Source organism: Pinus tabuliformis, chromosome X (assembly GCF_031772625.1).
Source record: "Pinus tabuliformis cultivar Carrire ecotype Pingquan chromosome X, CPIR1, whole genome shotgun sequence".
In the NCBI taxonomy this organism is placed as follows: Eukaryota; Viridiplantae; Streptophyta; class Pinopsida; order Pinales; family Pinaceae; genus Pinus; species Pinus tabuliformis.
This window is the reverse complement of record NC_142308.1, coordinates 351,973,022-352,117,200: the sequence shown is the minus strand read 5'-3', so window position 1 is coordinate 352,117,200 and position 144,179 is coordinate 351,973,022.

The following is a 144,179-nucleotide window of genomic DNA, read 5'->3' as shown; positions in this document are numbered from 1 at the left end:
AGTTAAGAGCCTTCACATCCTTTGTGATTAATCAGGTTAAGTGGAATGATGCCTTCGACACATTCAAGGAAAACCAAGCGAATTGCCCACTTATGATCAGAATGGAGCACTTCTAGTCTGTGGATATTTATAATGGATATCAAGGGTTCCTTCAACTATGTTGTCACTCACTGCTAAATGTGCTTTCAGCTGTGAAAAGGGTGAGAAAGAGAAGTGAATTTTGAAGCCATATCCTCAGCCATAGAAGCTCTCAGAGCTTAATTGAACCCTCTCCATTACGTAATGCTCAAAACAAGCTTTCCAACAATATATGGAAGTCCAAAAATGGACTCCTAGATCAGAAGTTAGAGTAGATTGAAGAGACCCCTTGAAGACCAGAAACCAAAGAGAAAATGGATAAGAGTCAAGCTCATCACAAATCACAATCAAGGCTTTACCTAAACAACAAAAGGGGAAGGAAGAGAAATATGTGATCGGTCGATCACCGATATCGTAAATCACAAATTGGTGGGTCTCAAGGCATGGTGCATTGGCTTATCAGCAATTGGCGGAGGCTGCACATATTGCATATTGGCGGTCAAAGGCACATGGCACATAAAGTATCAGAGGTTCATGAGGCAAAGCACCGATATCGCATATCGATGATCGCAGGTGAATGGGGGTGCACACAAGCACTTGATTATAAAAATCACTGAACGCGGATATCATGAAAATCGTCAAAATTTAAGTTTTAGTATTAAAGCATCGGGAGGGCCGAAAAACAATTAACAAAGAAAATAAGTGAAAAACCAAGGGCAGACAGACCCCTTTTCTCTCTCCTAAGGGGGTGACGTGGAAGAGCACCATTGGATCTAATAATGACACGGGGCAGCTGACATCATCATGATGTGGCAGTACAGTGGTGATGTGGCAGGCAGATTCGACATTTTCAGGGGTCCTATGGGGGGCATATCCGGGTGACACGTGTCACCACTCAGGAAGTGCCACATGGAAATGGTGACTTCATCAATCTCAAAGATTGGAAATCACACAAAGAAAAGGTTCGTCCTTTGCCAAAGTCTCTCCTGGATGCGATATTTTATATAATTGATTTAACAAGTTGTTGGGTCCGTCCCTTTTTCAAAGGCCACATATCTATTAAATTCCTCCCATCTCTGGAAGGCCCAGATTGTCTCTACCTTGATCAATGGATCCCAGGCCTTTTTGGCCCCCCCTTGCCATGTTTCCCTTTATAGGTGAGGGGGGGTTCCAAAAATCGATTTACCCATCAGGACCCATTGACACGTGTCCCTCTCATATCATTTTGCACCCCCCTCACTTACCACTTACCACTCATGCCCCCTCTAAAAACCACTCATCCTCACATTATCTCCCATATTGAAATTGCAATACCCCGAGTGGGCCCAATCCCATAGATCGATGATCACAAGGGTCAAGGGGAGATGTCAAAGGCAAAGCATTGAAAATCGTCGGTATGTGGGATTCAAAGTAACAAAGAAAATAGACCCTAGAGGGGAGCCCGAAGGCCCTAGCACCCAAAGGGTTAAGCACCTAATCATAGCCCCCGGTCACATGAAAAGAAAGGCAGAATGAGGTCCAAGCCAAAGGGGGCCAAAGGGAGATCGGGACCTGCTATTCTATGATGCCTTTTAGTGCAAAATGTTCTGATACATCAAGGCCCTGGGAACAAGGTATAGAGCTTTAAAGGCAGATGGGCTGGCAGTTGATGTGTTAAATAAAAGCATGGCACAGGGAAAAAATAGTATGGGGCGACTCAAGAATATTAATAGCTCAGCATGGATCTCCACTCAGTCGTAAATGTAAATGACTACCCTGAAAAACTCTGCTTCTACTCTGTGACAAGTAAACCACGATCGATTGCTATCAGTCCCAGAGAGTGGGGTAGTCAGACAATTAAAATGAAAGCGACGAAACAAATGCGCAACAGGAAAGGCACTCTAGCACAGAGACATGGCCTGATCAAAGGTCTTCACAAGAATAGAAGAGGGATACCTTCTCCATCATCTTTTAGTTTTCTTGATTTCTGATTATTATGTAATTTCTGTTTATTTCCAAGAAGGGATGAGATCCCGATTGTAATGATTTTTGGAAACATAGCCTTACACGCCGAGACAGATATTCTAGTAGATAGCTGGAGCTCTGGCGAAGATATTTTTTGTAATTGTCACCAAAGCTCCCCCTCTTTTTTGTAAAAGGTACCAGAATCTCTCTCCCATGAGGGTCTGCATTATGAGATCCCATTCTTGGTTCTAAATGACATGTTCATAAGGGATCAGAGCGACACATGCTGAATGTAATGGACTGGTATTTGGACCCTTCAAGTATTAATGAAACTCCCTGGTGATTCCAAGTAGATCAATGCGCAGTATTTTTTCCCTTCTATAATCTCACTTCATATATGTTTTTCCTTCTCTGAAATAGTGTGATGAATCTGTCAGTTTCCCTCTGATTCATGGATTTATCTAGGCGACTAAATAAGCGAAAAATACTTGTGTATAAGAAAAATTTACTTGTGTTAGCCTATAACCTACAATACCTGTGTACAAGACATATTTACTTGTGTTATTTGATTAACCTGTAGTACTTGTGTGAGTCCATATTTACTTTTGTTGTTTATCACTAATGGTACCCATGTTATATCTAGTATGGAACCTCAGTAAGTAATCTGCTCTTCCACCTCCTCTCTCTTCCATATTTCTACTAGAACATCATTTCTTAGGATTCTGTGTTGTTTACATCCCTATGTATTGAATTCCACCTTTTGGCCAAAACATTGTTGCTTAGGATTATGTCCTGCCTACAACCCTCTGCATGAAATTCCCACCTCCCTTTCCTCCTCTTCACTTTACTACAACTTCAATATAAAGTTGTCTGCTTTTGTGTTTTGGCCACCAGAACCAGACATTTCTCTTTGAGGTTGGCCCGATTTACCCCCTAAGCATTTGGATCCATGTATCGAATTGATTTTACCTGAATGCCAGACCATTGAACCAAGCCCCTTTTATTCTCTTTTTACTTACGTGACAATTAGAGTGCAACGGAAACCCCACTCATAATCTTCCATGCACTCCTCTCTTTAAGATGTCTTAGGCACTGGTCTACAATTGACCCAGAGGTTGTCTCTAGGAGGCATTTTATGTCCCCTGAAGCATTGTTGCTATAGGTGCCGTCAAAAGCGACAACATCTTTCTGGTGTCATTTTCAGGGAATGGATTAGAGTATTTTTCCCTGGGTAAGACAAATTTTTACATTTTATTTGTTAGGTGAGCAAGGGAAGTGTGGGTTGAAGATCTCTCACCTTGGCGACTCCACTGTCTCAATTTTATGTTAAACATCCTGGAAACTCCACTATTCATTCCTCTATTTGATCATCCTAGATTTCAAGCAGCCTCATACTCACTCTGATGCTAGAGCATCTAAAAACTTTCTCTACCTTGGAACATGAAATCACTCATCTAGGGAGGTTTTCGAGATGTCCATTCTTGCATTATTTTCCAACCAATTTGCACCACTAGATTTTTATTCTATTGTTGGTTATCCTAATCATGTTCCTTCATTTCATGAATGGATTACCTATTTGCCTAGATTCTTTGGGAACAAAAAGAGAAGGAATGACCAACGCCTCAAAGATTTTCATGAATGCATGGAACAATAGGGTATTTTTCTGGAAGATGTACAAATGAAAATTTTCAAGTATTCCTTAGACAAGGATGCTAGAGTTTGGTACAAAACAATACCTCGTGGCAGCATATCTTCCTTAAGAAGTTTTCATAAAGTATTCAATCACTATTACAAAAGACTATATCCACCGAATGTTCTATTTGGAGATTAATGCACACATTTTAATGATGAAGACATTCCTGAGGTCGATGAGCCTGCTGAAGATGTTTTTTGAGCTCCACTCCAAGAAAACATCTACTCACATCAAGAAGCATCACCCAATGAGCAAGAAAGAGAAGAAGGAAACATCATTGAGCTACAAATAAAATTTCAAGGATCTTATTTAGTTGCGTCTGATGTTTCTCCTTCTTATGTTGTATATGACTTTGATGGAGAGTCAAGTGATGTGAAGCCACCACAATCCTAGTCATGGGAAGCTGCACAATAAGAGGAGGCCTACCAGGAGGTAAATAAAGAGACACCAGTTTGCAATGCACACCTTTCACCTAGAGAACAAGAACAATATCCTCCTCCAATTTATGATTCATATTATTCAAAAGAGGATGAGATGGTTGCGGAAGTTCAAAAGGAGTTGTTTACCAGCAAGTGGGGAGAAAGCTCCCAACAACAATTTTTTCAAGAAGAGCCCAAAGTTGAAAGATAATCTAGATTCTGTTAGTGCCTTTTGTAGAAAGATTCCTGCCAGGAATTCTCAGTAGATTCTCTAATCTACGACTCTTATAGTTCAGACAATGAAGAATCTATTACAGATTTCCAAGAGGGTTGGCCCTTTGAAAAATGGGTAGTAAAGGATCAACAACAAGTTTTTCTTGAAAAATAGATGAGGAGATAAATAGTGTTTGTGGCTGCCCTGACCAAGAGGACATTGGTCAATAGACTATTTGTGAAAAAGAGGCAACTATAAACTTTCCTTGTCAGTTATATGACCTCGTAGTTGACTACATGACGAAATTCTTAAGTTTGCGACAGAGGTTATTCCTAGAGTATGCATCAAGTTATTTTCTTGAATATTTTTTATAGTTCATGCTTATTTTAATTTTCAAATTTCAGAAGCATGAAGGCATTAGGTCCAGAACCCAAATGTTGGCCTGGATCCATTGGAGGGTTGAACTCACTTAGGTGAATTAAGTCGTGTGCATAAGTAGGAATGTATATAAATAAGCTCATTAGCTGAGCATTTACTTTATAGTTGTTATAATTTTTATTTCTGCATTTTAGTTTGATGAAGAAAGTACTCCCAGTAAATGAAGTCCCATGGAGATTTTTTGGTTATATAGATTCATTATATTTCTGACTCCATGCCCAACGGTGAAGGATATTGGTCTGCAGTTTCTCAGCAACTTACCAACAAGGCATTGTCCCTAGTTGGAGCCAATGTTGTCACTCACTGCTAAATGTGCTTTCAGTTGTTAAAAGGGTGAGAAAGAGTAGTCAAGTCTGAAGCCATCTCCTGAGACATAGCAGCTCTTAGAGCTTAATCAGAACCTCTCCATTTCATATTTCTCTAAACAAGCTTTCCAATAGTATATGGAAGTCCAAAAATGGAATCCTAGATGATAAGTTAGAGCATATTGAAGGGACCCCTTGAAGACCAGAAAACAAAGAGAAAATGGCTAAGGGTCAAGCTCATTGCAAATCGCAATTGGGGCTTTACCAAAACAGCAGTAGGGGAAGGAAGTGAAATCTGCGATCGGTTGATCGTCGATATCACAAATTGCAAATCGACGGGTCTCAAGCCATGGTGCATCAACTTATCAGTGATCAGCGGAGCCCACACATATCACATTTCGATGGTCGGAGGCACATGGCACGTAGAGTATCAGTGATTCACGAGGCAGAGGGCCGATATTATATATCAACGATCACATGTGCAAAAGGCTGCACACAAGCACTTCATCATAAAAATCACTGAACGTTGATATCATGAAAATCGTCGAAATTTGGGTTTTAGTGTTAAAGTGTTGGGAGGGGCGAAAAATAATTAACAAAGAAAATCAATGAAAAACCAAGGGCAGGCAGACCCATTTTCTCTCTCCTTAGGGGGCCATGTGTTAGAGCACCATTGGATCCGATAATGACACGGGGCAGCTGATGTCAGCATGATGGGGTAGTACGGTGGTGATGTGGCAAGAAAATTTGAAATTTTCAAGGGTCCTATGGGGGCATATCCGAGTGACACGTGTCACCACTCAGGAACTGCCACATGGCACTTATGGCATCATCAATCTTGCAGATCAGAAATCGCACAAAGAAAAGGCTCCTCCTCCACCGAAGTCTCTCCTGGATACACTATTTTATACAATTGATTTAACATGATGTTGGGTCTGTCCCTTTTTCAAAGGTCGCATATCTATTAAATTCCCCCCCATCTCTAGACAACCCAAATTGACTCTGCCTTGATCAACGACTCATAGGCCTTCCCCCCCCCTCGCCATGTTTCCTTTTATCGATGAAGGGGGGTTCGAAAATCAGTTTCTTGGCCAGACCCCGCTGACACGTGTCCCTCTCATATCATTTTGCACCCCCCCCCTCACTTACCACTTACCACTCATGCCCCCCTTCAAAAACCACTCATGCTCGCATTCTCTCTCGTATTATGATTGCAATACTCCGGGTGGGCCTAATCCCGCAGATTGGCGATCACAAGGTTCAAGGGGAGATATCAAAGGAAAAACATTGAAATTCGACGGTTTGCGGGATTCAAAGTAACAAAGGAAAGAGACCCTAGAGGGGAGCCCAAAGGCCCTAGCGCCCAAAGGGTTAAGAACTTGATCATAGCTCTTGGTCACATGAAAAGAAAGGCAGAATGAGGGCCAAGATAAAGGGGGCCAAATGGTGATCGGGACATGTTGTTCTATGACGCCTTTTAGTGCAAAATGTTCTGATACAACAAGGCCCCAGGAACAAGGTACATAGCTTTAAAGGCGGATGGGTCGACAGTTGAAGCATTAAATAAAAGCATGGCGCAAGGGAAAATTAGTATGGGGGGACTCAGGAAGATTAATATCTCAGCATGGATCTCCACTCAATCGTAAATGTTAAGGAATTCCTTGAAAAACTCGCTTCTACTCTATGACAAGTAAACCGCGATCGATCACTATCAGTCCCAGAGAGTGGGGAAGTCAGACAATTAAAATGAAAGCAATGGGAATCAATCGAGCAGCAAGAAAGGCACTCCAGCACAGAGACGTGGCCTGATCAGAGGCCTTCATAGGAATAATAGAGGGATGCCTCCTCCATCATCTTTCATTTTTCTTGATTTCTTATTATTATGTAATTTCTATTTATTCCCAAGAAGGGACCAGATCCCGATTGTAATCATTTTGGGCAACAGAGCCTTACATATCGAGACAGCTAGTCTAGCAGATAGGTGGAGCTCTGGTGAATATATTTTTTGTAACTGACACCCAAGCTCCCCCTCTTCTTATAAATATGGGAAGAAACACTTACAAAATGTTTCATAATCTCGCTCCTGGGAGGCTCTGAATTCTGAGATGCCATTCTTAGTTCTAAATGGCATGTTCATAAGGGATCATAGCAACACATTCTGAATGTAATGGATTGGTATTTGGACCCTTCAAGTATTAATGAAACTCCCTAGTGATTCCAAGCATGTCAATGTGCATTATGTTTTCCCTTCTGTAATCTCACTTCATATATGTTTTTCCTTATCTGAAATAGTGTGATGAATCTGTCGATTTCCCTCTGATTCATGGATTTATCTAGGCTACTAAATAAGTGAACAATACCTGTGTGAGCCCAGATTTACTTTTGCTATTTAGTGCTAATGGTACCCATGTTATATCTGGTATGGAACCTCAGTAAGTACTCTGTTCTTCCACCTCCTCTCTCTTCCATATTTCTACTACATCATTGTTGCTTAGGATTTTGTGTTGTTTACATCCCTATGTATCGAATTCCACCCATTTGGCCGGAACATTGCTGCTTAGGATTTTGTCTTGTCTACAGCCCTCTGCATCGAATTCCCTCCTTCCTTTCCTCCTCTTCACTTTACTACAACTTCAATATAAAGTTGCTTGTTGTTGTGTGTTGGCCACCAGAACCAAACATTTCTCTTTGAGGTTGTTCTGATTTACCCCCTGAGCATTCGGATCCATGTATCCACTTGATTTTACCTGAATGACAGGTCATTGAACCAAGACCCCTTTATTCTCTTTTTACTTATGTGCCAATTGGAGTGCAACAGAAACCCCACTCATAATCTTCCATACACTCCTCTCTTTAAGATGTCGCAGGCACTGGTCTACAATTAACCCAAAGGCTGTCTCTAGGAGGCTTTCTATGTCCCCTAAAGCACTGATGCTATAGGTTCTGTCAAAAGCAACAAAAAACTAGAAGGATGAAAAGACCAGATATTGAGGACACAACAATGGTGTTTTGACATGTGTATGAGGTAAATCTTCACCTGTCAGGAGGAAGCCAAGGACACTTGTCAAAGGCGTTGGATGCTCTCATCATTAATAGTATGGGTGCGAAAACCTTTTAGGGTCCCCAATTTCGCCAAAGTACTGAAAAGAATTCCACGTTATATCGCCTGCATATGACACTATGGGGTCCATTAGATAGGGTTGAGGTTTCAATTTCCCATTGTTTGGATGCCTTCTAAGCAGTATAGACCGACTTATGAGGCAAATGAGGAATGGTGGAAGGATATCATTCACTCGAATGGGTTTAAACCTCTCGGGATAGAAATGGCCAAACAATATGATCTTACACATCTCCATGTCAGCCACAACGGATCTAACCTGGATATTTGCAGGAAATGATTTGCATGAGGACACGAAACTGAGCCAATTTAGGGGAGATGCTGGTTAATAAAATTTCTCATTTTCACTTACTTTTATCCATTCCATAGATTTTGTGAGGTCAATTCATGTCTCAAAACAACGAAGGTATATCCATTTGGCATGTCTTTTTTAAATATTGATCAATGAAACATAGTCCTATGGGAACACTACCTATACAACTTGCTGAGTAAAGTTCCTTCGTAGAATCAAGATAATGATGACCAGCAGGATACGAATCAATGTAATGATTGTTAGTGAGCTGGAAGTGTTATTCCAGGACAGGGGCTATAACGATGTTCAACTGACGAGGAGCTGATAGATCGACATGATTACTATATTTTTCATTCTGTTTCTGTTCAAACGATTATTGTATACTTGTGAGAAGACATGGCTGCCACAATTCCTGAGTTTCTTGAATACTATTTATGTAATGATACAATTTATAAGTAAGGGTTAACAAAGCACAAATGCAGTCTTTTATCTTAGATGTGTAACAATAGACTGCTATTATATTTTCTTCTTGATTAATGAAAAGTCTGATTTCCTGAACTTTGTGTGATCTTCGCCTTCTGCCATAGCCCTAATCATAGATTCGGGCCCACTCTCCTGATCATGTGTTGTTGGATTAATTGTGTGCATAGATTTATGTTGGTTGTGTTGTTATGATTGCTTCTCCTATTGATGTTAATGATTTATTGAATTTTCAAGTTGCTGTGAATTCAGACTATTGTTACTATAATTAATTTTTTGTTACTCCATTTATTATGCTTGTTGGACCTAGTACTTTTTGAATTCTCAATGTTGGGTGGGGAACCTGTGGCCTGCATATATTTTTCACTATAGCCTTGAAACAATTAACGAACCCCAGATTGACAATAAATGTGAAGAAGGGTGAAATTCATAATTCATATCTGAACACCAAAAATTCCCACCCATCACCTATGTTTCTTCCCCTGAAAACACATAACACCTCAGGTAAGAGGGAAGTGACTAACAATCCCCAATTATTCCCTACTCCCCCCCTACTTTGAGGGAAGTGAGGACCAACCTAAAAATTTCTCCTTGTAATGGAATCCCATTTATTTACCCTCCATATTTTCTTGGATTGATTTGAATTGGTTTCTATACATTTATTTTCATTGAATCATCAAGTGGATTAGAAGGTTTTTATCTTGTTCAGTGAACTCGATTATGGTCTAGGGTTTTGCTATTATAGAATAGTGGAAGTTTTTTTTCTTATTTTGTATGCCTTCTATCTCAATAATCAAGCCTAGAAGACTCTTAATAGATATCATTATATGTTATTCTCTTTCTATTTTCTCCATAACCCTAGTTTCATATAATTTATTATTTTTTCACTTGACAGATTAAACCCCTATTTGTGTTGTGTCATTGACTTGCTAGCACATCAATTTATTAGTGTGGGATTGTTCAATATACCTAGTATCAAAATTCCCATCAAGAGGGGACACCTATGGCATCCAAATTTGTGGGGAAAGAACCCCTCCCATATATCATATAAAGTAGTGGTAGAGAGAGTCAAATTGAACACAATTAGGTAATAATGGAGATAAGCCTCCTAGTATTATTTGACAAAATGGGTGCTCTTAAAAGTGGATGGATAATAACTCCCAAATGATAATTTCATCTAAATTTGTCCATAACGAGATAAAATTTATGAGAGACCATGCCCTAACCATGTCCTAATCTATTGATTCATAAGATTTTGGCATCCTAAGTACGTTTTTAAAAAGTGGATTTTGACGATGTGGAGAGTAAAGATAAATCTACCTTTTATTATGTAGAAAGACTTTATTTGCATATCCAGAGAACAAGGAGAAAGTGTTCAAAATGGGACCTTATTTGCTCAGTCCATAAGGCTTACACGTGTTATTGTACACTTCTCTTCAACTCAACTATAGAGGATCTTATCAAAGCCTTGAGATGGATTCATTTATTCCCACTCTTTTGAATCTTGGAACAAAAATATAATCAGAGAGAATTTTTTATCAAATAAATTTTTAAAAACAATAAAGAAGAGTTATAAACTTTCTATGCAAAGCTTTTTGCACAAATGGATATATTTTCCCCCCTTCCAAATTATGAACTCTTGGAGTATTAGAAGAGAGAATGGATCCATAATATAAACCATGGAAAAATACCTTTAAATTGTAGACAGTATCCCACTCACAGACATTTGGTTTAGGATTTCCCAATAAAAAACCTAGAACCCAAAGAAGACAATCAAACAAACCTAGAGGACTTTAGCTACTAGAACTCCAAACAACCCAAGAAAAAATGGGATAAAAAGTGGTTAATTATATAATTGGGGTAGAAGGTAATAGATATGAGATCTTTATTTCACTAAAGAATAGAGCACATGAGAGACCATGCCCAAGGAATATCTATACATCTTGATCAACCATAGAGCATAATGAGAACTCATAAGCACCTTTTTCCCATCTCTCAAAGAAATACATAGATAGATAAAGAAAAATGGAAATATGGCTCATTAATCAATGATATTCTACCAATGGACTATGAACAAATAGAACAAGAGAAAATAAAAATAAGAAATGATAGAAGGCCGTTGCAGCCAAGAAAGACATTAACCCCTTGGACATTGTGATAATGCAAATTTTAGGAGAGTATCAAGTGTCAATAAACAATCAAAAGAATATTTAAGGTAAATATAAGATATAGAGGATGAAGACATGATAGAGGAGATATTTTGAGTAGCATGATCAACCACCTTTTTTGGCTACTAGATATCAAGAGTAGTGATAGGTACCCAATTTAACATCTTTTCAATGCCTATCTAAGACTGTTTTGCACACTTCTTTTTTCCATTTTCAACCTCATGCCAACAACCTCTTTTTCCCATATGAATGCATTTTGTTCAAGGTAAAAAAAATTTCATATGACATTTTAATGCATATTCTTATGTGTTTAATGAGATATTACCTTTATATGTTGACCTATGGTATTCAATGTTGGACTTGGAAATGATCTCCGTGTGTTTTGTGACATGTGATTGACTGCCTCTAAAGGATCCATTAATTCTGGAAATTCATCCATTTACTAACACTTACAGGTTTTGGTGTAACAACAACCGTGATCCTAACAATTAGTATCAAATCCAAAGGTATTGAGTTTGAAACACCTGTGGGTCGTGTTGGGGGGTGAGATTGTTGGACTTGGAAACACTCCCCATGTGTTTCACAACATGTTCTTGATCGCCTCTCAAGGATCCATCAACTCTAGTGATTTGCATGTTTGCTAAAACCTGTGAGATTTGTTGTAACAACAATTATGATCCCAACATACAAGAGGTAGATATACCTAGGTACTTTTAGAGATGAGTAGGATACAAGGGTTGTAACTCACAATGGATATCCATTACCACTTGTTACACAGTAATTTGTCACCATTGGTCACCGTCCCTATCGCCCCGTTTCCATACATTGGAGGACGCATTCCGGGACCTGTGAGCAGTGACATAACCCAAAAACACTTGCATTATGTTCCCCTGAGTATGTACTTCATGTTCCCTGAAGACATCTTCTGCAAATTATCCCTGAAAAGTGCTCTTTTTCCATTGGCGCAGGTCCACAGTATCTTACCCGCGCCAATAACTGAGATCCTCAAAAGAGGGCGCGACCATTGGCGCTCTGTCACAGAACAACACCCGCGCCAGCCCAGTTTAGTAATGATTTTTGCCAAAAGCACGCCCATATGATTTTTTCCCTTCAGATCACGAAACCTTTTGAGGGAAAAATCCAGTGGATAGAGGTCGAGAGTCATCATCTATCCTTGACAACTATCCACAGTAGCTTTTCCGAGATAATGCCAATCCACAATGGGTGTCCTGGTTCATCGAATCTTTCTACCTTCTCCATCTATAAATATTTGTCCTCATGCATTAGACAAGCTAGTGCTAGATGTTGAGTTCTTGAGTTCTTGGAGGAATGCTAGTTGTGATTATCATGAGTGATAATGAAGCATAGAGAGGTTATGCTGCCGGAGAGGAGATACATTGCAAGACACATATAGTTGCTCGCCCAGCCAGGAGAGGTTCAACGTCAGAACCTTGGTTGTAACTTTTCCTGTTTATTATTAATTAATGAGCGACTGCTATTATAGTTCCAATCTCATTGTCTATTATGGTGATGTGTTGATTTATTTCCTTTCTGACTGAAATATAGTTGTGCCTTGGTAGATTTTATGTTGGTATCTGTTTCTTCCTTTGCATGTGCAGGTGTCCGTTTATGATCTGCTGGAGCGAGGGAGTGGGAATATCAACTCTGCTTCGACCATAGCGTTGGATTCCAGGTTGGTCTTCTTAATTCACCTTTGATGCATAACTAGGAACTTGCGTGGCAGCGTGGTTTGATTGTGGCTAGTTCTGTTTTAGGCTAGTGGGATCGCCTCTGTCCGCAGAGGGGATTTACCTATCCAACAATTTGGCGACTCCACTGGGGAGGCGCTATTTGGAGTTTGTCTTGCATGTTAATTTTCTCTTGCTTGCTTGAGTGAATGAGCTTCCTGGGTCAGTTTTGAGTTTATTCTTTACTGTTTGATCCATCTGAGCACTGTCAGCCCGACCTGAGGTCGTGTTATTTATTTTTCTAGCCGGCAAGCTTAATTGGCACGGTTATTACTCTGACAGTCGCGCCAGTTGGCGCATGTTGCTCAAAAGCAACTCGCGCCAATCCTTTGGTAGCGCAAGTTGCAGGCTGACAGTCGCGCCAACCTTGTAAATTTTGCCTGTGTGTGGGTGGAAAGCTCTTTCAGCCTCTTTTTATATCTCTTACAGCCTCTGGAAGTGTGTTGAACCTTTGTTTGACTGGTTTTAGCCTTTATCCTTTAGTTGTTTGCTTATTCCTATTGATTTTCGTCTCAGCCCTAGAACATCTAGTGACTTTGCATGTCTAGCCTTCTGTGGGAAGTTTCGGTCTCTTGATTATCCAGTCAACTTGTTGGTTGTGTTCCGCAACTATCCAGTGATTTGTTAAAGCTTGGTCTTCTATGCTCTGAGTGATTCACTTCTAGCCTCTTTGGATTTTACTTGACTTCATTTGAACTTAGATTACATGGTTCATTGAAAGTCTTTGTGTTTTTCCTTGCTTGCATAGTTCATTTTGGCCTTTCAGAGTTGGTTCTATTTCATTGAGTGAACTTGGATTGTGCATATCTCTTAAGATTTGTTTAAATGCATCATGCCATCTTAAAGGAAAGAAAAACAAAAGATATTTTTGCATTCTATTAGTTAGCATTTGTTGTTATTTGTTGCTATTAAAAAGAAAAAGAAAAAATTTCATTTCTTGTTATTAGCTGCATTAGGATCTTTGTTGTTTGTTGAGTGATCATTTCGTTTGTGTAAAGATCTCAACCCTCCTGTAGATAGAATTCATCGAATCAAATGATATAGTTTTGGCATATAGTTTGCATTTAAGAAGTTTTTGAGATATCACATTCGGTAGGACCAAAAAACTGGAACGTAATCGAAGATAAACTTTAAAATAAACTCAATGAACATAACAACGCATTGGAACATAACGCAAATACTCTAGAGGTCTAGGTTAGAGACGTGTTCCGGCGTCTTTAAACCTGGTAATTTATCGTCGAGTGGTTGGGTGATTCCTCCACGGTGAAACGATAGGTGCCAATACGGACTGAGCTCCCACGTACCGTCGCGTATATACGGGAGACCCCACTAGGCTATTATCCTTTATCCATAGGAAGCCGAGTCTACCGCCTTACAAGCCGTAATGCACTGAACACAGCATTCGGGAAGATTGACTGCAGTACGGGAAGTCCTTGGTTTTCATCTGATTGCTAAGGTGTATAAGCAGTTTTACGGATTGTTTGGTAAACCTTTTACCTAGAGTCTCCAGAGTAGTCACTTTTGATCCTTTTCGGACTCCCTAAAAGAAAAGGTGCCTGTGAGCGTCTTGTCACTTCGTGCTCATTAAACATTCGAAGGAGACTAGAGTCATCTTTTGTCCTTTTCTCGACTCTTAAAACATGAAAAGGTCAAGTCGTGTCTTTGCGTCTTAAAATTTATTGGCCACGATAACATCTACCCAATTAGATTTTGTTTGTGTTAGCTTGAGTAGGATTATTTCTCGTTCAATGGCAGCCTTCCCGGCGCCCACCGGCCAAGGTGTTCCTCCTCATGGGAACCCTCGTCCATTTCCTTCTGTTGTAAATGTCGGTGTTCAGTATATCGCAACTTTGTCTTTGCCTGGGTTAACCATCGGTTTGCCCGTATGGTTGTTTTCAAACTCGGCGGTCTCGAGTGTGATAACTTCTGCTCCGAATGCACCCACCTCCCAGGTAATACCCACTTCGAATGTTACTTCCGAGGTCAATTCCTTCCAAACCACCACAGCAAACAAAGCCTCGAAAGCAAAGAAGAAAGGGAAATCGAAGAATATGCCAGATCAATCCAAGCAGGAAGCCCTTAACCCTTCGCCCGAGGATGGTGCCAGACGCAAACCCAAGTATCCTTGTCTTATCTGTGATGAGGATCACTATACAAAGGACTGCCCCAGGCGGTCCGAAGTTAGTCGTTTGTTGAAAGGCACTCCCGGGACTCCTGCGGTGCTCAAAGATCCCTTTCCCACCCAACACACTCAAAAAACTCAAATGGTGGCTGACCCATCTCAGCCTCCCTCTTCCTTTGGTTCTCAAGTGTTTATGGCTGGAACGATACCCATCAATATCAGTACTCGAACAAAAGATTACCCGCCATCTACCGGGAAGGAGCCTGAGATACCCTCTAGTGCTCCTCCGTTCAGTTCGGGTCCACCACCACCTCTTCCACCCGAACAACGTCTTGCTGATTCCAAGGTGGACCCTTCCCCTTCTTTGCTTACTGCTGCGTCCTCATCTTCTACTTCGCCTGGTGAACCTCTGGATTCAACTAACCAGGTGGCTAAGAAGAAAAAGAAGAAGAAGACCCCTAAACCAGAGGTTAAAGGTATAACCCAAGTCAAACCACCTTGTGCTCCTCCGCGGAAGGTCAAATTTCCTTGTAAGTTGTGCAAGGAAGACCACCTTCTCCGCGATTTTCCTGGCATTCCCAGGGTGTTAGAAGTATGGTGTCATGATCCGGACCGCCCTGCATCGTCCTCGGTAGATCATGGCGATGTTACCTTATCACCTGGAAACGGTAAGGGAAAAGAGAAGATTTGAATCCCTTGTAAACTTTGTGAAGGCAATCAACCCCTTCACCTTTGTCCATTCATGGATAGAGCCTCTATTGTATTGGAAAGTCTTACAGCTCCCTCAACCCAACTTCCTACTGGTTATCAACGTCTTTCTGCAATTGCAGAACGTTCCGCTGCTGACAAAGAAATCAACCAAGATTCATCTCTTGTCCAGCCTCCTCTTCCTGAATCTAGCTCTGCCAAGCCTGTTCCAGACCAACCATTGGTCGGAAAGAGTGTCGACTCGAGTTCACCACCCGCCGACCACTCTATTTCGAAAGAGAATCATTCTCCTGTTCTTCTCGTCTCCTCAGATTCTCCTACATCTGGAAATACCCCTACACCTGAGAGTCCTACTGCGCTCTCTCTCGAGCAGGGGGGCAATCATACGATTCCCCCACCAAGTAGTTCAGTCGCTTCTTTCGACTGGAGACGTTTGACTACCTTCCGCCTCCCATATCATGTGCCTTTTTGGGTCACGGTACACGCCTATGATAAGGCAATACCTGGCACTGTTTTGGATGAGGGTGCATCTGTTAGTCTTATGCCTGCCACTACTTGGCAAGCTTTGGGTTCCCCACAGCTTGTGCCTGTAGCATCGAATCTGGCTGCTTTTGACGGAGGAACTAGCCAACCATTAGGGCTCCTTCCAAAGTTCCCTGTTACTTTAGGAGGCAAGACCGTCTATATAGACGTATGGGTTACCCAAGGTGCTTTAGACTTCACTCTTCTCCTTGGTTGTGACTATGTTTATGCCATGGGGGCCTTTATTTCTTCACTTTTCCGTGTGGTTTTCTTTCCACACGATGGAAGAATTGTGACTATTGATCAATTATCATTCGTTAGTCCACGGGTCCCCCCTGCGCAGTCGTCATCCCCTCCTGGTGTTTATCCACCAGTTGCATCTGCCCCACCGCAGGTCAACTACGTGGCCACCTATCCCATGCCTGTAACCAGCGATGTCGCCGTCATGCATAGTGTCCTGGGGGCATTGGGTCCTGACTTCCGAGATGTTGACCTCCCACTGGGAGAGGCACTCTTGGAAACCCCGACTTCCTGTTCGTTATGATGAAGTCCGGACGAAGCATAGTTCCTTTCCCATGTCAAGCTCCTTAAAAAATGAAACTGGTACTAGTTGGAGCACAGTTCCTTGTCTTGTGTCAAGCTCGCTAAAAAATGAAACAAGGAGTCTGGAGCACAGTTCCTTGTCTTGTGTCAAGCTCGCTAAAAAATGAAACAAGGAGTCCGGAGCATAGTTCCTTGTCTTGTGTCAAGCTCGTTAAAAAATGAAACAAGGGTTATGAGGATAGTTCTTTTACTGTGTCAACCTCATTAAAAAATGAAACAACTCCCTTTCCAAATCGAGTCTCTTGATTAAGATCTCGTAAAATCCAAGTCGAGTCTTTCACAGATCTCGAGAGTGAACCTTCATTCCATCCACCTCGTTGAATGCAATGAAGCTTGGGGGGCATGTAACTCGATTTTCGTTATTATGCTGGGGGCATGCGAACTTATAACAAGCATAGTTTTTGTTTCAAGCTTGTGTAAACATGAAACCGAATCCAAGCAGAGTTCCCCATGGTTCAAGCTTGTGTAAAAATGAACCTATACCCGATTTACATCTCGTGATTGCCATTTTTATCTGCTGAATTATGCTAGATGAGCCTTGGTTGTTTCATTCCATTGCTACCACCTCTTTGGCTGATCATATGCTTTCACTTGGTTGTTTATCCTTTCCTGAGGAACCGCAGCGATGAGTGGTTTTATTAGCCAGCCTCTTGACCATTACATGTTTCGAGCAAGTTCCACCATTACCGGAACCAGTTGCTACCCTTTATACCACTCGTTCCTTCAGGACGAGTCGCCTTTACGCTCTTTTCTGACTCGTAAAATATGAAAAGATTGCCGAGTATTTTTCCTTTTTGACTCGTTAAAGAAAATAAAAATGGAGGTCCGCTTTCAGCTCTTTTCTGACCATTTAAAGAGGAAAATATTGCCGAGTCGCTCCTCTTGACTCGTTAAATGTTAATAAGGGGCGATCGTTTTAAGTTCTTTTTGTCGACCGTTAAAACATAAAAAGATTACCGGGTTTTTGCCGTTTCAATCTCGTTAATGGTTACGAAACGATGTGGTTTTGACCGCTTTTTTACTTTTTCAGGTCGAAATCACTATTTATGAAAAGTACTCCTCGATCGTAATGATCGGGCGGTTCTTTCGGGTATTATTTTATACTTTTTCGGGCCCGAGAGACACAACTTTATGAAAAAGGACATCCCTGGAGTTTCCTTTTCTGCTGTCTTTTCAAACTCTCTAAACATGAAAAGACGCCGAGTTCTTCCTTTATCAGACTCGTTAAAAATTAATGACATCGGATTTTGTCACACCACAAGCATATGCTATCCCCATCAAGCTTGTTAAAAATAACTGGGGTACTCGCCAGAAATGGCAGGGGGAAAAGAAAATTTTTGAACCATAATTATTACCGTGACGGCAGTATGTCGCTCTTGAACATGGCACTTTTCTGCTTTCGTGTCCAGGGTGGGGATATCTCATCTCATATCTTTCACTTGCTTCCATGGACTTGGGTACCTTATTTGACCTCTCATCCACTCATTGCCTCGTCATCATGACCTTTGATACATTGATGTCAAATACTGCCGATTCCATTAATGTGCCGCCGATATGTTCAAGAGAAGTTGACCTCTGCAAAGAAACAACCTCCCTCTGATAGTTCGCACAATCTTGATTCACAACATTATCTCTCTGTCTCGTGTCGATGATGTGGGAAACATTATGGCCCACCTTCGATCAAGGTCACTTCCTATCGACTTCAACTCATTATCCAGGAAGTTGATCTAGAGACTCCTTTCCGGTGCCTTGGAGCCTGCATGCCTCAATGGCAGGTTCTTCGTGTTCGACGTGAGGTTTTCATCATTGGCCTCCGATCGAATGATTCTACGGGTGTTCGACTTCAGATCATTAATTCACACACCGTAGATTGTACCTATAGTACCTTGAGGGCCATTGTCATTATTGGTGGTACCTCTCGCGTCTGTTAACAGTTTCCACTATTGACTGGTAATCAGACGAAGTTCATGCATGTTCGACTTCAGCTCATATATTCACATGCTTGAACTTGTACTATTGTTCGGGTCGAGATGGAGCGCAAGACCCTGGATTGTGTCTGTTGTAATCCAGGCGTGATTCTTGATACTTGACTCATTCACTGGATGGCTGCGACCATACCTGAGTCAGTTCATTGATCCTAACCAGATGGCTGCGTCCATACTATGGATCTAGATTATTTATGTACTCTCTTATGGATGGTTGTGACCATACCACGTACATTATGTAATTGAACTATCAGTCATGTCTCTTAACACAGATCCTCGGTGGCAGCTCTATATATGTGTTCTTGTGTGTGTTCTCGTAAAGCATTTCACCCCTCTCTCTACCTCTCAGACTTCATGCTTTAGGGGGCATCTGTTACACAGTAATTTGTCACCATTGGTCACCGTCCCTATCGCCCTGTTTCCATACATTGGAGGACGCATTCCGGGACCTGTGAGCAGTGACATAACCCAAAAACACTTGCATTATGTTCCCCTGAGTATGTACTTCATGTTCCTTGAAGACACCTTCTGCAAATTATCCCTGAAAAGTGCTCTTTTTCCATTGGCGCAGGTCCACAATATCTTACCCGCGCCAATAATTGAGATCCTCAAAAGGGTACGCGACCACTGGTGCTCTGTCACAGAACAACACCGGCGCCAGCCCAGTTTAGTAATGATTTTTGCCAAAAGCATGCCCATATGATTTTTTCCCTTCAGATCACGAAACCTTTTGAGGGAAAAATCCAGTGGATAGAGGTCGAGAGTCATCATCTATCCTTGACAACTATCCACAGTAGCTTTTCCGAGATAATGCCAATCCACAATGGGTGTCCTGGTTCATCAAATCTTTCTACCTTCTCCATCTATAAATATTTGTCCTCATGCATTAGACAAGCTAGTGCTAGATGTTGAGTTCTTGAGTTCCTGGAGGAATGCTAGTTGTGATTATCATGAGTGATAATGAAGCATAGAGAGGTTATGTTGCCGGAGAGGAGATACATTGCAAGACACATATAGTTGCTCGCCTAGCCAGGAGAGGTTCAACGTCAGAACCTTGGTTGTAACTTTTTCTTGTTTATTATTAATTAATGAGCGACTGCTATTATAGTTCCAATCTCATTGTCTATTATGGTGATGTGTTGATTTATTTCCTTTTTGACTGAAATATAGTTGTGCCTTGGTAGATTTTATGTTGGTGTCTGTTTCTTCCTTTGCATGTGCAGGTGTCCGTTTATGATCTGCTGGAGCGAGGGAGCGGGAATATCAACTCTGCTTCGACCATAGCGTTGGATTCCAGGTTGGTCTTCTTAATTCACCTTTGATGCATAATTAGGAACTTGCGTGGCAGCGTGGTTTGATTGTGGCTAGTTCTGTTTTAGGCTAGTGGGATCACCTTTGTCCGCAGAGGGGATTTACCTATCCAACACCACTCCCACTTGCTAGATGTTACAACCCTGGTTTCTAGATATTTAGGAGGTAGAACTACACAACTACCTTTAAAAAGGAGCATGATAAAGGCGTTGTAACTCACCATGGATAGATGGTACAACTCCTATGTTAATTTTTTTCAACTGCAGTCAAATTCCACCTTGGACATCTCATATCATCGAGATGATGATTCCATTAGATTGGTCTTTTCGAGAGGATCAAAATCAACCTAACGATCACCTTATTTGGAAAAGCAAAAGTTGAGTTTTGAATTTATTTATTCACTCATGTATATTTGTTTAGGTCAGCCCTAAGAACATGTTAAATTGGATAGGTCGGCCTCAACCCCAAGTGTAACCTCATGAAAGCCTATAAATAGAAGATACCTCAAGCTCATTTGCCCACAGTGATCAATCCATCTTCTCTTCTCTTATTGTCTTGGTTCACACAGGTCTATCGGAGGAAAGTTCATGCAAGGGTCTAAAATCTGAGGGGTAAAACTCGCACTAACCTAGGGTTTTCTGATTCTTGGAGGCTGGCATAGAACTAGGCATTTTAGTCCCTGGACACTAGCACAAAATGGTCAAGAAAACGTCTAGAGAGTCCTAGACATTGGTACATAAGCTTATGGGAGAGTCTAAGGTTTCAAAGGCAGATATGGAGGTGTCAGTCCCTGGACGCTCACGTAGAGTGGTCCTGAGAGCATCCAAGTAGTCCCAGACGCATGCAGAGTAAATGGAAGATAATGTTCGAGGGTTTAGAGCAAATCTGGTGAGTTGGTCCTCGGACGAACACACAAAAATTTCTAGGGAGCGTCTGAGCTACCATATATGCTGGTATACAGTTAACAGAGAGCATCCAGGATTGGTATAGACGTTTGCATAGCTCCTCCTCCCTGCGTCCAGACTCAAAGATGGGATTTTAGTATTCCGAAGATTCCTCTCAGGGACAACAATGTTCAACACAGTGACATCAGTATCCAGCAGTTGACTACAGTCAGTGACAACATATTACAAACATCAGAATGAGGGTTTTGATTATAAGCATGATTAGATCTATTTCATGGATATCATAGTTGTTTTTCTGCATAGATAAAGTTATGGATCATTGTAATCTCTTTCGCTAAATCATTTGATGATGATATAAGAAGAAGAATATTTGCAAGGGTTTTCCCCATAGTGGGTTTTTCCCTGGTCTCAGACCAATCATGGTGTCTCTATGTGTGTGCATGCTTTTCTTCTATTGTTCCTTTATGTTCCACTGCATTGATGATGATGATGTTTTTCTTTCGACATAATTTCATATGCTGATGAATAATATTATAGATCTGAATAATGTAATGATGTTATGGGGTGAAATTAATGTATTAATGAATAAATGTGATTATCAAATAAAATAACAATGTATCCCTATGAAAAATTAACATGGAATGAGAGTTGGGCTGAAGAAAAGCCACAACGATCACCCCGATGATGACACCTTTGATGGAAGCAAGAAGAGGATGGTGGATACCTAAAAGAATTCTAGGGTTTGAAGAAAGCCATAGGCAGCTTGATTATTAGGGTTTGATGGATTCTATGAGGTTAGGGTTGGAGATAAAACCCTAGTTTATGGAAACAATATGACATATGGAACCTAGATGACAAAGTGCTTCAAGCGGCCTATGTCTAATGAAAAGGTGCACATGTATTTGAATACCACAAGATATGCATGGTATGTTGTATTTAAATTGTAATATTGGATGGATAGGTAAGCCCTAATGTATGATGAGAATGTCTCTTTCTTTGATGGCTCATACATGCATATGAAAGTGACTTGGATTTCTGTTTCCTATGATGAAATGATGCACCTGGTGTTGAACATTTTGATCTTCTTGAATTCTATGAGGCTATCTAATGTTGATACATTGATACACTTGATGATTGGCTAAAATCCATCTGTTAGACATATTGATCCTATAAAGAAGGCTAGCATCTTGAGTCTAGTAAATGATACTCTTGATACTTATCATGATGGATTTCATATAGAAGGATATATCATTGACTCTTATACATGAGTTTGTTGATAATTCTTGTGATAAGCATGATGAAAGCATATGGAAAGAGAGATTGACACTCTCGTTGTTTTGATAAAGTTTTATTGAATGACCTTACCTGATCCTATTGATCATGATAAGCATGATGTTATAGGTATAACAATGAGATTGATATTCTAGATCTCTTACTACTTGTGGTCATGTCTTGATTACATATGGTTAAATTGAATTTCCTAACTTGATGATATAAATTTCTATTGTGTTCATAATCTTTGAGATATGGTGTTGCATCTATATGTTGTGTTGAATCTAAAGATTGATGTCATGATGAAGATAGCCATGATACATATATGTTTATGATCTAACATATTTGTTGTTACTTGACTCTAGTAGAGACAGGTTGATGCCATAGATTCCCAGTCAGAGGGAGAATGATTTGCATTATGTATTGTTGAAGTATGATTTATGTGCATCTGACATTATTGATATGTAGCAAAGTCTTAGATCTGAATCTTTTACAGAAATTATGGTTTCTGCTCCAGACGCAGGCACGAAACTCATAAATCTTGTCCCTGGACACATGTATGCTAAGGCATAGGTAGCTTCAAGGCAGCTAAAGATGCTCCCCTGAAGGGAGCATCCAAGGGTTTGACTACAATTGACCATCATCTGAAACTTTATGAAGTTGTTTTAACTCTGAACCAAGGTGTCTCTGACATATTCTGCCATTGTAATCTGATTTCTGAAGTTGTTGGGTTAAATTGTTGATCACATAAAAATGAAGTATTGTGCATGAAATCGGATGGTCACATGGAAGATTTCATTTCCACATATGTGTTGCAGATAGCAAGATCCAAAAGTAGGAAAAACTTGAATGTTTTCCATAACATTAACATGCAGACTAAAAGTCTTGTGTTTGAAGGAGACCAGGACATACATATAGATATGACACTATATTTGTGCTACAAGATGTTGGCATGATTTGGCTGATTGATATAGATGAACAGAGTTTTGTCATGATGCTTGACAATAACTTTGACTTGATGATTGAGATATGCTTTGACTATAGATCTCTTTGCGATAGAAAATTTGGAATTGACCTGATGTTTAATGAATTTATCTGGCGATTGTTGATTTTCCCTGATGTCAATGCTATGTGGGCACAATGACTTATGTGTGTTGGAAAAAGTAAGTATGTTCGGTCTTCAATAATGTACTTTAGTCATCATGTAATGTACTTGTCAAAAGAATAAAGAAAATATTTATTATTATTATTATTTTGACTTATTAAAGCATGGGTTTCATGCTTGGGTCACCATGTTTTAGGCAAAAGTCTCCATTGAGGACTCCTATTATTTATGCTAAGTCTATAGAATTATTTTACATTTAAAGAGACCCTTCTTGGGATTTTTAATCATGTAAAAAGGTTTAGTATTGAGTAAAATATGAATCATGGAACCTCCACACCATGTCGGCTTAAGGGAATATCAAGTCGGACTAAGACCCTATTTGATCCCACAAGAATCCTATAAAAGGAAGGACATCGAATTCATTTGGAGCATCACTTCTCATCAAGTTCAAATTCTCTTTATTAGGCAGAAGTGTGAAAATATTGTTGTTGGGAAGAATTGTGAAGTGGGTAGATGGGAAATTCTATTGTCGAGAAGCCAAAGTGAATGCGAGTTTTGGTGAGTCTAAGGAGTCGAGGAAAATCAAAATTTTGGTGGTGGTATCTCTTTGTTTCATGCTATGGATTAGGATATCGAAGTCTTCCAATTTGGACTTATGTCGAAAGTTGTTAGTTGCTGCAAGTTGCTGCATAGTCGAAGTTGTTGGAAAGAGGTCAATCTTTTGGAGGCTGACTTGGTGTGGACGAAGGTTTGGTCAAGGTCTAGGGTGAAGAGTCTCAAAAAGTACTATTGAAAGGAAGAATTACTTTTACTGGGTTTTCCCCTTGAGGTGGGTTTTTCCCTGGCATGTGTTACATCTTATGTTCATTATTTTATGTGTTGTTGCTTTTGGTAATTGCTTGGTGAACTAAAGAAAGTAGATATAAAGAATCGTAATAATAAGAAACATCACAAGTAATTATCAAGGTCATGAAAATATTATTTCCTTTCTGATTTTCCAACATTGTATCAAAGCTTTTGTGAAGAAAGAAGAAAAAGGCAAATCCTTTCATAGGCACTATCTCGGGGAAGGGGTCTATCATATTCAAGGAAGATGTCTAACTCTATCAAGGGTGAGAACAAACTTGAAGGAGCATCTAACTTCAGATCTTGGAAGAAGAGGATTGACCTAATCCTCGAGAAGAACAAGGTGTTGGATTTGGTAAGAGGAATGTAAAGAAACCTACAGAAGATGTCAGTGATGTCAAAAAAGCGAAGTTGAGGGATTTAGAATTGATTGCTATGACTCTAATAGTGGAAGGGATAAAATACAATATTGTCCCATTCATAGATAACATTGATCATGCTCAAGATATGTATGAAGCCTTGTTGAATCTATTCACTATTAAGAACACTAGTCAAGTAGCAAGTTTGAAGAATGAGTTGAGGAACAAGAAAATGACTAGAGAATATATTGTGGCCAATTTCTTTGTGAAGATAGCTAGGATCGAGGATGACATTTTGCCATCGATGAGATTGTTCCAGACAAAGAATTGGTGGTGACTACTATATTAGGATTTCCACCCTCTTCGGGTGCATTTTCTTCAGGTCTCAACAGTTGGAAGGTTACTCCCACCTTTGAAGAATTATGGACCGCATGCAGTCAAGAAGAATTAAGGATCTCAATGGTTGTCAATCCTGAAGGAGTATCAAATTCTTGTGTTTCTCATTATAAAGGAAATAGATTGAAAGGACCAAGGAAGAAAGATGACATGTCTAAGATAGAGTGCTATCAATGTCATAAGAAAGGTCACTACAAGGGTGGTTGTCCCGAGAATCCAAGGAATAAGAAGAGAGGAAGAGATCAAGCCAACTTTGCTGAAGAAGGAGACTCAAATAAATTCAAGCCTGAAGAATCTAACATTAGGGACTTACACTATTAATTCATTTTCTTTACATAGCTTTTTTATATGTTTTAGAATATATAGGTTTTTAACATATCTTTGGAAAAGACATTTTTGTATTGCTTTAATTTTGTAGGTTTCCCTTAAGATTTGGAGGGAGATCCCAACAGCTTCCAAAGATAAGTATTTCATGTCTTTTCAGTTTTGGGTTCATGTAATCATTTAGTTTTGATTATGTTATATACTAAGCACCTTTCTCCCTCCGTTATCTTGATTAGTAAAACATCTACAAGAAGGAGGATCTCTCAAGACAAGGTTAGTCAAGAAACAAAGGTATGTTTTGAATACATGATTGAAGGGGTTATTCATTTGATGATATATTACTAACTCTATTTTGACTATTTGTATTGAATATTAGTGATTGTAGGTTTTAACCCTATACATAAATTACCTGCATATGAATTCTTAAACAAAGAAAATAAACAATGCGAGAGCATAACCCATAAAACACATATGCACGGAGATTTTTCCCTGGATCCCAAAACCGGGACTACCAACTTGATTTTTCATTATGTTCCTTTCAATGTTACAATACATATTTATACATGCCGAAGCATCCAATACCATGGACCGAAATCCATCGCATCCAATACCATGGACCGAAAAACATGTGCGAAAATCATGCACAAAACCATAGGTGGGTCCGCCCAACCTAACATATGGTCCAAAACCAAAATTTTCCGGGGCGCTGCCCCGGACCCCATAAAGTGGGGTTACGGGTGCCCTTCAAAACCCCTATTAACTACGTGGAAAGAATATAACACAACCCAACAGTGATTCTTGTTTGGGTGATTCATCTCTTGATAAATCTACCCACACCACTCATATTCTTGATATACTATGTAGAACCCTAGACAGGTTTTGGAAAACCCTAACCGAAGGGTATGCTAATGTGAATTTCTGAAATCCTAAGCTACTTAGGGTGATTGTGAAATGCTAGTTGAAGTTTTATTGATGATGTCTTTTTTGGAATTTTGGTGTGACCTGGAAATCCTAAATTATTAGGGTTGAATGATGAGGTCTAAAATCCCGAACCTTTGAAGTTTTGGTAATGTTGGGTTTTCTATGTTTCTACATTGGAACCCTAGCTCATTAGGGTTTGGTGGAATGTGTGAGAAAGACCCTTATATTGTCTTAAAATGTTTTCTTTGGTATGTGTATGTTTGTATTATAAAACCCTAGTATGATTGTGTGTCTAACACTTATTTGATATTTTTATGAATTTGGGTTTGACTAACACATGATATGAAATATATTTGCATGATGATGAAATCTATACATATATAGATATGTCATTTTGGTTTAAATCTTAGGTTGGTCTAGGTCAATATGTATTAATGTTGTTGGACATATGATAGGCTTATATATAGTTATGAATTCCTAGATATGTGTTGACCTAGTTATTGATGGTCATATGTATTAGGACTTAATGGAAGTCCTTGTTTTAGGATTTAATGAAAGTACTTGTTTTAGGATTTAATGGAAGTCCTTGTCTAAGATTCTTGGATGATGATATTAGGAATCTAGGGTTTTTATTGCTAGACCCTAGTGAATTTAAAATTGTCTAGTATGTGTAACAATATGAGATCTATGCATGTAATGATTGTTAAGATTGTGGAAATGGAATTTTAGGGTCTTGGAGTTGAACCTTAGTCGAAGTAGAAACCTCTGATGAATGTTGACTATCTGATAGTTTGATATTTGTGAAGATATTGTTGAAATTTGATTTTTTTAAGTTTGATTATTTCTCAGAAATCTAGACTTTGCAAACTAACCCTAGTGGTAGCTACTGGTGTTAGTTACTGATTTTATTGAAAATCTAATGGTTGGAACTAACCCAAGTAGAATTTGGTTATGTTAATGACTAAGTTGTGATTGACTCTCATTAATTTGTTTGTATGAAATCTAGGATTTGTATGAAATCTAGGATTTGTATGAATCCCTAGTGAGAAGTCTAACATATGTATTTTGAAAGGTTGTTAGATACTCTGTAGATCTATATTTTTGTGGATTGTTTCTAGGGTTTTCTATATGTTGTAGTAAGGTATGTCATATCTTTGGAAACATACTAAAACCCTAGATGGAATGAATGTTTTCATGTAGTCTAAGGTTTATAACAAAGTCCCTAGCAAGATGTTGACGAGTATATGTATCTTGTCTATAATTGAGTTTGGTTATATGATATGTATAAAGATGAAATGCTTCTGTGATTTTGATATGGCTAACATCATGCTTTTATAGTTTGGTTGTACTTGTTATTTAAGTTGTGTAGGTACACAATATTCAAAATTGGTGAAGATGCTCTTTGACGTGACAAGCATGATGGGGATGATGATAACTCTGATGAAATGTTTGGAAGACATGAAAGATTATCCGATGTATAAAAATAAGAATTTGATCTCCCGGAGGAAGCATGAATAAAAGAGATCTCCATAAGATTAAGAGGGAGCCTAGATAAAAAGGTGCTTCTTAGTTGAGAGGGAGGGCATAGTTTGGTATTAATTTAAGAATGAATTTAGGAGGATATGTTGTTGCATGGGAAGTAGGAAGTAAAACATATGATTGAGGAATCTTCTATCAAAATATTCTATTGATATTCCTACTATGGGAAGTTGAGAAGCAACAACTATTGTCTGTAAGACCCCAGAGGTTTGTATTTTATTATCTACATGTGAAAGTATATTATTAATTGGGGTTGTGTTTGTACAAGTGAATCTCTCGAAGGAATTGATAGCATGTTGGTTACCAATCAAGTTTGATTGGGAGAGATTGGTCATTCTTGATCTATTGGATCAAGGGGTGTTGAGGCTTTCCGAGTGAAGCATTTCCTGGGGATACATTAGGCCAGCACTCTGTGTTAATGTCGGAAATCCTGAAATTGAAAAGGTGGTGTTGTTTATTGAGTTCGTTTTTGGATACACGCCTATATGTTTGGTTTGGTGGTTAGAGAGTAAGCATGATGGTACCTAGAGGGGATGAAATCTTGAGTCCACCTTAGTGCCACTTGGATAGATTTTCCTGGTCAAAAATCTAGTCCATGTCATTGTGGTGCCTAAATTGTTGAGTGACTGGTTAGATAGATTGTCCTAGTCAGGAATCTAGTCCATGGCATTGCGGTGCCTAAATTGTTGAATGAATGGTTGGATAGACTACCCTGGTCAAGGATCTAGTCCATGGAATTGTGGTGCCTAAAGGTTATTCATGTTTTCATATAGTTTGAGATATTCCTTTATATTTGTACATTATGAATACCTACCTAGTTAAGAGGGAGTGTTGGAAAAAGTAACTATGTTTGGTCTTCAATAATGTACTTGAGTCATCATGTAATGTACTCATAAAAAGAATAAAGAAAATTATTATTATTATTATTATTATTATTATTATTATTATTATGGTGACTTATTAAAGCATGGGTTTCATTCTTGGGTCACCATGTTCTGGGTCAAAGTCCCATTGTGGACTTCTAGGATTTATTATGAGTCTATAGAATTATTGTACATTTAAAGAGACCCTTCTTGGGTTTTTGAATAATGTAAAAAGGTTTAGTATTGAGTCAAATATGAATTATGGAACCTCCACAACATGTCAGCCTAAGACCATATTCGACCCCACAAGAAGCCTATAAAAGGAAGGACATCGAATTGATTTGGAGCATCACTTCTCATCGTGTTTGAATTCTCTCTACTGGGTAGAAGTGAAAAAATCTTAGTCTATTTTCGGGGAGCCAAAGTGAATGAAATTTGGATGAGTCTAAGGAGTCAAGGAAAATCAAAATTTTGGTGGTGGTCTCTCTTTGTTTCGTGCTCTATATTGGGAGATCGAAGTCTTCCAAGTTGGACTGTTGTTGGAAGTTGTTAGTTGCTACAAGTTGTTGCATAGTCAATGTTGTTGGAAAGAGGTCAATATTCTAAAGGCTCACTTGGTGTGGAGAGAAGGTTTGGTCAAGGTCTAGGGTGAAGAGTCTCAAAGAATACTATTGAAAGGAAGAATTATTTTGACTGGGTTTTCCCCTCGAGGGCAGGTTTTCCCTGGCATGTGCCTACATCTTGTGTTCATTGTTTTATGTGCTGCTAGTTTTGGTAATTGCTTGATGAACTAAAGAAAGAAGATAGAAAGAATTGTAATAATAAGAAACATCACAAGTAATTATCAAGATCAAGAAAATATTTATTGCCTTTCTGATTTTCCAAAAATGTGGGTATTCATAAATTGGCCTCTTTGTTCCTTGCACAATGGTTGAGGTAATGATAGTTTTGATTCAACATGAAATTGAAACCTGCATGACTCATCCTTGGTGTATGCATTTTCACTTAGCGACATAAATGACTTATGAGAATGACCTGATGAATTTTGGATTGATAATGCATGATTGATTACATCTTGTAGACGTGATATCAAATGATGTCAAGATTTGATATGAGCTCCACCTATCTCCTGGTTGAAATAATTGATATTGTGATGTTGATGACTTTGATAATGGTTGTGATCTGACTTCTAAACTTTGATAAGCTGACTTTGTTGATTTGTTGGTACAACATTGATTTATGTTGGATTAGCAAGGCATTAAGCTTATAACATTGCATGAAGCAAGCTCCCTAATCTAGATATGTATATATTTGATAGTTATCTGATGAAGTCAGGATGATGAGTTCTAAGGTATGGCTTTGATTTTGATTATGGTTTTGGTTTTATATCTTGATGGTCTACCCTCGACAGTTGACGAGCCTTTGATGATCTAAATCAGAGGGAGATAGCTTCTGAAGCTTGAAATGATGTATCATGGCATGATGAATTGATTTCTAGAATTTGGAAAAGAAATTCTATATTGCAAGCTATTGGAAAATGTTCTTGAATAATGAAAATGCAAATCCTTGGATACTACAATTTGAAGTTCAAAGATGTTTTTGAACCTTACATGGCATGTGACTATTGATTGAAGCATTGATGTTTTTTTTTTAACATCCATCTATATATATATGATTTGCATAGAACCTGAATAAATTCATGAGTGAGATGCTTCATTCACATAGAGTTGTCACCGAACATCCTTTAAAATATATGCATGTGTGATCCAGGTGGATCTTCAGATACAATGGCATGGAAAAACTCAGAGATCAAAGTGATTAGAATGTAGTCAACCCAAAACCAGAACATAGATCTTGTCGTTCTGATTCCAACAACGCAAATGGTACTTCAATCCGAGTCTGGATGATGAATTTATTGAAAAAAGATGGGTTCTTCAATCCTTAAGAAAAAGAGGAATTTCCTATAGAAATGGGTCTTAAAGCCTTAAAGGAAAATCACAATTGGAGGTCACATGAGGGCAGACTTAAGAATTGGACCATGGAACCCCCGATTGTCGATCTCTGATCAGATGGGATCTACGGATCAGAGGCAACCGCAATCGGTGGTCATATATATGTCTATGCTTATATCGGCGATCGGGCAGTCGGATCGGCGATACACTGATCGGCGGAACCATTATCGAGGTGATATATGAGTGGCACTGACGCAATCAGCCGACGTCGATATCGATGATCGGCGATCGGCAGTCGGCCCTTCCCCGTGAACATGACCTATGGACCAGCGAAACATCGATTGCAACTTCAGCACGGACCCAATATAGGTTATATGCCTGATTTAATAATATTTGAAATCCGGGTGAATGGTTTTGGTGGATTTCTTAGTGTATTCAGGATTCTTGAAGTGTTATCGTTTTAAATGATAAGAGGCCATTTCTAGGGAACGATTGTGCCTACTAATACTTCCACTCTACCAACCTCTCTTATTAACTAGGCAAGCCCCGATTTAAAGGGGATCTTGTCCGAAAATCCATTATAAAAGGGATCAAGGGAAGAGCACGGAGGAGGCATTTTTTTGTATGGTTGTGGCACGTTGTTTCGCAAAGGCCAAGAGCATATTTTGATCTGTTTTGGACAGTTATACGACTCCAGCCCTCTTCTATTGTTGCGAGAAGCTTTGGTGCTGCACACCACTCCATCTCAAGCATTCATTTCATAGCCACCAGGCGGATTGGAGGTATAACCCTCTTTATGGACAGATTGATGATTGTAACTCTATTTATTAATGTCATCTAATAAGAAAGGCCTCCCCATTGTTGAGCTGGGCCCAGAGACGTAGTCCAAATTGGACGAACTCTGTTATCAAGCCTTGGCGTTCTCTTTTGTGCATTTTTATGTGTCTTCTTCTTCTTTTCGTATGTGCACTTTTATGTGTTAGGCTACAATTTTGTATGCAATTCTTTTCTATACATCTATAAGCGAAAACATCCTCGATCAAGTGGTATCAGAGCAGGGATTTTTAGATGTGAATTTCATGTTTGTATGCTAAAAAGAGGCAGGCTTCAAAGAGACGAAGGGAATCTAGAACCTGTCAATCCAGAGGCAGGGCATGCACCTCGAAGAAGAAACATGGATGAAGAGGAGGCTCGTATTTAAGAGGAGCGCAATTTCAGAAAGACTCTCTACTCAATGGTAGAGAATATCAGTCAGCTAGTTCTAAGACTAGAAAAAACTGAAGAGAGGAATCCAGAAGGACAAGGTTCAGCACATGGGAATGATGGAGAAGAACCCCCTCCTTCTCCTTCTGGTGGTGAAGGTTCTTCTTCCCCACACCACCATAATCATAGAAATCCAAAGGATGCATAGAAGAAACCTTTTTTTTTAATTAGATGTTAAATTTTATCTTCCTATGTTTTATGGTGAAAGTAATACAGAAAAGCTTAACAATTGGATTAGGCAGATTGAGGTTTATTGTAGGATTCATCAAATCGTAGAGGATGAGGTGAAAATCCAGCTGGCCTCTCTACGGCTGGGAAGCACAGCTCTCGTTTGGTGGGAGAGTAAATTGCAGAGCAGTAAAAATGTGGGTAAGCTCTTTTCCTCATGGTCTTCTTTTACTTTTGCGTTAAAGGAACAATTTTATCCCTTAGGATACAAACAGAAATCTTTAACAAATTGGCAATATTTAAGGCAAGGCAAAGGGCAGGACGTTCAGAGTTTTACAGAATAATTTAGGAAGCAAGCACTGAATTTAGGTATTGCACTAGATACACCTAAAGTTTTAACTAAGCATATTGGCTCACTGCATAGTTATATTTGGCATTCATTATTGTTGTTTGAACCAACCACTATAGACGCAGCTAGTGTGAAAGCAATTCATATTGAGAACAGGGGAAAGAATGAAAGAGAGGACCAATCCAGAAAGCCACCGTTCAAACCTCCCAATGGAAAATCCAAAGTGAAATGGAAAGGGAAAGAGAAGAAAACAGTAGCAGCCAAAGAGGGAGAGCAGCCTTATTGCAATCATTGCAAGAAAGAGGGCCACGATGATGATCACTGTTGGAAGCAGCACCCAGAGAAACGCCCAAAGAAGTATGGAGAAAAAGGGAAGCAGAAAATAGTGGCAACAACACAACAAGATCTTGGATCAGATTCAAGAGATGAAGCACTAGTCACAGTAGTGGGAACAAAAGGTACCTTTACACCTCTTGTTGATTCTAAATCACAAGGAAGCACTAGTTCTGTAGATGAGTCCATTTCAAATGATAGAAAAAGGATTGAATTATTTCATATCAGAGTAGTAGTAAACCATACCAAAGTAGAAACTTTGTTTGATACGAGGTCCCAAGCAAATTTAATTACAGAATCTCTGGTAAAGAAGCTAGGCTTAGAAACAAAACTGCACCCAAAGCCTTACCCACTGGGATGGATACATGATAAAGCTAAATTGAATGTAACCTAGTAGTGCAAGGTAAAATTTGTGATTGCTTCTAAGTTGGTAGATGAAGCAGAGATGGATGTTATACCATTGGACATCTGTGGCATGGTATTGGGGAGCCCCTACCTGTATGACAGAAAAGCTGTCTTTTCTGCGATGAAAATAAATACCACATCACTAAGGATGGGATAGAGTACATAGTGCAGGCTCATCAAAACAAAATTAACACCAGCCTCGTAAGTGCTGGGCAGATGAAATGGTTGGTGAACTCCAGCAAGGCATGCATGTTTATGGTCGTCGGGGAAAAGGAGGTCGAGTTTGCAGACGCGTTTCAAGGCTGCAATGGTAAGCATAAACAGGAGCTGATGGATTTAATTGTTGATTATAATGTATTATTTTAGGAGTCGTAGGGACTACCTCCATAGAGGGAGATCCAACATGAGATCCACCTGTTGCATGATGCCCCTCTGCTGAATATCGACATGTACAAAATGTCAGAAATTGAAATGGAGGAGATCAAGTGTCAAGTACAAGAATTGTTGGACCAAGACGTGATCAAGCCAAGCTCCTCTCCATGCGGGTCACCGATTTTTCTAGTGCCAAAGAAGGATGGCAGCCGGAGGATGTGCATGGACTACTACGCACTCAACAAAATATCAGTAAAAAATCATTATCCCCTCCCATGCATAGATGATTTATTGGATCAATTAAAAATTGTTGTATATTTCACAAAATTGGATTTGCGCAGTGGCTATCACTAGGTCCAAATTGTGGAGCAGGACGTGTGGAAAACCACTTTCAAGACCAAGCAGGGGTTTTTCGAATGGATGGTAATGCCATTTAGGCTTTGCAATGCTCCAACCACCTTTATGCGGGTTATGAATCATATATTTCAGCCTTTCATTGATGAGTTTGTTCTTGTATATTTAGATGATATACTAGTTTTCAGCAAGAGTTGGTTTGAACATATGGGTCATGTAAAGAAAGTGCTTGATGTGCTGAAGAAAGAAAAACTCTTTGTAAAATTGTCAAAGTGTGAGTTCAAGAAAACCTCTTTGGGTTACCTAGGTCATATTGTTGGTCATGGTCAGTTAAAAATTGATCCTGCTAAAGTTGAAGCAATTGTAAATTGGCCTAAGCCTACTAGTGTAACTAAGGTTCGTAGCTTTCTAGGTGCAGTCCAGTATTGGAGGAGATTTATTGCTAATTTCTCTATTATTGCAGCACCTTTGCACACATTGACAAGTGTGAAACAGGTCTTCCAATGGGGAGGAAGATAGCAGAAGTCCTTCAAAACATTGAAGGAAAAAATTAGCACCGCGCCAGTCTTAGCCTTACCCGATCTCCAACAGCCATTTGAGATCGAAACCGATGCCAGCGGTTATGCCATGGGAGCTGTACTAATGCAACAAAAGAAGCCAATTTGTTACCATTCTGAGAAGTTTTCTCAAGCTGTGATAAACTATCCCACCTATGACAAGGAGCTTTATGCCTTGGTGCAAAGTGTGAAAAAGTGGAAACACTACCTGATCGGCAAGGAGACCATCATCCATATAGATCATCAGCCCTTGCAGTACCTTCAGTCATAAACCAAGTTGCAGCAAACTCGTCATTTCAAGTGGATGGGCTTTCTTCAACAGTTTCATTTGGTAATAAAGTATAAGAAGGGCACTAGCAATAAAGTGGCCGATATGCTATCTCACCCTCCTATTTGTGCTTCTATTATTTTTCATAATGCTTCGTTGTCTTTTGAAAGTTATGCTGAACAATACGCTAACGATGATGACTTTAAGGAGGTTTATGAAAAAGTAACCCATGGTTCACAGGTGGACAACTATCACTTGCAGGGGAAATTGTTAAATCACCTTGGTAAATTGTGTATTCCCACAGGAGAAAGAGTGCATGTAATTTGAGAGGCCCACACCTCTCTTGTATCTGGACACTTTGGTATTGAGAAGACTTTAAGTCATGTACAAAGATTTTTCTTTTGGCCTAATATGAAAAACATTGTGACTCGCTATGTAAAAAGTTGTGTGATGTGTTTTATTTCAAAGCCCTCTAATAGAAAACTTGGGCTATACACACCAACCTCTATTCCGAGTCTTCCATGGGAAAGTGTGTCAATGGACTTTGTAGGAGGTCTAACTTTGTCTAGGAAGGGTCACGACTATATGTATGTAGTCGTTGATCGGTTTAGCAAAATGTGTATTCTTATGCCTTGTAAAAAGAAGATTACTACAGAGAAGACTGCTTCTCTTTTCTTTCAGTATGTTTGGGTCCACTTTGCATTACCCACATCAATTGTGTCAGATCGAGACTCTCGCTTCCTTGGAGAGTTCTAGACCATCTTGTGGAGGATGATGGACACCAAACTAAAAAGAAGCACGACATTTCACCCGTAAACCGACGGGCAGACAGAGGTTGTTAACTGTACCGTGGTACATCTATTACAAGGCTATTATGGGAAGCACCCCAAATTGTGGGATGAACAACTCCCCTACATATAGCATTCCTATAATCGAGTAGTGCATTCATCAACACAATGTTCACCATTGATACATGCTTTGGTTACCTACCAAAGGATCCTTTAGACATGGTCTTTGGAAGGGAGGATGGCTCCAGTGTACGTAATGATAAAGACAAAGCTCAACAGTTCATTCAGCGAATCCAAATGATTCACCAAGCAGTGCAATAACAATTGGAAAAGAGTCAAGCCCGTTATAAGGCTCAACATGATAAACACCGAGTTTACCATCAATTCCAAGTGGGTGACAAGGTGTGGTTCCACATCAGTAAAGACAGGATGAAGGGAGAAGGAAAGAAGTTGCGGCTAATCCGGTATGGACCATTAACCATATTGGAGAAGATTGGGAACAATGCCTTTCGTATATGCAGATGTACTCAATAGTGAATGTGGAGAACTTGAAGTTGTATGAACCTCCTTTGATCATGGACACTGATGAGGTGGGCACAGTTCCTACTGTCAATGATTTTGCACCTGAATATCTCGATGAGTTGCCCGAAGACATCATCCTCGATAGAAGAATGAGGACTTCACGGTGAGGAGATATAGAATACCTTCGAGTTGGATTCAAGGGAATGCATCCCAGCAAGGCTAGATTGCTGGAGAAAGAGAAAGTGAGGGCATAGTACCCTCACTTGCCAATTGACTAATGAAAATATTTTGGCGGTCCAAAAGCTCCTCAATGGGCAGGATTGATCCAGGTGGATCTTCAGATACAATGGCATGGAAAAACTTAGAGATCAAAGTGATCGAAATGTAGTCAACCCACAACTAGAACAAAGATCTCGTCGTTCTGATTCCAGTGGTGCAAACGGTACTTCAATCCGAATCCAGATGATGAAGTTATTGCAAAAAAAAGGGTTCATCAATCCTTAAGAAAAAGAGGAATTTCCTTTAGAAATGGGTATTAAAGCCTTAAAGGAAAATCGCAATCGGAGGTCACATGAGGGCAGACTTAAGCATTGGACCATGGAACTCCCGATCACCGATCTCTAATTAGATCGGATCGGCGGATCGGAGGCAACCTCAATCGGCAGTCATATATATATATCTATGCTTATATCGGCGATCAGGCAGTCAAATCAACGATACACCGATCAGCAGAACCATTATCAGCGCGATATATGAGCGGGACCGACGCGATCGGTCGACACCGATATCGGCGATCAGCTATCGGCAGTTAGCCCTTCCCTGTGAACAGGACCTATGGACCAATAAAAAGTTTATTGCGACTTTAGCACAGACCCGATACAGGTTATATGCCCAATTTAATAATATTTGAAATCCAGGTGAACGATTTTGGCATATTTCTTAGTGTGTTCGGGATTCTTGAAGTGTTATCATTTTAAACGATAAGAGGCCATTTCTAGGAAACAGTTGCGCCCGCCGATACTTCCACTCTACCAACCTCTCTTATTAACCAGGCAAGCCCCAATTTAAAGGGGATCTTGTCCGAAAATCCATTATAAAAGAGATCAAGGGAAGAGCATGGAGGAGGCATTTTTTTTGTATGGTTGCAGCACGGTATTTCGCAGAGGCCGAGAGCATCTTTTGATCTATTTTGGACAGTTATACGACTCCAGCCCTCTTCTATTGCTATGGGAAGCTTTGGTGCTGCACACCACTCCATCTCAAGCATTCATTTCATAGCCACTGGGCGGATTGGAGGTATAAGCCTCTTTATGGACAGATTGATGATTGTAACTTTGTTTATTCATGCCATTTAATAAGAAAGGCCTCCCCATTATTGAGCTAGGCCTGGAGATTTAGTCCAAATTGGACAAACTCCGTTATCAAGCCTTGGTGTTCTCTTTTGTGCCTTTTTATGTGTCTTCTTCTTCTTTTCATATGTGCACATTTATGTGTTAGGCTACAATTTTGTATGCAATTCTTTTCTATACATCTATAAGCGAAAACATCCTCGATCAATGTGATATTCTATTTTTGAGGTTGTGATCGTTCTCCTATGTTATGTGACTACATGGATGTATTTTTGTTGAGAGAGATTATTGATTTCTTTATTATGATATTTTCCATGATATCTTGGATGAGAGATCCATAACATGACCGAGATTGAACATGATGTCGCTAGCATGGCTAGCTGTGAGACAGGATGATGAAGATCTTTAGAGAATTGTCTGAGCATGATATGGATATGACATGGATACATTGTGATGACATAAAAAAAAATCCCATATTTGTAGTTGGGACCGAGATACTCTCATATATTGGACAATGCAATTGTTCGAAACAAGCTCGGGCTTGTGGTTGGAACCTCCTTGATAGGGAGGATTATTATGGTATCCTTTGTGATTTATATGATTATTTATGTTTTGACATGATATTTTATTTAATGTCTTGTATGGACAGGAAACAACTTCTATTGAGACAAGTATATACCATATTTGAGTATGATGAGAGCAGCGTTGATCAAGGACATTAAGCCAACTCTTCCTCCCTGTCTGAACTTCCAGGGTGAGGAATTGAGATGGAGGGCTCCTCGAGTTGAGAGAACTCTGGAAAATAGGGTATGACCCCTATCTATTACCCATGGGGTTGAAGATGTTGCTCCCCTATCTTCATAGGGTTAGAGAATGCTTCTCCCATGTTTGGTCTTTGCAGAGTATACCCAGTTGGCATCATACCCATAAGTTGGGCTTGTCGGTAATACCACCCCTCATTTGGCCAAAGAGTTGAGAGTGTACTTGGGGTGTACAACCCAAGTAGATTATGATGCAGGTGCTATACCACATGACTATTGAGGGTCATTGATGGGAAGATCAATAGGTAATAAGATGAGTTGAGATAACCCTATATGATTTCAGGTTGAGATTGAGCTCCCTAATGAGATACTAGGGTTGAGATGTGCTCCCATGTGTGTTTATATATCCTATTTCTCGATATGGGGTTGTAGATGTATAACTCCCCCATGATATTCTAGGTTGAGATGTGTTCCCCAATGTGGTTCGAGGTTGAGATGTGCTCCTTAATGATATGCTCTGTGATGATGATTGATGGTGATATTCGAGGTAGTATCCCACTGGCATATATTCTAGGTAGTATCCAGATGGATAAAGGGTGGTAGCTTAAGCTCCCCTCCAGTAAAAGTTCTTTTTCTTCTAGATTCGAGAATGTTCAGCATACGAGCAAGAACAATCAAGAGATAAACATGAATAAGCAAGGGATAGATCAAGATGTACATTGATGATTTGTGATGATGAGATACTTGAGGTGGTCATGGCATGACAACTACATGATAGAGATGATCATGGATGATATGTGATGACACTTGAAGACACCAGAATGGCATATTGATCGATGGACAAATTTTGGTAGGTGGAATTCTCCCTAATTGAGAGGAGTGTTAATTTTTTCAACTGTGGTCAAATTCCACCTTGGACAATTCAAACGACTGAGATGAAGATTCCATTAGATTCCTCTTTTCACGAGGACCAAAATAGACATAAATATCACCTTATTTGGACAAGAAAAAGTTGATTTTTGAATTTATTTATTCACTCATGTATATTGGGTTAGGTCGACCCTAAGCACATGTTAAATTAGACAAGTCGGATTCAACCCCAAGTGGACCCTCATGAAAGCCTATAAATAGAAGATATCTCAATCTCATTTGGACAGTGATAAAGTCATATTCTCTTCTCTTATTGTCTTGGTTCACACAAATCTGTCAGAGGAAAGTTTGCACAAGGGTCTAAAATCTTGGGGGTGAATCTTGCACTGATCTAGGGTTTCATGATTCCTAGACATTGTCATAGAATTGGGAATTTTAACCCCTAGACGTTGGCACATAGTGGTCAAGACAACGTCTATAGATCCCTAGATGCTGGCACAGAAGCCTATGGGAGCGTCCAGGGTTTCAGAGGTAGATCTGGAGGTGTCGGTCCATGGACGCTTGCACAAAGTGGTCCTAAGAGCGTCCAAGCAATCTTGGATGCATGCACAGTAACTGGAAGAGAGTGTTCGAGGGTTTGGAGCATACCTAATGAACTGGTCCCCGTACGCACTCACAGAATGGTCTAGGGAGCATCTAGGCTACCATAGATGCTGGCATACAGTTCACATAGAGTGTCTAGGATTGTTATAGATGCTCGTACAACTCCTCCTCCCTGTTTCCGGGACTCAAAGATGAGGTTTAAGTATTTTGAAGATTCTTCTCAGTGACAACAATGTTCAACATAGTGACAATAGTATCCAGTAGTTGACTACAGTCAATGACAACACATTACAACCATCAGAATGAGGGTTTTTATTATAAGCATGATTAGATCTATTTCATGGATATCATAGTTGTTTTGCTGCATAGACAAAGTTATGGATCATTGTACTCGCTTTTGCTTAATAATTTGATGACGATCTAAGAAGAAGAATATTTGCAAGGTTTTTCCCATAGTGGGACTTTCCTTGGTCTCAGACCAATCCTGGTGTCTCTATGTGTGTGCGTGATTTTCTTCTATTGTTCCTTTACGTTCCACTGCATTGATGATGATGATGTTGTTCTTTCTACATTATTTCATATGATGGTGAATAATGTTGTAGATCTGAAAAATGTAGTGATGATATGGGGTGAACTTAATGTATTAATGATGAAATGTGATTATCAAATAAAATAACAATGTAGCCCTATGAAAAATTAACATCCTACTTGCTAGGTGTTGCAACTCCCAATTAGCAAGTGCTACAACTCCCTGTTGTTGGTTTTTGTGACTCATTGTTCCAATGCAGTGTTGTGAATCTAGGCTACTAACACTTTCATTGTGACTCCTGGTTGCTACAGCTCTCCTCAATGCCAATGTTGCAACTCACTCCAGTAGCAGTTACTACAACTCTCAATTAATTGATTGTTTGGAAAGTTGTTGCAACTCTAGACAAATATTACAACACATCATCCCAACCACATTGTTGTCACCATCAAAGCTCCTAGATCAGTCAACCAATCAATTCCCCTAATGCAAGAAAGTGACAAGGGAAATTGGTCCCTCCACAAGGAAAGCGTGATCAGCGTCCACTTGTCACACAACTGATAAAGTTAGTATTTTCCTTGCATTATATCTTCTGAAAAAAATCATTGTAACTAGATAGAACAATTATATTTTCATGACTTTCAGTCAAACTCTTAATATAGTTTAGACATTTGTATAAGTAGAACAACCGAAGATGAATATTATAATCACTTGGAATCTGAAATATAGAATTTAGAAATACTCAACTAATTTGTACTTGTAATTTAATTTATGCAATATAATTTTACGTTATGTTCCAGTTCAAATTGATGATGTGTTTATATGCTAGCATGTTGTTGTTCCTTTAAATAGTACCTCTCTTAAGGAGGTAGGGCCCTTAGCCAAGTATTGTTTATAGATTGTAGTGTAGCTATAGTTTTATTTGCATCTTCTTTATTTCCAATAATTTCTCTATTTATCGTATTGTTGCAACTCTGGTCCTATTATCTACACACCACTGCAGCTTTGATCCTATTATTTACACATTGTCGCAACTCGACACATAATTTGGTTAATTACATTGTGTTGCGACTCTTAAATGTATGCACGAATGCAACTCTTACAAATCTAAGACGTGATTTGATTTTTGCTGCAATTCATGCGCAATTATAGTTGTAGCTTAAATATAAATTAATGTTGCAACTCACATTGTTGGGGCTCTATAATTAACATTGAGTACTCTATTTTGCAGGTTTAAACAATTAATTTTTTTCCAAACTCTCTTTACTTTAATCTTTATAAATCACAGCTTCCTTTGTGGTGTGATTCTTTATAGCATAGATTGGTTTGAATCGCTTACACCTTATGATTTACTACATATTTTTTAGCTACTACATTTCATGTGCGCTTTCTGTTGCAGAATTCAAGATCATATAAAACACTTGAACAAGTGACTTCTACTACCAATGTTTTTAATTTTCTGCGAGTGTGTTTCATATTTTGCAAAGTGTGCTCCATGCTTTCTTGCAAGAGTGGTTTTGATTGTAAGTGTGGTGTGGATTTCTATTGGTCACTTATGAAAGCATCCTAATATCTCACCCTTTGACATTTATTTAGAATACTCTAAATTTAAATTATACTAGCATAGAAAGTGCACGACAGTTCTCAAGTTTCATACAAACCTTAGTTGGTAATTAAATGCACAAATTTTTGGTTGTCTTTTTCAAAAAATAGAAAAATTACTTAAAAGAAAAGTCTATGCACAAATTTTTGGTTGTCTTTTTCAAAAAATAGAAAAATTACTTAAAAGAAAAGTCTATTTTTGCACCATTGCAAAGGAATTTTCAATAGTACAATCACTATTTTGTTGCCTAATTTTTGTTTGATTTTGAGTGTTGTTTGCTTTAGTTGAGAAAAAATATTTTTCAATAGTTTATGCAATCAGTGTATTATTATAGCGACTTACTTTAGATAGAATGCATTTTTAATTTTTCATGCATATAGTTAGATATCAACATGGTAGAGTTACCAAAAACCCTTAGAAAACTAATAGTGCAGGTCAGTCTCAAGAGAACAAAGTGCACAATTAACCAAACTACTTGACTCCCACAACAAGTTCTCTTTCCAAAAAAGAAACTTGAAATCTCTTACCAGGAGTCCAAATTTACACAAGCTTCATCCTCTAAACCAATGAAAACCTATTTTCTTGAAGACCTAATCTGTGAATAGTTCCACTTCAAAGAGCTGATTTTCTCTGACTCTCTTGAAACACCTTTGGAAGAAGAGGATATGCCCCAAGAATATATGGCCTGTGAAGTTAAATAAGATGAAACTACCTTTGGATTCCCTATCCTTGAGTCAAATGAGGAAACCAAATTAAATTAATAACATTCCTCACTCTTCTCTGTCAAATTTTAATGGTCTATATAAGGAAGACCCTAACACATTCCTCTTCGAATTTGATGTACTCTACAGGGCCTATGATTATGTGACAAATACTTAGAAGTTGAAATTATTTATTTCCACACTCAAGAATGTTGGTTAATGAGTCTTAGAAAGGGTAACATTTTCACTTGGGATCAAATGGAGCATAAATTCCCAGAGAAGTACCAATATTACTACAAGTATAAAGAAATAAGGGAGGAAGCCTTCAAGATGACACATAAAGATTGTGAAACTCTTCAAGATTATGTCTAAAAGTTCAACTATAATATCCATAGAGAAAGGTAGGGAAACGTGGCTCTTAAGACACTATGTGTTTTGTTATTAGAAGGAATTCGAGATGATTTCCTTAAACTCCTCATCCTTTTGGGAGGATATGTCTTTAAGAAACCCTACGATGTCATCATTGAACTATGTCCAATATATTCAAGGGACACTTCAAAAGCTGGTAAAGGATCCAAAAATGTATTAATAAGAGTTCGCAAGGCTACTGGAAGCAAGGTTACAAGAGAAAAATTTGAGAATATGCTAGAATGTTTCAAAATTAATATCCTTATTTCATTAAATTTTAAATTAGATATGTTGCATGTGAACAAAAAGAAAGGGGAAGAAGATTGGATTTGGAAATTTTTTGGCCAAAGTGTAGAAGGAATCACCCACTAAATAGCTATTTGTTGGATTAGATTGAGACATGTGTGATATGTAGTGAGGACCATGCTACTAGCAATTTTCCATCCCTACCAAGACTAAAAGCTATCTACCGAAAGATGAGGAGTCAGAGTAGTTATGCATCATCTCTCAAAAACAACCATGTCAACCAAAGCTGCAATATATGGTTTAAGACCAATCTTTGTATTTTAATTCATATTTCACTAATCCTTCCATGTAATATCGTTCTCCTACATGGTGCTTTCTTTCCCAACCGTGGATGGCTCCTCCACCCTCAAATTACTTTTGGCAACAAGTGTGGAGAAATCCCTCTTTTGGAGGCCCTCAATGGGCCATAATACAACTACCCATGTGACTTCCTCCCTCTCCATAAATGCAACCATCTACATTAGCACCTCCTCAACCACAACTATGTTCACAACCTATTTGTAACCCCAGTAATGGTAAGGTAGCCCAACTAGCTCAAGTTGTTGGGCTTTCATCTTACCCCACTTACCTAACCTACTCCATCTCTTCCCTAGACTACCATGACATTCACTTAAGATCAAAGAAGACTCTAACCAAAGAACATCCTCTTATACATATTGAAGATCTCAATGAGGAATTTTCAACTGAAGAACTAGAATTGGTTGAATCTCCAGATACCTCAAGAATAGACCTAGACAACCATGAACCACAAGCTCCACCTTACCTAGAAAGATTGGACAGAGAAAAACCAATTGTCCAACGTAAGTTTGATCTTTTAGCTGAGCTTAAAAACACATGTCTATATACTGTTATTCCAGGAAATCAAATATATTGCTATCTAATCTAAAAGTAGTAAGGGATTTGCATCTAAGAAAAACAAGTAGAGAAAGAAAGGATCCTCAAACTATTCGTGTCATGGGAAATATATCAGACCTCAATGATGGGGGGAGTTCCCGCATCCAAGTACTCAGACCCTAAAAGCACAATGGTCAATGTGAAAATCAACCATACCACTATCCTAAACACATTAATTGACCTCGAGGCTTCCATCAATGTATGAGTCATATAATTATGGAATCCCTAAGACTTTCTGGTCTTAGGTAGATCCCTACAGTACTACAACTTGTCAATCAATCAATTGTCAAACCAGAGGGAAATTTTAGAAGATGTAGTGATCTTAGTATATTCATGGGAAAAGTATGTTGACTTTATGGTCCTACAACCCAATTCCTCTCTTCGATCTTATCCTTTAGTCTTAGGAATGCCATATTTGGCTACTACATATGCTTACATTGGTTGTAGTTTAGTAACATGACCATTTCCCTTAGGACCTCGACAAAACAACTCAGCATGTATCCTCTCTCCAAGCCCAATATATATCTTGAAACACCATTTTGGACTGAAAAAGGAGAGCAATGAAGAGGAAGTTACCCATCAAGTCTTGATTTTTGAACAATATCTAGCCATATGAGAGAAAAGTTGAGAATGAAGAAATTAGTGACTTCATAGCATCGTCCTCCTTTTCACTTGACATGTGTGATCTTACTCACATCATGGACCCTAAATTCTAGGCTTATAATCTCACATCGAATGAACCTCTAGTACAACATGAACCCTTTTATGTTGAAGAGGCAAAACCAAATCTAAAAATGATAGAAGTTAGCCCTAGAAATACCTTGAAAATCAATCAAGAGCTAACCGAGCAACAAAATGAATGATTTTTTGAAGTCTTGTGGAAGCATAGTGATATTTTTTCTTGGGGATACACTAACATGAGGGGAATCCATCTTTGCCTATTGCAGATCCAAAAGAATGTCTACTCCTATACAGAAAAGAAATTCCATTGAAAATCTCTACTTAGGTTCCTCCACACTCTTTCCTTTATATACAACACTAATTAGATTGCCAATGTACAAAGAAACTTTGTGCACATATCTTTCCACATATTGTTTCTCTTCACGTTGCCTCTCCACACACCTTATTTTGCACACTTTCTCTCTATATTTTTCCCTTCTGCATATCCACTTCCACATATTATACCTCTTCACATATCCATTTGTTGCACGTCATGAGACTTCACACAATCCATTCATCTGCACTCCTTGTCATTATTTAACATTAATTGTCACTTTTTGCTCGTTTTGAGGCCACTTAAAGCATCAATAAAGGGGATTTATCTCTAGGTAAAAGTGATGTGATGGAAATTGTAATTCGGGATATGCTCCCTAATACTCCTTGTAAAGGATTATCATGCTTAGTAACTTCTACTTATTGTTTTTCATCACCCAATTAAATGGCATGAGAGAAGTTGATTATATTAATAATTGCACCAAAGAACAAGGAGTTAACAACTAAGACTCAGTATAGGCCTTTATTTATCAATACATATTTCTCTAAGTACAACAAACAAATCGCTATTAGAAAGAAGAGAGATCCAATTAATAGTGACACGTTCAATTTAGTTGTTCACGTAGATAAAAAATAAAATAAAATAAAAAATAAATAAATAAATAAATAAATAAATAAAAAATCACTAGTTGATTACATACTAGTGGTATTTGAATTTGTTACCAGACGAGAAGAGAAATAATAGAACTTGGACCATGGGACTAGAAAATGTTGCATTCATCCCTTAAGTCTTTGATTTCAAAGAAATAGTTTACTTGTGTGCGCGTCATTGTAACCCAAAAACTAGAACTATTAATCTTGGAGTAAAAAAGAATCTAGCCCCCCTATCCCCAAAAGAATTCAAAAAGCTCCTTAAGTTGTTGGAAATTACAAATCTAATCAAGTTATCAGAGGTCGATACTTTATTGGACTCCCAGGTGGGTGGAATGAACATTATTCATGAGTTTAGCATGCCTTCTGTATAGATTCCTTCTGATATTTCCTTTTTAGATCTTACAATATTTGTTGAGCCTTACAAAGATTTTTCATGGCTTTTTTCCTAAGTTATGGTACAAGAAACTACTGCAAATCTCCCTAAGTCTATCCTTTACACATTATATTATTCTCTTAAAATATATGTTCTTTTTGACCAGGTAGACCTCATCTATACTAAATTATTCTTCCATCTCACAATTGTTTTCAAAACTCATAAATTTTTCATGATGATTTATTTGGTCATGGCCCTAGTCTCGTGTCATACCTTCCATGGTTTACCCCATAAGAAAGTTTTGAATCCAAATCTAGAACTGGTGCAATTTTGGTATCTGATATTATGGAAACATAAGGACCCATTTAATTTTTTTCAAATACAAGATTCTTTTGTTATAGGAGTTAGTTATTTGATAACTAAGCAAGAACCTAGATGAATTTCAAATGAAGCATAGGCCTTACTCTAGGGAAAAGGCATACATGAAGAAAGAGAGGAAAACACATTGGTTTGCATCTACATATTCTAGGACAAGCCCCTATTCCTTCCTAAATTTGTATTTGAAAAGTTCTTTGTTGTTGAAGTATGTAGAAAATATCATCCATGGCTTATTCTATTTGAGAGAAAGAAAAAACAACAATTTATTTCTTTTCCCTTTAATGTGGGAAAAGTAACTGTAAAAAACACATCTCACCTGGCGGAATTTTCCGTGTCATTAAAAGTTTTCAATTTAACATAACTAGAGGCAATCCAAAGGTTCAATCTAGGGGGGATATTTTTCAAAAAAACCTCGCCATAGTCAAATATGGAAAAAAAAATTACGAGAATTACTAAAGAAAGTGGAGAGAGTCGCGTTGTCCCATCAAAGGAAAGAGAAACACCTACCCCTGTTGAACCAACTTTTGAATAAACCAATGTTACTCTAGGAAGGAAAAATAGATAAAGAGAAAAGAATCATAAAAATGCCCCTCCATCTTCGACACCTTTGGCTCACCCAAGTTTGTTGTCCAGTCATACGAAAGGACTCCAATGTGGTTGGAGGAACGGGTAATGATAGGATTTTTGGTGGGTGAGATTGACAAGAGCCATCTCCCAATGTGGTATTGGAAATATCACACATTATTGAATTATCCAAGAGAAAAATCTATAAATAGGCTCAAACTCTGGAAGAACCAACATATATGGAAGTTGATAGTGCTCCACTACCTGATTGGGTTATATCCCGCATGGCTAAAACCCATAGAATGATTCAAGATATAGAAAAATAAATTATAATCTTTGATGACCATCCACAAATGATGCATGATGCACATTATTATCGAGGTAATAATAAGCTAAGGTTTGAAAGAAGAAAAAATCAAAATAAAAAGGTCATTAATCAATCAAAAACATAAGTAGACATTTATGAAATAAGAGAGACTGGACTATTGATGCTACACTAGACTATTGGTGAAGCTCTAGACCACTAAGTTACAAAACAATACATTGAAAAGATAATATTAAAAAGGATATTAAATGAGCTTGAAGAGGATCTTAATCCAATGATGTGTTCACGAACCCCTTAGATATCAAAGAGCTTGAGTCTACGAAAGATCCACTTGGAACACCCCATCGAATAAGAAATGTGGCACACCTTCTAACAAGATTCGCGTCCCACATTTAACTAACGTTAACAAGAAAATGGAAATTGTTGAAGAATTATGGGAAATCGCTTTGCATTTAGGGAATTTGGCACAACAAATTTGTTTATTTACTTGTTATCTTAAAAAGGATCTTGAAAATTATAATTTTTTTATTGATAATGAATTTTCAACCTTTGTGAACAAGATAAACATACTTAGTGAATTACAAAGGACACAACAATATCTCCTAGGTCCTAAAAGACTAAAGTATATCAAATCTGGTTGGTCTGCTAGAATTAAGATGTTAGATGAGGCTATTGTTATTTGCAAAAACGCTGACAGTAAAAGGAGCAATTATTTTTTTAATACCATTCAAGTTCTTGGCGGCCTCAAGGAACCCCGCATGATTAGAGACTCTATCCTCATCTCTAAATATGTATTACAAGAAGAGATAGAGGTTATTAAGACTTCAATGGTTTTCAATTTCGACAACTTGATCGATTTCCCAGAAGATGAGATTAAAAAGTGGTTAGTTACATTTGGAAATTATAATGAAGATTTCTTAGCTACAACTACACACCTGCAGGAAGATGCCCAAAATATTGAGGAGGAAATCTTCGACTTATGTGTCAACCATGACAACATGGTTCCTCCAATGAAAAAATATATCGAAGAATGGCTAAAGAAATCAATACAAAATATCATTATTCTACAAAAATTGTCAAATAGTCATATTAACAACATACTTCCAACCATATAATGGAGCATCTTCTTCAACACATAAGAGGTCCTTTCGCATCATTCTTGTGATTATCCAAATCTATTGAAGCAATTCCCTTCTTTCTTCCGAGTCTTTGGTCATCCAACTTTTCTTGATTGTTTCTTCGCATCATTTAAACTAATCCATGAACACAACTCTTTCTTTCTTTTAGGTATTCTAAATATGTATTGGTCCATGGGAGCCCAATCCCATTCCCCTTATGGGACAAATGCATTTACTTTTATATCTTTAAGTATCATGATTTTGAAGAGTGCTTTAGGCACCTAAATTTTTCAAGACTTTAAATTTGTAAAATTATTTTTGACTCTCGCAGAGAGCTCCCTTTCGGGAAATCTATTCATTTGTGATTCTGAGACTTATTTAAAGCAGTATGAATCTCATGAATGTTTTCCTATTCCATTTATGATTTCCATGAATGAAATTATTCTATAGCTCTCTGAATATCTATACCATTATTATTTTGTCTTTATCTATTTCCTTTCTTCAATGATGCTTATCTCACAAATGATGAATGGAATGGACATGATTAATTAAATCTCTATATATTTACGTTTTTTCTATCCGTTATGATTACCACACATGGTCCACTCATAGGCATATGATTTGAATGTATATTATTTCTTGATATATAGATATTGGAAACTTTAATATGTTGAAAAGAGGATAACACCTCTCTGAAAACAAAGAGGGACATGTATTTAGGCCCTATGAGGTTGACTTTTTTCTTAACGGGAAAAAATATCAACACTTTTGGCAACCATACTGGGGATCCAAATAATTCAATATTCATTTCCCAGTACATGATTTTTCCATATCCAATTCTAGTTCAATTGGAAAAACTTTCAAAGTGGAATCCAAATAGGTGACTCCAATAAAAAAAAAAGGTAAACTAGAACAATTAGGAAATCTCAAGGCCCAATAATATGAAGTTGAAGTACTAAAGTGATTGAGGAGAGCCATACTCCATTAGATAAAGGAGTGTTTCTTTTTTCTCTTCCTAGTGGTGATGAAATGGAAGAAACAAGAGAAGAAAGATGAGAAGAATGGAGAGAATAAAGAAGAAAGAAACTAGAAGGAAGAAGTCATAGGAGAAGCTTCATAGTAGGTACACTTGTCTTGCAAGGAGAATAACATCCCATCTCCATATTACCAATTGGTGTTTTACCTAGTTTTAATGGAGAAGGTGTCATGGATCTTGATAAACACATGGACCAATTTTTGGTGATTTGTGATATCCATGGGATTGTACATGAAGATGTGATGTTAATAGTATTTCTTCAGACCTTTGTTAGACCTACTTATGATTGGTACTTATCTTTACCTACTAGTTCAATCACTTCTTTTGATGATATAGAGAATTCCTTCATAAGATGATATGCTCAATATGTAAGGTATCATAGATTTCTCACCTAGTTAACACAAATAAAACTCTAAAGATATGAGAAAATTAGGGATTTTAATTTTCAAAACCATATAGCTAATGCCCCAAAAATCCTGACCAAATGAGCCTGTGATCTTTGAAAGATGCCTTCAGATGTCAAATATGTTATAAAACTTTCCCACATAGAAACTTTGGAAGGATGTATGAGAAAATCCCAATAAATGGAATAAAATATGATGCAAAGCAACGCAGATCTTAAAATTATTTTGGGAAAGGCTCCGGAGGAAATGTTTTTCCTCAAGATTTTGAAATTAAAAAAGACACTTCCACCCACAACCCCAAGAAACCATAGTTGGAAAAGGTATTTTTCATGGCATTCCTCTGAATTTAATAAATGTTCCAACACTTGAAGTGTCTACTTCAAAGGTCAGTTCTGAGACTGCCCAATTAAACAGGACGATGAAGTAGATGTAGAATGAAATACTCAGACTAAGGCAAGCTAATGAACAAAAGCTTGAACAACAACAAAATGTTGGATCATCTAGTTATGGTTTCAAAAATAAAAATGTTGGCAATATGCCATCAAGGGGACCTATATCCCCAATATATCAAAATACAAGTGCACTAATTATAGATGATCAATAATTTGAGGAGATAGATCCCCTTAGAAAATTGAGGATATTTTTCAAGAAAGTACCTCTATGACCAAATGAATGGAAATAAAAGACAATCCAATACTTTCTTTCAAAGAAGAAAAATTTCCACAAGTGGGTGATGAGTTTGTGCAATAATAGAACATACTTTAAACCAAATTGCAACTGAATAAAGAAAAAATAAAACTATGATGTGTAGAAATTCCTTGTAGATTCAAAATGCTAATTGTAATATGCTAAAACAATAGAATTGAATCTACATGGTATCGAAGCAGAAATCACTCTAGAAGAGGAGAATAAGAGTTTGTCTTTTGCAAGTAAAATCGAATTTGTAGTATCATACTCCACAACCACCAGGATGTCATTATAAAGAATGAGACTTGAATATGCCCTTGATGGTATTTCAAAATATATTACTTGGAAGGACAAGATGGGTGTAGTGTTGAAAGACAATATGCTTAAGGAATTCATAGCCAAAGATATTCCTAAGCCTCCAACAGTTGATGCTCAAGATCTGGAAAAGTGGAGAAAATTTGTTGCAAAGGAGAGAAGGATTATCCTAGAAGGCATTTGAGACCATATTGTCTCAAACCTCCATGGTAAGGAGACTCCATATGCAATGTGGAAGGCCTTGATAAAACTATTTCAAAACAACAGTGACCACAGGAAACTATAACTAAAGGACAAGCTCAGGAAAATCAAGATGGAGAAGGGCGACACAATACTAAAATACTTGACCAAGTTCACCCATTGTCGATATGAGCTTGGAAGTGTCAGTGTTACAATTTCTGAAGACAATCTGGTCAGCCTATCACAGGCCTTCCCAAGAGTTGGCCCAACTACCAAGACTTAGTAAATGGGAGGTAAAAGCTACCAAAGTGAGAGTTTTTGTGGTCCAAGTTGGTGCAAGAAGAGATATGGAAGAACATCAGAGATGGATCCTCATCCAAGCATGATGATGAGGAGAATTGTGACTTATATGGAAAGGAAAAGAAAGGGAAAGGGAATTCATTCCATTCCAAATCAAATTTAGTCAGGGCAGCAAGAAGAAGGACATGTCTAATATTAAATATTTTCTCTGTCATGAGTTGGGACACTATGCCACGAAGTGTTCGCACAAGAAGACTGACAAGAAGCCCTCAAGAGGAGTGGCAGGTGAATCTCTTGCTGCGCAATTTGAGCTATATTTCACCCTCATCACTTGCATGGTGACATCGATGATGGGTAGTATGTGGTATTTAGATAGGGGAGCTTCATTCCATATGACCGGCAACAAAGAATCCTTCAGTGACTTGGAGGAGAAGAACCTACAGATGCACATAAAAATGGGAGATGATGGGAGGTATAGCACGACCGACATCAATATTTTTACCTTTCAGAGGGAGTCTAGTTCTCCTCTCACATTAGAAGATGTCATGTATTTTTCGGGTTTGAAGAAGAATTTGGTTTCAGTTTCCATGTTGGAGGACCCTGGCTACAATGTGATATTTATCAAGGGAAAGGCTTTCCTTTGTCACATAGCCTCAGGACAAGTGAAATGGATCGGGATTTAGGTAAAGAACCTCTACCAATTTGATGTAGAAGATTGTGTTTCTTTAAGCACAAAAGTAGAGAAGGTGTAGAGATGATACATTAGTGAGTTGTGGCATAGAATATTAGGTCACTTGCATCATAGAGCTTTGAAGGTCATGCAAAAAAAATTCCAGGGTTTCCCAAGCGTACACTAGAGCAGAGAGACACATGCAAAGGGTGTACATTGGGGAAGTACACCAAAGATACCTTTCATGATAAAGACAGTCAAGCACAAGCGATCCCTGAAATATTTCACTCAAACGTGTTTGGACCGTTCTCGACAGCCTCCACGGCGAAGCACAAGTCACTTATGTAATATTTGTAGATGATTTTTCTCGTAAGTGTTGGATTTTCTTCATGCAAAAGAAAGATCAAAAGCTTGCTAAATTTTGTGAATTTAAAGAACTTGTGGAGAAAGGCATTGGCAGGAAAGTTAAATCTCTCAGGAGTGATAACAGTGGAGAATATGTGTTGAATGTGTGCATCAAAAGACATTAGATAGGAGTTAATAGCACCCTATAACCCATAATAGAATGGGGCAGTTGAAAGGAAGAAAAAAAGTATTGTGGGAGTTGCACAAGCAATGTTACATGATCAGGGAATATTGTTGCACTTGTGGGATGAAGCATGCAACACAACTGTATATGTGAAGAACATGAGTCCTCATTAGATTCTCGGTATGAGTACACAAAAAGAATACTTTTCATTTAAGAAACTAGATGTGGCACACTTCAGGATCTTTGATTCATCAATATATTGTCATGCTACCAAGGATGCAAGGAAAAATCTAGAACCAACAACTGAGTTATGCATATTTGTGGGGTACGCTGATACACCTCACAACTATCATCTGTACTTGCCATCTCACAGGATCGCAGTGGTTTGTGGAGATGTGAATTTTGATGGAGAGAATGCCATGAGATGTTCCCTTGAGAGGGAGCTTTAGTTGCATGGAGAAGAGGATATTTTAGCTCCTAAGGAAGAACCTCAAGATGATGTAGATCAACCACATGCAGAGGTGCAGAGAGTGGATGCATGATGCTAGTGAGAATGTGCGAACACCCACACCACAACCTAGGAAAAGGAGGTCACTAGATCAATGCACTAGCTACATGGATTTGGCATGTGAGAGTGTAGAGATTGGGCCATACTCATTCGAGGAAGCAGTGCAAAAACTAGTATGGGTTGATGTCATGGTTGAGGAGTATGACTCCATTATCAGAAACAAGGTAAAGAAAGCAACAGATGGGTGTGTGGAGAAACACAAGGGTAGATTTGTGGCTAGAGGGTTCTCTTAGGTGGAGGGAATTGATTACAAGGATACCTTTCCTCCAGTAGCAATGTACTCTTCAATCAGATCTATTTTAGCACTTTCATCACAAATGGGATTGAAGATACATCAAATGGATGTGAAGACAACATTCCTCAATGTTGTGATTGAGGAAGATGTGTACATTGATAAGTAAGAAGGATTTTAGACCTTCAACAAAAGTCGCATGTGTGCAGAATCAAACAAGCATTGTATGGAATGAAAAAATCACCTCATACTTGGTACATTAGGATTGATAGTTATTTCACCGTGTTAGGCTTCACCAAAAGTGAAGTAGATGTGAACCTTTACCATATTATGGTTGAAGGTAAATTGTTTATTATAGTATTATATGTCGATGATTTAATTCTAATAAGTGATGAGAAGTTGGTAAAATATTGCAGAGAGGATATTACAAGATAATTCAAGATGAAGGACCTGGGGCTTATGCATTATTTCCTTGGTATGGAAATATGCAAGGAGATGAGGAATTGTTCGTCTCTCAGAGAAAGTATGCGAACAAGATACTGAAGAAGTTCTAAATGGAGAGAAACAAACCCATGGAGACTCCTCTAGAAGGGAATTATAGGAAGGAAGATGATACTTCAGGTGAAGTAGTGGAGGCTACAATTTACATGAAGTTGTGGGTTCACTTATGTGTTTGTTGTATACACGACCGAACATATGTTTTACAGTTAACCAACTTAGTCAAGCAATGGTCAATCCAACCAAACTCTATTGGAAGGTAGCTAAACATGTGTTGAGATACCTCAAAGGCACCACTCAGTTTGGTCTTTGGTATAGACAGACAGAGGGAGTGAAGCTTCAAGGCTTCACAGATGCAGATTGGGCAGGGATTCCATCCGACGATAAGATAACATCAGGGGGGATCTTCAGTATTGGGTTAACAATAGTTTCTTGGTACAACAGGAAGTAGAGATCAGTTGCACTAATATGGGAAAGAGCATAGTACATGACTTCTAGTCAAGTAACTTGTGAGGCTACTGGATGAGGAAGATAATTGTTGGGTTATTTGGTCATCAGATGGATCCTACAATGATTCATTGTGACAACCAATGTTGTATCAAACTCTATGATAATCCAGTTTTCCATGATCGTCCAAGCATATCAACATCTGGTATCACCATCTATGAGATTTTGTGCAAAGGAGAATCATGTTACTAGAGTACATTCCTACAGAGGAATGGGATGCATATATTTTGACAAAGGAATTGTCAAGATGAAAAATTGAGTTTCAGAGAGGTAGGATCGGGATAGCGGATAATCCCTTTCTTGTTGAGAGGGAGTGTTGAAAATGGAATAAGAAAATCCTAATTTAATTTTGTCCTTGAATTAATTGAGAATAAAATTGTAATTCCACATCTCATGACACGTGTATTTGTTAACTAAATTAATTTGACTAAGTTGGCTCAGTTAATTCAAGTTGAGGGTCTAACTTGAGTCATGTAGAGTGTATCCTACATTATAGGAGCCTTGGTTGAGTTTATTTTGAGTTGTAATTAATTAATTTAGTCTAACTGAGTTAAACTCAGTTAAACTAGTTCCAATTGTTGGAGGAAGTAGTGGGAGCTCTATTAGTGTGGTGATGCCTTCAGTGGACTGTGGTACTACCTACAGTGATCAACCAGTAAATTGAAGATTCATTCATAAATAACTCATGCATGTCAAATCTGAGAAAGACCCAGTTGAGATTAGAGTTCAGGGATAGTGTACTATCAGTTGTATAATCATCTAAATTGCACAGGTGGTGCATGCAGTCAGAGGAAGGCCTATGAGGATTGTAATATTCCAATTGACAAATTTCCCTAAAAGATAGGGGGCTAATTTCCAAGGAAACAACGCAAGGAAATATGGACTTGGGAAAGCAAAAAATTGGTTAAATATTTTCTTGGGCTTGTCTAAGAAGCTATGAGATAGATAGAGATAGTGCAGAGGTTGCTCAAGCTTGAGAAAAGCATTGTAATCTTCTCATATTTTTTTACTAATGCAATATACAGATAGGAGGGGTTTTTAGCTGTGGCTTTCCCCAAGAAATCATTATGTAATGCGTTGATTGAATTATTTCTCTTGTATTCTTTGTGATTCCATGATCATTTAATTGTTTCTGCTGATGGGTAGAGTATATTCAAGTCTATTGTTTTAGCATATTACAATTAACAATTTGAATCAATAAGGAATTTCTACATGATGGGACACCCTAATAAATATAAAAGGGAGACAATAGTCCAAAGGAATGTGCCTCAAGGAAAGGCTTAGTCGTCTCAAGACAAAACTCAAGGTGTTGTAAGAATGACTTACAATATAATGGATGATTTGCATAAACATCGTATTACTCTACCCTTTTCAGAAGTTGTTAGAATTCCTCAACAAAGAGAAATTCTCATCAAAGCTCTAAAAAATGTAGAATCCTCCATGATGAGAACAAAATTTGTTGTTGTTAATAACCCATGAGAAAATCCTCTAGTCCAAACTAAAGCAAGTGGAAAGGTTCCTTCCTTTTATATATCACTTGATACGTTGGAATTCATCTTTCATAATTGTTTGGTTGATAGTGGTGTTGCTAAGAACATTATGCCACTTCATATTATGCATTTAACAAGACTAGATTGTGTCGATAATTATGAAACATGAGAAATAATATGTGTGATAGACTCAAGGAAAGTACCTGCTTATGAGTAGTTAAAGGATTTTTGTGCAATGATACAAATATCCCCTAATATTACCATTGTGTTCACAATAGTTGTGGTTGATGTAATGGTTTCATATGGACTAGTTATAGGAAGGGAACGGAGTTTCCCCCTTGGGGGATACCTGATGAATGATGTAAGTTCCAAATAAAAATGATCGATTGAAAATAATACCATGAGAACCCAAGAATATCATCTTCTTTAAAAAGACGCAAATCAATGTTGTGGTTAGATACATCGACACAGGTTTGGGCAATTATGTCATACCTAAATGTAGATATTCTATAAAATGTGATCAAGATTCATTTTCAAGTACTTGAAATATGTTCTTTGATGGTGTTGCATCCAACATTGGATTAAGAGTAGGAGTGATTCTAGAAGAACCACAAGGTGAACATATTTCAAGTTCTTTTTCTTTTAAATTTACTTATAAAAATAATGAAGTATAATATGAAGTGTTGATTCAAGGTCTACCCCTAAACCGTAAAAAAAAAGAATTAGACATATTTCAATTATGGGAGACTCTTAATTAATCATCAATCAAGTCAATAAGAACTATAATACTAAAAAGGATAGATTGAAAATTTATGTGAAAAGAGTCTGGGATTTGATCAACAAATTTCAATCATTTGAAATATCATTTATCCCAAGGGATCTAGATCATAAAGAAAATTCCTTAGTCATTGTTGCTTCACTCTTTGATCTTGATTACTCATCTAATTTGCTTAGTTTATAAATGCTATTTTGACCATCTGTTCCTGATAACCAAGAAAATTAACAGGTTTTCAACAATGAAGAACATTTTCTTCAATTTCTTACAGTTGATATTGATGAAAGGAATGATGAAAATCTCACGGATAATAAAATGGAAATATCACTTGAATCACCTTTTAATCAAAATGATTAAATACAAAGTTCTAGCCTCACTAAATAATTGTATGTCAAGGGAGTTCAAGAGACCAAAAAGATAAATATTGAGACTCTTGCAAGTCCTAGATGGTTGAATCTCGTAATGGAATGTTCACAAAGTGAAATTGATAAATATTTTGTCTTATTAAAAAATTTCCAAGATGTGTTTTCATGGACATGCTAGGACTTGAAGGAATATAACAAGGAGGTCATTCAACGTGTAATTATGTTGAAAGAAAATGCTAAGCCAATTAGAAAAAAATTGAGCATAATCAATTTGAAGCTCAAGCCTTTGGTTGAGAAAAAGATAGATAAAATAGAAAAGGTTGGAATCAGCTTCAAAATACGATACTCTAAATGGATTTCAAACACAGTAGTAGTTGAAAAGAAGAATGGAGATGTAAGACTTGGTATTTACTTTTGCGGCCTCAATAAGGCCTCACTTAAAGACAATTACCCACTCCTAAACATGGAAACATTGTTTCAATCACTTATTGGATCAATGATAATGTCTATGCTAGATGGAATATCTAGATACAATAAAATATTAGCTTCCATTGATAACATTCATAAAACAACATTTATCATACCATGAGGAACATATGCTTATGCCTGCATGCCCTTTGAATTAAAAAGTGTTGGTGTGGCATTCTATAGAGCTATGGAGCATATATTTGTAGATTTAGTTTCAAAAATTATAGCATGTTATCAAGATGACTTAACAAATTATTTGAAGTTGAGAGATTCTCATTGGGCACATCTACAAAAAGTCCTTGAAGATGTAGACAATATGCAATATTACTTAATCCCAAGAAATGCTTGCTTTTATTAGAAGGAAAAATCTTATGCCACATTGCAAGTAATAAAGGAATATATATTGATCCCAAGAGGATTAGATCCATATTTGAATTGAAGGCCCCAACCACTCGTAAAGGAGTACAATCATACTTTGAGAAGATTAATTTTGTTAGAATATTTGTAACAAATTATGCCTCAACTATCAAACCTATCAAAAAATTATTCCCAATCTAGTTGACTAAATTTGATATGACATTATCATTGATATAGCCTTAAGGCTCACACACTATTCTTTTAGGACCTCAGGTCGAGGATCCAGATACCTGACTCTTACTATTAGTGAATATGATGGATGCGTTTGTTTCCTAGTCGATGTTATGATGATGATAGCTATGATGGATGTGTGTGATTTTTTTAGTTGATATTATGATGATAATAGATGTGATGGATGTACTTATGAGTAAGTATAATCATGTTATGGATTCATTATGTTCGATATTTACATTAGTTCTGACACGGTGCACAATGATGTCGATGACTATGCCATGTTGATGATTTAACATATGTTATTATGTCAATGACTAACACTATGAATCATTATTACTGATGATTATCGAATATGGTAGGAGACCACTAGATGCACCCACATGTGATGAGTCAACGACCTCTAGTTTGATGGAATTGAACACTTTGTCTATGAAATTTTAGAGTTCAGTTTGAATTTGTATGTTGTAAATTATAATGACATGTTAGTGGTTTCAGGCACAATTTAGTTCCTTGGCCGAATGAATCACACATGGGTGATGGAGATATACAGATATATGGAACTTCACGAGAGGGGTGGGATAACATGCCTGATCTCAATCGTTATCTCTCCTGCCATGACTTGGGCTAGAAGGTGTTGGGATACTATTATTGTTTCTACAACACTCTCCAAAATTTTTGCCTACATTCAAATTTCGAAGCCTTATTTGACCTTGCAAGTTTTCATTTCTAGTAGTAAGAGTCATCTGATGTATATTCTCTAAATTTTCTACTCCCTTTGTGAAAAAAACTCAAGTGTTGTGTTTTGGCATGGGAAGTGTCGCACATCACAAAAGTAGAGTTATGGTTTGTTTCAAGGGGAAGCTTTAGTGTTGATGGGTCCTATTCGTCATATAGACATGTATTAGACTCATTCCCAAAGTTGCATGCAATGTCGCATTAGTGTTGTCACCGTCATCGCAAAGTGTATCTTAAGTGTTGCACTTGGAGGATTATGTTGTTTTGCTATCACAATCAAGGGATCATGCTGTTTCTAAGTGTTGAGTGTCCCATGTTGTGTCATTGATGATTTTTATTGTGTGATCATGTTCAAGTCCTACTTTGGTTTCATATTTGTCTCATTGGTCCCACACTTAACTAAATTCACAAAAGTTTCCTTCCCAACCAACTTGGCCTCATTTTTCCCCTCATAAATTACCCATTGCACAATGGAAAGTGTCAACACTGCATTCCTTCCTCCTAGAGCTGCACAATGCGCAGTCACTTCCTCACATAATTGTGCTTTCCGTCGTCACAGTGCTAAATCCTGGCCTCCTAACTTACACAACTGTGCAGTCAATCCTCCCTATCAGCCACTTTCTATGCATTGTGTTATGGCAAGAAACAAGATGCCTCCCTGCCTTCCTAAGTTGTGAAACTTCACAATCCCATGGCTTCTCTCTCTCCTGAATTGTGCATTGTGCAGCCTCAGTAGTAAATCATGCCTCATTGAGCTCCCCAACTATGCAGTCTTCCTACCTAGGCCTCCAAAATCGTGCATTGCATAGTCACAAGCACTAGTCCTCCACTCCAAGCCTCTAGAACTATACACTACACAATTCCTTAGCCTTCCTCCCATTCCAGTACCCAGTTCCAACTCCATCAATGATTTTCATGAAGCACGTTAAACTAGGATTTTTTCAGGATAATGTCATCTTGTCATGAGTTATTTCTAGTTGCAGGCACTACATTTTCACATGACATGGTGATGATCAAGGAGAAGGAGAAGGATACTATGCTATATGACACTTATGAATTTGCAAGTACAAGTTGATCATTGAAAAAGGAGATGAAGGGACACTAGATTGCAATAGTAGCTAAAGATCAAGATCATCGTGGAGACTCCCTACATTCAAGCCTTATGGAGGAGGAATAGGAAGAGTCTATACCATCTTTCAAGAAGACATAAATATAGAAACATAAAGAGTGGCTTGACATTTCCATATCATCATTAAGTCCATTCCATCAATGTCATGTCATATCTTGTTAAGGTGTCATGTCAAGGTGTCATATGAGTCATCATTTTCCACCATCATTTATGGATGTAGTAATGTAATTTCCAATAATATGAAAAATGTAATGTAAATTGGAAGTCTAAGAGTCAGCTATAGAATGTGAAAAGTCATGTAGAAGTCAAAGGGTTTAATAGAAGCTCAAGATTCATGAGGGGAGTCCAAGAGTCACAAGCGAGGTGGAAAATCACCTCATTTGTTATATATACACCCTCATAGGTCAAGCAAAGGACTTTTCACCTTTGCTATTCTAACCAGGAATTAGAGAGGAATATAGTTATTTTGAGGAGTAAGTGGTAGCTCTAACGCTCCACTATTGGAGCTAGTGGTGTTCGTTATATCAATACATCTTGGAAATTTCTCTTAATACTTGAAGCTCATTGATCCAACACACTTTCATGCATGTATTGTAAATGTTGTAAGACTATTCTTTGAATGTTTGTGATACATGTTGTTTTCATTTGTACTCAAGAAATTGAACTATTTCGATGGCTTTGATGCTTATCTTGTTGAAGTGTATTTTATTTTCTTTAAGGATTGTTACTTACATGTGAACTAATTCGCTAGTCGATTAACAATTCTTTCATATATATGCTCGTTTGTCTTTATTAGATTAGTAATAATACTCTTCTCTTAAATAATCACTTTCATTTTCCCTGCAGCGAAAGAACCTTGATACATTCGACAACTAAACATTCCACAATACATACTCACTTGTTCATTCAAAAGTACATGTACATTACTCTCTTGTGCTAACCATCGTAACCAAGGAAAATATCAAAGAAAAATGGCAGTTGGGCCTTATTTTTGGAAGGGATCCTATACCAAATGGTGTGAAGTCTAATTGGGACTTTTCATTGGGGAGAACCCCTTGCATGTTGCTGGGTTCCAACGCTATCAACATTCTGGTTCTAGGAGGGCATCCACCTTTTTATAATTGATAACTCACCACATATTAACAAACATACTTCCACACAAGGAAGTAACGTTCCCATTTCCACTCCAACTCATACTCCTGAGAAAGAGGAAACTTCTCATCCTAGTCTGGGACAAACATTTGAGGTTACTTACAATCAACCGTGGACAATTTGACTCATCAATTTGTGAGAGCTCTTGGTTGACTCCCTTTTGCTACTATTCTACCTCATAAATCTATAAAGAAATAAACAACTCCCAGTGGCATATTGGTTTCTTTGGTAGAATATTTGGTTATCACAACACTTTAGGATTTGGTTGACCCTACGGAAAGAAAAAATCACCAACGGGAACTTCCACCTATTGAGGATAATTTGGATAGTGAAAGGGAAGACTTTCAGTTTTATGATAAGGAACATCCTGATTATAACACAGAATTCAATGGTGAAGGAGGAGCCTATTAAAACTTAGAAGAAGAGGAGAACGAAGGAGATGAATATATGGTTGATGCAGAATTGGATTAGATGGTCCAAGGGCCACTTTCTCTTCCAGATAATCTTCATAAGATGCCAAAACATCTAGAAATTTTGTTGTCAAATTTCGATCCTGATAAGAAGACCGAAGCAGAAGACCATATTGACGATTTCAACATGCATTTACAAATGCTTGAGGTACATTTTGGCGTTGTTGCTTGTAGAATTTTTCTATACACTTTAGAAGGTAGAGCATTTGTATGATATCACAGTCTTCTGTCCAATTCAATCCATAGTTGGAGGGAGTTTAAGAAGTTTCTGGAAAAAAATAGTTATGATAAAACTCCTGCCATGTTATTAAAATAACTTGGGAACCTAAAAATGGGGGACAAAGAAAGAGTTAATCAAATACTTACTCATTGTTGAACAAGTTCTCTGTTGATGTGCAACAACATGATGATATTACGAAATATTATTATACAACTGCCTTGCCAACTAACATTTATGTGTTTGTCAAAAGAGTTGCAAATAATACTTTGGATTTAAACTTTGTAAAATATCTTGTTGTTGAAAAAGTTTTTTGTTCTATTGGAGTCATTGAAGACACCAACGATGCTAAAGAATCCAAGGAAACTGGTAACAAAACCCAAGCCTCTTCTAGCAAAGCCAAGGAGAAATATTCTTTTGATATGGAAATTTTGATCAAGTCTTTGAAATTGATCATGAATGAAGTATCATAATTAAAGAGGAGTTCAAGCGAAACATCCACTACTAGCAACAAGAATTTTAGGACACATTTCTTTAAAAAGAACAATAATTCTCAACTGGATAAATATGCTCAAACTTCTAACACAGTGTTTAATGTAGAAAGTTTGGGCATGGATAAATTTTGTACTTTTCACCAAGATAAGCATTCAAAAAAAACATGCCCACAATGGAATCATAATATGGACATTATGATGGCTAATATAGTTGATACCTTGTTAGAAGAAGAACAACCTGAGCATAGGGAAGGAGCAATGAAATTTCCACGACCGAAGAAAGTTCAAGTGTTGTGAACTTAGTGAATGAGGTATCGAAGACTAGATCAAGTGAGCGTGGCTATAAAAGAAGACATAAGGAAGCGATAAACAAGTTTTGGATAGTTCCACAAGGTTCATAGTGTGCCAGGAATATAGACAATGCATGTTTGTGTTGGGATTGTTCTGTAGTGATTAGTGTTAAGTGATATTTGAGATTTGAACCTGTAATGTTTTGCTTATGTATTATCTGTCAGTTTTGATATGCACGCACAAGCCTGTAATTGACGCAAGTTGTAATGGCGATGATATAATGTAATTGAACTTTGTTTCTTAATAATATATGGAGGATGGGAATTCTGATATTTAGTTGTGTATTTTATGGGCCCTTTTAAAATTTTCTGCATATGTCTATTTTTTGTTAAGTGCATGAGTCGAATGGTTGAGAATGAATGTGGTAATAGTTGCGCAAGTTTCCTAATTAATCAGATTTAGATCCCCTACATCCTTTTATGGTTCTTGCTCATCTCGGGTGAGACATTCCTTTGTTCCAAAGGAATGAAAATTTCGGCGAAGTGCTAGACTACGGGAGCCTTTTTGTTGGCGCCCTCGATCGAACCCCGATTCAAACTCAAATTAAACTTTTCTGCCAACATTGCTTATATCCATAAATTGTACACCATAGAAAAAATATGAAATTCAACATTTTAATTTAAATAAAATTAGCATAATTGTAAATAATATAGTCTTGTAATAAATTGGCAGAATTGAAAAATAATCATTTTATGCCTATCATTCACTGGGAGCATTAAAATTACACTTTTTCATTTGAATTTGAGTGTAATCATTAATTTTTTGTTGTTGTTTTGACTGGGATAACAAAGAAAAACTCAATTTGAAGTTACTTTTAAGAGACCAACAACATTATTTGAGAAAATTGAAACCACTATTCAATAACATAACATACACTTAAACATATTCCTAAAATTTTAGTCAATTATACTCTCCAAAATGTAGTTTTAACAAAGTTGAAGTTATTTCATCTATCCTCAAAAATTTAGGAAGGAAAAAATTTAAATCAAGTTAATTTATGCTTCCAAGTAAAAAAAAATGTGCTTGAAATATAAGCATGATTAACTTGAAATATATGAATAAACTAGATTGAAATTTAAACCTTGTGTTTTTTTATTTGTAAAGTAAATGTTTTGTATTGCCTTCAAATATGATAGTACATGCTAAATTAGAGAAGTATTTAGTGGTCGGTCACTTGGAAAACCTGACCAAATCCAAAAATTCAGTCTTTTCAAAGAGGAAAAGGACAAAATATTTCCAAGAAAGGCAATATTAAAAATACATAAATTGAAAGCCATGCCTTCAAGGCCTTGAAGAGACTCAGCAGAAAACTAAAATATAAAAACTAAAACCATAACATAAATATACCAACCTAGAGGAATTATTTGAATCAATAGATTCTACCAGTATAGATTCCCTGTTGCTCCTCGAATAATAGCCAGAGTCTCGAGTGTTGAGAAATCTAGGGCATAGAGATTAAGTGATTTCTCTTCTATTAGTAACTGCTTGTGAGTGCTTTTTAATTCTTTAGATTAAGATCTTCTTTTACTTAGGTTTTCAGTGTTCTTCATCAAACAACTACCAATGAATAAACCCTAAAGAAATAAGAGACACAAAATATAGGCTATCAGCGAGGGCCAAAACCTCTCACTCTTCCCTTCCTCGTTGGTTAGTATGTTGTGTTCTTGTGAACTTCGCACTCTATTTCAAACCTTGATCGAACTACAAACCACTGAAATCTTTGTCTGGATTTTTGTCTCTGCAATAGAGCTGAGCTTCCCTATTTATAGTTGTTTCCCATGCTTAATTGGCCGATATGACATGTGATGAACAGAAGTTTCCATTTATGAATATATTACTATCCTTTGAAGCCGACTTGTAGGATACTTTTCTTGGCCTTGGAGGGCTATATATACTTATCTAATGACTCGTACAAAATGTAACATGCCCAAGAAGGGTCCTTCCTACATGACATTGACTCTCTTTGACTTTATGACCAATCCTAAAGGCTCACAATGGGAGCCATTACTAAAAATAAAATTCCTTGTTCATGAAACCCATGAGACAAGCATTACAAAAATAATTTTATTTTTCTTTACATCAATTACATAAAATCACATTTACATATCTCATTATTAACATTGAACCTAGTTACATTTTTCAACACTCCCTCTTAACTAGGGAGGTATTCATAATGGTACTTGGTCATTCTTAATCTGAAGAATTTTTCATAAGAAGATTCAGATTGGTAACCCATTTGTATAGCATCATATCATCCAACATTGTTACATAGAAATTCCTTAACTAACAACTCTATCTTTCCACGAGATCTAAGCATAATTCTGGTGAGACCAATGATGTATAAACACCCCCATCATTATTTCTCTCGGCATATACCCCACCCGAGTTCTCAAAGTGTGTTCCACTGGGATTATTCTTATCTTGGATTCTTAGTCCTCAAAGAATATCAGTCCTCTACGACTACTCTTATCTTGGATGCCTTAATACATCCTCAAAGAGCATTGGATGCCAGATGCTTACCCAATCCTCCATTCTGTCTTCCCAAGTGAAGACAAGAATGATATGTCTATCTATCCCTCTTAATTAGGGAGTACATATATATTCGAACAAAGGAATGTACTCATTCATACATGTTAGGGTCCTATAATTTATTGGATAAATTGATGATTATCTATTGATTTTCTCCTATGAGATGTTGTAAATAATTATTTCATTCTGCAAATTATTTTCAAAAGTTCAGATGAAGAAAGAAAAAATAGAAAAAGAAAAGAGAGAGAAAAAGAAAACTAAAATAGGGGATATATATAATAAAAAAATGATATATATGTGAAAAAAAAAACAAAATAAATGAATTAAAAAATTAGAAAAATAAAGAAAAAGTGGGCCCCTACAGCGAGCTAGTTAAAATGTCGCTTTATATTCCGAAAATGTCAATTTTATATGGCTTTAAACCTTGTTCATTATGCATTATTTGATTTTTTTTTGTATTTGGTATAATATAATACGAAAAAGTTGTTTGTCATTTTGAAAATAAAGGTTTCACTAGAGTCAATGGTCATGATCAAACCTACCCAGATCTACGGTGGAGGAGTGGTTTCACCCCCCCCCCCACCCCCCCTGCACTTCCGATAGTTAAAACAAGGGGGATGGCCTGAAAAGAAATTTCCGTCAAAACCCCCTAGGCCAACATGACGCCGCCTAGGGCATTTCAGGGGGTCCCCTCCTGATACCACTTACTACCCGCACCCCCCTGACTCTTTCTCCCGCCAACGGCTCAGCTCTCTATCAATTCTCTCTTGCCATGTTTCTCCCCCTTCACCACTCATATCCCGCCACATTCATGTTACCTCCCACCACTCCGATTCTTCCATCTATCTTGCCACATCACTCCCATCCACGTCATATATATGTTTAATGTTCAAATATTTTCTGCAAAATATAAATGAACGTTATGTCATTAACTCCCACCATCTATCTGTTTTACAAATTAATCCCTCCCACTCCATAAATGGTAATTGTGTCATTATACAACCAATTCGACTATTATAAAAATAATTTGATGCCAGTATATCGTTTCTTTTAGCACAACACTGATCTTGCAAACAAAGAACAAATTGTTACCAACTTCTAGCCTTTAACAATAGCCTTCCCTACGAACAATTGATATTTTTTCATAGGTAACCCTGTTCTTCAGCCCTTTCTCTCTCAATCTTTTCTCCAATATTGTTCTTCCGTGTCCCTTCTTCATTTTCATGATGTCAAACTGTAAAGGGAATGGAAAGGTTACAAAGTCAAATCCCCTCATTCCCTGAGTCCCATATTTTGGCAAATCGCCCCTGATAGACACCCAATATAATATTGTCAAGACCTAGTCTGAATTTGATCTATACAAGCGCCACAACTGGGCAAAGAAAAATTTCATGTAAAAAAGTGTTGACTTGAGTATTTTGGAATCCCTTCTCCCTCAGTTTGTCTTCCCCCAAACTCACTTTTTCCCTGATTTCTCTATCTAGTGCCATCTCCGATATTTACCAATTCAAAAGGTTGTTATTTCCCATAACAATGAAGTAATTTTCTCCATTTCCCTTTAAAGCATCTACCAGGCCCTGCAAATTGGATATTAGGGCTCCCATCATCCCTTTTATGTCGATGTCTTAATGGAATTATATAAAAAATTGACATTCCCTCAAAGAGCCCAAATCTTTTAGTGTTTCCTTCCAGAAAATGTTGAATTACCCCAGATAAATCCCCCATATCTAGTCTCAATTTTCCCTGAAATGTCCAAATAGGTAATTTCTATGGTAACCCGACTGCTCGGGTACCATAGTGATCAATGGGTAGATGAGATAGTGTTAGGATTTTTAGCTATTTTTTCAATTGGAAAACAACCATCAGTCCTTTTTAATTACAGCCAGTTTCTTGCCAATTCAATCCATGACAAGTTTGTAAATATCAAAGAAGAAGGTGTCTTTAAGTATCAGTCAGTCCTTGTTTACCTTATGCTATATTATCAATCAGACAGGTTCAAGTTCCCTTTACAAAAGACAAATAGCGAAGGAAACCATTTGTCAATGATTCACTGGACTTCTCTTTTTAGAAACAACTCAAAGGAGTATTCTTATACTGATTTTGTTGACAAATTTTTACATACCTCACTATGTTTTCTTAGCAGTGATCTGATCCCAAGGATTTCACTGGAAACAAAGAATTTTTTACACTTATCAGAGAAATCCAAAGTTGGATACTGGTATTTATACCAAAAATACACTGAGATTAGATTTTATGGATTAGAATTACCTCCTTATAGGTTGCCAGTTTTTGTAACAGTTAGGATATTTGCATTAGAATACATTAGGAAAATGATAAACATGGATGAGTTGAATTTTGTCTCCTATAGGAAGAAAGCACAGTTCAAGTTGAAGGTTCATATAGGGCCCTATATTGTTAACACCAGATATGCAGCAAAGGAACTGGATGCTATTTTGAGTCAGATGAAATTCAAGCTTAGATTCTCTTGGTCCTATGATCCCCTAGGCATCATTTCTAAGCTCTGACTGGAATAGAAGATTACCTCTTGTGCACACACACCAAGGCCTGAAATTGAACAATATGCTAAATAGGAGGAATGGACAGAGGTTACTTTACAGGAATCTGAAGAACTACTGGTTATTCAATCATCCATGCAGGCACCTCTTCCCCAGGAAAAAGGAGGGAAAAAGGGAAAGGGAAGCCATGTACGCTACTGATTTTAACAATCAATATGCAGAGTTTATTGTTTTTAAAAGGAAGAAGAAGGACCCAAACACTGCTCAAAAATTAGATCCTCGAATCAATCCTCAGTTTAAGCCTCAGGTAATTACTACCCAAGATGAAACTCCATAGAAAAGGGACATACTGCAAACAACCATAATGATTTTGTCAGGAACTCCTACCACTCATTCTACTCAAATAGAAGAAATAGTACAATCACCTACTCCAGAAACAACAATCCAATCTCCAGAAACAATAGTCCAGTCTCCAATATCATCAAGTTCACAAATTTCAAATCAGTAGAGTATGTTTTCAAGATACAGGGAGATAAAATTGAAGAATGAAGCTTTGAAGGCTTCCACCTACTTTAAATTCTGGAAATAGACAACTAAAACACAACATAGATTACTCTCTGCATTTGATTCAAAGAAAGGATAGTTCCAAATGGCCTTCACGGAACCTTTATTACCAGCTCCCAGGAATGCTAAAGACTACAAAGCCTCCATTTTCTCAATTGATACCAAGAAAATACATGAAATTGATCAAATCGATTTAGATAAGAAAACAGGGGAGCTAATTTTCTCAACACTTACCAGTTCAACCATGACCGCTTCAAAAGTACAATCATCTTTGAATAACATGAATTCTCAGTTAAATATTGAGAAAATGTCATCATTTGTTAAGGATAACAGGATCAAATCCCTAGAATATTTGATCATAAAGCTAGGACATGACCCTAAGGATATCAAAGCAGTAGAAGAGCTAATAAAGAGCAAGGAGGCAAACATTCAAGCATTCAGGAAGAAACTAAAGCTACGCTACATCAAACATCCTCAAGCTAAAGAAGTTTCCAATATAGAAATGGAGAAAGAAAAATTATTTACTATAGTGGTTGAGAAAGATGCACAGATACAAAAGATGGAGTAGGGTATGGAAGCACTATTGAAAGAAAAAGAATAGTGGGAAGCAGTAGGATCATCTACATCAGGCACGGGTACAGTAGCAGAAACTTCAGCAAAGACCACAACTTTAGAGTCTATAGAAGAGCTTACCCGCGCTTTGGATGAATTGTTAGTAGTTTAGGCCGAGAGAGAGAAATTTTCAACAACATTAACTCGGATGGAGAAGAATAAGATTAAAACTGACAATGCATATTTGTCAAAAATGTAGAAAAATTACAAGCTCATCTAGCAGATACAGAAAATGAAGACCAATCCTTTGTCATTCAGATGTTGTTAGAGGCTAAGTATAATATTTGGCAAAATATAAATGCCAATATAACATATATGTGTCCTTCAATTCAAATCACTTTTGAGCAAGAAGAACTTGTGCAAAGAGTCAAAACAACAATACAAAATGCAAAGGAAGATTTGGAGCATAGACTAAAAGAGGCACAAAATATTATCAAGCTATTGAATTCCAAGACCAAGGAGGAACTAGAAGACCTGAACATTCCAGATAGTACAACAACAATAATCGAGGTTAAGAGGGTCTTAAAAAAAAAGAATTTGGTGATACAGTTGGAGGACAAATGTAAATACCTTGAGTTGCAAGTCAAGAGGTTCAACAGAAAATTTACATTGCTACAAGAAAAAGGTTTACCTACTCTGAGGAATTATAATGGAAAATTGATCCCATTAGAAAACTACCAAGAACAGTTGTGAAACATAGGTTTGGATGCTTACAAATTTGTAAAGGCCAAATGATTTATTAGTGGAGAAGCATTCATACAAGGAATACAGTTTGATTTGAATATTCAGCATGAAATCCACCACCTTTTTGTCAATAAGCCAACTTTTGACACTTACACCGAGGTGGATGAAAGGTTCAGAAATATGGTTAACTTTTCTATCCCAAGTGAAGAAAGGTGGGACCGGTTTCTAGAGTTTATCAAGTGAAGTGTAACTAAAGCACAAAATTTTCAACATCAGAGGAACAACATTTGTAGCGAAATAGCTACAGTCATCACCAGATTCCTACATAGCCTCAACAATGCAGCAAAGTTCAGCAGATTTTTCCTATTTTTCTTCTTCTATATCTAAAATATTTGTGTCTTTAACATATATTATTTGTAAATATATTTTATTTTGAAATCCGATCTGAGATGTAATAGTTTTCTATAAATATTCAGAAATAAGACTTAAAAAATGTTGGAACTTGTATGAAGAAAGAAGACCTTTTGATGTAAGTTGTGCATGTACAAAAGTGATCAATTTCATCAATACAGAAAGTTTGTTCTAGGATTCCTGTGTCGGGAAATTTTCGATGTCTCCTCTCATGTCAAATTTTTATTTTCCTATTTTACCATATGTTTTTTTGTCTCTATTGTTTAAAGAATATTAAGGGTTTAATTTGTTTAAATACACTCTACTCTAACTTATAAACAATATTTATGCTTTCACTCTGATATTAAGTATATAATTCATCCTAGCATGCTCCATATTTAATACATATATAAATATTTTCATCCCATTCACTCCACAAATTCTCTAAAGATCCAAAAACTTTCCTACCTTGCCTTGTTACATATGTTCTGTCATTTTTGTATTTGATCACCCCAAGCCTCATGACTCCATGCCCAATGGATTTTCCCTTCAGTTTTCAACCAAATATTTGAACAAACCAAACTTAGAACTCAATAACTAGCCTAATATCTCAAAACATAAATCTAAAATCAAATAAAGAGATCCCTCACTGAAGCTGGAAGGGCTAGATTCCAACTTTGCAAGTGGTTTTGTGGTTACCTCTAGTTTTCTCTCCACAACCTTAAGAAATTACACAGTGATAACACTAAGGAAGGAATGTACCCATGCTCCCTCTTGGCTTAGGAATTTCCAAGTTTATTCCAAGTAAGAAACTTTTTTCCAGGCTCCCTCTTAATTAGGGACATACAACATCTTCTCAGGTGGAGATGATGGGACAACCAATTTCTTAAAGAACTCCTCTTCATGATTTCATGAACTATTTTTCATGTTTGGGACTTTTACATAGTGCATCGACCATCCATCACTATAATCCATGAGTCAGCCATGTCATCATCGGAAAGTGATCCATTGTTCCATATTTGGCCTTCCTTCATGCCATTTTTAATTAAGGATATTTCATCCTACTACTTGTGCATCGATGGTGGAAGATATCCATAGGGCTTCCCTTGGAAGCCCTTCATAAACCCATCCAGATAGTCAAAAATAAAGGAATGAAAATTAAAATCAGAATTACCTTTGTGATGGTCTTTCATCATGACATCTTTTAGTTTGCATCAACATCCTACATAAATATCAACACATCTCCCAAATATATATATTGTCAAGGGTCTCTTTCTATTTCAGACTCCATCAGAGTCATCATATCTTCCATGGAGATATCTTAGTCAAATATTATTGGTCTTTCAGATGTTTATTTCCTTTACTATGGTTGCATATTCCATGATCTCTTCCTTGATTTCTTCACATGTTTCATTCCCAAGAGCTTTTAATCAAAGTTCCTCAACTGTATTCAACCACCTTATACTTCATATGTGGACACATTATGTTGATTTTATCTAGTGAATGTGTGACCCATGCATTCTTGTCGTCCCCTTTCTTTTAATCATGCTCTTAAGATAGAGCATTGGTTCATGATATCTACAACCATATGACGTGACTTCCATAATATCAAATGTAAGCATACATACCTCATTTTTACTTTGGGTCATCCAAATTTCCTGCAACATCTCCCTTGATTGAAAGAACTTCAATCCCTTGATCTGCTTCTATTTTATGCCATCATACCATCATCCCATGAATTCCACAAGTTTGGAATTCTTGATGAAACACTTGCTTCCCATCATGATTGGTGAACCTTTCAATGAAGATTCCATCAAAGTTGAAAATCTAAAGTATCCCCATCAGCAAATGTTTGCTTTTGACAAATGTATGATGAACCTTGTACTAGATGACCTTTCGACTTATGTTCCCAATGATATTCCCAAGAGCTATATCCTTGACTTCCAAACCCTCTTTTGTGCTTCTTTATGATGATGTCTGAGCTATTTCTTTCAATGCTTGTATGATTCCTTGATGCATCTCATTTAGTGAATCATGATAGTCATATCTTACAATAGAAGACTTAGGAATTTGAGAAGAAATTAGGTGAGGAAGACTATATTAGTAATAGAGATCTCTTACTTACTCTTTCTTGGACTTCTTCTTTTCATCTTCCTCTACTTCTTTGGAAATATGGGCTTCTTCTCTTCCTCTTTTGTTGCCCTTCTTGACCTTAAGACAATCTCTTTTGTAGTTCCCATATTCCTCACACCCATAGCATTGAATCGTAGACAATGTCCATTTTATTTTTCCAAGAACCAGACTTTCCAAATTTTCCTTTTCTTCTTTTCATTGTAGCAGAAGCTTAACTTTCCTCACTTGCTCCGACATCAAATTTGGCCTTTAGTCTAGATTCTTCAATCTTGCATAGTGACCATAGATCTTGGAATGGAGTAGCTTCTTTCTCCCCATAAATATTTGAAGTAAAGTTACCCCACTCCTCCGGTAGTGCATTTAATACAACTTTAGCCATTTCACTATCAGACATGACTTCTCCCAGATCTTGTAGTTGATCCCGGATCTCAGATATCCTCATAAAGTATGAGGATATTCCATCTTCCCTAGACATCTTCAATTTGTATAGTTCTTGCCTGAATGAGATGAATTCTCCAGGAGTGCTTACAGAATACAACTCTACCAATTTGTCATAGATTTATTTTGAAGTTTCGAGCTTAGATACATATGGGATGAGGGGATCCTTGATGGATTATATGAGAATCCTTTGAGCCGTAACTTCCCCTTTCATATATATGGAAATATCTTGAGCATATTCCTCTCTTGGTTTAGTGATATAACCTTTGACATGTTCCATAACCTCATTTTTCAATGAGATTCAGATCTATCCTTTTCCTCCATGCAAGATAGTTTGAAGCCCAAATCGGTTATTGGACATAAATACAATCACTTGATAGGATGCTCCTTCTTCTTTATATTTCCTTGGTTTTGATGATGATATAGAGAATAGAAAACTTCTCCTTGAAGAAGTTAGTTTTCTTCAAGAATGATCCTTGATCCCATATGTAGGTTTTAACCCCATACAGAAATCACCTGCATACGAATTCTAAAACACAGAAAATAAACAATGCGAGAGCATAACGCATAAAACACATATACTTATAGATTTTCCCCTGGATCCCAAAACCATGACTACTAGCTTGATTTTTCATTATGTTCCTTTCAATGTTATAATACATATTTACACATGCTGAAGCATTCAATACCATGGACCGAAAACCATCGTGTCCAATACCATGGACCGAAAACCATCTTGTCCAATACCATGGACCGAAAACCATCGCGTCCAAAAACATGTGCAAAAATCATGCACAAAACCATAGGTGGGTCCACCCAACCTAACATAGGGTCCAAAACCAAAATTTTCTAGGGCACTGCCCCAAACCCCATAAAGTGGGGTTACAGGTATGCCTCAAACCCCCTGTGACCCCCCCCCCCCCCCCCGCTACACAATCGGCGCAACGAAAGGGGGCTCCACCCCCCCTCTAACCCCCCGGTTAACTACATGGGCTAGTCATGGAAAGAATATAACACAACCCAACATTCTCCCACTTGTTGTTTTCTTTCCACAGGGGGCCACAAGAGAGCTTAGTCATTTTTCCAGCCTTGAAATGCCCATAGTCTCTCTACACCAAGAGAACTTCTCAGAGCTCATAGATTTTGTCAATGCATCTGCAGTATTCTTCAAAGTGTCCACCTTTACCAGCAACACCTTTTTGTCTTCTATCATGTCCCTCACAAAGTGATACTGAACATCAATGTGCTTTGTCTTTGAATGATATGTGGGGTTCTTTGCCAAGAAAATTGCACTTTGGCTGTCACAGTCTATTCTTATAGCTCCCTGTACTAACCCCATACTTGAACACAATCTCTGCAACCAAACTGCTTCCTTGCTTGCATGAGTGGCTGCCATGTATTCTACCTCTATAGTTGATAGTGCCACTACAGATTGTTTCTTACTCATCCAACTGACTACACCTCCAAATATGTTAAACACATACCCACTTGTAGATCTTCTCTGATCTAGATCTTCAGCCCAGTCTACATCAACAAAGCCACGAATATCCAACATTTTATCCAATCCTGATCTTCCTTGGTAGCACAAACCATAATCACTAGTGCCACGCAAATACCTGAAAACCCACTTCACTGTTGTCCCGTGCTCCTTCCCTGGTTTTGACATAAACCTGCTCAATACTCCCACCGCATGTGCAATGTCTGGTCTAGTACAGACCATTGCATACATCAGGCTACCGATTGCACTTTCATATGGAACATGGGACATGTCCTCTTCCTCTTCTTTTTTCTTGGGACACTGTTCAGCAGATAACCTCACACCTACAGGAATAGGAACCTTCACTGGTTTACTATATTGCATATTAAACCTTTGCAGTATTGTCTCGACATACTTCCTCTGGTTTAACCAGAGCTTCCTCTTTGCCCGATCTCTTTTAATTTCCACGCCCAAAATATAGTTTGCAGCACCAAGATCTTTCATGTCGAATTTGGAGGACAATTGGGTCTTCAAATCCTGGATAATTTCTTTGTCATTTCCAACCAGCGACATATCATCCACATACAAGACCAAATAAATAACATGGTCACCAATTAATTTAAAATACACATAGTGATCATCTTTGCTTTTGGTGAAGCCAAGTCCCCGTACAAATGTATCAAATTTCTGATACCACATCCTTGGTGACTGTTTTAACCCATACAGAGACTTCTTTAACTTGCATACTAGTTCTTTCTTACCCTTCACCGCAAAGCCTTTAGGTTGCTTTATGTATATTTCCTCTTCCAGATCCCCATGAAGAAATGTTGTCTTCACATCCATCTTTTCCACCTCAAAATAAAAAGCAGCAGCAACAGATAAAAGTGATCTAATAGAAGTTACCTTGGCAACAGGAGAAAAAATATCACCAAAATAACTTCCCGGCACCTGGGAATAACCTTTTGCTACCAACCGAGCTTTGTATTTCTCCACCTTTCCTTCTGCATTTATCTTCTTCTTGAACACCCATTTGTTGCCAGTGGGTTTCCTTCCATCTGGAAACTCCACCAGATCCCAAGCCTCATTTTTGTGAAAAGATGTCATTTCATCAACCATGGCCTCTTTCCAGAGTTTTCCATCCTCTGAATCTACTGCTTCCTTCACAGTTCTGGGATCATCGTCAGTAATAGATAAAGAAAAATTTGAACAGAAAGCAGATGGACTATACCTTTTTGGCTGCCTTCTTTCTCGAACTGATCTTCTCACACCCGGAGTTTGTGGCTCTTCATCTTCTAATTCCTCCTCTGCTGTAGAGTCTGATTCTTCCTCCTTAAGCTCAAACTCTATCTTCTCAGGTTCCTTTGGTTGGAATTCATGTTTAATAACATATTTTACCTCTCTAAACACCACATCTCGACTGTACACAACCCTCCATGTGACTGGGTTCCAAAGCTTATAACCCTTTAAACCATCCTTATACCCAATAAAGATTCACTTCTCAGATTTACTATCCAACTTGGTTCGTTTCTCCTTTGGAACATGTACATATGCATCACATCCAAATACCCTCAGATGTGAAAGAGAGGGTTTATTACCAGTCCATATCTCTTGTGGAGTCTTATCCTCAATTGATGATGAAGGTGACCTATTGACCAGGTAACATGTAGTATCCACCGCCTCTGCCCAGAATTCTTGTCCTAACCTAGCACCACTGAGCATGCTTCTTGCCCTTTCCATCAATGTCTTATTCATTCTTTCTGCAACTCCATTTTGATGAGGTGTATATGGAGTAGTCTTCTATCGTGCTATACCACACTTCTTACAGAACTCTTCAAATTCCTTGCTCCAAAACTCTCCACCATTATCTGTCCTCAACACCTTTATCTTCTTCCCTGTCTGATTTTCCACGAGAGCCTTAAATTCTTTAAACCTATCAAAGGCTTCTGATTTCTTCTTAAGGAAATATATCCATGTATTCCTTGAGAAGTCATCTACAAATGATACATAGTACATAGACTTACCCAGTGATGGAACCTTCACATGTCTAAACACATCACTGTGCACAAGTTCTAATATCTGTTTCGCCCTCTTACTACCAAAGGGGAAACTCACCCGATTCTAGTTCCCATATACACAATTTTCACATAAATCAAAATCCAGAGAGCTATTACTCATACCTTTTGCCATACCTTTACCATGAAGCATTCGAAGGCCCTTCTCTCCAATATGTCCAAGCCTTTGATGCCACAACATGGTCTTCTCTTCAGAGACCACTAGATTTTCTGCTCCACTTTTAGGAACCATAGAACTGTTGCACCCATCAATAACAGTATTACCTTGTAGCTTGTGCAGAGTTCCAATTCGAACTCCCCACATCAATACCAATGCTCCCCGAACCATTTTGTAGGTATCCTTCTCGAACACTGTTTTTACACCTACATCATCCAGCTTGCTTATAGAAATCAAATTTCTAGCCAATGCAGGAATAATATGCAAAACACCCGGAAGTGTTCTAACCCTTCCACCTTGCAACTTCAAATTTACTTTTCCATGACCAATGATTCTAGCCTTCCTATCATTCCCTAAGAAGACATCACCACCATCGTATTTCTCATACTCGCAGAACCACTCTCTATGGGGAGTGAAGTGAAAGGATGCACCTGAGTCAACCAACCATGCCTCATGATCTACATGTGTACTTGAAGAAGCCAAGTACACATCCCCACCTTCATCTGAGGTGGTTTTCACCTCTACAGAAGGAGGATCATTAGATCCCTTTCCTTTATCAAGAGCTTTAGATCTACAATCCCTTTTGTAGTGCCCTTCCTTTCCGCATTTCTATCACACCACCTTTACAGCTTTTCCTGGAGATTTAGATCTCCCACTCGATGACTTATTTTTTTTTCTGTTCTAGGACCGTCCTCATACAGACAAGGCATCACCATTCTGGCTCTCCATATTTTTCCATCTCATCTCCTCCGTTAGCAAGGATGAGACTATTTCATCAAACTGCAAGGAAGTTGCATAACTATTGCAATAACCAGACTATCCCACGAATCTGGTAGAGAACACAACAAATTAATGCACTTATCTTCATCTAAAATTTTAATATCAACATATGCTAACTGACTTACCACAATATTAAATGTGTTCAGATGCTCTGTCACTGAGTCTCCATCTTTCATCCTCAGGTTAGATATATTTTTCTACAGGAACAGTTTATTCACCAGAGACTTAGATTAGTACAAAGTCCCTAACTTGTCCCACAAAACCTTCGCCGTAGCTTCCCCTGATACATTCAGCAATACTGAATCTGAGACACATAATCGCATTGTGCTCTTTGCCTTCCGATCCAACTTCTTCCATTCTTCATCGGACACTCCTGTTGGTTTAGTACCCGGATCTACCGCGATCCACTGATCTTTATCCACCAACAGATCCTCCATCTTGAGTTTCCACAACTCAAAACTCTGACCATTAAATTTCTCGATCTCTATCTTTCCACTGCTCACCATCTTCTTTCACCACCAGAATCAATCTCGTAGATCTCCCACTGAACAGGGTCTACCACAGGCCTGAGCGAAACCCTCAACAACAAAGGCGTCCCCTTAAATCCAAAAACAGCTTTGATACCAAAATTAGGTTTTAACCCCGTATAGAAATTACCTGCATACGAATTCTAAAACACAGAAAATAAAAAATGTGAGCATAACACATAAAACACATATACACAGAGATTTTCCCCTAGAACCCAAAACCGGGACTACCAGCTTGATTTTTCATTATGTTTCTTTCAATTTTATAATACATATTTATACATGCCAAAGCATCTAATACCATGGACCTAAAACCATCGTGTCCAATACCATGGACCTAAAACCATCGCGTCCAAAAACATGTGCGAAAATCATTCACATAACCATAGGTGGGTCCGCCCAACCTAACATAGGGTCCAAAACCAAAATTTTCTGGGGCACTTCCCCAGACCCCATAAAGTGGGGTTACGGGTACACCTCAAACCCCCTGTCACCCCCCCCCCCCCCCCACTACACAATCGGCGCAACAAAAGGAGGCTCCTCCCCCCCTCTAACCCCCCAGTTAACTACATGGGCTATTCGGGAAAGAATATAACACAACCAAACACCATATGGATTGAGATGACACCGCCTTTTGATCTAGGTCCCTTTGGATGAATAGTATTAAAAAAATTTAACTTGAGTAGATGTAGGGTTTTGGCCTTCTCCATTTTGATGATTATCCCAATAATTCTTTGATCTATGGTTATGATGCTTCCTTTGACTTAAAGATCACCTTCACTTTGATGTCTTCTTTGAGATTTGATCCTTGAGTGTCCCTCGATAAGATGCTCTTCTTTGACTTAGTAACCTTAGCTCTGATACCATGTTGACAACTCTAGGGAATAGAGATTAAGTGATTTCTCTTCTATTAGTAACTTCTTATGAGTGATTTTTAATTATTTAGATTAGGATCTTCTTTTACTTAGGTTATTAGTGTTCTTCATCAAAAATCTACCAAAGTGTAAACCATAAAGAGACAAGAGAAACTGAATATAGGCTATCATCTAGGGCCAAAACCTCTCATTGTTCCCTTCGTTGATGGTTAGTATGTTGTCTTCTTATGAACTTCACACTCTATTTCAAACCTTAACCAAACTACAGACCACTAAAATCCTTGTCTGAATTTTTGCCTCTAAAATAGAGTCGAGCTGCCCTATTTATAGTTTTTTCCCATGCTTAATTGGTTGACATGACATGTGGTGAACCAACATGTCCATTTATGAATATATTATTATCCTTTGAGCCGAATTGTAGGAGAATACTTTGCTTGGCCTTGGAGGGCTATATATACTTATCTAATGAGTCATACAAAATGCAACATGCCCAAGACAGGTCCTTCATACATGACATTGGCTCTCACTGACTTTATGACCAATCCTGAAGGCTCATAATGGGATCCATTAATAAAATAAAATTCCTTGCTCATGAAACCCATGAGATAAGCATTACAAATATAATTTTATTTTTATTTACATCGATTACATAAAATCACATTTACATATGTCATTATGAAGACCGAACCTAGTTACATTTTTCAACGCTAGTGTTGGAAATAATACTGAGAGGGGGGGGTGAATCAGTATTATATAATTCTTTTAATAAATCTTCTTCATTTGTTCTTTGAATTATTTTTGCATGTCAGTACCATAAAATAATGAGCATGAACAAAAGAAAACAGATAGTCACACCAAATAACACAAGATGTAAGGTGGAAACCCAATGTGGGGAAAAAACCACCTGCTGCAATATGTCTCTATCTTCTTTCAAATTAGAAAACTTCTTTTACAATGGATTTGTACTGGTCCAGTCCTTTACCAGTACGCAGGCTGCAACCTGCAGAGAGCTACAACTCTCTCTCTTTTTCCAGTTTCTCTTGGAAGGGAGCTACAACCCCCTACTTCTTTTCATACAAGGACCACTTTTCATAAATTTTCAAACTGGATCCATAAGCATCAATTGATCATCAAGTATAAGAGAATTACCCAATCAACTGTAGTAACCAGATCAACAATAATAGGACCAAACCTAGAACACAACAGTGATAAACAAATATTTTAAGAGAAGGAAGCACCCTGCTCAACTGCTAGCCTGAGTCCGGACTCACCCTGCTCAACTGCTAGCCTGAGTCCCGGACTCACCCTGCTCAACTGCTGGCCTGAGTCCCTAGACGCACCCTGCTCAACTGCTAGCCTGCGTCCCGGCGCACCTGAACCCTTCTGCGCCTGCGTCCCAGCGCACCTGAAACGCTTCGCTCCTGCGTCCCGGACGCACCTGAACCCTTACTGCACCTGTGTCCCTCCGGGCATAGATGATTTCAAGACTTCAGAAGTAACCCAGACAATCAGATCCACAGATCTGAACATGCGCCAAGAGATCTCGGTCCATAAATAGATTCGCCTTGATTAGATCTAGACCAGATCTCACCCAATAAGATATTCAACCAAAGACATACTCAAACCAAATGATCTCCTTTGCTTTATATAGGCAAGCTCCTCCTCAAATCAAGGAACAATACCACGAGCCGACACCTTAAAAACACAATACCGTCGGCTAGATACCAGGAGTAAATCACAAGAAACCCCCACGTGTGCTTTTCTCTGCCTTAAAAAGTGTGCACTGGGTGGACGCACCTTCTGAATGGCTGGACTGCGTCCCTGGACGTGGTTTATGCATGGATTACCTGCGGGTACGCACTTTCTGAAAGGTGTACCTGCGTCCTTCTTAAATTTTTCAATAAATTAAGAGCTGATCATCAATCTTTGCTGCTGACATGAAGAACAGTGATCTACCACCTGAATGGGTTGCCATCAAGGACAACACCTGAACCATAATGCCAACAATCTCCCCCTTTGGACTTGATGGCAACCTCATAATCTTCAGCTTCATTCTCCCCCTTTGACATCAAGGGCAAAGGGTATGCTCCCCCTAAGATCATGCTCCTCCTGAATATGAACCAGATCTGCAGCGACGAACCATAATCCACCATGAAAGAGATAGAGACATATTGCAGCAATTTCCAAGATCTCCTTCTGACCATCCTCCATAATGCCAACAATGCATTATGTGCTCCCCCTGAGCCTGTATCACCAATAAGAAGAGGTTCAACAATAAGATGATGCATCAACAACCCCCAGATTTTGCCTGAGGTATTCAAAAGTGTCCCTGGGCAATGGTTTGGTGAAGATATCAGCAACTTGTTCCTTAGAAGGAACATACTCCAACTTGATCTTTTGTTCAAGTACTTGTTCCCGGAGAAAATAGTACTTGATTGGTATGTGCTTGGTTTTTGAATGCATAACAGGATTCTTTGAGATGCTGATTGCACTTGTGTTGTCACATAAGATAGGGATTGGTGGTGTACAAGTGATTTGAAAATCCTGCAAAGTCTGCATCATCCAAAGGAGTTGAGTGCAACAAGATGCAGCGGCAACATATTCTGCTTCAGCTGTAGACAAGGCAATTGAACTTTGTTTCTTGCTGAACCAAGATACCAGTCTGGAACCCATAAAGAATGCACCACCACTTGTGCTTTTCCTGTCATCCACGCTTCCGGCCCAATCTGCATTTGTATAAGCATGAAGTGTAAGATCTGTATCTCTAGGATACCATAAGCCATAATTTTGAGTCCCTTGAAGATATTTGAAAATTCTCTTCACTGCCTGAAGATGAGTCTCTTTCGGATTTGCTTGAAATCTTCCAACTATTCCAACTGCATGCATGATATCTGGTCGGGTACCTGTCAAATAAAGTAAACTTCCAATCATAGATCTGTAGGTTGGTTGATGTACTGCTGCAGATTCATCATTTGCACTGAGGCTACATCCTGTGACCATGGGTGTACATACTGGTTTTGCATCTTCCATACCATATTTCTTCAAAATCTGTTTGAGATACTTGGTTTGAGATAAAAATATTCCTCCTTCTTTTTGTTGGATTTGCAAACCAAGGAAATATGTCAGTTCTCCTAGCAGGGACATTTCAAATTCTTTCTGCATGACAGAGGCAAAGTTTTGACTCATAGCTTCTTCATTGCTCCCAAAAATAATGTCATCTACATATACAACAAGTATTAGCAATTTGTCATTTTCAACTTTTATATAAAGATTGCTATCTGCTGATCCTTTTGAAAAACCTTGTTGATGAAGATATTTGTCCAAACGGTAGTACCAAGCCCTTGGAGCTTGTTTGAGACCATAGAGAGCCTTTTTCAATCTACATACAATATTTGGATCATTTCCAAGAATGAACCCATCTGGTTGTTCAATGTACACTTCTTCTTCCAAGTCTCCATTTAGAAAGGCTGATTTCACGTCCATTTGAAATACTTTGAAGTTTTGAAAACTTGAGAGAGCAAGGAACATTCGGATGGCTTCAAGTCTTGCAACGGGAGCAAAGGTTTCTTCAAAGTCTATTCCTTCTTGCTGTGCATACCCTTTACAAACAAGTCTGGCTTTGTTTCTAATTACTTCTCCATTTTCATTTAATTTGTTTTTGAAGACCCATTTTGTCCCGATAACATTCTTATCTTTTGGTCTAGGAACCAGCTCCCAAGTGTTGTTCTTTTCGATCTGCTCAAGTTCTTCATCCATTGCTTTCACCCAACATTCATCTTTGCATGCCTCTTTCACATTCTGTGGTTCAGTAGAGGAGAGTAATGCCAAATAGCTTGAAGCTTCTGCAACTGTTCTTCTTGTTTGTACACCTGCTTCTTTCTGCCCCATAATCTGAGATTATGGATGATTCTTCTGAACATATCTGGATGGAGTCTTTTCTTCTGTTCTTGTTTGCTCCTCTGGTTCTTCTTGAGGTTCTTCTTGAGGTTCTTCTTGAGGTTCTTCTTCTTCATCATTCTGTCGTTGGGGGTAGCCTTCATCTTCTTCAATGTCTTCATGATGTACTTGCCTAGGAATGTATCCCTTCTCATCAACCACTACATCAATGCTGTCAACAATTCTGCCAAGTCTTTTATTGTAGCATTTGTATGCTTTGCTATGTGGAGAGTAACCAAGAAGAATGCCTTCATCTGCTCTAGGTTCAAGTTTTCCAAGCTGCTCATCAGTATTTTTGATATAGCATTTGCTCCCAAAGATTTTGAAGTGTTTTACCGAAGGAGTCTTACCACTCCAGAGCTCATGGGGAGTTTGAGTACTGTTCACCCAGACATTTGTTTTGTTGAGAATAATAACCGCAGCATGTGCAGCTTCACCCCACAAAGTTGCGGGAGTTCCTGATTCATCAAGCATAGCACGAGCCATCTGTTGGATTGTTCTGTTCATTCTTTCCACAACTCCATTTTGCTGAGGAGTTCTTGCTGTAGAGAATTCTCTTCTTATCCCATGTTCTTCACAGCAATCGAAAAATTCATTTGAAGTAAATACCCCACCTCTGTCGGATCTGAGGCACTTAATTTTGTGACCTGATTCATTTTCAACCAAGGCTTTGAAGGATTTGAATTTTTCGAATGCTTCATCTTTGTGCTTCATAAGTCCTAACCAAACAAACCTGGAGAAATCGTCAATGAATAATATCAAGTATTCTTCTCCTCGAGGTGTCCTTTTTCTGAAGGGACCACATGTATCTGTGTGTACTAGCTCAAGAGGCATGCTAGCTGATCCTTCTTTCTCTGGGAAGTTAGTTCTGGTTTGTTTTCCAAACTGACATGATTTGCATATGGTGTTGTCAGGAATTTTGATATCTGGAAGATCGCGAACTGCCTGATATTTGCATGCTTTCCTTATTTGTGAGAAGCTTAGATGTCCCAACCTTCGATGCCATAACCAGTGCTCTTCATCCTTGCTTAGATAGCATTGTTGTTGTCCTTCTTCAAATATGTACAGATTATTTGGAGTTCTTTTCCCTTTGAGAACTGTTTTACCAGTATCAAGATCACGAACAAGGCATCCATTTGATCTGAATATAACCTGGGTTCTTTGATCACACATCTGGCTGACACTTAGTAGATTATGCTTCAATCCATCAACATACAAAACATTTCCAGCCTTGACCGTTTCTTTTAAAGGAGCAATACCTTTTCCTTTTATAGTTGCAGGAGTATCATTTCCAAAAGAGACTTTCTTTCCCTTTTCTAAAGTAGAATAAGACTCAAGTTTTTCTTTATCACCTGTCATATGCTTCGAACATCCACTATCAATGTACCATAGATTTTCCTGTCCCTCTGCATAGAATGCTATCCCACATCTTTCTGTTTGAGGTTCCTTTATTCTCCATGTTTTGGTGCTTGAGGCTTGTTCCTTTTTCCGCTCTTGTTCCTTTCTCTCCTGAAACCTGCTCCTACATTCAGAGTCTTCATGACCAAAATTATTGCAAATGGAACATTCAACTTCATTTTCAAGAGCCGAAAAGTTGTTATAGGTCCTTTTTGTAATCCCTGTCATGCTTCTTTGTTTTTGAGCTTCCCTAGTCATGATTGTTTTATATGCAACACATTGAGCTGCTTTGTGACCAAAATTATGGCAAGAAAAGCATTGTCCATTGAAGAAGCTTCTGCGGTTATTGAATCTACCTGCCAACTGATTGTAATTTCTATTTTCATCTATTCTTGAACCAAACTGAGAAGATTTTACCTGTGGCTGGTTGTAGCTTTTGTTCACCCTTAAGATGGATTGCCCTTGATAGTTTCTGTTTGTATTTCGTTCCTGCTTCACCTGATTATCTTCATTTTTCTTCTGCTCATTTCTTCTTGCCGCATCAAGATAACTTTTTGAGGTGGATGCTTGAGAGGTTTCTCCATTATAACCCAAACCTGTCTTGTTTAGAGGAGACCGCTGCACATTGATAATCTCATCCAAAGTTTCAGATCCTTTGACAAACTTAAGATTAATAGCTTTTGTTTTCTCAATTTCTTTTCTGAGACCAACAATTTCACCTTCTAGTTTTTCAAGATGTTTTTCCTTTTCATCAATTTGAAATTGTAGAGTATCAATGATCACATTCTTTTCTTCTATACATCTCTTGAGTCTAGTAATTTCATCATAGAGGTTATTCACATCTACAGCATCCTCATAATCATCATCTTCAAATGCCATTAACAACTTATATTTATTACCTTGTTCATCTTCATCACTGTTTGATAAACCATCACTGTCTTCATGGGTGTAGTAGCTTTTCTTATTTGTACTTTGTTTCTTGTTCCATCTAGTAGGTTCCTTACCTTTATCCTTATAGGGACATTTTGCAGCATAATGACCTACTCTTCCACAAGCAAAGCATTTGAAAGGTAGCTTACCTCTGAACCTTCCAGAACCCCTTTGAAGATTTCTGACGAAATTTGATTCTTCTTCCTCTTCTTCTGGAACATGGCTTGCTTCATAGTAATCTTCTTTGCCTGATGCCTTGAAAGCAGCTTCCCTTCTATCAGATGGACCTCCCTTTCTCATTTCATAAGCAGTTAGAATTCCATGTAGCTGAGACATAGTGAGAATTCGGAGATTTTCCTTTTCTTCTATTGCAGATACTTTAGATTCAAACTTGGGGGATAATGATCTTAGAATCTTTTCAACTACTATAGCCTCTTTTATTTCTTCACCCAAATTGTTCATACAATTAACAATCTCATCTACCCGAAGAAAATAATTAGCCACACTTTCATCATTATACATCTTGAGAGTCTCATACTGAATCCTGAGAGTTTGAAGTTTAGCTCGCTTTACCTGTTCATCTCCTTCATAGCTCATGACCATTTTCTCCCATATCTCTTTTGCTGATTTGAAGTGCATTACCTTCATGAATTCCGTTTGGGATATACTTCCTAATAGAGTACTGACTGCTTTTGCATTTGTTTCATATTTCTTCTTCTCAGCTGGATCTGTAGGAGTAGCTGAAGGAAAAGCGTAGCCTGTTTCTACAATGTCCCAAACTTCTGTACCAAGAGATTGAAGATATGCAGTAACTCTTACCTTCCAATAGTTGAAGTTTGTCCCATCAAAAACCGGTGGCCTGATTGATGCTTCTCTCTCGTAGTTGCTCATGATGAATGATCTACCTTCAAGCGATCAAGCTTCTCTGAAGGACCTGCTCTGATACCAATTGTTGGAAATAATACTGAGAGGGGGGGGTGAATCAGTATTATATAATTCTTTTAATAAATCTTCTTCATTTGTTCTTTGAATTATTTTTGCATGTCAGTACCATAAAATAATGAGCATGAACAAAAGAAAACAGATAGTCACACCAAAGAACACAAGATGTAAGGTGGAAACCCAATGTGGGGAAAAAACCACCTGCTGCAATATGTCTCCATCTTCTTTCAAATTAGAAAACTTCTTTTACAATGGATTTGTACTGGTGCAGTCCTTTACCAGTACGCAGGCTACAACCTGCAGAGAGCTACAACTCTCTCTCGTTTTCCAGTTTCTCTTGGAAGGGAGCTACAACCCCCTACTTCTTTTCATACAAGGACCACTTTTCATAAATTTTCAAACTGGATCCATAAGCATCAATTGATCATCAAGTATAAGAGAATTACCCAATCAACTGTAGTAACCAGATCAACAATAATAGGACCAAACCTAGAACACAACAGTGATAAACAAAGATTTTAAGAGAAGGAAGCACCCTGCTCAACTGCTAGCCTGAGTCCGGACTCACCCTGCTCAACTGCTAGCCTGAGTCCCGGACTCACCCTGCTCAACTGCTGGCCTGAGTCCCTGGACGCACCCTGCTCAACTGCTAGCTTGCGTCCCGGACGCACCCTGCTCAACTGCTGGCCTGCGTCCCTCACACTGAGTCTATTGAACTGCATGCGTCCCGGCGCACCTGAACCCTTCTGCGCCTGCGTCCCGGCGCACCTGAAACGCTTCGCTCCTGCGTCCCGGACGCACCTGAACCCTTACTGCACCTGCGTCCCTCCGGGCATAGATGATTTCAAGACTTCAGAAGTAACCCAGACAATCAGATCCACAGATCTGAACATGCGCCAAGAGATCTCGGTCCATAAATAGATTCGCCTTGATTAGATCTAGACCAGATCTCACCCAATAAGATATTCAACCAAAGACATACTCAAAACAAATGATCTCCTTTGCTTTATATAGGCAAGCTCCTCCTCAAATCAAGGAACAATACCACGAGCCGACACCTTAAAAACACAATACTGTCGGCTAGATACCAGGAGTAAATCACAAGAAACCCCCACGTGTGCTTTTCTCTGCCTTAAAAAGTGTGCACTGGGTGGACGCACCTTCTGAACGGCTGGACTGCATCCCTGGACGCGGTTTATGCATGGATTACCTGCGGGTACGCACTTTCTGAAAGGTGTACCTGCGTCCTTCTTAAATTTTTCAATAAATTAAGAGCTGATCATCAATCTTTGCTGCTGACATGAAGAACAGTGATCTACCACCTGAATGGGTTGCCATCAAGGACAACACCTGAACCATAATGCCAACAGCTAGGGAATGTATGTATGCTTTCAATGTGTCCTAGCTGATGATCTAGTGTTTTCATTTGATTTTTCATGTGATCCAAGGGGAGGAGAATATCCTTACGACTTTCATGTCTATCTAATAGTACATTTCCAAATAGAAACTTCATGTGCCAGTTGATGTCCATTGTGCACGTATATTGGTTGTACCAACCACATGCGTGCTTAGGATCATGAACCCAATCTACAACATCTAAAAGAACCTTTGTTTATGAGGGAATACATATCTGATTGGAAATTCCTCATTTTTCTTGATAAATCTCTACCTGGATTGGTTGGGGAGTGAGCTACTAAAACCATACAACCAAACTCTATGCCCGAACTTGTGTTGCAGTATGGTGGGTGCCTATAATACTAGTGATTGCCCCATTACTATTATAGTTTTATCCCTTATTAATATTTCTGTGCCCCTATTGTCCCCATATTGTTATTACTGTGCCCCATAGAATCCTTCTATTGTTATTTTTGTGGCTTTATATTATTATTGTTAGGTCGACTGGGTTATATTGTACTCCTTAGACTCCTATATATAGAAAGGAGGTTTTGTCATTTGAACCATCGAAGAATTGTTCATTTATTTAATGTAAAGGAAGTTTCCCCCTCAAAGAGGCTGAATTCTAAGGCGTTGATCTATCTTTTCTATCTTTTTGTGAGCTGGTTTAATAACATTTGGTATCAGAGCTTTGGATTCTAGGGTTTCGCTGCTCCAAATAGGTCATCGTGGCATTTTCTCTATAACTTTTTTCTGCGATGTTTTAGAAGCTAAAAAGAAAACCCATTTGAGAAGACATGGCGCTTAACCTCAAGTCTGAATTTCAGAGATCTTCGCGCTATATCTGCAGAGATATGATGTAAGGAAGTTGGTCTTTTTGCAAACTCCTGAATTACATTCCAAACAGGTGACCTGGGGAAAATCGTCATAACTTTCTCTCTAAGCATCGGATTGAAATTCTGTAAGAAGGTATAGAAAGAGAACGGACTTTAGTTTCTTGTATATATTTTTTAGAGCCAAAGGTAGAAACAGTGACTCGTGGCACATCGTACAAGTTCGCTCTACTGAACTAGTCTATAATCAAGTCACTGTGGGAGATTTCGCATAACGCTTCCTTGGAGAATCCAATTTGGATCAGACAAGTGGCATTGGAAAGAGGACACAGAGGGCTACTACAGGTCACAATTTTAGAACTGGATGATTTGAAAGTACAGAGATACATCAGAGGCAATATCGAGCTCCTACAAAGTGAAAAAAGGTGTGTAGATTTTTTAAAAAATTTTCTTAAGCTTGGTTTGAAAAAAATATTTTGAAGGAATTCAGAGGTCATAGTAGAGAATTATTATCGATAACTGATGCCCTGAGGAAAGAAAATGCAAACACCTAGTAAGCAACCTGAAATCTCTAGCATGACTCATGACGAAGAGGAAGAAATACTACATGATATATCAAAATTACAAGACCAAGTGCAACAAATGTCACTCTCACAAAAGCTAACGGAAGCTAAGATAAATGGTGTGGAATATAAGATAAAGGGCGTGTAAGCTAAGATGAATGGCATGGAAGCTAAGATGGACGATTCGAATATAGATTTGAAGAAATATTTCAAGACAGACATGGCAGATTTGAAGACAAATTTGACAAATTTTCTACAAGAAATACTTACTAATGGTGAAAAGGTAATAAAGGAAACTCATGATGCGAACAAAAGAAATGTTAATCATGATTTCATAACTCTAATGTGGAATCGAAGACCCACCATATTCCAAAAATCGATATGAGGAAGTTTGATGGCAAGGATCCCGCAACATGGATATTACAGATGGAGAAATTTTTCGATCTCAATAAGTGCAAAACACACAAAAGGTATGTATTGCAACTTTATATTTGGAACCAAATCAGTTTGGTATTAATGGCTTTGCTCTAATAAAAAAATTATCACTTGGGCAATTTTTACAGAATAATTGACGGCACATTATGAAGATGCAAAAAGCAACACTTTTTTTAGCCAATTGATAAGTCTCAAACAAAAGGGTTCAATAATGGAGCACATTGAGGAGTTCCAAAAATTGAACATAAGGGTAAAAAATATTCTAGAGGAGCGTAGGATTGATGTGTTCATAGGGACTTTAAAGGATAATATCCAACATGATGTTCGCCTTTGGGAACCTGATTCATTAGAGAAGGCATTCAGGTTAGCAAGAAAAATGGAAAGCAAAATTATGGCAACTAGGAAGCATACCACTCACAACTATAAAGATGGAAGTGTTTTTGCCCCTAGTCTTCCATAGCCTATAAGGTTGACACCACAAAAATTGGAAGAAAAAAGAGCAAAAGGGCTTTGTTACAGTTGTGATAGCAAATACACTAAAGGTCATAAGTGTGCTGAGAAGAAATTATTCTACATAGATTGTGAAGAGGAAGAAGAAAAGGAGCAAGAAAGGTCAAAAGAAGAGGATATACTCCAGGAACAAAGCCTAGATAAAGAAGAAATGAATCTGACCAGATCTTGTAATGCATTGGTAGGAATTACCACTCCTCAAACCATCAAGATAGAAGGACAAATCAAGAAGAAAAAGGAAATAGTGTTGATTGATTCAGGAAGTACCCACAATTTTATTCATTGTAAGGTAGAAAAAGAATTGAATTGCTTCTTATATCCAGAACTAGAGTGTCAAGTGATGGTTGCAAATGGAGGAACAATAAATTGCTCAGGAAAGTGCCATAATATCAGGCTATCCATGGGAGAATATGTATTGACTAGCCCAATGTTTTCCATTCCAATGGGAGGTGTTGATGTTGTACTAGGAATCCAATGGCTACAATCCTTGGGTACAATAGCTTTTAATTTTCAAGAACTTTTCATGAAATTTTCTATGGAAGGAAACGAAGTGGAATTAAGGGGTATTACAGGGAAACCAAGAAATATAATCAGCTCTAATGGTATGACAAAGCTTCTAAAAAAGGAACAAAGAGGTGTAATTGCACAATTATGTTTGCCAGATATTTCCACATTGGAACCATCTATTTCTCCATATCTCCAAAAAGTCTTGGACAATCATTCCAAGGTATTTGAGACTCCCAAAGGTCTCCCACCTATTTTTGATCATGAGCATGCTATTCATTTGATTCCAGGAAGTGTTCCTCCAAACATCAGGCTGTACAGATATCCCTATGCCCAAAAGAGTGAAATTGAATGTATGGTTGCAGAAATGCTAGAGGCTGGTATAATTCAACCGAGTCAAAGTTCTTTCTCTGCTCCAGTAGTATTGGTGCACAAGAAGGATGGATCATGGCACATGTGTCCGGATTATAGGGAGCTCAAGAAGCTCACCATTAAAGATAAGTTTCCCATTCCTGTCATTGATGAATTTCATGGATCAATTTACTTCACCAAGTTGGATCTTCGTTCAGGATATCATCAAATCATAATGAAGACTGAAGACATTCCGAAAACAGCGTTTAGAACTCATGAGGGTCATTATGAATTTTTGGTCATGCCTTTTGGCCTTACCAATGCACCTTCAACATTTCAAGGTTTGATGAATTCCATTTTCAAATCATTCCTTAGAAAATTTGTGTTAGTATTTTTTGATGATATACTAATCTACAACAAATCTTGGAAGGATAATGTTGAACATGTTGACAGGGTGCTACAACTATTGGAGGAGAAACAATTATATGCAAAAAGATGCAAATGTTTCTTTGGATTACAAGAGGTGGAATATCTGGGTCATATTGTATCTCATGAAAGAGTTAAGGTAGACCCTAGCAAAATTAAAGCCATTAAGGAATGGAAAACCCCCACATCCATAAAGCATCTGCGAGGATTTCTCGGGTTGACAGGGTATTATCGCAAGTTTGTTAAAAATTATGGGAGAATAGCAGCACCTCTAACAACATTATTGAAGAAAGATGCATTTTCATGGACTCCGGAAGCAACAAAGTCCTTCGAACATATTAAAGAGGCAATGTGCCAAGCACCAATCTTAGCTACACCGGACTTCACAAAACCTTTATTGTGGAATCTAATGCTTCAGGAAATGGAATTGGTGTTGTTTTAATGGAAGATGAAAGACCCATTTCTTTTGAAAGTCTTCCAATCAGGGAAAAATTTTACACAAAGCTATTTATGAGAAGGAAATGTTGGCAATACTCCATGCACTTAAGAAATGGCGACCCTACCTAATGGGAAGACACTTCAAGGTAAAAACGGATCATGATAGTCTTAAATACTTTTTAGAACAAATATTATCCTCTAAAGAGCAACAAAAGTGGGTCACAAAGATGTTGGGTTATGACTTTGAAATCATCTAAAAAAAGGAAAGCAAAATGTGGTGGCAGATGCACTCTCAAGAAAGGATGAGGATGTGGAAGCATTGTTGTGCGCCATTTTTATTATCCAACCACATTAGATAAATGAAGCAAGGGAGGAATGGAAGAATGACAAAGAAGTGTGGGCACTTATTCGAAAGTTACAACAAGATTCCAGTACGTCTGATACATTTAGCTGGAAAAATGATTCGTTATGGTACAAAGATTTCTTATACCTTTGTAAGAATTCCCAAATAAAACAAAAGATTCTTATGGAATTGCACACTTATCCCTTAGGAGGGCACTCAGGATTTTTAAAGACTTACCACAGGGTTAAGAAGGAATTTTTTTGGGATGGCCTTAAATCAGATATTCAAAATTTTGTGGCAGAATGTTTGGTTTGCCAACAAAATAAAGTTGAAACAATTAAGACACCGGGTCTATTACAACCTTTATCCATTCCAGGCCAACGTTGGGAAGAGGTTTCAATGGATTTTATCATAGGTTTACCCAAGTCTGAGGGAAAGAGTGTCATCATGGTGGTAGTTGAAAAACTTACCAAGTATGCATACTTTTGTGCATTATCACATCCATTTAAAGCCAGTACAGTTTCTACTGCATTTATGGAAACAATTCAAAAGCTACATGGAAACCCAAAGATTATTGTCAGTGACAGAGATCCCATTTTCACTGGAAATTTTTGGACAGAATTATTTTCTTGCCTTGGTACTCAGTTAGCTCATATCTCATCTTATCATCCTCAATCTGATGGGAAAACTAAGACAGTAAACAAATGTTTGGAAGGATATCTTCGTTGCTTGGTATCTGATAAACAGACACAATGGGTCAAATGGTTGCCTCTGGCTGAATGGTGGTATAACACTTCCTTCCATACAGCAACAAAAATGACCCAATTTATGGCACTTTATGGATATCAGCCACCATCCATCACATCATATTTAAGAGAAAATTCTAAGGTTCAAGCAGTGGAACATCACATCGAACATCAACAACAAGTCCTCCAACTCTTAAAGGATAACCTCGTGTTGGCACAGAATAGAATGAAACAACAGGCAGATCAACATCGCAGTGAAAGAAGTTTTGATGTAGGTGATTGGGTATTCCTACGGCTACAACCATATAAGCAAATGTCCCTCAAGCAAGCTAAGAAGGATAATAAATTATCACCAAAGTATTATGGTCCGTACAAGGTGTTGCAAAAGATTGGTACTATGGCATACAAATTGGAGCTTCCTGCAGCTTCTCGATTGCACCCAATTTTCCATGTTTCATGTTTAAAGAAGGTTATAGGCGACAAGATCCCAGTTCAAACAATATTTCCAGAACTTGACGAGGAAGGAAAAATTATATTGGAACCGGAAGCAGTCACAGAAACAAGAACTCGACAGCTACGAAATCGATCAATTTCGGAGTATCTTATCAAGTGGAAGAACTTATCCGTTAAAGATTCCACATGGGAGGATGAGAATTTTATACAGAAGCATCTAAAACTACTCAAGCATTGAGGACAAAACTTTTTTGAAGGAGAGGGGCATGTTGGGTCCCTATAATACTAGTGATTGCCCCATTACTATTGGAGTTGTATCCCTTATTAATATTGTTGTGCCCCTATTGTCCCCATATTGTTATTACTGTACCCCATAGAATCCCTCTATTGTTATTTTTGTGGCTTTATATTATTATTGTTAGGTCGGCTAGGTTATATTGTACTCCTTAGACTCCTATATATAGAAAGGAGGTTTTGTCATTTGAATCATCGAAGAATTGTTCATTTATGTAATGTAAAGGAGGTTTCCCACTCGAGGAGGCTGAATTCTAAGGCATTGATCTATCTTTTCTATCTTTTTGTGAGTTGGTTTCATAACACAATACACCCACATTATACATGTTCCTAATATTAAGTAACCCCCCAACAAACATAGACACATTCATGGGGCATGTCTTCAGCTAGAAGAGTGGAACCTTTTTATGGAAAGACGATAGTTCCTTCATGGGTGGGATAGAAATGAGAAGATAAGAGAGACTTTTGAGCGACAAAAACCTTGTGAGGGGCCTTGCCTAATAGGGGAAGCTTTTAGAAATATGCGGAGGAATACAAACCCCTTGACGTCAGAGGGGAATGAGAGAATTGTCCACCTAGAATTGTGTCAACATCTAAGTATCCAACAAACAAATGATAATCGTTAATAAAAAATTTAAGGCCAATAGAAAAGATAATGGAGTGTAACCTAAATAGTTAGGAACATGAGCATAGTATAGGAGGAAAAGGAACTACAACAAAGAGTGTCAGATCACACACAAACCTACTTAGCAACCCTTCCCCAAGTCTCTCCCCGATTACAGAAACCAACCCCTGTTAATAGCTGAAGATGGAAGAGGATAGTTTGATAGAGGAAAATTCCACCTCCTACTAGCTTTTCCACTTAAAACATGGATACTTAGACTTGAACAGACAAAAAATTGAAATATAAATACTACTACTTGCGAATTTCTAAAAAATTGATCATTTGTGGAAGGGGAAAATATAATCCTTTTCCACAAATACAAAGTTGGAAATGTTGCCCCATTCCCCAAGTTTGCAAAACAACCCTGGACTAAAAACCATTGGACTAGACATAATCATGTGAAGGATTGAATTGCAATATGATGTGAGTGACCTCCATTGGGCCATCAATTAAATATTCATAACTATTTGCATGCTAGAACCAGTTGCATAGGGTGGTTAGGTCTACTTAGAGGTTCTGGGGATCCATTGACATGCATTTTAGACCATCAATAATTTACAAACAGAGGTGAACTAAAGTGTGTATTGGGTGTTTGACGGTGGAGTGGGGATTTCCCTTTTGACATTCACAGTTTTCGTATACAAAACCATTATGGGGGTGTTAAATCTCCTAATTCCAACCCATATTTATTTTATCGCAACAATTTTTATTCCCAACAATTTATTTTATTAACCAAATAAATTTTGAATTGTTGAAAAATAAAATCATTAGTATGTTAACTTCCAAAGGTTAATATGCAGCAGGAATAAAATCAGAAAGAGATCAATCACATATTAAAATAGATAAACACCCACAACAATTCTCCTTCATTAATTATCTCAGGAAAATTAGGGTTTTGACCTACAGATAAATTACAAGGAAATATGCATTGATTGGAAGTTGTGACTTGGCTCCACTAGAAGTATTAAATTGTAGGAATTTTAACCCATTGGAAATTAACCACTAAAGAAATTAAACTTGGATATTTTTTTCCCACCTCTCACCAACAACTTGGCTTTTTGTCTTCCCTTCAAATAGCCTTTGTGCCTTAGGAAATTCAGCCTTGGTGAATTGGCCTCTCCAACAAATCAACCTCCTTCCCTCTTCAACGATTCGACCTTGCAATCTCGAGAAATTTGGCCTCCTGGAAATCTTTCGAATCAACCTGTACTCTTCTTCTTACACTATTACATTCAAGCCAGACATCTAGAAGGTCAACTATTGAGATCATATCTACATCACCTACATAATTTAATTATTTACCCTTAGAAATTGACTTAATATCCCACACTAATTAATTGAATTTAATTATTGTACTTTTCCTAATTTAGATTTAGGAAAGAAGACATAAATAACTTACTCCATCAAGTAAGTGACTAAAGAGGCAATAAATCATCTTCTAATTGATAATACACCAAGCCTATGCAGAAGATCTTCAAAAGATACCATAAGCTTCAACACTCCCTTTTAGCAAGGAAGGGATTCTCTACTACCCCCAAATTGTCTTTGTACTTCACAAACTTTCTTTTCACTAAAGGCTTAGTGAGAATATCTACTACCTGCTCCTATATGGAAGTGTATTACAATATCACAACACCTCTCTAGAATATCTCTCTGATGAAGTGATAGTTGATCTCGATATGCTTGCACTAATCATGAAAGATAGGGTTCTTAGAGAGATTAATGAAACTCTTATGGTCACAGTGAATCATTATCATCTCCCTCTCAAGAACAAATAATCTCGTGACCATCTTGCAAAGCCATACTACCTCACAAATTTCCATACATACTAGCATGTACACTACCTCTATTGAACTAAGTGCCAGTAATTCCTACTTCTTAATGTACCACGAGATCATGGTTGATCATGAGCTAAAAGAACATCCCAAAATGGATTTTCTATTCACAACACTCCCAACCCAATCAAAATCTATGAACCCCTATAGCTCTACTCCACCAAATCCAACACATATGAGTTGAAAGTCCATTGTACCTCGCAGGTATCTCAGCACATGCGTCACTACCGCCCAATGAACCTGTATCGACTCCACCATGAACCAACTGAGTGTGTTCAGAACAAAATAGATATCCAACCTAGTGTTGACTAGATACATCAAAGAACATATAAACTTCCTATATAGTGTGGTATCCACCAACTCACCTTTAGAAGCATTCAACTTCTTCGATTTGGTGATCATTGATGTAGACATATGCCTGCAATTCTCCATCCTAAACCTCTTCAATATCTCAATTTTATACTTTCCCTTCCCTAGGAAAATCTCTCCTAGCTGTTGCAATAACTCCAATACCAAAGAGTAGTACATCAAGCCATTTTCCTTCATCTTAAACTTTGAAGAAAGTTCCTCCTTACACATCCCTATCATCTTCTTCCATAAAATATCATCAACCTGAAGGACCAAGATGATAAGCTCACCTTTAACAACTGCATAGTACAAGTTGGAGTTTGCCTCACTCTTGTTGAAGCCCAAACCAAGAATATATCCATTAATCCTAATGTACCATGAGTGGAGAGCTTGCTTCAGCACATAAAGGGCCTTCTTCAACCTGCACACATGAGACTTTCTCCCATGCACCTCAAATCCTTGAGGTTTGCCAATATACACCTCTTCCTCAATCACCCTATTGAGGAAAGCAACCTTCACATCCATATGACATATCCTCAATAGATGCATATATGGTGATAGGTGTGAATGTATCTTCGTAATACACTCCCTATTTCTAAGATAACCCTCTCTCCACGAACCTCGCTTTGAACTTTGTGACATTTCCATTAGTTACTACATGTTTGATCTTGAAGACCCAGCAGGAAGTGACCATTGATTTTCCTTTTGGCCTTGGCACTATGTCCCACACATAATTCCTCATGATGGAGGTATACTCCTCCACCATGGCATCCCTTTAGAACTGCACATTTGCAGCCTCCTCAAAATTAGAAGGCTCAGACTCACTGATGTTGTCAACAAGGCCAAATAACTGAAAATATCACGGGTGGTATGCTCTGCGTAAAAGTGTAGCTAAGTTCCTCCACATGATCCTCAACATCTCTCAAGGTCTACTTGACCCATCTCGGCCTCCTCTTGGTAGAGCTCAAAGAAACATCTCATTCCTCCTCCATATCTATAGGTAGTGTCCCTATTTCTAGTGTTATTGGTCCATGCTCAAACTGAGGAGCCTCTTGCTCATAATCCTCTAACCCTGCTAGCTCTCTATCATGAGATATCCTAAGGTTCATGACCTCATAAAATATGACATCCCAACTTATTCCTTTTCTCTACAGGACTGTGAACATAAATTATACTACCAAATATGTGTAGATGACTTACCTCTAGCTTCACTCCTCAAAATATCTCTTTAGGAGTGTTGTCCTTCAATACTCTGTGAGGACTCCTATTATGAAAATATATTTATATTGCATGCCTCCACCCATAAAATCATAGGCACTAGCATAAACCATTTACCTCACTACCTCCATTATGGTCATGTTTTTTCCTCTTAGCAACCTCGTTCTACTGAGGGTTGTAAGGTATCATGAGCTCCTTCTTGGTCCCTATTTCCCTACAAAAATTGTGGAACTCATTGGAGGTATACTCACCCCCATTATCTGATCTAGAAACTTAATCCTCTTCCTAGTTAGTTTATCCACAAGATATTTAAACTCCTAATATCAAACAAAGACCTCACCTTTGGTCTTCAGGAAGTAGACCCAAGTCTTCTTGGAAAAATCATCAATGAATGTCACAAAATATAATGACCCTATGATTGGTTCCACTGACATAGGACCACAAATGTCTTAATGCACCAATTCCAACACACCCTTGGAATTTGTATTTTTGTGAGGAAGTGTAGCTTTTTCCTTCTTTCTAAGTGCACTTCCCTTGCACACTCCCTCTTGATCCACCTGGATCTTTGAAAAAACAATAACCATTCTTTGTAACATAGGAAGATCCATGCAGTGTCTAGGTTTCCCATCCTCCTGTGCCAAAGCTCACTCTGGCTTCCACTCTCATGTACAAGAGAATTCTATATATTTCCTCTTAATTGATAGAAATTTTTCTTCCTTCTCCCAATTACTTGCCTCTTGTTGGGATCATATCCTTTTGGCCGAATAGCTAGTTGACCTCCCATGAAGCTAACCTCTAGTCCTCTATCCTCCATGGTCGAAACTAATAAGAGATTCCACAAACCATTCATTTTTAAAACTATTATAATCTTCTCATTTGAGGAACTAAAATTAACGACCTAGTCCAACCTATCATCATACCTCAAACTACTTAGTGATTCCATCTCACAAATTGACCTTGGCCACAAAACCTTAACTTCAAAATTAAAATAATTATGTTGTCATAAAAAGAAGAAATATGTTGTTGTAAGCCCTAGTGATCTAGGATCTCTCTTTCATAGTTTTCTATAGCTTTGGTACCATGTTAAATCTATTATTACCATCCTAAATTTATTTTCTCACAATAATTTTTATTCCCATCAACTTATTTTACTAACCAAATAAATTTTGAATTGTTGAAAAATAAAACCATTGGTATTTTAACTTCCAAAAACTAATTTGCAGAGGAAATAAAATCAAAGAGATATCAATCACACATTACAACAGATAAATACCCATAACAATCATATTTCATTGATTATATTAGGAAAATCAATGTTTCAACCTGCAAATAAATAACAAGGAAATATGCACTGGTTGAAACCTATAACTTGGCTCCACTGGAAGAATTTAGCCCTAGGAATATTGGCCCATTGGAAATTAGTCAGTAAAGAAATTTGTCTTGGATATTTTAGGACCATCTCTCACTAGCAACTCGGCCCTATGTCCTCTCTTTGAGCAACCTTCATGCCTTATGAAATTCGGCCCTAGAAAATCGGTCTCTCCAACAAATAGATTTCCTTCTCACTTTGACAATTTGGCTATGCAATCTCCAACAATTCAACCTCTTGGAAATCTCTTGAATCAACCTACACCCTTCCTTCTATGTTGTTACAATCAAGTTGAGCCTCTCACTATAGAGAAAAAAAAATTATCCACTTGGTGTGTCTTCACCTCTCCCTTAGTCTTATTTTATAATCTTCATTCCGCCAAAATCCCTAACCCTGATTTCCCTTCTAGAAGATCTAAGAGATCAACGATTGAGATAATTTATAAGTCACTTAAATAATTTAATTATTTGTCCTTAGAAATTGACTTAATATCCCAAAATATTTAATTTAATTTAATTATTGTACTTTTCTTAAGTTGTGACTTAGGAAAGAAGACATAAATCGCTTACTCCATCAAGTAAGCACCTAAAGAGATAATAAATCATATTATAATTGTTAAGACACCAAGCCTATGCAGAATACCTTTCAAAGCTACCATAAGCTTCAATAGAGGGTATGTTACCACATCGCCTAGCCATGTGGCATGGTGGGATGACGAATTCCCATCCCCCACCTTTTTTTATTTCTAACACCGCATCTAGGGAGCTTAGGTCCTTCCGCATCATGCTCTAGTGTTATTACTTGAAGGGAGAATATGCAAGAAGATTCCAGAGGGTAAATATCATGAAGTTTGTATCAGTACATCCTTGATTAGTAAGTTTTTCATGGGGGCTTCACTAGGGGATAAATAATATACCACATGCATTCATATTAGGGGATATATATTGAGAAAAAAGTGACATAATATATTGGGCATATATTAGGGGGTAAAGGATTTTTATATTGACAGATATAAAAAATGGAGCTCAAAATTAATGAAAAAATATAAAGGGGTATAAAACATGTTAATGAAAAAATGGATACCTACAATATCTAGTTAGAGTAGGGGTTTTTTTAATTAGGAAGGTGTATTGGGTTCGTATTGGTAGGGGGTTAAATAATGTGGTTTTTAGAGGTATTTTCCAATATGTAATCAAATTAGGAGTATATTTTAGTATGCCATAAACACACATAATATGTCAGAGGTTCTTGGAGTGAAGCCCCGTGAATTTTTTTTCCAATTGGTTGTTGAATATTCTTATGTGATTGGGGATGGAGACTGGGACGAATAAGAGGAGTGAGGAGACCCAAAAAAGTAGAATTTTTAGCCTCCATATTTGAGAAAATTTGTTGACTAAAGTTCCATTTAAGAGTTTATCGATCATATGTTGTTGATGGTGTTGGACCCGCCAACATGTCAAGGGGATCTCCCCTGTAAGAAGTCCCAATTAGACCTCAGACCGTTTGGTGTATGAGTCCCAGCAATGGTTCGTAAGGTAATACCTTGACCACAATGTCGCAAAGAGGCAAGTAATATAACTCTGTCAGTAGCAAGGGTGTGACTACTGCAGTGAGTCAAGGAAGGTGTATGAGAGGTTGTAACACAAAAGGGGGAGAAAAGGGTGAAGGTGACTTCCAGGTTGAAAGGGATCAATCCCAACTTGGCTAGAACACACAACACAAAATGACATACACAGCTTCCAGTGGATCAGTCCACTCGGATGTGGTAGTGACAACATACACGGTAAGATAACACGTACATCACTCACGGATCAGTGTAAACGAGTGCAACTGTTGTTACAGCAAGGTTCATGTGAAAGGTCTGTCTGGTGTCCGGCAGAGCAGTTGACACGAATGGTGACAACCTTAACAACATATACAACACATTAACAACAAGATTCATATAATTTCATGTGAATCGATTCATCCAAAAATACGTAAGTTAAACAACATATATCATTAAGGCAACCATATCAGTCCAACTACAATAACAACATATGCATGAAAATGTGTTGGCTCTTATTATATAAAAGTGTAAGTTCCAATCATACAATACATACATGTAAACCTGCTAACCCCATCAGTGAAACATTATAGCCACATCTTCTTTCTCCTCCAAAGAGATGCACTAGCTCCGTGCAGTGGAGAAGCCAAGGCATGTTACAATATTGTCCAATCCTTCTTCAAGATACTCTTAGTAGAAGCTTGGTTGACCAAAAGCCTCTACAATGAATTATGAGGGGCTATTTATAACAAAGGGTGGGTGACCCATGACATTCCCCTTTGTGACAGTTCAACTACCCTCATTACTCTTCACCTACTCTATGACTATTACATCCAACCATTGACACTTGAATTACACTTGACATGACTCAACATTATAATGCACATGTACTCATGTGAGACAACATGGCTTGAGTAAGCCTTGCAAGACATCACTGACACTCAGTCCGATGTGATGAGACCAACTCTTTGACATGCTTGTGATGTTGAAGGTGGTGAGTTGATTCCAAGCTTGGTCGTCCATGATGGTGTGCATGCACCTCATGGTGACATCTTGCTGAAGTGAATTCTTGTCTCCGTTACAACTGGTGCATTGGTTCGCCCCCTTCATCCAACTCATCTGCTAACATGCGCATGGTCTTCTTGGGTACGGTTGAACCGGAAACACACTGATGCATAGTGTCTATGCTGATCTTCAAGTGTGTGTTGGTGTTCATGTGCATCAACTTGCCAAAGTACATGTTTAGCCCCAGTTAGACTTGCTTCTTGTCTTTGCCTTGGTGAGTGTGTTGAATGGGTTGGATTTCATGCGTGTGTCAACAACATGCATGATACTAAATCCCTTGCATGTGATCAACAACATTTCTCACCATGTCTGCTCTATGTCAGCTGCTGGGATGGATCCTTAACTTGTACGGGCGCAATTTCATCTGTGAGTGCATGTTGCACCCACTGCTATTCATGTTCCTATTACAACTCATTTGTCTATTTGTGTAGCTTCATGTTCTTCCTTAGTTGCTGCTTTAGCACATGCAACTCCTTATTTGTTCCATCTTCTACCTTCGCGCGATCTTCATGTCGTGTCATCACTTCATAGCCAGAGTCTCCAAAGTTGCTTTCATCATCAATGGACCTCCTTGAGCTTGCAACGTTGTTCCACCTCCACGTTGTCAACAACGCTCCTCTGGCATTCATTGCATTCAGTATGTTGTCTCCAGCTGTTGTTCATGATGCTACCTATTGTGATGATGCTGCTGACATATCTTGGTGTCCTTGTCTATGAACAACTTGATGTCTTCGTGGGTAGGCAATTCCATGGACACTTAATTGACTACATCCCCAAGTGTGCTCTGAATGGTGTCTTTATCTATGCTCTCCTGGAAACCATTGTACTTGTACTATTGAGAGGCAGATGAACACCTAAGATACTTAGAGACATGGCAACACTCATGGAAAGCAATCTCTTAGTCAAAAACCAAAATTGACATGAGAACTGACTTGCAACATACTTGGGTGCATGATCATGAAGGTTGTGCAATTTCAGCAGGGAGGTCGGGAGATCGACTGCACAAGGCACAGTCTAGGCTGTTGGGAGACTGGCTGACTGCTGGAACTGCACAATGTACAGTCCAGTCTGGTTGCTGACTACTGGCCTAGGGATAGATTTGTGCAATTTGTTGGGCCAAGTAGCCATTGTCCTCCAGAAATGCGCAAAATAGTCCTGGAGGCTAGTGTTGGGCAGGAATGTAGAAATTTGGAGAGGAAGGTGAGCCTTCCTTCCCCAAATTGCATAATGCAACCTTGGTGAAGGCAGAGTCTGGGCCAAGGTTGGCCCAACTCGCCGATAGGCAACTAAAAGCAACTAATACAGTAAATGCATGGTGACAATAAGTGATATCAGAAGTGATTGACAATGCATGCAAAACATGAATGAAAGATTCAATAAACAGATCAACATGCATGTGGGTGAGGCAGTTAGTTGGTTGAGCAAACATCCGTGAAAAATAGTTTCATGCATGCGACAACAGTGAGATAGAAACGAAAAATGAAACAGAGCTATGACAAGCTAGTATATATATGTAAATGACAGAAAGCATTCAAATAAATCAAGCAAACAGTACTCCCATAAGCGAAAACACAAAAAGCAACAGAAATGCAGCACAAGGCTGTTAGGACTCCACTATGTACCATTTTTGCTATATATTTTGACACCATTTTACTCTTAAAACCATGAACCTCAATGTCTTTTTCATTCACTTTATCCCAAGGTATATAGAAACCTCTTCTTTATTATATGATTAATCTGTCTTACATTTAATTCCACAATACTCTTATATTTTATCATTTATTGAAGTGCATTGTTGCTAACACAAGTCAAAGATCGCAGATATGTATATGCCTTGGTGGGAACGAGCGACCGTTGCTGAAACAGCTGACTCCGTTGCTGAAACAGCTGACTCCGTTGCTGAAACAGCTGACTCCGTTGCTGAAACAGCTAACTCAGTTGCTGAAACAGCCGTCAAGCACGCAAATCCCGTTATGCGTAATTTGCGATTCTGGAAGAACTTTTTGTGCAATAGTAGCAACAGCCCGAAGATACGGTTACCTGGATCATCCTGAAGATAGCACTTCTGTTGTCTCGGTTGTAACAGTATCTCTTTTTAAAGAACAAAATAGCCCTGTTTTGGAGAAGGAAACAGAATCGAGATATTCGCTCTCATGTAAATTGTAAAAGATGTCTCCTCTTTAAAAGGAGGAGACATCATCATTAGAGGGGGATTGAATTGTAAGTCACAGAACAGTATTGTGTGAGAACAGGAGCTAGTCTCCTTCTATAATGTATCAGTTCCTTGACAGATGAATAAAAACTTCTTTTGAGCGTTCCAATTTAATTCTTTCTCCTGGGGAATCTTGTGAGAAGGAAAGGGCCCGCCTTCCTCACAAGATTCACCCCTTTGGTTCCTGTAGTTTGTTTATTTCTTTATGTGTTTGCACTTTCCTTAATCCTGTTGTTGACACACTAGTTACACAGTTTGCAATACTCTGTTTCTTAGCGCTACACGTATTGAATGCATGAGTGAATGATGTTGAGAGCATGTGCTGAAGATCTCTGCATAAAGGGATAGGGTCTTGCTCCCATTGATTGCTTTCCTTTGCCTGCAGTGTGATTAGAAGCAAGAGAACAAGTGTTGAAGGTTCCTGTTCTTGGGAATAGGGTCTTGATCTCTTGAGGTTACTTTTCTTACAGTGTGACTAAGTGCCAGGCAGCAGGTGTTGAAGTTCCCCACCAGGGAATAGGGTCATGTTCCTGCTATGGTTGAATGATTTCTTTTCTTATAGATTGATTTTCCTTTGCTGTAACAGAGAAATCGTTTCTGCTATAATTTAATTGACTTCGGCTTTAATTAAGTAGAGTGTGATTTGGTAGATTGATGAATTTAACAGGTGTGTATCTTTCTTTTACTACAACATTGATCCCACTTTTGAAATTGAGCATATCCAGTGCGCTATTACCTTTGAAATAAAAAGACCTTCTCGGGTTGACAATTTATGTGGAGCTCGAATTGTGAAAACAATTAGAGCGACCAACATTTTGGCGCCGTTGCCGGGGAAGGTAATTATAGATTTCAAAAGCATTCATTTTTTTTCTTTCTTTTAATGTGCGGATTGCATGAGAGGATGAGGAAACCAGAAGAAAAATAACCGCACAGGTGGCAAGGGCTGGGGAGGACGAAAAACGTTTATTGACGAGATTGTGTCGAAGGCTGAATCATCACAAAGATTAAGTTCTCGGAAATCAAAATTTCAGCGTTCTCCTCAGTCAGATTACAGAACAGAGGAAGTTGTGGGTCCTGAAAATACAGAAGAACCAGCAGTCAGCGCTGAAGAGTCAGAGGGAAGTATTAGCAGATCAGTAGAACACATTGAGGAGATAGTAGAGAGCGTTGGACGACCGGTAGAAAACATTGAAGAACCAATAGAGGATTCTGACGATCGAGAAAGTGCAGTAGGAGGGCCAACAATGGAAGATAATAATGATGCATTCATCTTTGGAGGAGGACGTGCAGGTCCTGAAGAAGAAAGAAGGGATGAAAATTCCCTTTCTACCTTGGGATTTCCCATCAGTGATCTTCCTGCAGGAACGATGAAAAATATCCCATTGTCTGCTCTACCTAACTTTCATGGTTTATCCACTGAAGATCCTGACGAATTTCTTTTTGAATTTGATATTTTATGCAGAAGTTATGATTATGTTACTAATGCTCAAAAGTTGAAGCTGTTTCCAGCCACCTTAAAAGGGAATGCCTTAAGATGGTTCATGAGCCTTGGAAGTCAGGTAATCACAACATGGGAGCAGATGAAACAAAAATTTCTGCTTAAATATCAAGACTACTGCCGGACGAGAGAGAAGAAGGATGAACTATTCAATATGGCACAAAAATCGGATGAAAGTCTGGAGGACTACATAGAAAGATTGCAATACAACATACAGAGATCCGATCATCCGGATATAAGTAAGGAAATTCGTAAAACAATATTACTTAGAGGTTTAAGGGATGATTGTTTAAATATGTTAAATATGCTTGCTAAGGGAGATATATCTAAAGAATCATATGATGAGATTTGTGAACTAGCTAAAAGGTGCTCTAGGGGAGCTGCAAGAAACAGAATAAGAGATTCCACCTATTCAAGGGTGCAGAAATCAGCCAATGGAGGAGCAACAAGAGCAGAAATAGGTAATTTACTTGAAGAATTTAAAACCGAAATGCTAAGTTCTTTTGCCTCGCAGATTGACACTTTGCAGGTTAAGAAGAAGCAGGTCGAAGCAGAAGCAACTCTGGCTGTCTATTGCCCGAAATGTAGAGACAAACATCCACTAAGGGAATGTCCAAGAGATAAAGTACCAGTTTGCACCCTTTGTGAGAAAGATCATGAGACAGAACAGTGTCCATCTCTACCAGGAATAAAAGCAGTGTTGCAGCCAACGGAAGAAGAAGCTGAAGCAGTCTACCTGCTAACTCGAAGAAGACAATGGCAACCTAAAGGGCAAGGTACGAACTCTGGTATGCCATTTAATCGTTGGAACAATTATTCTGCTTTTGGCCAAACAAGTTACCCCCCCTCAACCAAATGCAATACCCACTTTTCAATCAAATGAATTTCCCACCCATGCAAATGCAAAAACCTCCCTTTGTCGACCCTTCAATGTGGACTCCTTGGCCTCCACAGCAGCCACCTCCTTTCAATCCTTGGAACCCAAATTGGAATAGTCAATCACTCCCGTACCCAAATCAAATGCCTCAATTCCAACAATCACTCTCTCTGCCATCAAATGCTCCGCCAAACAACCAAATGAGACCCCAACTACCTGTGCAACCAAATCCTAACCCCAATAATAAAGCTGTGCAAGTCATTGATATTCAGAATCAGTCTATATTTCCTACTATGCAATGTAATGATATTCATTTGAGATCTGGAAGAATAGTAGAGCCTATTATAGATGACATAACTGATTCAGATAAAAATGAAACCGAGAAACAAAAAGAAGCTCAACCACCTCCTAACAAAAATGTTGAATTAACAGAACCACCATTCCCCGAGCGTTTGGTTTTAACCAAAACAGCTGAAACACCTACTTTTAATTTTATAGGGGAATTGCAAAATTTGTATATTAAAATTCCACTTTTACAAGCATTAAGAGATGTACCAATTTATGCCAAAACATTAAGGGATATTTGTGTTAAGAAACCTGGTAGGAAAACCAAGGATCCCCTTACAGTACATGTGATGGGAGACTTGTCTGCATTAATGTCCGGAAAAGCCCCTCCTGTAAAATACGGTGATCCTGGCCATCCTACTGTCACAGTTCAGATTGGTAAAGCAATGATTCCCCGAGTTCTGGTAGATTTAGGTGCAGCAATTAATATAATGACTCTGGAAACTTCACAATTGTTACAGCTGAATAACACAATCAGAGATACACCCACCATTTTAGAGTTAGCTGACCGTTCCACAATTAAGCCAGAAGGGATTGTTGAAGACCTACTCATTTCAGTTGAATCCTGGAAATATCCAGCTGATTTTGTTGTATTGCAAACTAAAACAAAGCTGGGGGGACATCCCTTAATTCTAGGAAGGCCATGGTTGGCCACAGCTGATGCATTTATTAGTTGCAGATCTAGTTCAATGACAATTTCTAATGGTTATGAAACAAAAAAATTAACTCTTTATCCTCACGCTACGCCAGTAGTCAATAATGAAGATTCTATATGGATGGATTATGATGATAATGTTGTTCAGCCGATTCTAACTATAGGACAAGCTTTAACTCTTAAAGACAATACAGAGGATGAGATAATCAATAATTTTATTTGTGAACCTTCTTCTGTCATTGCTGAAACACACAATCAATTAACTGCAATTTTTGAAACTGATGTGCAAGAAAAGATTGAACCTGAAGATTCATCTCAAACTTTAACCACGATCTCATCTAAAAGCATAACAGTTGAAATTGAACCCGGTAAGACATTAAACATAAATCCTGATCTAACAGATGCTGAAACACAGCAGCTAATGAAGTTATTACACGAATATAAGGAGGCATTTGCCTGGGATTACACGGACATGAAAGGTATTTCTTCTGAATTATGTACTCACAGAATTTACATTAAAGAGGGATGCCGACCTGTTTGTCAACCCCAAAGACGAATGAATCCTAATTTACGAGAAATTGTTAAAGAAGAACTTCAAAAACTGCTTAACGCAGGATTTATATACCCCATATCTGACAGTGAATGGGTTTCCCCGTTAGTAATTGTTCCTAAGAAAAACGGGAAATGGAGGGTATGTGTCGACTATAGAGATTTAAACAAAGCTACTCAAAAGGATCACTTTCCCTTACCTTTCATTGATCAGGTGTTGGACAGTCTTGCAGGGAAGAAATTCTTTTCTTTTCTAGATGGATTCAGTGGGTATAATCAGATAAGAATTGCACCCCAAGATCAAGACAAAACCACTTTCACCAGCCCCTGGGGGACTTTCGCCTATAGAGTTCTTCCATTTGGGTTGTGCAATGCACCAGCAACTTTTCAAAGAGCTGTTATAGGAATTTTTTCCAATATGCTGAATGATTGTATGGAAATATTTATGGATGATTTTACCCCCTATGGTGTGTCTTTTGAAGAGGCATTACAAAACCTTGAGAAAGTACTTAAAAGATGTATTCAAGCTCACCTCTCCTTAAGTACCGAAAAATGCCATATGATGATGAGTGAGGGAATAGTGCTTGGACATTTCATTTCATCTCAAGGTATTCAGGTAGATCCATCTAAAATATTGGTCATTCAGAATCTTTCTGTTCCTAAAACTCAAACTGATGTGAGAATTTTTTTAGGACATGCTGGTTATTACAGGAGATTTATTAAAGATTTCTCTAAAATAGCTTCTCCATTATTTGTATTGCTTATGAAAAATGTTGAATTCAAGTGGACTAATTCGTGTCAGAAAGCTTTTGAAGAACTAAAGCATCAGTTGTCTACTGCTCCTATTTTGAGGGGGCCTGACTGGAATCTTCCGTTTCACATATCTTCTGATGCTTCAGACATTGCTATTGGAGCGGTTTTGGGACAAGAGGAAAATCATCTTCCTTATGCTATATACTTTATCAGTAAGAATATGACCTCTGCTGAGCTTAACTATACAGTTACCGAGAAAGAGTTCCTTGCAGTAATCTATGCCATTAATAAATTCCGACACTATATTACTGGTTATCCTACTTTTGTGCACACTGATCATTCAGCTATTAAATACTTAATGAACAAATCTGTCACAAATGCTAGAGTTACCAGATGGCTATTACTATTGCAGGAATTTGATATTACAATTGTAGATCGGCCTGGTAAAGAAAATGTGGTGGCTGATTTTCTTTCACGATTAAAAACTGACAATGATATTCCAGTAGATGATAGTTTTCCTGACGAATATTTGTTTGCAGTTTCTGCTCATTCTCCATGGTATGCAGATATTGCTAATTACTTGGTTGCAGGAAAACTACCAGCACACCTGTCATATAGAGAAAGGAGAAGAATTGTTCAACAAAGTGCCAGGTACAGCTGGATAAGCGGGTGTCTCTTCTATACTGGGCTTGATCAGGAGATCCGAAGATGCATTAGAGAAGATGAAGTGTATGACATATTGAAAGCTTGTCATGATGGCCCTTGTGGAGGCCATTTTGCTGATAAAAGAACAGCACATAAAATTCTGAGGATGGGTTACTATTGGCCCTCATTATTTAAGGATGCAAAGAAGTATGTAAGGGCTTGTGACAGCTGCTAGAGAATGGGTCAACCCAATCATAGAGACCAAATGCCATTAAACCCCCAGGTAGTTTCTGAACCATTTGAAAGATGGGCCTTGGACTTCATAGGACCCATTAACCCTCCATCCAATCAAAGAACCTATATATTAGTCTGCACAGACTATATGACTAAGTGGGTGGAGGCCAAAGCACTTATTAGAGCCAATGAAGAGGTTGTTCTAGCCTTCTTGTTTGAAGAGATTTTCACTAGATTTGGAATTCCTAGAGAGCTAGTTACTGATGGAGGACCTCCATTCAATTCTCATGGTTTTAAATCTACCCTTCAAAAATATCATATTCAACATAGAATGACTACACCATACCACCCCCAGGCCAATGGGCAGGTGGAAAGCACAAACAAAGTTTTAGAGGCCATTCTAACTAAAACAGTGAAGGAAAACCGAAAGGATTGGTCCCAAAGGCTCCCTGAGGCATTATGGGCTTACAGGACTACTTGGAGAAACACTACAGGTTTTTCTCCCTATGAATTGGTTTATGGTAAAAATGATGTTTTTCCTGTGGAATTTGAAATTAAAACTTTAAGGACTGCTTTAGCTGTTAATCTTGATTTGAATGATGTGCAGACAGCTAGATTGCAGCAGCTTTTGGAGTTGGATGAAAAGAGATTAGATGCCATTTATCAAACAAACATGATTCAGCAACAAAGGATGAAGTGGCATGACAAAATTATCAAACACAAGCAGTTCCAAAAAGGTAATTGGGCCTTGTTGTATGACTCTCGGTTTGAAAATTTTCAGGGAAAGCTACGTACACGTTGGCTTGGACCATATGAAGTAGATGATGTCTTTCCAAACGGAACGGTAAGGCTTGTAACAATTGATGATGTTAAAACACCTCTACTAGTCAATGGCCATAGGCTCCGTTTATATAAGCGCCCTGTTTCTAAAGAGGATTTCAAGACTGCTTGCATGACTGATATTCATTATCTTTTTCTAGGGGAGTCTTCTGCTCCTCACAGCACTTAATTTTCTGCACTATATTTTTAGTACTAGATTAGATTTAGCACTAATAATCCCTGTCAAGGATTGGCATATTACAATTGAATTTTGCAGATTCGGGAAAAGCAATAAGGAGGACAGATTCATCATGAGAAGATCTGAAGCTTTAAATCAAGAAGCTTCTTCCCATCATTTTACCCTCTTTCCTAAAGCAATATCCCTCCATACCCACATTACTTCTATCATTCCCACTCCCACCACTCCTGAAATATCCTCCTTCAATCAGTATTTCCCACCCCTTACTGCTGAAATAATCCCTTACCATTCACAGACCTAAGTCAGTTATCCCATTTCTCTGATTTTTCCCGTTGCTGAAACACCTGTTTCAGCAACGTAACGTTAGCTTTTTCCGTTGCTGAAACACCTGTTTCAGCAACATATCATTGATTTCCCCCGTTGCTGAAACACCTATTTCAGCAATGTATTATCGATTTCCCCCGTTGCTGAAAAACCTGCTTCAGCAATGTATCGTTCATTTTTCAGTTGCTTAAACACCAGTCTCAGCAACTGGTTATCATCAAAACAGTATCCCTCTTTGCTCTCATATAAGCTTTCTGGTTCTCCACGATTATACTTCAGATCCTTTTGAAAACTATTCAGCATGTACCAGATTCAATTACACTCCGTTCTAAAAATCTACAAATTCTTCCATGTACATTAGAGCTATTTTGAAGCAACCGACACTTCGAATTATTAAATCAAAGGTAAAATGTAAGGTATAAGGTTTTAATGTAATTCGGTTAAATCATATTAAAGAGAGGATTTCATTTCATAATGATTGCATATCTTTACACGTCCAATCATTATTACACCATACGTAGGGGGGGGAATTCCGAAAATAGAATAATTATTTCGCATGAACCGAGCAGCCGCCCGTTGTCATATCCATTTCTGCCGTCATTTAGACTATGCAGCCTCTGTTGCAACAACTAGTGCGATCACGGTCTGAGTTTACTGTGTCGGTGCCTCTGCGGAAAACTCAAAGCTACAGCCATGGGTGGGTCGGCCATTAGACATGAGCCCGGCTCCATAAGTCTTCTTCAGTTGTTTCCTGAAGTTTATCAGATCTTCCAACAAGCGGGATGGACAGTATATTTTGAAAGGTTGGGGGAATTTAACCAGGAACAAGTATTAGAGTTTGCACAAAACCTTGAAGACAATTTCTCAGTGGTCCAAGGGGTTCGCATTTCAGTGACAGAGGATGATATAGTTCAGGTATCAGGGTTGCCAGCCGAGGGCACTCGCTGGTTTAGCAGGAAGCAGGTCGTTCTAAACGCACAGCAAGAATTTCTGCGCCCGGACGAGCAAGTGGAACCCAGAGGCCGCGGGGTTAGTCTGCACTCACTTCCTCAACCATGGCCATCAGTGGCAGAGTTCATCAAACACTACTTAACATGTGAGGGGCGTTATCAGGTAGTGTACAATCATGATTTTGTTTTGATGAATCACTTGAGGAATGGACGACTGATTAATATCCCCTATTATCTGCTTGGTTGTATTAAAAACATGTCTTATTATTGTAAACGAGCCAAATCTCCAATGTCATCCCTTACCCATCACCGTTTATGCCAGTTGCTGATACAGAGGGGTTTTGCTCAGCAAAATCCCCCTCTGCAAGCCCCACCTGAAATTCCCCAACCACCCGAAATTCCTCTGCAAGCACCTGAAATTCCCCAGCCGGCCGAAATCCCTCAACAAACCCCAGTACCCCAACCACCCGAAAATCCTCAGGATATTCCGGAAATTCCTCAGCAGGACCAAACGCCTCAACCATCTGAAAGTCCTCATGACATTCCAGAGATTCCTCATGAAGAACAACAGGAGGAAATCCCGCATTCCCCAGTCAACCCAACCCCGAGCTCGCCTCATTTAGCAGAGCCAACTGCCTCCACTATTCCTGTCCCTAGTGACGATTCTCTAACACCCCCTTCTTCACCCGTTAAGAAAAAGAAGAAAACCTCAGCAGTCGCAGGCTCCAGACCACGGACAAGGTCCACTTCTCAAATCCTTACCCCTCCGGAAAACCCTGTCCCCAGAAAAAAGCCCTCCCTTTCAAAGAAAAGGAAGGGCAGCAATTTTGCTGCCTTCCTACCAAAAAGAAAAAGGAAAACGACTGTTGAGACAAAATCCACCTCCATTTTCCCTGACCCTGCCACTATTCTACTAAAACCTTTATCCCCATCCCAAACTTCCCAACCTGTCTCGTCCGAAGGCACTGCCACACAAGAACCAGTGCCTCGGGATAATATGACATTGTTTATGGGTCAAGAAGTGACTGCTCCACAAGAACCAGTCACTTGCCCAGTGACTGAAACACAAGAACCAGTCACTGAGGCACAAGAATACACCAAGCAGGACGATAGTGGGAAATGCCCAGTGACTGCTCCACAAGAACCAGTCACTTGCCCAGTGACTGAAACACAAGAACCAGTCACTGAGGCACAGGAATACACCAAGCAGGATGATAGTGGGAAATGCCCAGTGACTGAAACACAAGAACCAGCCACGGGAGCACAGGAATCCATTTCTAGCCCGGTGACTGAAACACAAGAACCAGCCACGGGAGCACAAGAATCCATTTCTAGCCCGGTGGATGAAACACAAGAACCACCCACTGTGGTACCAGAACTAGCCACTGGAGCACAAGAATCTATTTCTAGCCCGGTGGATGAAACACAAGAACCACCCACTGTGGTACAAGAACTAGCTACTACTGTGCATCAACAAAATATTCCAACGGAGCCAATCAGCACACAAAGTTCACATACTATGACATCTCTACTGGAGGAAAATGAGTTCCTGAAGTCTGAATTAGAAGCTTACAAAACTGAATTAACCATGGCTCGAGAGGCTTTTGAAAGAGAACTCAATCTCCATACATTAGCACATGTAGCCTCAATGCAAAATAGGGAGCCATGCATGGAATATATGTGTCAGGAGTGTGGCAGCATTTATCAGGGTGCAGGCTACAAAATAGTTAAAATTCAGCTCCCTGAAACATCTACGGCAGGAGGAATAAAAGAGGAATGCCCTACTGCTCCACAAGAACCAGTAGGACCCTCTATAAAGCAAGAAGAAGAAGAAATCACACCACAAATGCCCCAACACATGACTTCTGATGCAGCCATCCCAACAGAAGAAACAATGCCCCAACACATTACCACTGATGCAGCCATACAGACAGAGGAAATAGTGTCCCAACCCACTACTTCTGCCAAAAAGACACAGACTCTGCCATGGGACCCATTGGAACAAATGAACAGATGGAAGAAGCAATATGCTGAAGAACAAGATATAATATTACGACAGCATAAGTTGCAATGGAAGAACCATGTATATGCTAACTGGGATAGCTGGGAACAAATACTGCAAGAGCACAGGGAATATAAGAAGGAAGCCAGACAGTCTAAGGCACGGATAGCCTTGATGTTTTCATTAGTGCAGAAATTGATGGTTACACGTAAACCCTCTGTAAATTACTCTCTCTTTCTTTCTGAACAATTAGTTTATTTTCAATTAAAAGCAATAGCAAATGGCAGACCACATGAATTAATGACTTCAGAGAAATTTGTTGAGACCTTTAAGGAGGCCCCTGAAAGTGACCAGCATCTGCTGTGCGAACTCTACCTTCATAATGAGGCCATTCCTGAAGATAGGAGAGTTAATCTTATTCCAATTGCAGGCGATATACAAATTAGGGCATTTGCTTCATTTTTGTCTAATCAACTCACTTGGCAGACTGCGTTCACTGCAAGCAGTCATAATGAGGAGAATAAACTCCTGTGGACTAGACCAGAGCCTGTAGGCCCAGCCATGTTTATAGCACAGTATTATGAATTCTTGCAGAAGCCAGGAATGAACGAGCACATACAGCAATTACAGGCTTCAATCCTTTTTAAGTGTCAAGAGCACATTAGAATGAAGGGTCCTGCTGCATTGAAGGCCAATGATATCTTTTGGCAGCAGTCATGTAAGGAAAGACAGGATTATCATCCTTTTAACCCTCTCAATATTCAAGCTGCATTATCCAGGGTCCCTAAGTATATTGATTGCATTCAACATTGTGGAGTAAACTAGATTGGGTATCATTTCCGTTTTCCAATTTTATGGCTGCCTTCAGACAAATATCAATGTCATTATCAGTTGACTGACAGAGAGGAAACCTCGGCATGGCAACAGTTGCAGACCAACAGCGGATTCCGAGCTCCTACAGATGCCACCTTCTCCAGCTACTGCTTGAGTAATTTGCATGCTCAGTCCCAGTACTCAGACTCTGATTCAGACGAGGGGTTGCCTGAGGACATGCAACATTTTTAGCTGGGGGGGATGTTAGGACTCCACTATGTACCATTTTTGCTATATATTTTGACACCATTTTACTCTTAAAACCATGAACCTCAATGTCTTTTTCATTCACTTTATCCCAAGGTATATAGAAACCTCTTCTTTATTATATGATTAATCTGTCTTACATTTAATTCCACAATACTCTTATATTTTATCATTTATTGAAGTGCATTGTTGCTAACACAAGTCAAAGATCGCAGATGTGTATATGCCTTGGTGGGAACGAGCGACCGTTGCTGAAACAGTTGACTCCGTTGCTGAAACAGTTGACTCCGTTGCTGAAACAGCTGACTCCGTTGCTGAAACAGCTAACTCAGTTGTTCAAACAGCCGTCAAGCACGCAAATCCCGTTATGCGTAATTTGCGATTCTGGAAGAACTTTTTGTGCAATAGTAGCAACAGCCCGAAGATACGGTTACCTGGATCATCCTGAAGATAGCACTTCTGTTGTCTCGGTTGTAACAGTATCTCTTTTTAAAGAACAGAATAGCCCTATTTTGGAGAAGGAAACAGAATCGAGATATTCGCTCTCATGTAAATTGTAAAAGATGTCTCCTCTTTAAAAAGAGGAGACATCATCATTAGAGGGGGATTGAATTGTAAGTCACAGAACAGTATTGTGTGAGAACAGGAGCTAGTCTCCTTCTGTAATGTATCAGTTCCTTGACAGATGAATAAAAACTTCTTTTGAGCGTTCCAATTTAATTCTTTCTCCTGGGGAATCTTGTGAGAAGGAAAGGGCCCGCCTTCCTCACAAGATTCACCCCTTTGGTTCCTGTAGTTTGTTTATTTCTTTATGTGTTTGCACTTTCCTTAATCCTGTTGTTGACACACTAGCTACACAGTTTGCAATACTCTGTTTCTTAGCGCTACACGTATTGAATGCATGAGTGAATGATGTTGAGAGCATGTGCTGAAGATCTCTGCATAAAGGGATAGGGTCTTGCTCCCATTGATTGCTTTCCTTTGCCTGCAGTGTGATTAGAAGCAAGAGAACAAGTGCTGAAGGTTCCTGTTCTTGGGAATAGGGTCTTGATCTCTTGAGGTTACTTTTCTTACAGTGTGACTAAGTGCCAGGCAGCAGGTGCTGAAGTTCCCCACCAGGGAATAGGGTCCTGTTCCTGCTATGGTTGAATGATTTCTTTTCTTATAGATTGATTTTCCTTTGCTGTAACAGAGAAATCGTTTCTGCTATAATTTAATTGACTTCGGCTTTAATTAAGTAGAGTGTGAGTTGGTAGATTGATGAATTTAACAGGTGTGTATCTTTCTTTTACTACAACATTGATCCCACTTTTGAAATTGAGCATATCGAGTGCGCTATTACCTTTGAAATAAAAAGACCTTCTCGGGTTGACAATTTATGTGGAGCTCGAATTGTGAAAACAATTAGAGCGACCAACAAAGGCATGCGAAGAGGGCTTACCCCAAAATAGCTAAGCTAAATGTGCTGACTGCTCCTAAATGTGATGTGGGATGTCAGAGCTACAAGGTTGATGGGAGGAATGATCTCTTCAGTGCCTGGTTGATGAGTTTTGATAACATCGAGGTTGTGACATGCATGCCATGAATCTAGGGGAAGCGACACGTGGTGAGAGGTTTCAGAATTTCTCCTTGCATGTAACCTCCAACTGTTAAACATAGATCCCTGAAACAAGGGATGCCTTTGCATACTGACTTGGGAGAAGTAGCCCATGCACACAAGTCTTTTTTTCTCAGTCCTGAAGGGAACTAGTCAACTCAACTGCACATGCAAGAGACTGCTCGACTTCTAGAGAAAAATGTGCATTTCTGGTTGGGAGTTGGGATGGATTCCCACGAGATTTGCACAATTTCTAGGTAGAGAAGCTAACTGCTACCTAGATTTTCTTAAATTCTAGGCTGAGTAGCCTTGTTGAGTAGCCTTGCTAGGTTAATTTGTGCAAATCCTGCTGGAAGAGTTGGCAGGCAGGATTGCACAATCCTGGAGCCTAGCAAGCTGCCACAGAGGATTGCACGATTTCTTGAGGGAAGGCTGGTTTCCCTCTAGAAATGCGCAATTTTTAAGGGGAAGTTGCTTAGCCTATAGCTGGACCAAGTCCAAATGAACAGACTGTGATGGGAATGGATCAAGCTATGACTAACAGGTTTCCTTTGTGCAAGAAATAAACTGAAGCTTTTGAACTTGACGAAGCAAGGCAAGCTGCTGTGAAGGTTGGAAGGGAGGCTCAAGAATGAGGCTAAGGAAAAAATTTGGAGTGTGGTTGTAGCCAATACAACACTTGGCGACACGCTGGAGAACTCCAACTCTCTAAATGGACCTTGTTCGTGAAAAGAAAGTCTAACACCTCCGGAAGTATTGTTCATTTTTCAGCTCAATCTTCGTTTCACACTAACTTGGTTTTAAGATGTAGTATCTACCAAATCCTTGGTAAATTGACACACATTCCAAGCCAAGGAAACACAGTTGTTTCAATTGGGGTTGAGGGGTATATAGGTGCACAAGCAGTATAGTCGTCAGAGTCTTAGTTTCATCTCTGGTGTTTCTCCACTGCCAGCAGGCCTGGATAGTACCCTAGTGGAGTCACATAGGAACACAAGCATGGCTTCGCTACTAGTGACCTTGGTCAATACCCCGGCGGAGTTACTTGCATCACCTCCCTACGCAGGAAGCCTTTCTCTTCTTTCGCCTTATTCATTTTTCATTTTGAATTTTTGACTTTTCATTTTTTCATTTTTCACTATGCATAGTACTTATTCATTTCAGAGGCGAAAGAGGGATCCCGACTTATTGAGAGTAGAAGAGGTTTTTCCAGCAGATAAGTAGTTTAATATATTTCTAACATGCATGTTAAGTTTTTCCCCCTTACCTTACTCTACTTGACTGAGATGACAAGGGTTAACCCAAAAATAATCGACTAGAGAAGGTGACACAAGTTAGCGTGCAAACGTTGTGTTTACACCAAGGTTCACTATGAACAGTTCATATGTTCCTTTGAGATATCATGGACTAAAAGTAACAAGCTCATCATACAGAGGCAAGATGATAGACAACCAAGTAGTGATAGTTGTACAAGCCCTATTGTACTTTACCTAGCTCGCTTCAAGAGTCATACATGGTTTCATGCAAAACTAACCTATGAATGAAACAAGCGAACAAACTAACAATCAACAAATAAAATCAAGAGCAGAAGCAAAATGAAAGCGAAGCAAGTAAACAAACAAGCAAGCAAAGAAACAAGCAAAAAAAGCATGTAAGAAAACAAGCATACAAGCAAACAACTAAAGCAAACACTACTCCTACTCCTACACTAACGGCACATGGGCCTGATCACGTGAAGTGATACTTCCAATGCAGCCATCGGTGCATTGGTAGACCCATGTTGGTGAAGGCTTGGTTCGCGAGCAGCCTAGTTGTGTGAACCAACAAGCAAGAAATATATAACAATGAAGATAACCACACTTCATGATTCAAAGTTCCCACGGGACATAAGTGAGTGCATTTGCATGACGGGCAGTCCACAAACTTATCATGGTGTTGTGTGACACTACGTGCAACTTTGAAGCATAAGCATACTCTTGATTGTGACATGCAAGAAAATGAAAGAAACAAAGATAACTTGCATTGTACATGAGTGCTTACAATGTAAGACTCCTCCAATGCATGAGCAATGGGATCGTTTAGTTCGAGTGGAGGAAGTAAAATCTTAGTGTTAGATTGATCTTGAGTGCATATAAATGAGTGATGAGGATCCTTGAGTGTTTGAACAATTTCCTGATCGGAAGGAAAACCAACCTCAGGACAACGAGGACCTAACATAAGCATCAGCTTGGACTGAAGTGCCTTGACAGCCTATGGGGTTTCGACTTCATTGACAGATGGATCTTCGTAGACCAGTGGCTTAGATGGATTAACAACAAGTGAACCAACATCATGATCAAATGATGAGATGAAGAGATCACAACAACCAAGATCATAAAATTTAGGATGTTGGTCGGCATCCTCATGGTTTGATGAATCACACTGAGGGGTAGATAAGGAGGAAGGATGTTCACCCTTTGTGTTTCCAAAAAAAGTAGATGAAAGATCAAGTGGATTTCAAATGAATGATTGGTCCTCTCTGTTGTTGGATGATGGGCTAACATAAGGTGTGTCATCCAAAATAGCAACAATGGGTGCATTCGTGGATGAAGACACACATGCAAAATCATGGATGGCAGGTTCACCAACGATGATAGGAAAGAATGGAGGGGGCTCAGATGGAAGTGAGTCATCCTTCACCGAGTGTTGATGCTCAAGCTCCCACTCATACCCTTCACGAATGAAAATGCATGTTGGTTGTGCAACACCAACTCTGTCAGTGGGTTGTTCCTTGTTCACAACAAGTGAAGAGTGAGGAATTGATGAACACAAGATAGCATCATCCGGAGGAACACTCAGGTGCGAAGACGGAGATCGTAGAAAAGAATGCATATGAGGACTCGAAGGACTCACAACCAAATCTGCACGAAAATTGAGTGAAGTGATGTTGGGAGGGTGTGAAGGATGAACAGGTGTGTGAGCATGATCCTCAACATCATTGGGTAGTGGTGGAGTTGTTGAATAAGAGGAAGGCAAATAGTCAATTGAGACAGTGCCCAATTCCATATGAGATTGCGCAGCTCCATCAACAAATAATGTTGAGCGAGGCTTGATCTCAAGCTTTCTCTTGGGACAGGCAGATTTCTTAAGGCAGTACTTGAACCGGTCCCAAAGATAAGCAATTTTCATCTGGCTTCTCGGAGCTTGAAACTGCAAGTCATGGAAGTGCTGCCAAAAATCAATAACGGATTCATGCGGAGCCCTCCGTTGTTGTAACAATTTCCGGTCAAGATGGCCTGGATCAAAATGATAGAATGTGTCTTAAATAAGATCACATAAGTGCTCAAATGAGTGCGCGGTGTCAGCCAGTAGACTGAGCAACCAATGAAATGGAGATTCGTGAAGTGTGAATGCAAGCAGCAAACCGGCATGTTTGTCAGAAAACTCATCTTCCTCATGAATCATGGAAAGAAAGTTATGTAAGTGCTTAGGCCATGCCACTTCACCTTCACCATCATACGTGTGAGTGGACAAGAGATTGAAAAGCTTCCCCGTGATGGAGACATCTTCATGATTCGAAAAACACCATGGGGGAAGAAGAGTGCAAGACTCCATGAAAGATGTGCAAAGGGTCAAAATTAGAAGAGAGACACAGCTTGTCATCGGGCCCTCCTTATAGCGACAGAAATGTTGATGGCATTGGACCCACCAACATATCAAGGGGATCTCCCCTGTAAGAAGTCCCAATTAGACCTCAAACCGTTTGGTGTAGGAGTCCCAGCAGTGGGTCGTAAGGTAATGCCTTGACCACGATGTCGCACAGAGGAAAGTAAGATAACTCTGTCAGTAGCAAGGGTGTGACCGCTGCAGTGAGTCAAGGAAGGTGTATGAGAGATTCTAACACAAAAGGGGAGAAAAGGGTAAAGGTGAGTTCAAGGCTGAAAGGGATCAGTCACAACTCGGCTAGGAACACACAACACAAAAGGACATACACAGCTTTGGCAAAACAATCCACTCGGATGTGGTAGTCATAATATACAAGGTAATATAACACGTACAGCACTCACGGATCAGTCCGAACGAGTGCAACTGTTGTTACAGCAAGGTTCATGTGAAAGGTCTATCTAGTGTCCGGCAGAGCAGTTGACACGGACGGTGACAGAACTAACAACATATACAACACATTAACAATAATATTCATATAATTGTATGTGAATCAGTTCATACACAAATACGTAAGTTAAACAACATATATCATTAAGGCAACTGGAGTAGTCCAACTACACTAACAACATATGCATGAAAATGTGCTGGCTCTTATTATATAAAAGTGTAAGTTCCAATCGCACAATACATCCATGTAAACCTGCCAACCCCATCAGTGAACATTACAGTCACATCCGCCTGCTCCTCCAAAGAGATGTACTAGCTCCGTGCAGTGGAGAATCCAAGGCATGTTACAATATTGTCCAAGCCTTCTTCAAGATAGTCTTAGTAGAAGTTTGGCTGACCAAAAGCCTCTAGAATGAGTTATGAGGGATTATTTATAGCAATGGGTGGGGTGATGCTTAACATTCCCCTTTGTGACAGTTCAACTACCCTCATGACTCTTCACCTACTCTATCACTGTTACATCCAACCATTGACACTTGACTTACACTTGAAATGACTCAACATTACAATGCACATGTACTCATGTGAGACAACATGGCTTGAGCAAGCCTTCCAATACATCACCGATACTCGATCCATTGTGATGAGACCAACTCTTTGACATGCTTGTGATGGTGAAGGTAGTGAGTTGATGCCAAGCTTGGTCGTCCATGATGTTGTGCATGCACCTCATGGTGACATCTTGCTGAAGCAAACTCTTGCCTCCATTGCAACTGGTGCATTGGTTCGCCCCCTTCATCCAACTCGTCTTCTAACATGCGCAAGGTCTTCTTGGGTACAGTTGAACCAGAAACACACTGATGAATAATGTCCATGCTGATCTTCAAGTGTGTGCTAGTGGTCATGCGCATCAACTTGCCGAAGTACATGTTCAGCCCCAATTGGACTTGCTTCTTGTCTTTGACTTGGTGAGTGTGTTGAATGGGTTGGATTGCATGTGTGCGCTCAACAACATGCATGCTACTGAATCCCTTGCATGTGATCAACAACATTTCTCACCATGCCTGCTCTATGTCAGCTGCTAGGATGGATCCTTAACTTGTACAGGCACAGTTTCATCCATGAGTGCATGTTGCGCCCATTGTTTTTCCTATTCCTATTGCAACTCATTCGTCCATTTGTGCAGCTTCATGTTCTTCCTAAGTTGCTGCTTTAGTACATGCAACTCCTTCTTTGTTCCATCTTCTGCCTTTGCGTGATCTTTATGTCGTGTCGTCACTTCATAGCGGGAGTCTCCAAAGTTGATTTCATCATAAATGGACCTGCTTGAGCTTGCAACCTTGTTCTACCTCCGTGTTGTCAAAAACCCTCCTCTTGCATTCGTTGCATATGGTATGTTGCCTTCAGCTACTGTTCATGATGCTGCTCTTTGTCATGTTGTCGCTGACATATCTTGATGTCCTTGTCTACGAAAAACTTGATGTCTTCGTGGGTAGGAAATTTCATTGACACTTAATCGACTGCATCCCCAAGTGTGCTCTGAACAATGTCTTCATCTATGCTCTCCTAGAAACCATTGTACCTATACTGCTGAGAGGCAAATGAACACCTGGGATACCTGAAGACATGGCAACACTCATGGCAAGCAATCTGTCAGTCAAAAACCAAAATGAACATGAGAACTGACTTGAAATATACCTGGGTGAATGATCATGAAGGTTGCCAATTTCGGTCGGGAGGTCGGGAGACCGACTACCAAGACTGCACAAGGCACAGTCTGGGCTGTTGGGAGACTAGCTAACTGCTGGAACTACATAATGTACATTCCAGTCTAGTTGTTGACTGCTGGCCTAGGGATAGATTTGCGTAATTTCTTGGGCCAACCAGCCATTGTCCTCTAGAAATGCACAAAACAGTCCTAGAGGGCAGTGTTGGACAGGAATACGCAAATCTGGAGAGGAAGGTGAGCCTTCCCTCCCCAGATTGCGTAATGCAGCCTTGGTGAAGGCAGAGTCTGGGCCAAGGTTGGCCCAACTTGCTGATGGGAAACTGAAAGAAACTAAGACAGTAAATGTGTGGTGACAGTAAGTGATAGCAGAAGTGATTAATAGTGCATGCAAAACATGAATGAAAGATTCATCAAATAGATCAACATGCATGTGGGTGAGGCAGTTCGACAATTGGGTGAACGTCCGTGCAAAACAATTTCATGCATGCGACAATAGTGAGATAACAACGAAAACTAAAACAGAGCTATGACAAGCTAGTATATATGTAAACGATAGCAAGCATTCAAAGAAATCAAGCAAACAGTACTCCCACAAGTGAAAACACAAAAAGCGGCTGAAATGCAACACAAGGCATGGGAAGTGGGCTTACCCCAAAACAGTTGAGTTGAATGTGCTGACTACTCCTAGATGTGATGTGGGATGTTAGAGCTACAAGGTTAATGTGAGGAATGAGCTTTGTAGCATCCGATTGATTAGTTTTGATAACATCGAGGTTGTGACGTGCGTTCCACGAATCTAGGGGAAGCGACACTTGGTGGGAGGTTTTGGAATTGCTCCTTGCATGTAACCTCCAACTGCTAAACATAGATCCCTAAAACAAGGGATGCCTTTGCATGCTGCCTTGGGAGAAGTAGCCCATGCATGCAAGTCTGTTTTGCTCAGTCCCAGAGGGAACTGGTCAACTCAGCTGCACATGCAAGAGACTACTTGATTGCTGGAGAAAAATGCACATTTCTGGCTAGGAGTTGGGCTAGCTGCCTAGGAGCTTTGTGCAATTTCTGGGCAGAGCAACTGACTGCTACCCAAATTTGCGCAAATTCTGGGCTAACTAGCCTTTCTGGGGAAATTTGCGCAAATCCTGCTAGGAGTGTTGGTAGGCAGGATTGCGCAATCCTGGAGCCTAGTAGGCTGCCAGAGATGATTGTGAAATTCTTGGAGGGAAGGCTAGTTTCCCTGCAGAAATGCGCAATTTTCAAGGGGAAGCTACTCAGCGTGCAGCTGGACCAAGTCAGGGTGAACAGCCTATGAGGGGAATGGATCAAGATGTGACCGACAAGCTACCTTTGGCAAGAAAGACATTGAAGCTTGTGAACTTGATGAAGCAAGGCAAGATGTTGTGAAGGTTGGAAGGGAGTTTCCAAAACGAGGCTAAGGAAAAATTTTGGAGGGTGGTTGTAGCCGCTACAACATATGTATAACAAATTAAGCGTTACCTTACATGAGAAATTTGGAGAATCCTTGGGTCAAGGCTATTACAACTCCTTCCTGTAGGGTCTTTAGGTCTATGGCATTGTTTCTATTGAGGCCCAATGGGCTAGAATAAACATAGATGGGATATCCAAGGTGATCTCTGAACTATTAAGAAATCATTAGCCCAACAAATTAGGGTTGATTTCTCTAACTTGATAATTACTTGTGAATATATGTTGGCTTCTTATTAATTTTATTATTTTCTTCTTCATCAAACAATCACCAAAACATAAACCATGAAGATCACAAAAGACAATGAACACAAGATATAGACTCCAAGCTAGGGAAAAAACCCCTTAAGGGGGATAACCCAATCAACTCTTCTCTTCTTATAAAATAAAATCAAAGTGATAAATCCATAACCAAAAAATAGTACCAAGGCCTTCCACAAGACCCAAATCAAGTCCAATCAAGTCAACGAATTTCAAAGCTTCTTTCAATCAAAATTTTCGCCCTGCAATTTCATAGAGTTGCCCTACCACCTTCGCAGAGTTTCCCCAACACCTTTGCAGAAATAGAATTTTGGCCCTATAGCTCACATAGTTGCCCCAATACTTCATACCTATGAATAGGGAGAGAAAAACACTTGATTTTTTCTCCTTCTAGATCTTCTCTCTCTCTCCTTTGACTCTTGCTCTTTCTTCTTTGATTTCCACTTGCCTTCTTGCTCTTTCTTGCTTAGAAATCGAAGTTTCAATGTGATGACCAAATGAGGTCAAATTGTTCTCTATATATACACATCCAGGAGGTGTCCCTTCCAGGGCCAACTTTGTCTTATGGGTATCAAAATGATTGTTTTTACTCAAATAAAATTATTTTTCCATTTTCTTGCAAAAGTCCAAATGGGACTTGTTCAAGTACAATATATCGACTCATGAAAAATATTTGTTTGACTCAATAAACCCTAGAAGCATGAAGAATATCTTTGAATAATGAAATAATAATAAATTCGTTTTCTTCTTTTTCTTTTACATGAAAAATACAATGATAGAAGTATAATGATAATTATGAAGACTGAACCTAGTTACATTTTCCAATAATCCCTCTTAACAGGGGAGGTATTCATAATTACACAATTGGTTACAATGATACTCTCAAATTGAAATATTCTCGTAAGGAGAGTTTAGATTGATAATTCATCATCAAGAATTAACAATATAACCAACATTGTCAATTTTCAATATAGGAAGGTCTTGACTAACAAGCTATAACTCTCTACTAAATTAGAGCACAATGTTGATAGGCATACATTTGGACACCACAATTTTCGCCTCTCAAGGCACATACCCCATCCAAATGTTCACCAGGTTATTGCGTGTGTGTTATATTCTTTCCACGGCTATTTGCACATGTGGTGGGGTCACAGGGGGGCGATAGCCCACCCTATTCACTGTGTCGGGCGCAGCAGGGGGGTCACAGCCCCCCTTGTCAGGAGGTTTCAAAGGGGCGGAAACCCCCCTACATGGGGTTCAAAGTAGTGCCCCGTGAAAATTTTTTTGGACCCTATATTAGCTGGGTGGACCTACCTATGGTTTTGTGCATGAGTTTTGCACATGGTTTTGGGCATGATGGTTTTCTTCCCATGGTATTTTGTAGATATGGTCAAGGAAACTACAATTATGTTCTAATACAGGGTTAATGGATTGGGGTTTATTAATGCTTCAACAAGTATATATATGTATTGTAACATTGAAAGTAACATAATGAAAAATTGATCCGATAGTCCTGGTTTTGGAATCGAGGGGAAATATCTGCGTTTTTGTTTTATATTCTCATCATTGTTTTTTTTTTTTTTAGAATCTACGGGTAATTTTTGTACAGGGTTAAAACCTACATAGGTATGTCCTTACAGGACTATTCTTATCTTGTATTCCTAATCCTCAAAGAATATCAGTCTTCCTTGACTACTCTTATCTTGGATACCCAGTCCTATCCTCAAAGAGTATCAGTCCACGAGACTACTTCCTATCTGGGATTCCAAATCCTCAAGGAGTATCGATCCTATATTCTTATCCAATTCTCCATTCTCCTACTAATTCCTTCACTATACTTACGGTTGTTAGTCCTAGCCTAGTGCATGACACATGGAGAATACAATGTCCCTCATCACTCCCTCTCAATCAGGGAGGAGATCCTTACTCCCTCTCAACCAAGGAGACATAACTATAAACTTTAGCTTGTCTCAATCATCAACTACTTGTTCTTTCATGGAGATCTATGGTTATTTGTATGGATTATTATCTTGCATCACATTATACCTAAGCTTCGACCTTCCTAAATGTTAAACATTTTATGGATCCAAACTCTTTCACAATCTATTTTCATGACAAGGTTCTTTCCATCATCATTTTATATCACTTTCCATCAACCATCATTTGTAATATATTTGTAATTAAAATTATTTTGTAAAACCAATCAATGTAGAGCTAATTACAGCTCCCTTTGTCCATCTAGGGAAAGTGAAATTATTTTAGATCATCATCGAATCCATCATGCCAACAAGTGATCAACAACCCATTTCATGACTTCCTATATCAAATTGTTGCCTTTACAGTGTACATATTTCTACTATATACTCTTTCTGGAATTCATACCATATCCAAACATCTTTTCTCAAGTCACTCGATGCTTCTAGCTCACTCTGAATTTTTCATTACTATCTATCTTACATTCTTCAGGAGACCATATCAAATGTTGATCAATATCACCATTTTTTTTGCTCATTTATCATGCTACTATATATTAGATAACCATATGGAAGAGTCCTAACTTTTCCAATCCAACCAATACATACCATGCGTATGTTTTCAAGTATATTTATGCATTCAACTCTTCGTTCAGTACTCTCTGAAGATATAAATATGCTTTCTAATGAAGAGCCATTTTCTAAAGATATGCATACCTCTTATTTTCAAATAGCCATCTAGTTGACTTCCTTTTGAACGAATTGTTTCTTTAACTTTATTTGAAGATGATGTCTAAGATGATATTCCTTCCTTAAGATAAGAAATGCTCCAATTATTCCCTCATGCTGCAACTCGACTATCTTCATACCTTCAAGCTTCTTCAATTCTTTCTTCAATAATATTCTACACGAATATATTCCTGCCATGTTACTATGATTTTTCCATACACTAAAGAAACTTATATTACGATGGTTTTCTTATTGTCGGGTATACTTGTGATCCTTTTCTACTAAATGAATGCTTCTATATGAACATGATGCCACGTAGTTGATGCATGAATTGTTGAGTGCTAAATGGTATAAATCCATCTATACTTTGCTTTACTAGATGACTGATTTTAATCAAATGCAATTGACTATGTAGACACTAAATCTTCCAATACTCTATACTTCTTTCCATGATGCCATAATTTTCTAAATCCAAGACTCTTCTATAAATGTAATTGCATATGTGATTCTAACTATCATCTTATAATAAAAGAGAAAAAAAAAATCTAGTAGACCTGATAGTTGTGAATTTATTTAATAATAGAGACCCCTTCATTTTCTTTAGTAATGTGAGTTCCAATTATTTCCTTCCTCTTATTGTTCTTCCAATTTTGAGGGATCCTTAGGAGAATGTATTGTTTTCCGTGTGGTTGATCGTTGTTGTTATTGTTGTACTTTAGACAAGGTTCAAATCTTCCAAATTTTCCAACCTTCTTCTTTGATCTAACAGCAAAAACTTGAGACTTTTCATTTTTGGGTTTGGTGCCATTATTTTATTTAAATCTTGTTTATTCTATAATACACAAAGCTCATAGTTCATCAAAGTTCAGAGTTTCCTTTCTTTAATAGATGTTTGTCACAAAACTCCTCCCTTTTGAAGGTAGAGCATTGTGTACACAATTAGTTAATTCAGACTCAGATATGACTTTACCAAGCCCTTGTAGTTTATCTTTTAGTTGACATATTTTTATAAAATATGAGGCCAAGTCTTCATTTTTTGATAACCTTGTTTCGTAAAGTTGATTCCATAAAGATATTTTCTGGCATGTCGTACTGAAAAAAATATAGTTTTACCAATTTGTCATAGACTCCTTTAGGTGTGCCCAAATATGAAACAAAATGGATAAGATGATCCTTGATGGACTCAATGAGAATTATTTGAGCCCTAAATTCTCCTTTATTATACTTGGCCAATTCTTGAATATAGCTTTGCCTCGAATGTGATCCATGACTTAATTTTTTATGAGAACCAAATCAATTTTATTCTTCCAAAGTTTGGAAGTTTGATGATCCATCAAGTTTGTTTCATTCCTTACAAAATGAAGTCATTTTATTTTGAGACATGGAGTGAAATAAAGTACTCATTTGTTAAGAGAATAACATAATTGAATGAATATGACTCCTTCAAATATCTTTATGCTCCCAAGATTCCAAGATTCTTTAAAGATGTCCTAGAATGATGACTTCTAGGATGGCTAGTACAATAGTAACTTCGAACTGCTTCAATTATGAATGATGATATTTCCAAGAATGTGAATGATGTTCCCAAGAATATTGATGCTTCTTGAGTGATGACTTCTATAGAGATTCCTTCCAAATGAGTGATGATCAAAGAGCTTCCAGGAGAGAGAGATTGGTAAAGTGGTGATGAGTAACCAAGAGCCTTTAATGATAGAGATAGAGATGGATAGATGATGTAGTAATCTTCCTTCAAGATGACTGATAATCTTTGAGTCTTCTTCCTTATGCCCATTTCAAATGGTGTCCTCAAAATTAGCTCAGATGATTGTTGTAGAAATGTATTCCACTTATGCCAACAAGAGCGATCTTCAAGTTTCCAAATCCTCACCTTAGCTTTGATACCATGTTGAGAAATCACTAGGGCAACAAATTAGGGTTTATTTCTCATACTTGATAATTGGTTGTGAACATATGTTGGCTTCTTATTAATTTTTTTATGTTGTTCTTCATGAAACAATTACCAAAACATAAACCACAAAGATCAGAAAAGACAATGAACACATGGTATAGGCTCTAAGCTAGGGAAAAACCCCACAAGGGGGAAAGCCTAGTCAACTCTTATCTTCTTATAGAATCAAATCAAAGTGAGAAATCTAGGACCAAAAACCAAGACCAAGACCTTCCAAAAAACCCAATTCAACCCTCCTTCAAGCCTTCCTCAACCAATTCAAGTCTAATCAAGTCAACGAAGGTCAAAGCTTCTTTCAATCAAAATTTCATCCTTGCAACTTCGCAGAGTTTCCTTAGCACCTTCTCATAGTTGCCCCAACACCTTCACAAAAACAGAATTTTGTCCCTATAGCTCGCAGAGTTTCCACAGTACTTCACACGTGTGAACGAAGATAGACAAAAATTTTATTTTTATTCCTTCTAGTTCTCTACTCTCTCTCCCTTGACTCTTATTCTTTCTTATTTGATTTTCACTTTCCTTATTGCACTTTCTTGCACAGAAATTGAAGTTTCCAAGTGATAACCAAATGAAGTCTAACTACTCTCTATATATACACATCTAGGAGGTTGAATTGTCCCTTCCAGGGCCGACTTGGTCTTGTGGGTGTCAAAATGACCAATTTGACTCAAATAAATTTCTTTTTCCTTTTTCTTTCAAAATTCCAAATGGGACTTGGTTCCAGTACAATGGATTAACTCATGAAAAATATTATTTTAACTAATAAACCCTGGAAGCATGAAGAAAATTATTGACTAATGAAATAATAATAATAATAATGATAATAAATTCTTTTTATTCTTTTTATTTTACATGAAAAATACAATGATACAAGTACAATGATAATTATGAAGACCAAACCTAGTTACATTTTCCAACATGAACACACCTCCATAACTAGTTGTACCTAGGTTTCCATTGAAGTCTATGTCAAACTTTAGCTTTAAGAAATAAGGGGGAGGTGGCGACCAAGAGGAGGCGATAAATGGGGGACAAGGTCGAAGGGAGGAGGATGGTGAGACAGTAGGAGATATATGCTAGTTTCTAAGAAGATAGGCTTCCTCCCCTATCACCTACCAATCTTGGGTGGTACAAGGATGCACAATAATGGATTCCTTAACTTTTTTTGGACAATTATCTAAAGGGACTTATGGGGAACTGAGAAATTTTTGAAATATGCCAATTGCACTTTTTCCAAATGGCACATATAAGGAATCCTAGTAGAAGGATCCAAATTATATTTATGATAGGATTAGAAAAATCATAGGCTCTCCATTTTTCAATGGTGTTGGGTGTGTTGAGTGGATCTCAATCAGAGCGATTTAGGCAAGTCTCTGGAGCGAATCAAAAAATATTAGAGTAAGGACAAAAATCAAAGGGACATTCCATGCTTTTAGAAATAAGGAGGCATAAGAGGCAGCATCAAGGACCCATGTGATTGCATTTTTGATATTGTCCCAAGTCAAATTTTTATCTTGGACTAAGAGCCATAGAAATATTGAAACTTTTGGCCATAGATTTCTCCACCAGATCTTGTTCCATATTAAGACCTTTGGTTGAATCCAACTTAGAGACTGTAAGCCTATTGTATGGAGAAGGGGTTGCTTCAATTATATCCCCAATAGAGATTATCAACTTGGTGGGTAATGGGAATGAGCCTTTATTGAAGGCTTTTCCAAAATAAAGACCATTGTTCCTCAAAAGGCTTGGGGAACCATTCCTTTGGAGAAATTTAGTGTTGCCATGGATGGTTTGGGCTAGTTTCACTCCAATATTCCTTAACTTGTATCAACACTTGGGAGGTCATATGTAATCAGAGGTTTATTAGATCAACTTTATATTGGATTTTAGGCAGTTGTTTCCATGAATCTTCCCATAACACGACATTTTTTCTGTCTCTAATTTCCTATAAGTAGTGTTGTTGGATTAGATGAATCCATTTTTTAGCTAAAGTCCAAATGGAGGATTTAGCTTGAGAGAAGATTGTTCCAATGAGTTGTCGAGATGGGATGTTCTTAGCATATTTCCTGAGCCATAAGTGTTTCCATAAGTCTTAACCTCCTTGAAGCCACTGTCACCAAATTTTGTCTCCTGAAACTTTGTCTAGAGTCATTGGATCCGACAAAACCAGCCACCCCCCACCCCCTTCATTTTGGTTAAGCAAAGTCAACCCCAAGAAACCAAGGACCAGTTTCCTCTAGTTTGGATCCCCCCCATAGAAAGGAGCATTGAATTTTATGGATATCATTAAGAATGGAGATAAGCGTCATAAGGGTAGAGAAAATATAGATAGGGAGGGCTTGAAGAAATTATTTTAGGAGGACAAGATGCCATGCTAATTTGAGAGAGTGGAAGGTACAACTATATAGCCTATTGTTGAATATGTTGATGAGATCCTCCTATAAGCTAAGTTTGAGTGAGTCGTCAACTAATAGAGCTCCTAAGTATTTTGAGGGCATTTTACTGATTTGGAAACAAAGAATTGTTTCAACGTGGCTCTACACAATTAAAGTGGTGTGGAAGAATAATACTTGATATTTTTCTTTATTGATTTCCATACTTGAAGCCAGTGAAAATTCCTCTAGAATACATGAGAAGTATTTTTCAGGGTTGTTTCAACGTGGCTCTACACAATTAAAGGGGTTTTGAAGAAGAATACTTGATATTTTTCTTTATTGATTTCCATACTTGAAGCTAGTGAAAATTCCTCCAGAATATGTGAGAAGTCTTTTTCATCTTGAGTGGTTGGGATTCCCATGCCCATAGTGTCATAGGTGAACTATTCCTGGGTCAGTGAGATATCCTCACCAAAAAGGTGCAGACCTTTGATTCGTTTCTCTGATACTACCACGTTGAAGGCTCTGACCAAGCCTTCCACCATAAGGATAAAAAGAAATGGGAAAAAAGGATCAGCTTAGCAGATGCCCCTAGAGGTGCTAAAAGGAGTTAGAGGAGATGTGTTTAACAAGATGTAAAAGAAGGTTGAGGATGGGATTTCTTTTATCTAGAAGACTTGTTCTTGATCAAATCCAAAGGTGAGATAGGTACTGAAGAGATTATTCCAGATAAGTTTATCAAAGGCCTTTGAAATATCAAGTTTAAAAAACATGCCAATTTTTTTGGAGGCTTTCAAGGAATGGATACTTTCATGAGAAATAATTATGCCATCTAAGATTTGTCATCCTTCAACATATCCATTTTCTCTGAAGATATAATTTGAGGAATAAGTGGCTTGAGGCAACTAGCCATGATTTTGGTGGTGGGCCTTGTTCGTAACATTACAAATGCTATGGGCCTAAAGCCACTTTGCTCTTCCACCTTGTCGTTTTTCAGAATGAGGGTGAATAATGTGATTTCCAGAACCTTCAAAATTGTTTTTTACCTTCTTGACTCCTCTACAACTTGACATAAGTCCTAACCTACTATGGACCAAAATATTTGGAAGAAGTGGGTTGTAAAACCATCTAGGCTTGGGGTTTTTCTGCATGGAATTTCTTTAAACACTAATTCCACTTCACCAAAGGAGATTTCGCAGAGTAGAAATTTGTTCTATTACATATCAAAATTTTATGTGTGTGAGTGCCAATTGAGGTCGAAGTTTCTTCTATATATATTATTTCCAAGAGTTTGAATAACCCTCTCTAGGCCGACTTGTCCTTGATTAGGGTCGACTTGTACTTGGAGGACCATGGGACTTTCTAGACTTAATGTCATTAAATTTTACATGTTACAGGGTCTTATACAAAATATAATGACTCTCTTGACTCAAGAAACATATTCTTTTGACATAACAAACCATAGAAGCATGAAGAACATGCTTTACCTAGATGACCATCAAACTAGAGCATAAAACCCAAGCTCAAAAATAATATTTTTCTTTCTTTTTCTTGTAACATAAAATATACATAATGATTTGAGTACATTGACAATTATGACGACTGAAACTAGTTATATTTTCCAATAGTGCCTCTTAACTAGGGAGGTATTCATAATTGTACACCTGGTATAAGGATATCCTCAAAACTGAATAGTTCTCATAAGAAGAGTCAGATTGGTAAGACATATTTAAGCATCAAAATCATGACCAACATTGTCATCATAGTAAGGCCTTAACTTGACAATATCTTTCTTCTACAAGAGCATAATCTTGGGAGGCTTTACGTGAGACTCCTACACTACCTCTACAAGGCACATACCACATCGATATTTTCACTAGGTATGTCCTTTCAGGACTACTATTACCTTGGATTCCCAATCCTCAAATAATATAGGTCCTCTACAACCACTCTTGTCTTGGATACATTTCCAATCCTCAAAGAGTGTTGGTCCATTTCCTATCTTGGATTTTTCTATCCTCAAGGAAATCACAGATGCTTATCCAATCCTCCATCCACCATTCTCTCTCCATGACCTTCACTTAGAGTTATGGTTTTTAGTCCTGGTCAAGTGTATGAAACATGAAGAAGAGAATACAAATTTGATGTTCATTGTCACTCCCTTTCAACCAATGAGTAGATCTTCGTTCCCTCTTGATTAGGAAATAGATCCTTGCTCCTATTTAAGAAGACTCCTTTACTCCCTCCCAAATATAGAGGAGATTCCTAACTTCATTTCAATTGGGAAGTTGTAGCCCCAAGATCTTTAACTTGTCTTCATAAATGTATCAGCTATCAATTTTTCATGGAGATAGTTACAAGGCTCCCTCTTTCCCATTTGTATCTCATCATATTGAGCTTCTCTATTCCTAGATATTATGGAGCCATTTTATTCCTTTAATCTTGTGACAGGGTTTGGGCCATAAAATTTGCATATCACTTTCCTCCAATCATCATTAATGAAGGAATTATGTTGAGCCTTATCAAACTTGACGCTAGTCATAGCTCCCTCTAAACATGAAAGTGATCTTTGTTAATGTAGGAAAATGAACAATGGATTATCTTCTTATAGTGCCACCTTTCAATCTCAAGGTGATTATGTGAACACCTTGACTAAATAACCTTCAAAGCATTTTCAAAACCATTTACTCAATTCATATGTTCTTTGAATCGAGCTCAATACCACTAATTGAATTTGTCTCAACTATCATCATGTATCCTTGCAGTATCCTTTCAGGTAGAAAAACAATATTTTAACCACATAACCAATATATGTGTGTGTGTGTGTGTGTGTGTGTATCTATATATGTGTGTGTGTGTGTGTGTGTGTGTGTGTATCTATATATGTGTGTGTGTGTGTGTGTGTGTGTATACATGTGTGTGTGTGTGTGTATAAATTTTCCTTATCATGATGGCCCCTTTCATCAAAGTATTTGCATATTTGAGTCCTTTGAGATCAAAATCCTTTCATATGATCCATATCCACATTATGTGAGAATCCTTCCATGCATTTGTTTTAATCAAAGTGCCCATGGATCAAACTTGATTATCAAGCTACAATATCCTCCTTAGAGTTGTCATTGTTAACTCCCTTTCTTTCTTCCAGAGATTATACTTGATGTCGATCAACATTGTTACAAGCCATGTAATTTTGTGAGAGAGTCTCGATCTCCATTCATTCCAAAGTATGTAAAAATTTATTATTTCTAGCATCATGTATCCATATGGAATACTTACCAAGAAAAATTATAACTAACTCTTCCTTCATGATTCTTGTAGATATGAACCATGCTCTAGGGAAGAATAACTTCAAATATGCATAACTTTGCTTACATATAATAATATAACCATCTTTCTAATCAAGCTTGCTTCTTATACCTATCAAAGATAAGTTTCCTTTTCCAAGAAGAGAGACTTTTGTTATGTCTTTCATACTGTAACTTGACCATTAGCATTCCTCCATCCTTTAGACATATTGTTTCCAAAATATATGGAATATATGCCAATCATAATATTGCTTCCAATAATCTTCCATAATGATGATTCTTATATGATTTTGAGGATCCTTCTTCGCAAAATGCCTACCTCTGACATGATGTTAGAAAATTCTTGGATGAATTATAATATGCAATATGGCTCCTTCTCATTTTCTTTAAATTATATGATATTTCCCAAAGAAAATTAAACAAGTAGATTCTAATATTTCTACTATCATGTGTTTCTATCTATGATGCCATGGCTTTTATAGAACAAAGACTCTTCTAGAGTAATAATGCATGCTACTCTACTTTCTACTTAATAAAATAAAGGAAAAAATTCATAAAGAACTTGACAGATATGAGACTTCCTCCAATAATAGATATTGTTGGGGGATTCTTATTTTGACTTCTTCTTAGGTTCTCCACTTTCCTTAGCTATTGTGAGCTTCACTTATTTCCTTCCTTTTTTTGTTCACTTTATTGTTTGTACAATCCCTTTTAAAGTGTCCATACTCATTGCATCCAAATCGTTGAATCTTGGACATGTTTGCCTTCTTCTTTGACTTTCCAAACTTTCCCTTCCTCAACTTTGTGGTTCTTTCAATGAAGGCTTGAGATATTTCATTTGATTAAGTATCATCCTTTGCCTTAATCCTAGATTCTTCCAAGACAGATTGAGCCCACTATTCATGAAAAGGTGTGGTATCTTTGTTTGAGTATATTCTAGTTGAAAAACTACTCCAATCAAGTGGCAAAGAACTTAGTACATAGATATTCACCTTAGAGTCTATAACACTCTCTTGAATCCCTTTCTAATGGTATCTTATTTGTGATGTCTTCATCAGATAGGTCGCCATGTCTTTTGTTATCGTTCTATATTTTTGACGTTAAGGGAGTAAATATATTGGACAACATCAAACCAGTTTTGAAGTTGGGATCTAGCCCTGCCAGCTTCAGAGAGGGATATCTCTTTATGATTTAGCTTGGTTTTTAAGTTGATTTTAGGCTAGTTATGATTATGCTTGGTTATTTTTTTGAATTTGTTTGATTGGTTTGGTTGGTTTATCTAATCAAATTACTTTCTTTCCATTGGGCTATGGATTCAAATAAAGTTGGATGCTACATCAAAAGTTCAAAAGAGTAATCACAGGGAAAGATAGTTACATTTACTAGATCTTTAAATTGAATTATGGAATGGAGAAAAGGTGTGAGTCAATAGTGATTGAAAATCATTTAAGGATTTCTCAATCAGAATTTAGAAGAAAACATACAAATTGTAAACGCATTCCAAATAAGGTGCTCAATAACATATCTTATTTTTTACATCTCCTATTTTACAATTAGATTTCAGATGATAAACATACAGAGAATAACAATGGAAACACAATTACACTAAGAAAAAAATCACCAGTATATTGCAACACAAGTATCCTGTGAAGAGTCTTTTTATTAATGATGCTCTAGCAGCGTGGAAAAAGTACATTTCTTGATAAAAAGAGTTACAATGATCAGGAACCGACCATCAATACTTCGACTAAATGAAGTATTTAAACATAATTTACAAAAAAAAATACAATTACTACCTCATTGAAATGGCATTCTATTATTAACTTCAAACTAACAGAAATGAAATAATGTGACCAAAAGAGGTGAATTGGCGAAGTGATATGGACATCTGGCACTGCTTTGGTGGAGAACAGTTGCTGAGTGGCCACTATTTGGGTGTTGCGCTGGTGAAGCTGGCCCTTTCTTTAATCCTGGAATTCACACAATTTATCCCACCGCTCTTCATCTGGAATGGAAATTTTTGTTACCTTGCGGTAGATCTCATCTACCTCGATATATTGAGTGAATGTGGGTTTTACTACAAAAATGTGCTTTATCTCATGCTAGATGAAACTCATGTTGCTGATAGCTTCGTAAAAATATCTCCCTGTCATAGCACCTTTAATGTGGGAAGACTTGGTCGTATCCTTTGCAATGTCTTTCAGCTTCTTCATATAATCTTCCTTGGTCATTAGCATGTCATTGATCACAAATAAAGAAGGCAAGGCCTTCTTATTTAATGTTTCTATTCTGGTGAAAAACCTGTTAACTACTACCTCTAAAGTGTGACATTTCTCTGTCAGCTACACAACCAAGTTCTTCTTTGTCGAAACTTTCTTTACTTCTAAGATTGTTTATGTTCTGTTATCTACTCAAAAATCATCCAATTCATATCTGTTCTTCGAGTTGAGAAATTCGATAATGTGTTTGGTTGTGGTAGGCATTTCTCCCAATTCAATGTTGATAGTGGAAATAGCATGCTTGGCTTTCTCCATCAATTCTTTCTACTCAAATATAATTTGGATACAAGGCCAGATTTCATCCATTGCCTCAATGATGTTGTTCCATATAATTTCTTTGACTTGGGCCAATGTGTGGCCAATAGAGGACTCAGTTGTTGATTTCCTCCATACTTCTATCTGGTTTTGAGCTCTCTGTAGCTCTGTTGCATGGAAAGTCTCAGTCTTTGTCTTTTGATCTTGTAGAAGATTGACTTGAGCCTACAATCTTTTGATTTCTTCAGTTTGGAGAGACATATTCTACATTGCATTTTCCAATTGATCTGCAGCAGCCCCTGTGTTTTTTGTAGAAGATGTAGTTGTAGGAATTGTTGTGATAGGCAGTGCTTCCAAAGGGACAATTTCCATTTTGGTAGCTTGCTCATTTTCTTTGATTATATTTTCCATCTTTGTCTCCATTTTCTTCAACTGCGCACTTTGCTTCATGATGACCTTCATCATGACTGCCTTCTGTGTCTCTGTTTCTTCAATATCCTTGGCTAGAGAATCTTTTGTGGCTGGTAACTTCAACTGCTTTCTTAATTATGCTATGTCAATATTCGTTTTCCTTACAAGCTCTTTTGCAGCAATGATATTTGCACGACCATAACCCACTTTTATCACTAAGTCCTCCAAATCTTTGATCCCTGTGCCTTTTTCAAGTGTAGATACCTTCTCCATCTTCAATTGTGATTGAACATTGGCTAAAGTAACCTGCAATTTAGACAAACTCATAGCAGTGTTAGTGAGAGTAGATGAAATCATTTTCCCAATCTTCTTGTGCATCTCCATTTGGTCAATGGGATGTATGTTTTTCACATCAAATTCAAATGTTGTCTTCTTGTAGTATAATGTTGCCTTGGGCTGGGGAATTTGTGCTTGAGGAATGCCATTTGAATTTTACCTTTCTCTGAATGAAAGGCTGACAACAGCCTACTTTGAGAACTGGAATTTTTCTTCCATAACTAATTGTATGTGTTGATTTTCAAGGCCTCATTTCTCAGTTTAATCTCCTTGAAAATTTTAAATACACTCTTTTCTGTCTCCCCTGTGGTAGATGTGTTGGTCTGCATAACCTGTTGGTGATCTTGTGAAGTTGTCGAGGTAGTGGGAGAAAGTGTAGTCTGATCACCCACTAATAAGTAAATAAGTGGCTCTTTAGTGGTGATGATATTCTATTGCTCTGAATCCTTGTTTAGGTTTAGTTTGGAATATAACTTGGCTTTCTTTCTATACATGATTTTGAAGCCTTCACTGGAAATATCAGTCACTGAAGGTGACTCTTCTTCTATGTTCCTATTTTCTATTTTCTCCTTTATGATAGGAGTCTGTACTCTTGAAGATGACACCAACTTCACCTATGCCTCTTGTAGACTGTTCTCATTCCATTCTAGATGGTTTTTATACTTTTCAATCTCTGGTCTAGCTATGTGAAAATAAGCAGTATATTTGTTCTCTACCCTTAACCTGGAGATGACCCCTAATGGATCATATGACTAGGTGACACTAAAGATGAACTTCATCTCTTTCAGCAACTTATCTGCCTCTTCCCATGCTACCATGTTGTTGCAAATGAAAGGCCTTATTTGAGTTTTGATTTTTAATTGGGATTTCTTCTTGGCAGCTACAAAGTGAATTTGATCCATATTGAGAATTTTCCTAATGTATTCTAGATCAAAAATCCTCATTACGAGGAATTTTGGCAGCTTGTAAGGGGCAAGTTCACACCCAAATATCCTCAGCTCTGTGTAATTCTGATAAAGGTACCAATCCCCTGTCTGGACTTGGTCTGATCACTACAAAACTTTCTTAATTTCTTCACTAATTCTTGGTTTTGTCATGTTTCTTAGGAGACTGAGTGTTGGATGTACAAGCATCTCTATTAATTGTTTGTATGAAAATTCCTTTCGTTCCTTCATCACTAGTGTAGTCCAGAAGATGACCGATTGTTGATTTGCTTCTTCATCCATCTTTTGTAAGGCAAGCTTAAGGTTGTCTCCCTAAAAAGTATAGAAACATATAAACTAACATAGAAGCATATTTGAATACTTCCTCAGTCTAGAATTTGATGAACTGCTCATGGATAGAATCTACAAGAAATTAGTTAAAGTTGAATAAGACGGAAGGCTTGGAATCTGTAGATAAAATGGAAAGAGATCCTATGATTGCCTCATCTACCCATTGATCTGATTAATAGCCAAGGAGGTAGGAGATTACTGTGATGATTTTCTTGGCTCTCTAAGGGAAAATGGAGGATTGATAGGGAGGATTTTTCTTGGGTAATGGGGCATCTCCAGTCAATAAAATCTCAAGGGTTTTGGCTCTTCTAGCAAAGTCCAGTTTCTAATACAATTCAACAAGTGCTTCATGGGAAAAAGGGGTGGCATTCTCTTCTATAGGGGTTTGCATCTTTTGGTCTATAGCTTGGGAAGTGATAGTGAATAGAATTTCTCCAGTGGGGGCAATAATAGCTCTTTGGCAAGGTAGATAACATGAATGACATTTCCTGACAAATCCAGGGGTGTTGTGGGTATGGGGAAAGATAGAGTGGGGAAAACTGGATTCCCACAGTTGAATATCATCAGATTTATCTATAAACTTGTCCTTAAGCAAGCAATACATCTCAAAATAATAAAATTCACGGAGGGTTTCATGGATTTTATAGTCTTTGTCTGCCAAAGGGATGTGGTGAAAATCAATGGGAGGGTGGATGACAGGACTCGCAAGTTCCTCTAGTTGTCCCTCCTCTTTCGAAGGCATGATTAGATAAAGCTAAGGACAATGGTGAAATATGGATTACAGGTTTATAGTACGCGGAGAGGACTTGCACACCTATACAAAAAAATGGAAATGGTAGCAGAACAATGGCAATGGAAGTGTACAGACTCAGTAACCGGTGAATGGGCGAAAGGAGGGATTATATAGTATTATGGCTTTCCCGTTGATGGTGGTGTGGGTCCATTGAATTAACGGTTAAGCAAATTAATTTCCTAACGAATTAATTTTGGAGGGAGCCGATGTGATTGGTGGAGTAACTGGAGGATAACATGGTGAAGGATGACTAGCAGGAGCGCAACGGATAGAGCAGCGGTATTGGATGGTGAAGAAACTAATTTTCGAAGGGTGGGGGAGGTGGTTAATGGTTTCAGCCAAGGGGTTACTAAACCATGTGGTGGTGACATGTCGCGGTGGGTGCGTGTTTGAATACCACCCATTTCGGCCCCCCCCCCCCCCCAACGGTAAAGTTCGAATGGTAGGGGGGGCCGAAACGCACTATGGGTCGTTGGATATGATGAGGTGGGCGTGGATGATGGGAAAGTTGGCAAGGTATTAATGTGATGTGATGAGGCATATGGTGGGGTTGGGAAATATATTTAACGCATAACAGGGGAATGATTGGAGTCTATGGTGGGGTAATGAAACTTACGAAAAGGGGAATAATATATCGAATATCGTCTGAGAGACTGAAATTTAGCATAAAACCTTAATTCCTTTTGTCTTTGCTCTATGCATGAAAATATATTTGAAATTCAAATTAGAATAAAATCTTCATGCTTTTCCTCTTATCACCGTAGTGCTTCTACCTACCCTTTCTCATTTCAATTCTTTTTCTAAGATGACATTTTCTCTTCTTGCTTTGTAGGTTGCATTTGAACTAGCAAACCAAAATCATTCTTCTTTTATGAAAATCTACCTTATCCCATCACTTATTTCTCCATTGACTCAGATTAAATTGTTGAATCAATTTTATTCCTACCTAGCTATTGATTTACCAAGATTAAATTGTTTGGTAAAACTCTATTCACTAACCTATTGAACAGAAATTTAAATGTGTTCAAACATGATTAAATTGTATTATTTGAACAGAAAGTCATCGTGGCAGTCAAAAAAAAATTTCACACAACCTTATTGAAAATGAAATAAAATATTTAACTTATCAGTAGTGACATTTAGACTTGCAACACTTTCAGTATTATTTCCTGTTTTTTCTTTTGCGGGGTTCTTATTTCCTTTTTTGTCTTATTTATTTTTTAACATACCCTCTTTTCATTTTCTTTTTCCATATTTTTTGGAAATAATTTGAATATTGAAATTTATGTACAATATGAAATCACAAATACAAAATACTCAATCACCTTGATATCCTATAATTTATAGGACCCTAACATCTTCATCCTTTGATTTCCTTATTCTATATAGTTGATACCTCAAGGAAATATTTTGAGTACAATTTTACCAACTTGTCATACATAACCTTTGATGTATTTAAATCATAAACAAAGGGAACAATATGCTCTTTAATAGATTCGGCAATGATCCTTTTATTCCCTTACTTCTCACTTTTTGTACTTTTCTAACTCTTGAGTCTTCTCTTTTTCTGGTATAGCGACTTCTCCTAGGACATACTCCATGACTTCATTCTCTGTGAGTGCCAAATCAATCCTCTTCTTCCATGCTAGGAATTTTTTTGATCCAATGAGTTTGTTTCTTTCCTTGCAAAATGTGGCATGTTATTTGCATATTGGTACATAGAAAACAATATACTACTTACTTGCCAACCAAGATTCCTCCTTCTTGATGATGTCTCAAACTATTTTTATGTTTTTCAAGACCTCCAAGGAGACTTCAAACATGTTCTAGAAATATGTCTTCTAGGATGCCTTCAACAATCATGTCTTCAAACATCTTCAAAGAGTGAATTTTGATATCAAGATCCCTTGATTTTTCCTCTAATTCAAGATGATGCACTAGAGAATCTTCAATACGATCGTGTCCTTCCTTCCTTTTATGAGAGATTGATGATGAGGTCTTCTTTAAGATCTTGATGTGGAATCCCTCCTTATAGATCAATAGGTCTTCTTATTTTTTCCTTGTGTCCTTCTTCAAATCATTCCCCTTGACAAGAAACCTCTTCTTTGTGTCCTTCTAGCTTCCTTCACTTATTCACCTTAGCTCTGATACCATGTTGGAGAATGCAATAAGGAAGTTATTAATTCAATTTCTCCTTAATATTAATAGTTTCTTCTAAACTTTATTTATCTTTTTGTGTTTCTTTAATAGACCTTCTTCATCAAACAATTATCAAGTTCAAAAATGTTAAATACAATGGACATGGAATTTAGGCTCCAAGCCAGGGCAAAACCCCTCCAAGGGGAAACCCAAAAAATATCTTCTCTTCTTATAAAATCTACTTAAAATGAGAAAAACAAGACCCAAACACTAGAGAAATTCCTCCTCCAAGTACCAAGTGAGCCCTTAAACAAAACCCTTTCAATATGACAAAATTAGCTTCTAGTCAACAAGATTCAACCCTCTTCAATCTTGCTTCAATAAAAGATTTCAGCCCTCTAGTTCAAGAATTCAGAGATGTAGTAACTTCAAAATTTTGGCCTGCAATTTTAGGCCTCCCTACAACAAGACAAAAACCCTATTTCACACATGTGAGAGAGGATTAGCTTAAAAACAAAGTCTTCCTTCTTCGCTTTTCTTTTCTCCTTCTATCCTTGTTTTCTTTGCTCTTATTTCGTTCTCCTTATTGCATATAGAAATTGTATGTGTGTGAGTTCCAAATGAGGTCGAAGTTCCTTCTATATGTAGCCTTTCCAAGAGGTCAAATAGCCCTCTATAGGCCGACTTGTCCTTGAGTAGGGTTGACTTGTACTTGGAGGACCATGGTACTTTCTAGACTCAAAATCATTAACTTTTACATGTTACAACTTACCTAATAGGGTCTTATACAAAATATAACGACTCTCTTGACTAAAGAAAAATATTATTTTGACATTAAAAATTATAAAAGCGTGAAGAACATGGTTTACCTAAATGACCATCAAGCTAGAGCATGAAACCCATGCTCAAAAATAATGTTTTTATTTCTTCTTTTTCTTGTAATATAAAATATGCACAATGATTTGAGTACATTGAAAACTATGAAGATCGAAACTAGTTACATTTTCCAACATACACAAGGTGCTCCAAGTTTGTACATTCAACCACCACACATACCAAAAGAAGGGTTAAATCATAAATGGAAAATAAATCAATGTTTAGAACAAGAAATCAATAAATTGTTGAATTAAAGATCAAGATCCTAAGGATATCTAGATATAATAATTCAGTAAATTGTAAACTAAATAAAATTAAAATGTAGCATTCACGCTGCCTCTTGAAGGCCTTTACATTTATTCCAAATTCACCTTAGGAGTATGTAGCAATATAAGCCTTTAAAAAACCATTGAACAAATAAAAGAAATAAAATATGGCACAAATGTATTTGACAGGGATTTCTTCAATTATCTCTCACAAGTGAAGTGGTGAGAGAGCCTTATATAGAAAAGAATGCATCTAAACCACTAATTACAATCCACTTGTTAATCAAAACTAGATTCTCATTAAGGGTGATAAATAACTAAATAGCATCCACATAAGGGAAGAAATAGTCAAGATAAAGATAAATCTATATGAAAAGGTCAAAAAATAGTAAGATAGAGCTAATGATATCAAAAGGAGTGGATGCGTGAGCTTGAGGGACAAAGAAGATGTCAAAGAGGGGAGTGTTCCACTCGAAATGAGTCATATGTGTGGGAGGGAGAATCAAATTAGTTTAGGAGAGAGAAAAATATCTAGTCTAATGACTAAGTATCCACGTGACATGTGTAAAGGAGAAATAATGATGGTTAAGGTGGTTAACATGAGAGACAAATACTTAGTCAAGTGAAAAGTGGAGGACAAAGAGAAATGGGTAGATTCTTCTGGTAAATGAGGTCAATTCATATGACAGGAGAGAGAAAAATATGGTCAAATGATAATGTGATGAGGTGATGCATGGAGGAGAGAGGAGATCGAGAGCTCTAGCAAAAGGGAGGAGTCGAAAGGGTGATTTGGTCTAGCAATGGAGGATTAAAATAATAATTGTAATTGTGAACCAATTCATCTAGGCCTAGCACTACCTCTCAAGTGGACAAAGCAAGTAATACTTCAAATTGAATCCAATGTATGAGCTAACAGTTGGATCGAGTACCCTTTTCTAAAAAATCTCGAAACTTCTAGAAACTAAAATATCTCTCTCAAGTATGAGCATAGATACATCAAAGAGGGGACTCACCTCATACATGTGCCAATATACAATGTGCAATAAATAAAATGATGCTAAGTGTACATAATTGTTGATGTGGACCTTTTTTGATGATGTGGCAGTCAAATCAGCATCCATCTCAGTATGACATAATTTCCAATGCATAAGAATGCATCCCAATAAATTATGGCATGATTCCCAATGCAATCAAATATAGTTGCATATAAGTACATAGATCCCAATGTAGGAACATGAATCACAAGGCACTACACACACCCAAAGCCCTGGTATACAAATCCTATTGTATAGATCCTAACCTATAATGACACATCCAGTTTCAATTAATTGTTAGGCACTAACATAGATAAAATAATTTAGAACAAATAACATAAGAAAAACTTACCAATTTACTTAGAACCAACCAAGGGGAATAACCTTACCCCCATTGCATGTATATGTTGGTCGAGACATAAGGTATTTCCCATATCCTCTTGGTTAGAATAGGTAAATGACGTTAAGTTATGGAATTGGGACATAAGGGTAACCAATGGATTTTAAACTTTGTTTTGGATTGACTTAATTAAGATTTACACTTTTATTTTCTTCTTTTCTTCATTTCTAACCCTTTTGATGATATTTGATAAGTTAACAATAAGTTAGGGAATATTGATTTTTTTTTGGATGATATTGAAATGTAAGGAAAATTGATGGGAGGAATGTGATTATACTACCCACTATTAAAATATTGAGAATATGCATAAAAAATAAACAATATAAATCAAACACAAAACCTTACTTATCTAACCTCCTATGGATATAACAACATTTAATCAACATAAGAAAAGAGACAAGAGACAAAATAAAAACCACATCATATTTACATGGTAAAACCCCAATTAGAGAAATATCCACAGGAAGGTAATAACATCTTTCTTATTTTCATAAATTTCCAATAATAAATAGAGCGCCACCGCAAATACTTCATCACTTCACAATAATAAGACTATAATATTTTTTCTAGT